Genomic DNA, 144,179 nt, shown 5'->3' on the forward strand with positions numbered 1-144,179 from the left:
CACTCCTTTGTTGCCGAGCAACATGTTAAGTTGATAGGAGTCAGTCCTATATTGTTGGAGTCGACATTTTGCATATCTACACCATTGAAGGATAAAGTTATTGCTGCTTTGGGTTGTTCTGGGTGCAAGTTAGAGATTGGTTAGCGAGAGGGGAAAATATATTTACTAGTCCTAGCCATGTACGACTTTGATTTAATAATTGGCATGGAATGGCTCACCAAGCAACGAGCTTGTGACATCCCAAATTTCATCGACCTTCATTAGTGTAATTAGATCATTAGGAACTTAGATTAATTAGATTGGGCCAGAAAGTAAACCCAGTGGACTTTGAGGAACGTGTGGGCTTGAGAGTAAGTGGGCCACACAATTTCTTTAGAACCGGGCTTGTAGATTTGAATGGGAAAGCTGGGCTTAGAATTGACTTGAAGTGGGCCAAGGTTCGGAATTATTAGATTTGTCGATTTAGTTTAGTGGGCCGGAATTGTTATAGATTAAGCCTATTGGGCCGAGGATGAATATTTAGGCCCGACTGATTTTATTTTATAGATTATAGTTATGATAACTTGATTAATGTTTATAATGCTAATATCAATTTCTAACTTTAGCATTCTTTTTGTGATGAATTCTTTATAGACTAACGTTGACTAGTTGATATGTTATGTCATTCGATATGTTATACATATGTTATGACTTTGTATAATTGGGATTAAGTAGAAACAAAAGGCAATTAGATGAAAATATTAGAAGCTAATGAATTAACGAATGATATCGATTAACTATTAATTAGCGACGATCGACAGATGGCGAAAATCATCATGCATGAAAGCCACGACACCTCTCTTCTCTCTTTGTTTTTCTTCACCCACGGTTTTGATTCCCACGAACCGAGACATGCAAACTTCAAGGAAAATAATCATTAGCAAACTTCATCATTATACTAGCCTAGGACTAGCTCATAGCCTATTTCCCCTTAAGCTTCATACACACACACTCTCTCTCTCTCCATATAAAACCCAGCAACCCATCTTCATCTTCTTCTTTCTTTTTCTCTCGGCTGAGCAGCGAAAAACCAGAAGCAAACCAGCGATTTCTTCTTCTTGCATGCTGATTTTGAGTGTTGATCTTGAAGCATCTCTGTGTTGTTTAGTAGCTGAAGCAAGGTAAGGAAAGATCTAACTCTAAATTGAAAGTTATCCATTGTTTCATCAAGGGAGCTTGAGGATCTAACCAAACAGTGATGGATATAGTTTGTAGTTGCTGTTTTGTGATTGATCTAAGCTTAGTGAGTGTTAGATTGAAGGTAGGAGCTATTGCATGTCACTCTTGAGTCTTGCATGTTTCGAAATCCTTGTGTGAGTATGCTGTTTTGTTGAGCGAAGTGATGAAATGGATGTCGAGTGTGTTGTTTTGGTAGAAATCGTGATAAGTGGCTTACGGATGCAACGACACTTCGAGCCGAGCTGTGGAATTGATCATTTGTTAGAGAAAGAAATGCTTAAGTTGCTTTGAGTTGCTGTGAGTAAGCATTGGAGTATTTTAGAAGAGATTTGCGGATAGACAAGTTGTTTCGTTGAGTTAGAAGTGAGAAAATTTGTGTATCTATTCTGTTCTAAGTGAAAACAGTTATGGAGTCTTCTGTTCTGTGTTATTTTCTTTAAGTATGTTAATGGAAATAAGAAAGAAACCATTCTACATGATAGAACATCTATAAGATCAAGTTATACACGTAGCTATAACCATATGACGATAAAAACATAGAGACATAAGTGAACTTAGTAAAACCAGTAAACTGTTTTGTGAGAAACGGTATGACCTTTACTGATTACATGAATTTTATGTAATTACCTAGTTAGATTTGGACTTTGAATCCTTAATGAAAATTATAGAACACATCTTAAGGAATGACGTGTCAAAATTTGAGATTAAATCGATAAAATTTGGCTAGTGAAACAATTTTCTTTGTAGATAAAGAATCTGGACGTCGATACAGAGTGCTAGTAAAGATTATGGCAATTGTTACTCTTAATACAGTGAGAATCAGACTTAAGTTTCTTCATGAGAATTGTTATTCTATGTCTCAAGTATAACATACTAAAATTTGGTAACATTTCGACAAGAATTAATATATCTTCTGTGTCCGAAACCGAAACTGTACATTTAGTTAGTAAACTGTCTGGACCCGAGAATATATATTAGAGGTTGTGTCTTTTATATTAGGCTTTTGTGATGAACGTAGAGTCTAATAAACCTCATAATAGAAGTTAGTCATATAAGAGTAAGTCTCATATATCATTTGAGATATAAGTGCATATAGAATCATGTGTGTGCAATGAGTGCAGTGCATAGTGCTTGATTATGGGATAAATATCTGTTCGCCATGGAATGGGACATGACGTAATGGGTTTTATCTTATAATTTGGACACGCACGTGTGCTAGGTTCATGAGAGTAGATAGATACTTTAGAGTCTTTTCTTTTGCATACGATAAATGCATTAATCAAAGGTGTGGTGGTGTGAAACGTGTGCTTAAGATGAATGAACCCATCGGTACCGAGATACTGGTGATGCCCCCGGAAGTTTGGGATGCCCTTGCTGCGTGGTCTTGGATGCCTTGGTAGAGAGATACTGAGATGCCTCAGAGTGAGATGCCCTTGTGTGTGATCAAGGATGCCTCAGTTGTGTGATACTGAGAGGCCTCGGAGTGAGATGCCCCTTGCTGTGTGGTCTTGGGAGGACCTCAGTTGTGTGATACCGGGTTGCCTCGGAGTGAGATGCCCACAATTAGAGGTATTGTGGAAGTCCGGATAACGTACTTTCCAGAAGTGACTCGATCGGCCGGTTGAATCCCAGTTAGTGATTGATCGATGGTGGATTTTATGCACACTAAATATAATTATTTGGTGAGTGAGTTCATCTATTATTGTTGCATTATATTTTGATGTGAGATTGAGTTTGTGAAGGGTAAGTATAGAAGTGGATGCATGTAAGGTGATTTCTTACATGAAGTAATAGTATTGTTTATGCTGGTATATTTAGCATCCTAAATTGTTTGATGATTCACTTGTAACTTTGATGGCTATGGATTGTTTAAGTTAGAGTTTTATCATTCTTTAATGGGCAAGGTTGTTTGCTCCTACCTTACATTTTTAGATTGATAGCATGGATGTACCGCCAGTAGCTTGATACGGGGCGGTAGTGAGTCTTGATGTTTCTCTTCATGACGAGTATGATCCCGAAATTGACATGGTTTTCTCCAAATATGAGGCGACTTTATGGTTGGATGACGGTAGAGCTGAGTTATTACCGATGACGTTTGTTGCATGGTTTATCAACTATGAAGGGGAGATATTTGGACCTTTACCCTTTGGAGCAGGAGGACCTGGAGCGGGGATGGACGGCGCCTAGACGCCTTGGATCGTGTAGAGGCTGACTGACTTTTGTTTTTTGTTAGATGCGGGCTAGTGTGGGAACTCGTGGAGTAGATAACCTCACCCATATCCATGGCTTTTGTTATGCCTTACTTTTGTTTTGTATATGATGTAAATATATAGGCGAAGAACATGGAATGAGTCCAGGTCGATAATTTTGTATGCCTCGATGATGATAAAATGAAAGGATGCCTTTTATGATCTTGTCTATGTGCATTGCAGGATAACCTTATAATATAAACTTGAGATTTTAAATAATCCATGTTATACATGCTAACCTTCAATGGTAAACACTATAGGTTATCTAAAGGAGATTACAAGCTAGACAAGAAAATAATAATAATTATAATTCTGCTTACGCTTAGTACGTGACGCTCTGGGACGTCACAGAGCTAAAATGGACTGTTATCACAAAGCGATCCAGTTTGGCCCGTTAGAGGGTGGGAGTTTCGAGTTTGTCGAGAATCGAGGAGGACCCTCGATTACCTTGATCTCGTCGCTAGAGGCAACTCGTCTGTTAGATGAGGGTTGCTAAGGTTACCTAGCAACTGTCGTAGACATGACAGTTAAGGAGCTAAAGATGGAAGACATTGCTGTGGTGCAAGAATTTCCAGATGTCTTTCCAAAGGAATTGCCAGGATTACTGCCAGAGAGAGAGAGATTGAGTTTGTGATTGAGCTAGCACCCGGGACAGAGCCAATTTCTAAGGCTCCTTACCGGATGGCGTTATCTGAGTTGAAGGAACTGAAGGTGCAGATGCAGGAGTTATTGGAAAAATGGATTCATTCGTCCCAGTGCATCACCTTGGGGAGCACCAGTTCTGTTTGTAAAGAAGAAAGATGGTTTGTTGTGCCTGTGCATCGACTATCAACAAATCAATCAGGTAACGATCAAGAATAAGTATCCACTCCCGAGGATCAATGATTTGTTTGATCAGTTACAAGGAGCGTCGATATTCTCAAAGATTGATTTAAGGACAGGATCATCAGCTGAGAATTAGGAAGGAGGATGTTCCTAAGTCGGTATTTCGTACTCGGTATGGTCACTATGAGTTCACAGTGATGCCATTCGGGTTGACGAATGCTCCAGCTGCTTTCATGGACTTGATGAACATGGTATTCAAGGAAAATCTGGATAAGTTTGTGATCGTGTTCATCGATGATATCCTAGTGTATTCAAGGAGTGATGAAGAGCATGAGAATCATATGAGATTAGTGTTGCAAAAGCTGAGAGTTCATAAGTTGTATGCCAAGTTTAGCAAGTGCGAGTTTTGGTTGACTCGTGTTGCTTTCTTAGGTCATGTGATCTCAGGTGAATGAATTTCTATGGACCCGAGCAAGATAGAAGCTGTGATCAATTGGCCAAGACTAACTACAGTGATAGAAATCAGAAGCTTTCTGGGTTTGGCAGGTTATTACAAACGGTTTGTGGAAGGGTTCTCATCTTTAGCGTCGCCATTGACAAGACTTTTGAAGAAAGAATAGAAATTTGTTTGGATAGACAAGTGCGAGCATAGTTTCCAAGAGCTAAAGGAAAAGCTGACTACCGCACCTGTGCTGACCATTCCATCTGGACCTGGAGGATTCGAGATCTATAGTGATGCGTCATTCAGAGGGTTGAGTTGCGTGCTGATGCAACATGGCAAGATTGTTGCATACGCTTCCTGTTAGTTGAGGTCTCATGAACAGAATTACCCAACGCATGACTTAGAGGTTGCGGCAATCATTTTTGCCTTGAAGATTTAGAGACATTATCTATGCAGGAAAAATTCCAGATCTTCACAGACCATCAAAGCCTCAGGTACCTATTCTCTCAGAAGGAGTTGAACATGAGACAACGTAGATGGATGGAATTACTGAAAGACTATGAATGTGATCTCCTTTATCACCCGAGAAAGGCGAATAAGGTCGCCAATGCTTTGAGTCGAAAGTCTTCAGTTGCTCACATACTGATTAAGGAGTAGAACCTAATCGAGAGAGCTTGAGATTCGGTATTCAAGTTTGAGGTAGGCCACATTTCAAGTCTTACGGCCACCCTCAGAATTGAACTGGATGTCCAGATCAGAATCAAGCTACTCCAACCGATAGACCCAGATGTACAGAAAATTCTTTAGGAGGACATTGAGAAAAGAAAGGCTGACTTTCAGGTTTCTGATGATGGAACATTAAGGTTCTGAGGACGTTTGGTTGTACCTGACGATGTGGAGCTTAGAGAGGATATTTTATTTGAAGTACATCGTAGCAGTTACAGCATTCATTCTAGAAGTACCAAGATGTATCAGAATCTGCGTTAACACTATTGGTGGTCAAGTATGAAGGCGGATATCGCCAAGCATGTCACCAAGTGTCTGATATGTCAGTAGGTAAAAGCCCAACATTACAAGCCGGGAGGACTTCTGCAACCTCTCGCGATCCTAGAATGGAAATGGGAGCATATCACGATGGATTTTGTGACTGGACTACCAAGGAGTCAGAGAGGAAGTGATTCAATTTGGGTGGTAGTCGATAGACTGACAAAGTCGGCTCACTTCTTTGTAGTTCGAAAAGACCTCAGTCTAGATAGACACGCAAACCTGTATGTGCGTCAGGTAGTTCGTATGCATGGAGTGCCGGCTACGATAACCTCAGACAGAGACCCAAGGTTTACCGCCGCCTTTTCGAAGAGTTTACAGAGTGCCTTAGGTACCAAGCTTCAATACAGTACGGCCTATCATCCTAAGACGGATGGCAAGTCTGAGGGGACAATTCAGACCCTCGAGGACATGCTGAAAGCTTGTGTACTAGACTTCAAAGGAAGTTGGGAAGATCAGCTTCACCTGGTGGAATTTGCCTATAACAACAGTTATCAACAGAGCATTAAGATGGCTCCATTTGAAGCGTTGTATGGCAGAGTGTGTAGAACACCAGTGTGTTGGGATGAAGTTGGGGAAAGAAAGATCACAGGCCCAGAGTTGGTTCAGCAATCAGTGAATCCCATAACAGTAATCAGAGGCAAATTAAAGACCGCATAGAGCAGACATAAAAGTTACGCAGACAAGTGTCGGAGGTTATTGGAATTCCAAGTTGGTGATCATGTTTTTCTAAAGGTGTCATCAATGAGGGAAACTTCGCGCTTTGGAAAGAAAGGAAAACTGAGTCCGAGGTACATAGGTCCGTTTGAGATTCTTTAGAGAATCGGGACTTTAGTGTATCGTCTTGCGTTGCCACCGAGATTGGCGCAAGTGCACGACGTTTTTCACGTGTCGATGTTAAGGAAGTATGAGCCTGACCCGACCCACGTGCTCAATTTTGAGGAATTGGACGTGGATGACCGTGTGACATACGTGGAAAGCTCGGTTTAGATCGTGGACAGAAAAGAGCTAGTTCTGCGTATAAAGACCATCCCATTGGTCAAAATGGTTTGGCAACATCATGGTACTGAAGGAGCAACGTGGGAGATTGAAGAGTCGATGAGACAGTTGTACCCTCACCTTTTTGCTTAAGTTTTGTAAGGTTCAAATTTCGAGAACGAAATTTTTATAAGAGGGGAAGAGTTGTGACATCCTAGATTTTTAATCCTGTTTTCTATTAAATAAATCGAGCATTTCATTGATGTGCCTATAGGGCTGTTCTCAAAGCTGATCACTCTCGAGATAATTAGACTATTCAGGGAAGCCATTAATGAATTTTAATGCAATAGACTTGAGAATTCGACTAGGAATCGACTTCTTGACTGTGCTCATCTTTAGAGGTCATTACGGCACAGTATAAAATCGATTTGAAATCAGAGATAGATTGGTTCGACTGAGATGTGTGGCTAATTGTGGGTGACACCACTAAATTGGAAAATTCTTGTCGACCGACACCAGACTGATTTTCCTATCGTTTTGGTACCATGTGTCCGTATTTGAATCCTCGAGATTTTCACGACAACCGAGAATCGTCAATGAGTCGAGTGAGTTCATTGTGGCTCGAAGAAAATCGACCACGGGTCATTTGCACTAAAATTTTTTGAAAGTTAACCAGTAGTCTAGGTCACGCTAAAAACGCGCCGAATAGAAATTAACCGTGAGTTCGAATATGATTTTAGAAATTGAAGATTCTATCATGTCATAATAAATTCTAGGAGCGTCGACTTAGTGTCAAAAGATTTTTCTGCAACCCAAGACTTTTTGGGAAAAAGTCATCCTAGGGTCGTTTTTGTTCAGAAAAAGGTCGGGACCGTTTTTTATCACGAAATTGGGAAGCAAGTGGGATCAATTGGTGAGGAAATACCAATTTGATAATTGAGGTACTAACGGAATTTATTGAGGCCGAATTGAGTTGATTTGAGGACCGGTAAGTGACCAATTGAAGAGGAACCCAAGGAAATTCGTAGCTCCCCCTTCTCCTAGCCCAATTGGACCAATTCAAGGGTTGTGAGTGAGCATTGGTGGCCTAAGGACAACCAAGGAACCATACTTGGCTGTGGAAGAAGGAAGGGGACAAGGGAGAACAAAATGAAGGCATGTGGTCCCCTCTTGCCTCTCTCTTTCCCCCAAGCTGCATTCGCTCATCCCCTTCCCCCTTCAAGCGGTCGAGCAACTCCCTTTCCCATCTCCATTGCTGCTGCTTGAAGTCCAGAAGTCCAGAGGAGAGGCTGGAGCAAGCCCGTCGCTGCCAGACCCTCACCGCACGCCGTTCGCCACCCCGCGCACGACTCGCTCGCCTGCCCTGCACGCAATCGCCCCCACTATTCCAACTCGCTGCTCTGCCTCCACCGTGACCTTGGAACACCACCAGGACTGCGCGAGCTCAGCCGGAGCTCCTGCTGCCGCTGTGAGTTGCTACCAACCGTCGTGGACCACCTGTTGTGACCTAAATTTCGGGTGCACCACCTAAAATTCGGCTAATGGATTGCTAAGCCTAGACTTAGCTCGGGCTCTCCCAAGCTCATATCAATTCGCGACTTAATGTTCAAATATTTAGCATGCAAATGATTATTATCTAGGAGTCGCCACTAATTAGTTTATGGTAAGTTAATTAGACACCTAAGTAAAATAATGGGATGATTATTTTATTTCTACGAACTAGAGATTATGGGTACGGGGACTTGGTTACATTAGATTTTTCTAATGCCCTTTTGGTATCATTTCTTTTTAATTTCCAAAATGTTATTATAGGCAACTTGGATTTATTTTAACTTAAATCTCTATCATGCAAAAGGGTGATCACACGAATGCTCAATCACTATTAAACAATCAAAAGACTTTCATTAAAAGAAATAAACACACAAAGCATTTTTTGGATTTTCTTTTATCTTGAAATCGAAACGTGCATTTTAATTTCATGACCTATTAACAAGCATATTCTCATTAAATGAACCTAACATGCAAACTAATTAACATGCACCTAGCATTTTTGTATTTTTTTATTGAAATTCGGAATTAATAAAAATCATAATTAAACTATCTAAAATGAAATAATTTTCTAATTTATTTTAGGGATTAATTTGACTTAAACCCTATCCTATCTTAGAAAACTATTTTTTTTAAGAAAAATGAGATTATTAAAATATGCAAAGATTATCTAAGCCCTTAAAAATACTTAAATCCAATCATAATCTATTCCAACACTTATCTAAACATGCAATCCTAAGAATGTAATCCTTAAAAAAAATAATTTACTAAACCTACATGTCTAATTTACTAAACCTATATGCTCATGCAAGATTTTGATTTTTTTTGATTTTTAGTGTTTTTTAAGACAAGCAATATTATATCTAAAATAATAAAGATATTCATCAAATAAAGGATTAAAATAATTGAAAAAATAATCTGTTGTCTCACAGGCCAAATTAATGATTACTCTAACCCTAAACATCACGACAAAGTGTTCAAAATAAGTGTTCAAAATAATTAAAAATCTGATTCGAAGTCTTACGGATCAAATTAATAATTATATTGATTTAACAATTAAAATACCATCAACAAACCCCAAAAATTAATATAATTAAAAAAATGATCCAATATCTAATGGATCAAATTAGTAATTACAATAATTTTGGGGAAAACCCCTGCGGATAATGCCTACAAGATTCACGAAATGAGTATTGATAGCCAATGTTACAATTTAAATAACTAGACTAATAAATAAATAAAATAAATGAAAAGTAAAAAAATAAACTACCTAAGGAATAATTCCAAGCGCGACGGGGGGTGGACGCGGCGACGTGGAGGTTGGATGGAGAGTGGCCGGCGTCAGTGGAGCTGGGCAGAGGCGTGGCATCTAGTGGTGCTGGGCCGCGGCTACGGTGAGGTTGGACAAAGGCACGGCGTCGGCGGAGCTGGGTCGTGGCTGAGACGCGAGCAGCAGATCGCGGGACGACGGGTGAGGAAATGAGTGGCGTCGGACGGGGTGCTGCAAGTACCGGTGGTGGTGAGCAATGCGAGCGAGCGACGAGGCGAGCGCGGCCGCCGGCGTCGGGGCTTCTGGCATCCGGTGCTGTTGGTGCGGGCACGGAGACACGGAGATCGCTGGGTGTGCAAGTGGAGGCTGTCTGGGCGATAGCGAGTGGCGATGTCAGGTTACAGACGGCGCGCGGCGAAGGCTGGTGGCCCAGCGAATGGCTTAGATCTGCTGGCGTCAGGGTCTAGAGTCACGAGTCACTGAGGTGCGGCATCGAGGCAGTACTCGTGGGTGTTGCACGGTGGGGCTTCGGTTGCCGGGCGGCGTTGGCGCGGCGAGCAAACGAGGTGGACGACGTACACAATGACGAGCGAACGGGAAGATGCGCCGGCGAGGCACGGCGGTAGCTGTATGCGTCGGCTTTGCGGCTTCTGAGCAATAGGGATCGCTGGGAGAAGGCCCTTCGAAGAAGAAGAAGAACCATTGTTCTTCCTTTTTTCTCTTTTTTTCTATTTTCTCTCACCTCTGCTGCTCCCTCACGTCACTTTCGTCTCTACTATTTCACTGTTGCACTTTTTCAGCGGAAGGAAAAGCTCTCTTGACTTTTGACGCTCCTTAAAGCATGAAAATTCTTTTCCCTTTCAGTGAATTTTGACTTCAAAAACCAAGAAAAGCCCTCCCTCTCTCTCACCATACACTGTTGCTTTTATAGGTAAAAATAGGTGATCTTCGTAGAATATTTCATCTCGCTTTTTCAATATACACGAAGATAGTCTATAACCTCCCGATCACCAAAAGTCCTCTTATTTTCCTTATCTCCTTAATATTCCCAACGATTTTATCACCTAAAGACTAAAGATAAGATTGCAACCCGATTTTCTTAAATTCCAAAAACCACCGTAATATCGCATCAAATCTCAATTTCTCACAAGATAATTAATTAAAAAAAATCAATGGGCTTGGGCTAATTTGCTCCTTTCGTGGGCCTAGCTCGGCTTGCCGAACTAGAGCTCAGAAACATTAATTCAAACCCATCCACCACCGGTCCAATAAATAAAATGCAAAACATGCAAACTAAAAATAAATGCATCTAAAATTATATGCTATACAATTGAATTATAATATTTTTTTTCTTAGGGGTTAAAAATTAATCCCTAATTTTTTATGCAATAAATGACTAAATGGGTTGCCCAAAATTTAGGTGTCAACAGCTACCCCTCTTTGAAGTTGAGCTCGTAGAGGTTGCTTTCAAAGACAAATTGAAACCTAAATTTTGATCATGCGCATGCAATGAAAGATTTTTTGTTGGAAAATGAATTCCATTTTTGAATGCAATTTATATGATGCATGGAAATGCTAATGTAAATGATAAATGAACCTACCTGGAATTACTTACCTTTGTGGATGGTAGAGTAACTCAAGATAGATTGGTGTTACATGTCCAGGACCCGTACCATTCTACGGTCGTCTAGAATAGTAACATGGCTTCGCAAAGAGACTGCTTTCCCATGACCCGTACCATTCTACGGTCGCCCAGTATGGCATTGTTTGGTTGTGTCTAGGATCCGTACCATTTTACGGTCACCTAAACAAGGATTCACTTTCCAGGACCCGTACCATTCTACGGTCGCCTGAATAGGGAAATAGATGTTGTCCAAGACCCATACCATTCTACGATCGCCTATACGGGGATTCACTTTCCAGGACCCGTACGATTCTACGGTCGCCTGAATAGGGAAATAGATGTTGTCTAGGACCTGTAGCATTCTATGGTCGCCTAAACTGGGATTCATTTTCCAGGACCTGTACCATTCTACGGTCGCCTGAATAGGGAAATAGATGTTGTCTAGGACCCGTACCATTCTACAGTCACCTAAATGGGGATTCACTTTTCAGGACCCGTACCATTCTACGGTCGCATGAATAGGGAAATAAATGTTGTCTAGGACCCGTACCATTCTACAGTCGCCTAAACTGAGGTTTGCCTTGGCTAGGACTCGAACCATTCTTCGATCGCCCAGCATTGCAATAGAGATCATTTGACCAGGACCCGAACCTTTCTTCGGTCGCCTTAATCAGACTGAATCTTGGAGAAAAATCTTTGGGGGACAACTCAATTGAGTGCTAGTATACTTAAAAGGGAATACCTATGCAATGACAAGTATTTAAGGTATGGATAGAGATATACTGACCTGGTAACATCTCTGATCCTCGGGGATATATCTCCTGCCAAACATGGTCTTAGGAGAGGCAATATGCATTTGTAATCACAAGCATGCATTAATTCAATGGAGGTTCATGATGATTTCTATCAATCTCGCATCACCTGATTTCCAAAAAGAATATCTCAATCTGAACACGTGAGTGTCATGGATGTGTCAAATGAGGGATCTTTCGGTCTAAAAGGACTTTTCTCTCATCCTCATTAAAAATGGTCATTTTATCTTGACCTTCGATGCATGATTTTGACAATCACTCTATCTCACTGTCATCATGCCAAACAAGAGTCTGGGCAATCTCGCAAGTGGTACGACTTTACCAATCTGAGAGGTCTTTAACAAGGACCGTAATGTGGGCTTGGTCAACGGCTTAACAAAAGGGGACTCTTTGAGTCGAGGCTATTGAAAAATGAGTGATATTCCGCAATCATCTTTGGGTTTACAAGTCAAGAAACATATGAAATGAGGTAGAAATTGCCTTACTTGCACTTCTTCAAGCGATGCTTTTGAACATATGAACTTTCACGTTAATTCAAGTGCCATAATCTGAAGAGACTATGCAAGGGATGTAACGTAGGCTTGGTTCATGGGTTGAGAAATGAAAGGATCATTAGGCTCAAAAAGTGTTTAGAGTGGTCAAAGTTGGTGATCATCTTGACATTTCCACCACTTTCCTTCTCCATTGTCGAAGATTTTTTCATATCACAACTCCATTGATTGTAACGGCATTTGAGTTTTTTAGTATCGCCTTGTTGGGGATACGACTCACTATATCAAGAGTTTGATTTTTTTCTCTTTTCTGGGCATTGGCCTTGCTTTTACCAGGCACACTGCTTTTTCATGCCCCATTTTTGCACTTATTTTCTTTGTACAGAGTCTCCATTCTTTATCAGCATTCTAAGCCATGTTACTTGAATGGTTCTTTTTGCCTTGCCCCAGTGTGGGGGATGATCACCAACTGGGTTTAACATGGAACGAATTCACAGGCTCAAGTGGGCTATGCAATGGATGAAAGTGTATAGGATAAAGAAAGAACTGCTCTTCGTCATCCTAAGGCACTTTAAATTACCGTACAAGTTACACTGTGAAAGCAATACTCGAAGATTGATGCAAGTGCGAGCAAGAAGGTTCCTACCATTCATTTCAAACTTGTCTCATTGTGGGATGATCCTCGACAGTGATAATTTAAAAAGAATCTCCAAAAGTGTATGGGGCCCAAAGGGGTTAAGCAATGGATCACCTGTAATGTTTGGGATAGAGAAAAGAATGCCTCTCATCATTCGATTGATGTACCCTTTGCGAAATCACCCTTTTCCTCGTAGGCATGGAATTTTTTCACACAGCTCACCAGGGATTAGTGTATGAAACAGTGTATGGAATAAGACTTGCCTTTCGTCATTCCAAAGTATCCCATTTGACACGTTCAATTTATCTCACGTAACTCATATGAGAAGAAAAATGCAAGTTTTGCAGCAAATTTGAATAATTCAACACATTGAATCAATTTATTCAAGATAGAAACGCTTGCAATTCAAAACATGACATGGAAAATTCTATCATGGGTAATACTTCTTGACAGCATCGGAATTAATTGGATTGGAAAACTCATGACATCCATTTCTGCCAGGATCAAGGCACCTCTAGGAAGTACTTTCTTCACCACATAAGGACCGCTGTAATTTGGAGCGAACTTGCCCTCAGGATCTGGAAATATTGGTAACAGCTTCCTTAGAACAAGATCATTTACCTCGAAATGTCTTGGCCGCACCTTCCGGTTGAAAGATCTGGCTACTTTCTGTTGATATGTTTGGCCATGGCAGAGAGCCTTCAGTCTTTTTTCGTCAATCAAGTTCAACTGCTCAAATCTTTGCCGTGACCATTCTGCCTCAGACAACTCCACTTGGGATAAAACTATCAGAGAAGGAATCTCCACTTCGACAGGCAGAACTGCCTCCATGCCATACACTAGAGCAAATGGGGTTGCCCTAGTAGAAGTGCGGATCGATGTTCGGTAGGCCATCAATGCGAAGGGTAACCTGTCATGCCAATCTCGATAATTCTCGACTGCCTTAGCCAAGATCTTCTTAATGTTTTTATTGGCCGCTTCAATAGCCCCGTTCATTTGAGGGCGGTAAGGGGACGAATTTAGATGCTTGATCTTGAACTCGTTGAACAACCCATCAACAAGTTTGTTGTTCAAATTTGTTCCGTTGTCGGTGATGATTGCTTCAGGGATGCCATAGCGAGCAATTATGTCATGTTTGATGAACTTCACAACATTGCGAGCAGTGACACTTGCGAAAGATGTAGCTTCGATCCATTTGGAGAAATAATCTATCGCCACCAAAATGAATCGATGCCCATTTGAAGCCTTAGGGTTGATTGGGCCAAGATAAGGATACTATATTTATATCTTCATGATAAATTTATTCATGTCAGTTTTTGTGCCTACGCATAGCATGGGTTCACGACTAGTTGATCCATATTTCGTAACACTCGACTCCTTTTTTCTTTCACATTAACTTTTGTGACAACACCAAATTGAAAGTAGTACCTTGTTTTTTTCTTTTTTTTTTTGGAATGCTATTTATAGGCCGAGTGCAAAGATACAATAGGGCAGGATATATAAGTAAACATTAAAAAAAAAATTATCGATTGATCAACATAACTTGAAAGTGCATTTTTTTCATTAGTTTCTTGGAAATATTATGAATAAACTAAACTGCGAAAAGACAAATTTGCTTTGTGAAATATGAACTTCCACAAACACTATCAAACCAAAAATAGAATTCTTTTTTCTCTTTTTTAGGTTGGGCTTAATTTTATGGTTTGACTCATTTGTCATTATCCGTACTTTATGTATTAACTAGTGAAAAACTCACTGTCAATGTTATTTCTCTTAAGAATAGTTATTGAATCAACAAAAAGAATGTGCTCTTTATAATGGTATGAGCGAACTAATTCAAATTAAATCGAGAAAATAAAGCTTTTTCCTTTCCCAACATCTCTTGGTTAATTGCACAGGTTAATTCCCCCCCCGATCGGTCCATGAACCTACTACGCTTCTCTAAATAGAAAATATAAAATAATGAAACAATATGAACATTGACAATCTAAGTAAAAATTAAACTTACTTTCAAAATTGACTGCCCACGCTGAAAATGTTATTTACTAAAGAAAAATGTATCGATATAAGAACAAGCATGACATTTCCTCTAAATTGTCGAGTTTGTCGAGGTTTTTGGCACAAAAGGGCATTGTACCAAAAAAAATATAATAAATATAAAACAAGTTGGAGAGGAAAGAAATGTTTTATTAAGAAGGCGAAGGAACAGGCAACGAGAAATGAAAGAAGCAAAGAAAGGAAAATAAGAAAATCCACTCTTTATCACACACCTAAATCCATGAGATGAACAAGGTCAACGTGATCCGGCCTTAAAAACATTGTAGGATTTTCCCTATAAGATTCTTAAGGTGATTTTTGCCATCATAGCTATTAAGACACAAGAAGAATGAAAAGAGATAGATATACCTCGTGGGGGAAGAGGTATTTTCAAAATCAAAATGGAAGAAAAAAAATAAAAGTGTATCAAACATTGCTTTCTAATTCATAGGAGCACCACAATACATTCGACCGTACTAGATAGCAAGCACCTATGATAAGTGTGAAATTTTTTTCTTTAGCCCAACCGATTTGGTTAATTATTAGTTATTATAATCAGCTTATGTTTTACATTACCGTTTTGAATAAAAATTCAAAACATCTCCATTTATCTGATCTATGATGTATATGCTTCATCTTAATTAAATTATTGTAGTCTTTTAGATTATCAATAGTTTCAAGTAGATATAAAACTACATGCTTTTAGTGAATGAGATTTTCAGTGTATAATCGTAGTTAAAGAATCTTAAATTGATTGCAAAATTAAGTTTTTGACGGATGTAATTTATATCAATGAATTTGGATCAAATAATGTAACTTTTTCATCCTTGGGACACTTATAATCCAATTATTATCACAATTTATCTAAGGGGGACATAAATGCGTGTATGAATAGATTTTTCCTAAAGAGTAGGGGTATTTGCTTATACTAGCTAAAAGACTAAAATGGATCACATTAAATTTATGGAGTTATGAGAGAGAGAGAGAGAGAGAGAGAGAGAGAGAGAGAGATTCATATGTTACCTCCATTTCCATATTACTTCTCAAGGCTTTATCTTCGAGCCATGGCCCGAGACATCTCGGGCGGTTGTCCTTGGCAAAGATGCTCCTTCCAAGATCTCTCAATTGGTCATGCATCCTAAACTCACCACGATCTCAATTTTTATTAAGCACCTTAACTTCAACTCCATAATTCCAAGATATGGAAAAAGCTGACAGTCTTCCCACACATAAACGGCATATTTGCTAGTTTTGCCGATTAAAAAGCAAGCAATATCCAAAAAAATCTCCTTTTGTGTAGGTTCCAATGCATCATAACTTATCTTCAATGTCCTTTGGACATCTCCATTCGGTTCATTTCTTAATTTTTTCAGCACATCTTGCCATACTTTTCCATCTGTTATTCCATACAAGAAGGAACCTATGACTGTGATAGCCAAGGGAAGCCCACCCATGGTGGATAAGATATCACGAGAGATACCCTCAAAATCCTTCGGACAATTGCCCATGGAAAATGCATGCCTTTTAAATAAACATGAAGAATGCACCACATCTAATTCTGTCAATTCATACTCGTAATCTACCTCGAATTTAGGTTGATGAAGAACAGCTTCATATCTAGTTGTAACAATGATGATGCTTTCTGTCGAAAACCAATCACGTTCTCTAGCCAAAGCATATAGTTGATCTCGGTGATCAACATCATCCAAAAAATGAGAACCTTTATTCCTTTAAATCTAGATTTGATCAAACTAATTCCATCATCAACTTTACATACTCCACGTTCATTTGGTAGTATTTCCCTAATTAGTAGATTTTGTAGTTCAAGAATGCCTTTGCTATGAGTTGTTTCTCGTATATCTGGAAGGAAGCTACGATGCTCGAATTTATTCGACAACTGGTTGTAGATGACCTTGGCAAGAGTCGTTTTACCGATCCCACCCATGCCACATATTCCTATCATTCGAGCATGCTTGGCAGGAATGTCTGCAATTCCTAATTTTGTTGACATGATCGTCAACTCCAACTAAGTGGTCTGGAATATCAAGCTGAAAATCACATCTCAACTTGCTCAGAATAGTTTTGACAACTTCTTCCACTAATTCTCCTTCACACCTATCAAACAACAAAACTCATCATAACTTCATAATTTTGCGTAATCTCATCAAAAGACACCCACATATATGTGAAGGATGGATGGGAGCAATTAACATGCAAAATGTCTTGGTTTTACAAATGACAATATAGGATGATGGTGTAGCAGTCATTTCATTTTTCCCCTTCTTTTTCTTCCGATAGATAGATCTTATTGAATTAAGATATGGTGGTGCACCTAGCAAATTAAGATTCTTTAGAAGTAAAGAGTTTGTTATGAGGCTAATGGTCACTGATAGTTGAAGGATAGAAGGTCGATAATTTTTGTTGCAAAATGTTTAGGATGACAAGATGTTATCCCTCTAAGAACAGTGTATCCCACAGGCCTAAATGGAGGACTAGTAATTAACTTATAGATCGCCTACCATACCAATGAAAGTTATTGGCAACAGCGGGTGTTAAACCTAGACATGATCTCAGTGTGAAGCAATAGAAGGTCGATTTATCCAGCGATTACCAAGCTTTGGAAGATTGAGTAAGCGATCCTAAGGTTTTAGATGTTGTCGGTGTAGTTTTAAGGGAAATCTCGGGAGTACAAGTGTTTGTAGTCTATGGGCCACTATGGTTATTCATTGGGACATTTTGGGATGTTTTGTAAGCTTGTAGTGTAAGCAATTCATCCATATGACATTGGTTTTGCTAAATAACAAAACTTAGAAAAAAAAGTGCAGGTAGAAGGTAAGTACCCATTGGCAAATTTCTCAGATTCCCATCCATTCAAGTAACTCACTTGCAAGGGCTCGTTGACCTTCCTCAATGTCCTCCTTATCAAAACGCTTCTTACGCAAATGGAAGGCCTCCCAAAATTTCCATTTAGATACCGCACATCCGATGGGAGCACTTTGTAAAAAATGGGCAACACTGTGTGCAACGTGCTCTTCTGGCAATCCATGATGCGTACTAGCTCGCGGAGGCACCATTTGCTCGAAGCATAATTTTCAGAGATGATGGGGATTGAAATCTTAGATCGCATGATAGAATTAAGAATCTCTGAATTAAAATCCTTGCCAATTTCAACACTTTGTTATCGTCCCGAACACAGAAAGTGGTACAGTCCCTACAACGATCGGACTACGGTAGAGGTGATCGGTAAATTCATTGCGAGTGTCGGAGCCTCTAAAGCTCAAGAACACATCGTATTGATCGCTACCTCCTCCCGTGGGTATGGAAGGTAAGGACGAAGAAGCAAATGCTCCATCAGTGATCTCTTTCTCCCTTACTGCTCCTTTTTTTTGCGCTCCTTTTCTTTTTTTCTTATTATTTTGCTCAGACTTTGCCCTTTCCCCATAGAAATCTTATAGACAACAATGAAGAGGATGCCAACCTGCTGCACAAGAAGAAGTAGATAAGCAAATGAAAAAGGCAGAGCACGTGCTTTTGGGAGGAGAGCATATGATTTCTGAATGATTTCGAATCCAAAATGTTTAATGATCAAGTCAGTCTGTTGACTAATTTTGAATAGTAAAAGTTATTGACTTAGGCGTGCATCTTTTCTTTCCAATGGACCGCGCCCTCTCGTCATGGCAACATCATTGGGTTGTGTCCACTCATGGACAAGAAGAGAATGGCTAATTTTCATCTCTACATGCGTGCTCTATAGTCAAGGCTCCTAATCTTTGGTGGAGAGCACATGCATTTTGAACGATCACTAACACTAAAATATTTATGAAGAGAAGATGCCTTCCTGTTCCACTAAAAGATGCAGATAAACAAGTGAAAAGGCTAGATAGAAAGCACCTGATTTCCGAATGTACACAATATTTAATGAATGAGTTTTACGTATTAGAAATGTCAAGCAAAACGAATCCACTTTAACCTGATGTAACATCACTGAATTATTCTCTTCAAACTTTGAAATTTAAATAATTGATCATCATTTTATCTGTACAATAGAACTGTCATTCATTAGACGACACCAAAGAAGAAGTGAATGCTCCTTAGTGCTCTCTTTTTCTGCGCTCACATTCTTCCTCTTGAGATGATAGAATACAAGCATAGAGAAAAGAATCAGTGCAACAAGCATAGCAAAGGAACGACCGGAAGCGATACGGTGCATCCCTTTGTTTGCCTTGCTCTGACTTTGCCCTAGTCTGAACAACTTGAAATTAGGTCATGATTTGATCGAAGGAGGAGCAGAAGAGAAGAAAATAAAGGGAAACTGCTGAGGAAAATTCAGAGAGGACCAAGGTTTGAAAAAGAATGACCTTCAGTTAGTGCCCCCTTTTCCTCGAGGGCCCACCTTGAGAATATCATCGCAAAGTTTTTTAATCCAATTAAATGGACGTAGAATAGGATTATCGGCTAAATTCGTGATAAGTCAGATTAAATTGATTAATTACATTTTAATGAATGAACTTATAGTTTGTAGCAAAAAGGTGAAAGATATGAGAGATATAAAGCTGAGTGAGTGTCCTAATAAACATGTATAGTTCAATTTTTTTGAAATGTCTTCATGTGCATATGTCAAAGATCAATTAGTTTATTTTTCTCTAACATAAAAGATCTTAAGAAGCATCATACCATTGATTTTGGTATGTCTTGTATTGTGATGATGACTGAAGCTATCACTGATTTGAGAGCAGGTAAAAAGTAGCAACGGAGATATTTTGTTCGAGAAAGTGGCAATAGAGTTAAAAATGCTCTAACCTTGCATAATAGCTATTATTGTTTATGCGTGTGAACTATACTTTTTCATTACTCAATTCAACCTCCTTTTACCCTTTTTTGGGGTAACTAACTTCGTCAATTTTCAAAACTTTGAAGGAAGAAAATGAGTTAGAGGTGAAAGACAATATACTTTTTAGGATTATATAGTCCAATAATTCGAGGAAGACAACAAATTATTCGTCTAGAATGTCCTATAATTGTCTAAGGCAAAATTGTGAATAAAATCTGATTAAGAGAGTACTTGCTTTTATGGGTGATTGGCTACAGAGTGTGTAGATTCTGGACCAAAACCCTGAAACCTACCTATCAAAGCATGTTCTCAATTTTCGGAAGTGAAAATCGAACCCCCCTGATGTTGGAACTTGCCGCGAACTGGCCTACTACTTTTTCTTTTGTATTTCATTTTTTATTTAATTGATCTTAGACCTTCAGGGACAAAGAAACCTCACAATCCGTAAAAAGACGGTCCTTGGCTTGAGGCGAATACTGGCAATTTTGCGCGCAATAGAATCTAGTGCGTCTCGCATTCCAACTCATTCTAGCTCGACAAAGGATCGACACTAAGTTACGATGCAAACGAACGATGAGACAGAGGCCACATGATTAGTCACATCTAAGGTCTGAAAGCAAAGGCTTCCCTTTTCTACGGAAGTCAATTATGAGCTGGTGACGCACCAAGTTAACAGCCACCCACATCAGACAAAAAGAGCCCAAAACACGCTAGTTCAGCCGCAACAAATCAACAGAAATGACACGCTAATAAGAGATGAAAAAGCGATTACCTTCTGCGCGCTGAGATGCAAAGAGAGGTGCGAGTTCGGAGAGAGAAGACCCTAAACAAGCCTCGCCGAGAACTTTTATGAGGGAAATGAAGAAAGAAAGTGAGCAAGGACTGTAGATGTAGCCTTGAATCGTTCTGCAAGAGAGAGGCTCATACTGATCAGTTTGAATAAGGGGAAGGTAGTAAGAAAAATCTGCAATAACTGTGACGACCGTGATTTTGAAAAAGTCGATGGAATTTCACATATTATATTGTGCATGCTTTTAAGGATGTTAGATGTCATGCAATGAGTAATAATCAAATGCTTTTATTTTGTTCTATCAAAATGTAATAGACTATCCGGCTCATCCGGAGGAGTGATGCAGAGACGGAATTCCTCGGATGGGCTTTAATGTCTCAAAAGGAGTTCCCTTAAAGCACATCAAATTGTGTCCGAGCCTCAAAAGCAGCACAATTATGAGATCACCTTCACGTCTCAATCTAGAGCTATCCAAGGCAAATATCTCAGAGCGAAAGACGAGCGTCTCAAGTGACTTACGGTGATTGACGTTTCTGCTACTGGGTCACGAGCAGTCGGGACTTTAAATAAAGCTTTACTTCGAACCTCTTGCCCCGAAGGAGACGCACAATCCCGTGGAGAGGATGGCGCGACAAGATTGCTCGTCTTTTCACGCAGCAATTGTGCTGCTTTTTTACCCTCACCTTCTTGACCAAGACCACCGAAACAAACCTTCCTTCCTCGAAATCGGTAAGACTACCTTGCTGTAGACTTCAAAGATATTTTCGTTGCTTCTCCGCAAGGAGAAAATATAGGTTCGCTGTCACGCGCTGGTTCGCCGTTGAAGAGAGGGAGGGCAGACAGAAACGCGAGAGGAGAGAAAGAGCAAGGGACGGACCAGTCGGGACCGGATCTGGAGCCGGAGGGCGGCGCGGTGGTTCGCCGGTCCCGTGCAGTGGTTCGCCGATCGGAAAGAGGGAGGGCAGAGAGGGAGGGAGGTCGCGATCTTGTTCGTCGGAGAGAGAGGGAGGGTAGAGAGAGAGGCGCAAAGAGAAAGAACTCGCAGATGACTTCTGTTGCGAAATAATACAATAGAACCAATCATGCCCTATAGCAGCACACAAGCTGACAGATATTAGTTTTCCTCCCTGCCACGCTTAGGTCCGACTAAATTATTATCTTCTCGAAAGTGGTGGTGAGTTGCTGTCGGAACAGAGAAAGCCGAAAAGAAAATGTCTTTTCCGAGAACCTCCATGGAAGCAAGAGACAGAACATGAGGACCACTGATTGTTCCGTATCAGTAAGTTCAAAAATATTGTTTAGTAACAGTTTGTAGAAAAAAAGGTCAGCGACGTACTTGGCTTGTGACATGTTTGTACCCAAATTTTCATAAAAAATACTGGGGTTTGTTTGATTATTCCAAAATTATTGTTCATTTTAATAATTTAATAATATTTAGTCGTACAAGTTGTCATATTAAAGTCATTAATTCTTTTATGAAGTTACACATCCTAATTCAAGCGATCCACAATTTTTCTTTTTAATTTATGAACTAGTTTTGATTTGATTGATACACAAATCTTTTTTTTGGTAAGATTGATACACAAATCTTAATTCATATTAAAGTCATTAATTCATTTTAAGACTTGATTGTATTTTTTTAAATTTTAAAACTCAATTGTACATTTATGATAAATTTTCTAATTTGATTGTGCTTTTTGAAAATTTTAATATTTCCAATACTCTTATTTCTTTAATCTTTTTGAAAGTTATAAAATTGTAATTTGGTTGCTGAGTTATTAATAACTAATATCTCTAAATGAACATTGTTGTTAGCTTAGTATATAAAACCAATTAATAAAATAGATTAAAGCCAATTTTTGTTCTATCATCAAATATTTTTTTGACCGAATCCATCATTAAAATTTTCTTTTGGTCGGAATTTATCATTATATTTGACAGTAGTAAAATAATCGTTCCGAGGTAACTTATAATGATTCACTCGAGAACAAGCCGAGAGGGAAAAATGGAAAGAGCTTGAGAAGACGCTCTTGACTTTTCTCGATCCATTTTCCTGTTCGAGGGTCGGGGTTCCGTTACTGCACTGCACGAAGAGCAAGCGAGAGGGAAAAATTAGTACGGGCGGTTCGGAAAAGCTTGGAGAAGAATGGAAAAGACTCGTTTTTTAACTGTGCCCGTACCGGTTATGTATAGTCGCGGCGTGGGAACGTTGTTGGGCCTTGCCGTTTCATGGAGCTGTGGCTGAATCGGTGTCTTAGAATGGGTCTTGATATTGTCTTCTCCCAGAGGGGAAGCGGGAAAACAGATGGAAAAGACTCGTTCTTTTTCTGTGCCCGCGATGGTTATAGGTAGCCGCGGGTGGGAACGTTGTTGGGTCTCGCCGTTTCATGGAGCTGTGGCTGAATTGGTGTCTTAGAATGGGTCTTGACGTTGTCTTCTCCTAGGAACAGCGGTGCTTTTGAAGTTATTCTATGTTTTCATAGTAATAATTTGTATCTAACGTGTCTTTAGTAGAAAAGAATGAGACTGTGGAATATGGGCATTAGGGGAAGCACGAAAACAGATGGAAAGACTCGTTTTTTTACTGTGCCCGTGATGGTAATAGGTAGTTGCCACGCAGTAATGTTGTTGGGTCTTGCTGCTTCCTGGAGCTGTGGCTGAATTGGAGTCTTAGAATGGGTCTTGATGTTGTCTTCTCCTAGGAACAGCGATGCTTTTGAAGTTATTCTATGTTTTTATTGTAATAAAATGTATGTAAAGCGTCTTCGGTAAAAAAAAAAGAATGAAAGTCTGCTCTCATCTTTCGAAGCATAATTTTTGTGTTCGCTGCTTTGATTATGGAATCTAGTGGTGAGTAGCAAATGCCAGAGAAGCTTGTGGTTTGAATCTGGAAGCTGTTAATTTTGTTTGCTATAGTAGGACTTAATCAGTTACTGCATTGCAGACAAAAGTTTGTTTGCTTTCTTATGAGTGCAAGGATTATGCTTGGCTTAGTGTTCTGTTATGAAGAACTTATCAGTTTGTCCGTGGATGTCTTATTCAGACTTCTTGTTGGGGCTGCTGGATTGATGTTAAGTAATTGCTTGGCATGGATATATGTAAGGATTGATTAAAATTGTAGCACAGAGTCATGGAATCAGCACATTGGTGTCTTGATAATTTATTACATGATTGGTTTGGTTGCTTAGAAAATCCAGAGAGTATTGAATATTTTTCTTAATATTTGGTGGGCATTGTTCAACTCACCGTCTTCTTCCCTAGACTGAAGATTACTTTTTGTTTGGAGAGCGTAGTTGTCTTGATGATGACGTATTTGAAATTCGCTTTTTTGTTGCTGATGCAAAGAGAAGAAGGTGCACTTACAGTTTTTATGTGGCGTAGTGCCATGTCAATCTTTAAAATTCTGTGCGAGGATTTGACCTTTAACCTGCAAAAATAACAGTTACATTTACTATACAGGAGCTAGAAATTTAGCTACAAATATTTACTTTTGTATGTTCATAATCTTGTTCATGATTGATTGATGAAGGTGAAAAAGTGAATGAGGTTCCTGTAATAAGAGTAGATGGTTCAACTCCTGCTGGTCAAAAACTTGCTTACATGTGCATAAGGTGAGTGTAGTCCTCGTTTATTTGTAGTTTTTTAATTGTTCCAAGTACTTGCTTTACCCCCCTTGAGCTGTGGAGCAATGAAAGTAACTTCCTTTCTGCCGATGAAGAATTTAAACCAGCATGGGTTTACAGACATGAGTTGATGTATATGCTACAAGATAAAAGGCAATTTCAGGATGCAGAAAGTTTCTTCCCCTTTCTGCTCGCAAGAGGCACCATATTGGCAATAGTCTACTTTCTTAGACTGGCTGGACACTAGTTGAATGTCTAAATAACAAATGAGGAGCTTACGTGGCTCCAAGCAATCTATTGTGAAAAATACATGATGCTTGTCCATGGCATAGCTTATGAGACAGCAATATCTTGTACATTTTTTTCATACTGGTTCTAAATTATGTTTTTTTTGTTTTTTTTTTCTTGTAGGCTTTACCCTATTTGTATGTACCATGTACAGATATTCCTATCCATCCAACGTCTGAAGGTACTTGTGCGTGGTACAGATGCATAGGCTGCTTTGTGCATATCCTGGTTTGAAGAAATTAATCAACGTTTCTCTCAGTTCACAATACCTCTAGCATGTAGCTTGTGTGTTTTCAGGGTATATGTTCTTTTGGCAACATGGCTGTGGTTTTACTTGACCAGTTTTTGTCAATGTCCTCATAATATAATGTTGCTGTAGACTTTATCTCAATTTGTTTGAATTATTCGTGCTTTTATATATTTTTTGACCCTTTTAAACTAGTCTCTTACTGTTCTGCTACTGGCTTGGAATTAATTGGTCACTGTTGAATTGCACAGGGGATGCATTTACAAATGCTGTCTCTCTAGCCACGGAGAAAGCCTTGAAGGTATAATTTGTCATTCTTTGAAAATATTAAGTCCTGGCTTTAACTTATTGTGCGATTCACTTGCTAGTTTGTATCTGAAAGGATTGTTTTGTGAGTTACTGCAGCTCAAAGGCAATGCTGGCGTAAAACGGCAACATATGCATGGTTGCAGCCTTGTATGAGCAAGGAGATTTTATGGTTATCATGCATCTGAAGAGCTGTTTGTTAAGATATACCTGTATCCATAAATGACAGCTTGTGTATCTATATTTTTCTGCCTGAATATTCCGTAGCAACATCTTTGTGGCACCTTGACTGAAGCTTTAGCTATCATCCACATGATGTCTCACGTGCTGCCAAGCTTCTTTTGGTATTCTTCTTTCTCTAGCAATAGTGCCTTATTGGAATTGGCATTGCTTTGGAATACTAAAGAGTTTTCACCATTTTGCTCTAGATTTGGTACTTGTCATCTTTGGCTCTGTAACCTTTTAAGCTATTCATTTTTGTATGCCCAAAAATGGTCATAGTCGTTGCCTAGACGAATTGCTTTGATCCTTTCGGTTCCTGTGTATCAAATCAATCGACTTAGTGTATAGATTGGCTTTTTAATTATTTTAGTTTTTTTTTCTATTTATTAAATTATGCATTTGCGCAATTTGTCCATTTTCTACCCTCGCCGTAGGACACCTAAACTCCCATTTAATTTATAATCTTTTGAAATTTAAACAATTTTCTTTTAAATTTTGACGTGAAAATAAAATGTATAATATACATCGCCTTAAAAAAAAAAAAAAAATTCTAAGTTGGTGCCCACCTCGATGTTTTGCATAATATTGGCGCCATATCGTTTTGCATCTTATAAGTCGACAAATACTGTTTGACTCCCCTTTTGAAACTGATCATTTAATTAGTAGAAGATGGTGAGAAAAAAATCCCGTATGGCTTTGGTTGACTTCAACAACAGTACTTCATTTTTTTTTTCCTCCGAACGTTCAGTCGATCCTCGACAGTGTTCAATGAAAGCTAGCACATTAACTCCAAGCACCCAAAACTCCTTTTGAACTTTTAATTGGATTAGTATCTCGAGCTCGAGCACAAATAGATCTAGTGCTGACGCAATTTTGGAGTTTTCACATGGAACAGATGTTTAAAGGAACAGACCGAGATTTTTGCCCTAGGCTCCAGCAAGGCTCAACCAGCTGCTTGAATGGCGCAGCAGTGCAATTCGCAATCAGAGGATTTCACCCAACTGCACTTGGTTAGGCTCTAAAGAGACACGTCTAGTGAGTTGTTTTTTCTTTCTTTGCAATTTATTGAGGCGGTGCTACTTCTACCCTTATATGACTAAATCCACTCCGTTTTCATTAAGAAGACAAAATTGCACTCTGTTTTCAATTGCAATTCAAATTGGTGGTCCCAAATTTATTTACTTTTTTTTTATAGTTTTTCTATATATATGTAAGATCTCCTTACCATAATTAAGAATTTCATATGTATATGTAATTTTTGTTTATTGTAGATTTTTCATGTATAATAAAGACACTATTTTTGTATTGTTAGATATTACTTTCATAAACATTTATTTAGTTGAAAGAGAAATTTCCAAGAAATCTAGTTCTTTTCTACATTGTCAATCTAATTTATGGATAAATTATTAAGTAGATGAAATTTATAGATAAGGTAAGAATTTCTTTTGAAAATGCCACTAAAGTATAATGCGAAAAGATAAAAAATAAAAATCTAGAATATAATGTGAAAAACGAAAAAGAATATAATGCCAGTTTGAAGGCCCACCTCCCGTACGCGCTCCGCGAAGGTGGCAGAGTGATGGACACCGTCCACACCTTCGTCCCTCCCTCGATCCGTTTGCCTTCACGTTGCTCTCGCACTTGCGCGACCACTGCTGGAGTAAGGAAATTCAATGGATCGACCTGAATGCGGGGCCTTTGTGACGAAAAAAAAAATGCTGAAATGGCGGGATCAGAGGAAGCCGACGATGCTTTATTCTACTTGGAGAGGATGGTTCGGATTAGGGGTGAGCGGTTCCCGGTTCCTTACTGTCACGACCCGAACCCCGGGCACATGCACATCCCTCAATGGTCGATATTAAATTTGCAACATCCCAGGAATTGTTGCCGACCCATTCTTTAATTTTGCACATGCGGAAACGTAAAACAATCTCCATACAACAAAACAAGTGGGATAGAAACGTAGGATATTATTTTTCACAAACCACAACTACCACATCACAAGTACTTATACATATAGACCAGTTTAATACCCCAAGATCGATACAAAAGTGCAGCTGTTTGATTACCTACTAACTAAGCTTCTATCTATAAGACTCGGGGTTTACTATTACAATGCCATATTTCTCAATATCTCGGGGTGAGCTGTCACCCTACATCCAGTCTTGACGGAAAACCCGTCATCACTTGGAAGGAGATAACGAGTCCTATTCCTCCTTTACCGCAATCGACTGTACACGACCTGGCCTTCCTCCATTTAGGGACCTGAAAAATGTTAGCCCACTAAGGGGTGAGATCACATCTCAGCGAGTAAATCTCTTAATTCCAGATTAGGTGAAGGGTACATCCAACATGCAATCTAATCACACTTCTTACCACTCTTTTAACACCAGCAAGTTCCTGCATATTAGCATCAAATAAAATATTCCTAACAGTGTCACTTCACACATCACAGGAATACTTTAGCATAAGCATATGCAAGGGCGTGAATATCCATGTAAGCATACAGGCCACAGTCAATGCAACAGATAACAATCTTTCGGTAAAACCGGGCATCTCGTGTGTCACAAATGATGTCAATGCTCAGATAACAGTCTTCCGGTATAACCGGGCATCGCCTCATACCGTTGAGCGCGGCAACGTCTACATCTAGACGGCATTCCAATTAAGGAGCATCGGTCCGGCCTCCCACTGCGACCGGCATCCGTTGACGTGGGGCATTCCCGAAGGAGCATCGTCCGGCCCAAAGGCACGTGACGGAATCATGTCGTGAATGCATATGATCGATGTCACATTTCAATAATCAATTATATACAGCATCCCTAGCATCAATTGAGAAATTTCGTAGCAAGAATACTTCAAAACAACCATACATTCTTACTAGCCCAAATTCACAGAAAACTGTCCAATTACGTTCTCCCAAATTCGAAGTCAGAAACCCACTCATATGAACTCGAAAAATTCTCAAATTTGGACACGTGTTAGAAAACATTAAAAAAAAAAACATTTTCATGAAGACACCGAGATCCAAATCTCTCTGGATTCGGCCCAGAAATTCTTTCTATCCAGCACAAAAATCGGATCCAGTTCCAGAGAGCCAAACCCATCGAAATCAGTACGTTTTGGGTCGAAATATACTTCGTTTGACTTGAAATTTAAGTATGTTAAACTAAAAGTTATAACAAACAAATTTTGTGAAGGAACCAATTGGAAATTCGGCCTCTAAAGGTCATTAACAGCCATCGGAATCATAATAAGTCACGGATTACAAGACTGTCCGATTACTGTTCCAAGGATGGCGTCATTAAAATCGTCATCTTTTTAGTTTCTAAAAATTAAGAGAAAAATATATGTTATTATTTAAGATGTTCACAACGTTTCTTCAGAACAAAATCATTTCAAAATCGCAACACAAAGTTGTCTACAAAATTAGTAAAACATACACGTTCTAGAAACTGTTTCAGTAATCAACTACTGTTCTAGTCCGAATTTTCCACCACGACTTTTGTTTTGCTCTCTACGCCTTATCCAAGCTTTTCTATGTCTATCATAATGTCCCTAACTAAGATCTATCCATATATAACATCATCTACATGTTTTTAACTTATACAAATTCCTAATAGAGGTACTCAACCCCTAGTCCAAATTTAGAAGACAACTCACCTAATCACAGCTAACGGCGGCTCTCGTTGGTGCTTGAACAGCAACACAGAGATCAGCCTTGATCCTCTTGGTGATGGTGTTGAGCCGAAACCGCAGAAGATTGTGAAGTGGTATGATGGCAACGGCAACACACAAACTTATAAAGTTTTTGGTAGAGGAAACTAAGTATGGAGTTGGGTCGGTTGTGCGGTTCTTGTGTGGGTGAGGGGGGTTTTTCCTCACTGAAACTATACGACTTATATTTAAAAACCATGGTGGTAGGCGGTTGTCGTTTATGTGGGTCCAAGAATTTTTTTTTTTGTAACGTCACGTTCACGTCTTGGTTTGTTTTGTTCTTAGTCTCCGATTTGTCGTTCAAGAGGAAGCAAAAATGGAAGTAGCACGTTCAAGGAAAAGAAAACAACGGCTTGTACGTTGAAAGGACAAGGAAGAAGAATAAACTAAGAGGAAGAAAGGGAAAGATGGAAATTGCCGTGTAAAATACAGTAGGCAGATTTACAGCAAACCGACTTCTATGCGTAAGAAAAAGGATGGGGAAGGAGAGTGTAAATTGATGGGAAGTTTCATTGAAGTTTCCTTCAGCCTTTTGCCTAATTTTCCATGGAAACTTTGGCCACCCATCACCCTCATAGGCCCCACCAAGTTTCCAACATTGTTTCTTCTAGAGAAGATGAAAAGAAAAGGTTGAAATCTACGTAAACGGCTGAATCCGAATTTTGAAGTGATTCTCATAGCCTTTTCCCATGGAGAATGAGTTCCTTTCCTTATCAAGTGGTCCCCTATCTTTTCCAAGTCAATTTCCATTAAATACCAAGGAAATTGAGGTGAGGTTGTAGGAGAGATGGATTCCTACGAATTTCTTTTTCTTTGAGAAGACTTCTCTTCTTTATTTAATTACCAATCTAACATCCCATTCAATAGGGTCAAGTCCTTTAGTAACCAATTATAATACCTCTTAAATTTTTTCACATTAGAAGTCTTAAAATCCTACTTAAAATGTGGCAATTCCTTGCTCTTCTAATTTGCTGATCTTGCATATTTCGTGAATAATTCCCATCATCCATAAATTTTGAGAAGATGCAACAATGTCCTTGGGATGAATTGTGACACGTGACAATTCTTAATTTCTGTAATCGACATCATTTCATCGGTTAATTTCAGTCAAAATGTGATTTTAGCACAACTTAAACTATCGGTTAGTTTTTGGGAACTTTTGGTGCATTGACCCGTGGTCGATTATTCCCGAGCCACGATATATATATTTTCGACGCATTGGCAACTTTCGATTGTCGTGAAAAATCTCGAGATTTCAATTACGAGCGGAGAGTACCAAAACAACAGAAAAATCGGTTTAGTGCCGATCGACGAGAAATTTGTAATTAGTTGGAATCACCCAATCTAATTTTATTTCTATCGAATCGACCTATTTCCGATTTACGATAGATTTTCGTGCCGATCGATCCTTGTAGACTAACACGGTCGGCGGTCGATTCTGGTCGAATTTTCAAGTCTGTTGCATCAAAATTCTTTAATAACTTTCCCGATTAGTCAAGTTATCTCATGAGTGATCAGCTCGAGAGAATAGCGCTATAGGGACGTCGACGAAAAGCCCGAATTATTTAATTGAAAACGAAGTGAAAAATGTTGTCACACTTACGAGGTTCCGCTTGGAACCTAGAACCTACCCTCGGGTACGGGTTCCTCATTTTGGAACCGGAACCTACCCGTCAAAACCAAGAACACCGGAACCTACCTGTCCGCGGGTTCGGGATCGGTTCGGTTCCAACGAGGTTCTTTTTTTTTTTCATTTTTAGTTAAAAAAATGAAAATGAATACAGCAATAATAAAAAAACTTGTCATTCATTGAAGATAATATAACACAAACAGCAAACAGCATTTTAGAAGTAATAAACAAGCTGTCATTTGAACAACACACTTCATTCTAAATGATCTTTGCCTTAATCAAATCGAAAGTTTCTTCTTTGTGCTCGGAACTAATGTGCCTGTCTCCAATTGGATTGAGTATCCCATCTCTAAAAGCTGAAAACAGCAGCAAACATAACTTAGCACCACCAAAATTAAAAAAGAAGACCCAAACAACTAAAACTTCCAGATATGCTAAGAAGGGTTACTTACGCACAAAGGTGTGAGCCATGCTGCTTTTGCTGCACAGGATAACTAAACAGCTTAATAACTCGGCATGCTGACGTTCAAATTAGGAATGCGCATCGGGGTTGATAAGGATATACTTTAGTCTTTTGAGGAAGAGCGGCACCGAGTAGTTTGCTTTGTATCTCCTCAAACATTTTATCCACTCTAACAGCAGGAGGGCTCTTCGGGTGGGGGCTTTCCTCAAACACGTCAAAAGGTTGTTCGGTGAGCTGCATCATTGATGGTCACGGACTATTCATTAGCTTATCGGAAGATGTTGCATTATAATTGACACACAAGATATAAGAAACACAATTAACAGGGCAATCAGGGGATAAAAGAGGTGTCTATCAGTCATCAAGGAAAATGTTGCAGCAGACAGGATATAAGACTCACAAGTCCTTTCATTTCAGCTAATCTAGTCGGGTCTCTTATAAGCCCACGCATGTCACACCGAGCAAAGAAGTTCACCACAGCCCATTTCGTATCTTAGCTGGCTCAACAAATTTCTGCGGAAGAGTGAAAAGATAGCATAAACAGACTTATTGAACACAATAATTGGTGGCAGATAATTCAAATAACCTTATTTTGAAAGCTCCACCGTCCATTGCAGGGGAAGAAATCCTCTCCATTGCCCACGTTTAGCTGGGAAGGAAGCCACAGAAGTTTATGTTATTGCAAATGATTGTCTAACAGTCCATTGCAAACAAACAGAATTTCTTTTTTTTTCTTTTTCTTTTTTTATCCAGCAAACAAAATGCAAAAGGGAAACTAGCAATGGCACCTTAGGAGCCGGTAGAACACGGCCTTCAACTTGAGTAAAGCTATTGCTAATTGTTATACCGCATGAACGCAGCATAGGTTCGAGAATCATAGTTGCTACGCTCCAATCGATCCTTCACTTGAAACCGATAAGTCCAGTCTGTTCCAGATCATGAAATCCTTTGGCTCTTCCTCACATACATGCTTTTCGAGATGGAGTTTGAACCATACTCTAGATTCCAAATTCATCAGGACTGCAGACTTTGTAGACTCTTTAGCGCGATTAAGTTGCACTTGAGTAACTGCCAAAAAGAAAAAATTTCAATTAGTGTCAGGGCACACTAGAAACAAAATAACAAGAATGGCACATTGAAGAAAATAAACAGATGCAGCATGAACCTTGTCCAGGTGTTGCCAGTGCTATTAATTCTTCAGCAGCCACATCAACGGCTTTTGCCACAAAGTCAGAGCTCTGCTAACCAAATTTAGAAGAAAATGATAAGCTCGAAGTAATTAGCAAAACACTAAAAGTTTGTCCTTCAAAGTAACTTTGTCAACACCTAGTCGGTGGCACTCCATGCGACGAAGCTAAAAAGATTAAAGTTCGAATTTACCATAGGTTTTCATGTTTTAACCAATATCAAGCATCGGGGACCCCATTCACTCTTTTCTTATGTCTCGGTCAAATGCCAAAACCAAAATGCACGAAACTGAAGCTAACCTAGAATTGTTTCCACATGGAAAATCAACTTCTACCCCACAATCGCATTCTCAAAATTATCATTATATATCCTTCCCAACCCAGCAATACAAGTCCGTCATGAAGAGTGACGAATCGAGCAAAGAGAATACAACACAAATGCTCAAGAGCTTAAAAGAACGATGCGAGAGAGAGAGAGCTTACGGTCTTTCCCACCGCGAACGCTGCCTCCGGTGGGATGATACATGGTTCCACGCGAGGTCCTCGAGCCGACGAAGAGATGGGGATGCGGTCGTCTTTTTCGCCGGCTTCTTGTAGACGAGCTTTACCCGGGAGATGTAGGTCTTGCTTGGGAGAGGAACTCGTTGAGGGACTTGAGGCCCGACTCAGGTGTGGAGATTCGTCGAGGAACTCGTCGAGGGCGAGCACGGAGCATAGTGAGCAACGTCGGGCAGAGACGAGAGAGGAAGTGCGAAGTGAAAGTGGGAGGCCGAGACTAGGGTAAATTAATTTGGGGCTTCACCTAACAGGTTAAGGTTCGGGCGGAGGTGGTGACGGTTCGGAGCAACAACGGCCTGGACGGCTGAGCAAGCGGCAGCAAGAGGTGGTGACGGTGGCTTGGGGACGGCGGCGGTGCCTCACGGCGGTGCGGACGGCAAGACAGCTCGTCGGGCTAAATGGTGAGACGACTTGTCGGACGAGCGGTGGGTGGTGGGGTTCGGTGGCCAAGAGGTGGTGGTGAGTAGGGCGTGGGGCGGCGGTGTGGTGGTGGGTGAAGCAGCAACCGGCGAGAGGAAGGAAGAAGAAGAAGAGGTGGGAGGGTTCGGCTGAGAGGAAAGAGGAGAGAGAGAGAGAGGGGAAAAGAAAAAAGTGGGGGCAGAAAGTGATGTGAGGAGGAAAAAGGGGAGAAAAGAGAGAGAGAGAAAAAGAAAGGGAAAGGGGGAAAATTGAAGGGGCGGGGGCGGGGGCGGGGGAGGGAAATTCGAGCGAAAGGGATTAGGGTTTTTTTATTTTTTAACTTTGCGGTTCCGGTTCCTCGGGTTCCGGTTCCCATAACCGGAACCGCCGGTTCTGGAAAATAGAACCAGGGAACAGGAACCGGTCCCCTTAGAACCGGGAACCGAACCGGAACCTCCTCCGGTTCGGTTTCGGTTCCTGGTTCTACCCGGAACCACGCTCACCCCTAGTTCGGATGAACCCTTTGCCTTCACCTCCATGTTTCCACCCAACTCCTGGGGGTTGTGGCCAAGACGGAGCATTACGGATTCGAAGGGAATGGCTCCCGTCGTTTTTACTCGCAGCATTTTGATGAGTTGCCTTCGCCAATTTAAATGGACGAGCTTGCACTAGAACCCACAAGTGTGACCTTTAACACTTTGATCAACGGGCTTGTTGAGGATGGTAAAATTGCCGGAGCCACGAGCTTGGCGGATGAAATGCTGGTCAGATGAATCAAGGTAGATATGACCACGTGTGGAGCCATAGTGACAGATTGTGCATAACCGGCAAGGCTAGGAAAACCGTTCGATTGCCAAAGAATTTGGAAGACAGAGGCTGGGAGCTAGATGTGATCATGTATACCACGATCATAGGAGGCACCGGGACAGAGGCTTTGAAGTTCTATAATACTATGCCTGATGCCCAAATGCCATCCCTTGCTCAACTTGCATAGGTTAATGGAAAGAAGCAAAGGTTTTGTTGGACAAGCTGATGAGCATGGAATCTGGCCACATGTTTTCACTTGTAACTCCTTAATCCAAGGCCTATGCTGTGGTGGCCACTGGGAAGAGGCTTCAGTTGCGTTAACTGGGATGCTGCAAAGAGGAACGATGGCAGATGTTCGAACCATCAGTATCATTGTGGAAGCACTTTGCAAAGTGGGGTGGGCAGGGCTACCAAGGCAAAGTGCATCTTTGATCTGATGATCTGAGGAGGATTTACGCTGACCTAGTTGCATATAATTCATTACTTGGTGGTTACTGTTATTAAAATTAGATGGATGATGCACCCGCTACATTTCATTTGATGATTGCACAAAACTGCTCGCTTTCTCCCACAACCAGTCTAACATTGATTCATGAATGTTAGAGAATGGATCAGTCCCTGATGTTGCTACCTATAACTATCTCGGGGGTGGCTTTTTCTTCATTGAACTGCCTTGGGTTGCGCATTTGTTTTACAAAATTCTAGCTAGTTGCGATCATTTAAATCAACAACAATCAACAATGTTAGATGATCTTTGTAATGTCACCAGGTTCATTAGCCAATTGCTTTGTATAGACAAGTGGAAGATGGAAATGTCCATATCATCAGCTATGACACCCTTATTAGCGGCTTGTGAGGCAGGGAAACTTGAAGATGCTATAGAACTCTTCAGTGCTTTGCCTGAGAAAGGTTCGCAACATGATGCTTTGTTATTTGGTGCTATAATTGCAGGGCTATGTAAAGCCAACCGAATGAGTGATGCCTATGAGCTGCTTCAGGAAATGAAAGAGAAGGGACACTCTCCACCCGAGCACTTGTTAAAAATGGTCAGAAATTGAGGGCGATGCATTGGTTGCACGATATGATGGTAGAGAGATCTTATCTCGATGAGAGAGGATTGGAGCGGCTGCATTGATCCATGGTTCTGTCTGTTTTGGCTATATTGGGTATGAAGACTCTAAAATTAGCTGAAAGTTGTATGCATGGACTTGAGAGAACACTAACACAAACATGACCGGTCCACATTGTGTCATCTATGAGTCTCCTGCCAATGAAACTCACGTAGGTTCATCACCATCTTCAGAACTCCACCGAGCTACAACAAGAGCTCTTTCTTACATCTGTCTTCTCATTGAACCTTCAGGCTATTAATCTTTGTAGTGGATTGATCATGGTTCGTATCCTTAGCTGTGTTTCACTAGAAGCTTGCTATAGATTTAGCATTTTCCAACTTGCAGAAGATAAAAAGGTACATGCAATTAGAAAATTTAGGCAGTCCATGAGGGAATTAAGGCATGCCTGCCTAATATCTCTTCATTTCCGTTGGAATCGGAAGACCAGCAAAGAATCTTTATGATGCTGATGGTATAAGAGTATGAAAAATGAATCTGCCAAGCTACAATGAGATCTTTTTTAACGTCTGTTTGGGCTATTAATCCTAGTAATAGATTGAGCACGGCTCTTTCCTTTAACTGTCTTTTCAATGTTTTCTGTAAACTTGCCGTAGAATTTAGTATGTTTTAACTTTCAGAGGTTGCTGCAATGACGCACACGCCCTTAATCTCAAGATTATGATAAATTGCCTCTTGCCACTTGAAAATATCTCATCTTGGGTTCTCTGTTTTGAGTAGTCTTCAAGCTTGGACTCGAACCAGATGTTGTGAGCTTTCCCCTTTGATCAATGGGTTTTAAGGAAAAGGTTAAATTGCACGAGCCGCGCCATGAGTTTGGTGGATGAAATGTTTGCCAAAGGATATATAGCCAATGTGAGTCATGGCTGTGGGGCCATGCAACACCGCAAAGGCCGTCAGATTTCTGATGAATTTAACAGAAAGAGGCTGCAGGCTTCATCTGATCAAATGCAATGACAGAAGGAGGCTCCAGGGTGCAGGTCGCAGGCTTGATGTCACCACCTGCAAAGTAATTTTATAGAGAGGCTGCCAGCTGCAAAAGACCATTGGATTGATTAGGCAATGATTTGAAGGTGACATTTTTAGGGCAACTTGCACGTATGAAATGCCGGTTTTGGCTGGTATTTTGGAACTGCATTCTCGACTAATGACGTTTGTCTGGAATTGCACTAGATTTTTCTTTCAATCAACATTTGTTATGGTCCCACTCTACTCTACTTCCCCCTGTTTTTTCTAATACTCTCAAGAAACAGAATTTTTACCAGTCTCATATTAAATGTAGTGCAGATGAATTTCTACGTACTGATGCCAAGCATGTCATTGAAAAATGAATTTAGCATCTCTAACAAGAGGTTTGAGAAACTCTCCAATGTCAACAAGATTTCTCGAAGCACTAGTGCTGTCTGAAATTATTTTGCTAAAATTGCAAAAATCTTGACATGTGCTTAAATGATCAGCTGACAATTTGCTAGGATGCCCAATTATCCTGTCAGCTGGAAGATTGTAATAATGATTCAGCAAATCAGGGACCAGATGGGTAGTTCGACAGTCTCCTGCAGTCCTCACCATATGACAACAACAATTACAACCTCCATGAACTGCGTCACTGTGAATAGCTGCGTCAAAAACTAATCAACCATAACTAGAACAGCCAATCTAATAGCTCATATAAAGAAGGGACTGAGGCAATGTATTTGCTATGTATGGCATTGATTTTCCTCAGCATTTATGAGGAAAAGCACGGAAGAACCTTCCATGGAAATATACGTTCAAGAATTACATAAATTAGTGGAAATCCATTGAATGGCACCAAGTTGAATAGCCCTAGATCAAGCTGCGAAGTGCCACCAAACTACTCCATGTTGACAACACAGTTGTATCATCCAATCAGCATGGAATCTAGACAGTTCGATATATTGCTGACACACAATGACAGCTCTGGCACTGAAGAAATAATCTCCAGCTACGCTTCAATTTCAGTGCCATAACAGACATCTAGGTAGAACTTGAGCAATGAGAACTCTGTCATCCCTCTCAATCAGCTGAGTCGGAAAACTGATGGACATTTCTAGCTGAGACGTTATAAGTGAATCTACTGTCAAATTTTCTTATCAATAATAAGTTTAAAATGCAATTCAGTTTTAATGCTGACTGTGACATTTTGACAAAGCAAAAAGAGATTCGACAATTTATTGGTATAAACCCTGGAAAGTAAAAAAGAAAAAAGAAAAATACAAGAAATTTCGTTTCCCTGGGAATTGGAAAAGAAGACTTTGTGATGCTGCTGATATGAGAGTGAGAAAAATGAACTTTGTGCATTGACTAAATAGAGTGGACTTGGAAATTAGCAATATTGACAGCTCGCTGTGTCTTCAAATACTTTGGCATCAATCAAATATTTGAGGAACAAGTCATCATACCGCAGAGGAGGCGACACTGCAGTTCACAAGTCCCCAGTAGCAGCATTAGCTACAATCCTCACCTTTCCATTTGTGACGTTCAAACTTTGAAGACATGCTCTTTCATTTTCTGAGATTTTCAGTACATCGTTGTCAACTCAATTCAGGCAAATGGCAGATTGCGTTACTAACTAGGAAATGAGGAAAATGGCGCAAATACCACCTTCTTCATCTTCCACTTTATTTCCTTCTTCCGTTGTCATCACCAATGTGAGTCTATAAAAATAATTAAAGACCTACAGTAAAAGGTGCTGTTTGGCCAGAAAGTGAGAATGGACTGTAAAATCACATGAGCAAAGACTCGTGAACAACTTTATTAAACGCGACCAGAAAGTTGTAAAAACTGGCGACAAAATGATGGCACAGAATGCTTCTTCTTCTTCCTCTTTCAGCTTTTATCATTGCTTGGCGAGATTTTGCTGCCTTGTCTTGGTTGTGTCCTTTGAGGCAAGTCATGCAGAAGTTCTGGACGACCTGGAGGTGTGTGTCTCTTATAGTTTGAACCGCATCATCACTTATAAACCTTGTATTTGGGCCTCATACTCATTGGCTTTTCCAATTAGCTGTCGTCACATGAGATTTTGAAAATAATTAATAATTCTTCTAGTTACAAATGTACTTTGTGATAGATGCACGAAAAGATTGTATGATAACTTCAGGTATTTCATCAAAAGTTATGAACACTAGCAAATTCAACCTTGTGAGACTTGTTAAAGATGGTCAGAGTATGAGGGTGATGGATGTGTTACACGAGATGGTCGAGACTAAATTGTGTTACGCTCTCCAATCATCTCGACAAAAGATATGGGCGCGGCTGCATTGATCCTTCGTTAGTTCTGTCTTTATTGTGGATCTGTTTGTTATGAGGAGTCTAAAATTAGCTGAAAGTTGTAAGCATTGGGGGGGTGGGGGGTGGAGATAGCAGTGGACGGCAGTGGTCGTGATCGGAGAATCTCGGCGGAGGGGAGGGGGTCGGGGAGGTGGGAGGAGGGGCTGACTCGGTGGGCGAGTGGCAGGGGGAAGAATCGGTAGAGAAGGCGGGGAAGTGATATCGGAATATTGTTGGCGGTGGTCGTGGTGCTTTGATGGTGGCTGCAGCGTGGCTCGTGGCGGTGGAGCATGGGCGCAATGGGTGATTTGGTGGTGGCCGGTGGCAGTGGGCGGTTGGTACTGTAGTTGAGCTAACGGAATCCTCGCGGTGGTGGTGTGCATTTGAGGTGGCAAGGAGGCGGCGGATTGGGGGGTGGGTGGGTGGGTGGTGCCATGGTGGTGCGTTTGTGGTAACAGCATGAGTTAGTGGGCAACAACGATTACCCGCCAACCGATCAAATGAAATTCCACATATAATTAAGAAAAGAAAAATAATGAAATGTAATTTCAAGGAACGAGAATTCACTTATTAGTTTCTTATTAATTAAACCAAACAAGACCCAACAACGTACATTAATCATTTTCACTAATCTTTGCATATCTGGAAATGCTCAATGTAGTAGCAACTGTCATTGACTTAAAAAGTAACCAATAGAAAATACGTATAGGAACAAAAGGATGTTGATTAGTATCTTCATCCAAGACCTATTCTATACCATCCTCGAGGATGGACTGTTGGATTCATAACTTGACCCAATAATTTAAAGGAAAAAAACTACCAAAAACCCCAAACTTTACTCAAACTAACACATTTATCTCAAACTTTTTTTTGTGACATGAAAAACCCGAAATTTGCCAACCGTGATATATTTATCTTAAACTTTTTTTTATGACACAAAAAACTCTGAACTTCTATCCTTATAACATATTTACCCTAGACTAGAGAACATTTTGGTTTTTTTACTTTTTAATCTTCTCCTCTCTTCCCTCTGCTGGCCATGGCGGAGGGAAGCCAGCATTCGGCGAGGGCTGCCCTCGCTAGCGTTGGGTGAGGGTCGCCCTCGCCTAGGCTAGCTAGGGTTGATGAGGGCCGCCCTCGCCTGCGTTGGGTGAGGACGGCCCTCGCTCGGTGCCAGCGAGGGCACCCCTCGCCCAAGTTTGACAAGAGCGACCCTCCCCCGATGTCGGCGAGGGCAGCCCTCACTGGACACGGGCTTCCCTCCGCGGAGGGAGAGAAGAAGAAGAAAAAAATAGGAAAAAAAAACGAAAATACCATTGATGGGGTAAATGTATCATAGTTTGCAAAGTTTGAGATTTTTCATGTCACAAACAAAAAAATTGAGGTAAATTTGCCACTTTAGATAAAGTTTGTGATTTTTTTATGGTCTTTTCCCTAATTTGAAATTACTGCACAACGCTTCTTCTATCTGCCAATGCAGAATCTCTAGTACATGGATGTACAAAAAAAAAATAAAAAATTGGAAGATGCATGCACTCTCTGAATATATATATATAAGTCGAACGAAAAAACTGTCGATATGCACCTTCCATATGTGGGTAGGATTTCTTTTTCCGACAAGTTTTGGCAAGTAAATCTATCCAAAAAAATCAACTATTATGCTGCTACATCGATCCATGAGATTTTCTCTGAGTTCTTACACTTTTAGATGCATTTTCCATTGAAATATCTGCTAATTTGTTATGAGATATATCGGCAATTAGCTAGCTTGGTCTATCTTGCACCTATTATTGTATACTTTCCACTTAATGATGTGAAGGGTTGTTTTTGCATCAATTGAAGTTTGTCTTATGATCTAGGTAAGACTCATAAATGGCACAACTAGTTTTTACCTGGACTCCCCCATCCGGCAAAACCTAGAAGAAAAAAAAAATCGATGTACCATGAAAACGTTCATGCGGAATCCTTAAGTTACAGGGTATTACAAATTCTATATGGTCTCATTCTATATAAACATGTAATAACAGAGTATTGCTAAAGCATCACTTCCCATAATGACGCATAAGATTTAAGATAACTAGAGAAGTGTTATTCATATTGCAAAACTCGGATTTATTGTATTCTCCACCAAAAAAGCTCCACCTAGGCATATATTTACATTTCATTATGGACCGTTTGTCATGGTCTCTTCACCTCAAAGGCTTGCCTTTTATTGTCATTAATTACACTTGACAACTCATGTTCTTTCATGAAATGGTCCTTTATGTTAGGGAGCAAATGAATAAAAGAATCATTTACAATACTTATTCCCTTATTGATAATTATTAGTTTTCTCTTTTTATAATTTATTTCCGTGTGACGTTCGGTTTCATGTCTAGTTAAATTGTAAATTATTGTCTTTCCATGTCCTCATACTGTGGAATCGCTAATTAGTCGCGTGTTTTACTCAATTGAACAACATGATGATAAGATAAGCATAAAAGAAGGAGTTATTGGTTAAAATTCTACGTCTGTTTTGCGCTATCATGCACGATTGCTATCATGCACGATTGTTATCCTTAAGATGAGAAACGAATTGTAAACTATACTCTCTGGGAAAATGGGGACAATTTGAAGGTGGGGAAAAAGAATGTTTTCATTTTCGTTCATTCAAATGTCATAACTCATGATTTTTTTCCTGACACTACTCATGCAATTGGTTTTGTGATTCACAAGGAACTTGCGCATGTGGATTAAGCGCATGTTATGGAATCGATTTTTGCAAAACCACATTATCAAAGACAAACAATGGATTTCGCAGTCCAGATTTACAGCGTACAATTTTTCTTAATCCATTAGCATTTTTTTTTTCTAATATAGCAGCCAATTGGTGTCTGAGCCATCTCTTACTCACCTCAACTCACTTCAACTAGGTGAATTAACACGGTCTTTACATGTTTAGAGCTTATGCACTGAATAAGCAGACCTACGCCATCGGAGAAAAGAACGAAATATAATGCTCTTTCATGAAGTTATGTACTTCACATGTAAACCATCCAGCCCAAAAATACATATAAAATTTTTTCCGGTGACGTCATTTTGCAATATATGAGACAGGATGCCTGCCTCAAGGCTAGGATCTTTCAAAACATGGATTCTTATTGGAAGAGTGCATAACTGCATGAATAAGCTCACACTAACCCATCAATTTATGAATCCAATTCGGGATTTTCCTTGAGAGGTATTGGAAAGAAAGTAGAATGGAATAATATCGAATAGACCAGAAACAAAATGTTAAATTGATATAATGTAATACGTTCTGTGCACACAACGACAAGAGTAGCAACGTTCGTATTATTTTCTCATTTTTTTGGCTGATCGTAATAAGGCTAGATACGTTTATTTCGACAGGCCATACTTTGACTCCACTAGTATTAGTCGTCGTCGTCGTGTGAGATATCGATCCATTCTGATTATGCATACTGACCTCTCTTCAACTGCCTTGCAGATTCAAGCACGTGTTCGGGACAAACATCTTATCAAACTGCAAAATGCGAAACTGATGAGAATGAATCGATTAGAGTATTTCTAGAAATGTTCAGTTTGACAATCAAAATAATTTCCGATGATTGAACTGAAAACTATGTTATTATCAGACATCTAAAGTTTTCAGTGATTGGACTGCCCAACAATCATCCTCTCTGTTGTAATCGCGTCGCAATAGAAGCGGATCGTAATTTTGCAATTATGACGGGAGTTATAGAAATCGATCGAAATAAAACGCGGAACAAGAAAAATAAGGACATTAAAAATTTACGTGATTCGGTCTGAATATCGGAACCAACGTCCACGGGGAGAGTCAGCAAATATATCCACTATAAATCGGAGAATTACAGAATTACAATCACACATGCACTCAAGTGTTTCTCAGCCCCTTATACCCGATACCCACGGTGTTTAACAAAACAACTCAATGGACTCGACTCAGCACAAAGCCTCTCTGAGCTCTCTCGACTCTCACACTCTCTCGAGCTCTTTCTTTTCGCTCTCTCTTGAGCTCTTTCCTTTTGCTGCATCTCGAGCTCCAGACGTCTTCTCCTTTTATCGGTGGAAGGGAAGGAAACAAAATAATATTGTACTCCAGAATTGTCAGAACGGCGCCGATCTTCAAAGCATGATCCGAACTGTGGCCTTTCTGGCGAACAAATGCAAAAATGGTGCATTGGTGGAAGCTGCCGATTCTTTGTTCTACTTGAAGAGGACGATTCGGATGAACCATTTGCCTTCACCTCCCTGTTTCGCTCGAATGTCACCATTGACATGATCGAGCGGATGGATTCGAAAGGAACGACTCCCAATGTTTTTACTCGCAGCATTTTGATGAATTACCTCTGCCAATTGAAAAGATTCGATCCCGGGTTCTCAGTTTTGTGTAAAATGGTCGAACTTGCACTTGAACCCACTTCCGTGAGCTGTAACACTTCGATCAATGGCCTTGTCGGAGAGGATTAAATTGCCGAAGCCATGAGCCTGGCAGATGTAATGGTTGCCAGATAAATCGGGGGACATATAGCCACATGCGGAGTCATGGTGGGGGATTGTGCAGAACCGGCAACAATAGGAAAGCCGTTCGATTGCTGACGAATTTGGAAGAAAGAGGCTGGGCGCTAGATGGGATCGTGTACACCACAATCATCGAAGGCTATCGCAAGGAGCGTTGACAGTTTATCGGTACAAAACTCTGCAAAGGAAAAAAAAAGGAACCAAAAAACAACATTCAATTCCTTGGGAATTGGAAGACCTAACTCTGTGATGCTAATGCTGATATGAGAATGAAAAAATGAACTCGTGCTAGCTTATACTACTGAATGAATAGAGGGGACTTGTAAATAAGCACTTTGGCATTATATCAATTATTTCATGAACCAATCATCATACCAGTTATACCACAGAGGAGGCGGCAGCCGAGTCCACATAAGGTCCTGGTAGTAGGGGTAGCTGCAATCCTTCTGTTGTGTTCGAACTTGGAATACATTCTCTTTCGATTTTCTGAGATTTTCAGCACATTTTGTTGTCAACTCAGTTGAGGCATATGGCATTACTAACTAGGAAATAAACAAAATTGCACAAATAAAACCTTCTTCATCTTCCGCTTCATTTCCTTCTTCCTTGACCATGATGACCAATGGCTTCTATAAAAATAATTGAAGATCTTTGCCAGAAAGTGAACACGGGGTTCAGAATTTCATGAGCAAAGACTTTCAAACAGCCTTACGAAACACAACCAGAAAGTTGTAAAGACTGATCACAAAAAAGATGGCGCAAAGTTCTTCTTCCTCTTATTCTTTCAGCCTTTATCATTCCTTGGTGAGATTTTGTTGCCTTGTCTTGGTTGTGTCCTTCGAGGCAAGTCATGCAAAAGTTTCTGCATCATCAAATATAAACCTTGTAAGTGGGTCTCACACTCATTGGCTTTTCCTAATAGCTGTTGTCCCATGAGAGTTTGAAAATAATTAATTATTCTAGTAGCTTTATATGAACCTTGTAAAAGATTCAGGAAAAGAATGTACGATAGTTTCAGGTTGTTTATTGTACGATAAATTCAGGTTCACTTATCATATTCATCAAAAGTTACGAACACTAGCAAATTCAACCTTATGAGACTTATGACTAAACTCCACCAGAGCACTAGTTAAAAATGGTCAAGAAAAGAGGATGATGCATGAGGTACACGAGATGGCTGAGAGTAAACTGTGTTACACTTTCCAATCATCTCAACGAGAGATATTGGCGTGACTGCATTGATCCTTGGTTAGTTCTTTCTATTTTTAGATGTATTTTGTATGGAGCGTCCAAAATTAGCTGAAAGTTGTAAGCAAAGACTTGAGAGCCCATTAATATAAACAAGATTACTTTGACCTGGTCCAGATTCTGGTGATCTATTAATTTCCTCTTCAATGAAATACATGTGTCAACACCAAAACCTGGGGACATTGTTTTTGCTACACATTACACGCGTCTCTGATTAGTTTGCATTGGGATAGCACTCAACGGAGACTTCAATATCAAGCAAAGAAAAAGAAAACAACATAGGTGAAGAGAAGTAAGCAAATAGCACCACCTTCCTTGTTTGTGCTTGGCAACAGAACCGATGCTGAAAAGTTGAAGTGCCCAAACTACAAAACAGAAAGATGCATTTGTCACTTGGTTATTTTGCAATATCTAATAAGCAAAATCAGCAATAAGGGATTGTTTGCTAGGAGACTACATTTAACTTAACAAATTCTACACCGCATACATGAGATCTAAGCTCGTTGTATCAGAGACCTTTATCACAACATGCAAAGGATATTAGAAACTGACAGAAAAGAGGATATTATCATCATGCATCCTAGTTTATGGATTTTCCAGTGAAATTCCACAGCTGATATAGTATAAGCGCACAAGTTACTCTATCACAGTTATGGTATATCTGGCAGTGCATACCAACCTTTGCAGAGCCTCATTGTGTTTGAGAGTGATATCAGTAGAACGATACAGTATCAGACACCTGTGTCAGGTCAACACGCAGAATATCAGTAGGTATGTGGTTGATTAACAGAGAGGTAGAACCTAACAAGCATATAGGAAGCACATTCAATTAAGTATAGGCAGACAAATTACTCTCTCATTAGTTAGGGTAGGACAGGCAGTGCATACCTTTATCAGCAGAGCCTGATTGAGTTCAGGAATGATATCATTAGAACACAATTGCATCAAAGAACTCTGCATCAGGGCAACATGCAGAAAATTGAGCACTTCAATACTTGATTAAGTAAAACCTAATAAGCATACCAAAAGCATGTTCAATTGAAAAAAAATTTGTTCTCAATCACTCGGTTATGTGCCTTTGAGACCAGATCAAGTGCTTTAATCTTCACAGGCATAAAACACTTCCTCGGGACACTCCAGTTGGCCTGTGAGCCTCTTCAAGGTCGGCACAAAAGCTAGCCCTCAGCTGTTGTTGATGATTCCTTGGCAAAATCTCTCTTCTTCACTTTGATCGGTCTCTGGTATGGAATTTGAATTTCCTAAGCCAAGTTAGCCAAACCGAGATCAATCATGCAATGAAATGATTCTACGACAACAACAGGATCAAACAGGATGCAAACTAATACGCAAAATCATAAATGCCACGCCTAGCTAGTTTAAGACAACAGGCAAAAAATTGTTCCAATCATGCAAAAGGTCATTTGAATTGAAGTACAAAAGTAAGCCTTGACCATTAAATAGACCAGGCAGAGCTGTCACAAAAGCAGCACCAATTTACTTCGCTTGCTAATCTTTCAAACCAACACTTCGGCAATTGGTTACGGAAAGCCTATCTACAAATATTTATGAAACAGGCTAGCCAAAACTAATTTTCATTTTGCTAAATCACCCACCAGAAAAACTTGAACCTCGATTTTTATTTTAGCTCAGTTTCTCTTCCTTATTCAGAATTCAAACTTGAATGAACAATAAGAAACTTGACAGGCTTTCCAATCATCACGAAAAATCCAGAGGTGTTTGTTCTAAACCGGATATCTACCATTAGTCAAATTTGACACAGAAAACTGCTCACAAAAGGAGTTCAAAATGGCCGAGGATTTTTTTAAGGAAATGCTAGTTTGAGAGAGAGAGAGAGAGAGAGAGAGAGAGAGAGAGAGAGGGGGGATCTGGGCGCAGTTTATAATATTGAGTAGCAGAAGTCATCAGCCTCTTTATGAAAATTTTCATCTTAGGTTTACCAGGAGGAAACTGTGAATCGCTAGTAATTCTTGTTTACCTATGTCGATATTTTCGTTTGTTGCCTCGCAAGCTGCCAATCTGTCAGCAAAAGTTGCCAATGAAAGTATAGCCGAAAATACATTGCCGTAATGCAATCAATTGCATATATATTAAGGCAAATCCAGATCAAATCGATACCTAATGTTGAGCAAAAATTTTTAAATGATATATCCTTGAGAAAATTATTACTCTGTTCGCTCATGCTAATTGTTAAGGGATGAAGAATCTTACCGGACGACCCATGCCTTCTAACGTACGAAGAATCACACTTGGATCTACAATTTTATCTGGGCCGAAGCATCATGTCAGCTTCCACGACCAACTACCCCATGTAAGACTTGGAATTCAGGAAAGTACGAAACCCTGTCAAGGAAGACCTTGTTAAAAAAAGATAGTAATCACAAGTAGGTTATGTATCTCAGGAAAAAAAAAATGCTAGCGTACGTGCTTACCTCTACTAAGGAAACATGACGCGTCTTATTGTTGTAGCTTAAGAATTATCACCTCATTATTATCGCAAAATAATGCAATCAACATCTTCATACCATGGATCACAACTACAGCCCGCGTTTGTTTCAGGTAATTTTGGTTGCGTTTCCAATGAGTTACACTCACAAATTTCCAAATACCTTAAATCCAATTTTTCAAGTCCCCGAAGCTGAGTAAGTTTCTCGCAGGATAGCATCATTAGAGCATGCAACTTCTTACATCCCGACAAATCTGGCAAAGTCTCAATTTCTTTGCATTCTATAATCCTTAAATGTTTCAGAGATCCTGATTCCTCAAGCCCAGGAATCTCTGTAACAAATGAACCTATCAATGTAAAATGCTCTAAATTTTCAAGTTTTGATAGGTTCGGTAATTTTTCTAGGGAATCGCACTCCTCTATATATATGCTTCGGCAAGACAAGAATCTCTCGAGGCTCTTAACATCACGTAGATTGCGACAACGATTGATATTCAACTCTTTCAGGGTTGCAAAGCATGATAAATCAGGTAATCTTTCAATGGACTCACAAGAAGAGATATCTAATTCCTTCAACAACTCTGCCTTATCAAGACCTTGTATTTCAATTAGATTGAAGCAAGAGTCAACCTTTAATTGCTTCAAACACACCAATTCTGGAAGAATCAGCTTCTTGACGGATCTGCAGCCAGATAAAACTACCTTTTCCAACTTTTTCAGGGTCACGCAGCTTGATAAGTCAGGAATTCTTTCAATGGACTTACAACAAGAGATATCTAATTCCTCTGACAACTCTGCCTTATCAAGACCTTGTATTTCGACTAGATTGTCACAAGAGTGAACCTTTAATTGCTTCAAACACAAGCCAGATAAAACTATCTTTTCCAACTTTTTATTTGGGGTCACCAAGCTTGGGGAGTCAAGAATTTCTCCAATGGACCGATAACTAGAGATATCTAACACCTCTAACAACTCTGCCTCATCAAGACCTCGAATTTCCACTAGATTGTTGCAAGAGAGAGCATGTAGTCGCTTCAAACACAGTAATTCCGGAAGGATCAGCCTTCCAATGGACTTGCACCTACATATAGTTATTGTCTCCAAGAACTCTAATTTACCTTGGCCCTGAATTTCAACTAGATTATTGCAATCCTCAATGTCCAATCCTTTCAGACGATTCAATTTTGAGAGGTCCATTCTTTCAATGGAATTGTAGCGTTTTATTGACAACTCTTCCAAGTACTTGAACTCGTCAAACTCAGGCAACATCAGCTTAGGACAGGAGTCAACACAAAGTTTCAAGAGGCTTTGGGGAAGCTCCGGGATGTACTCAAGTTCATTGCATCCGTCAACACAAAGTTTCAAGAGGCTTTGGGGAAGCTCCGGGATGTACTCAAGTTCATTGCATCCATAAAGATGAAGTTCTTCTAGTTCTTTTAGGCAAGAAAGCTGGGGCAATCTGCAAATCGGGTAATAGACATGAATATATGTTAAGCCGGAAGAAAGCCCTAGCAACAATCGGAGTTCATTATGGGATCCGCGAAGGATATTGAGAAGAGAATGTTTCCGCATGCTATTTGGCAGTTCAGATTCGAATGTGCGAATCATGTTGAAAAGCGAAGGAAATTTTTTACAGATTTTTTCTATAGATGCCACTCTCTCATCATCATGGGATTTCAAAAGTAGCCTCCGTAGTTTTTCAAGCCTTCCAATAGCACTGGGGAACCCTTCAATCGCAGAATAACTAATGTCCATATATTGTAAGTTCTGTAAGTTCCCAATTGAAATAGGGATTTCTCTCAAAAACTTGCTACGGCTTAGATCAACTTCTCTGCAAAAACTGTCCCCCTGGAAAGTAGTGAGTACTCCCAATTGTAAAGGACTTGAGCGAAAACCTCGACGATGAAGATGCCAACCGAAATAATCAGAGAGGTCAAGGTATTCTAGAGAAGAAAGATTCTCAATTGAGTCAGGGAGTTTCTCCAATGACCAACATTGAGAGAGGTTAAGATGTTGGAGAGAAGAAAGATTCTCTAAGTTAGGGATATCTCTCAATGACCAACACCCACCTAGGTCGAGGTGTTGGAGAGAAGTAAGTTTCCCAATTGAAGGGATTCCAACCAACAAGCAATATTTCAAGGCACTTAGTTTCTTTAGCATCGTCAGAGAACTGATCGGCGAAGGAATCTCTCTAATAGCGGTGTGATCTAAAAGAAGTTCTCTTAGATTTTGCAATTCACCCACTTCCTTCGGTAGCTCTCTGATAGAGTAACAGTCTCTCAAGTCCAAGGAAACGAGGCTCTTGACTTTGCCAATAGAAAGGCAAACTTTCTCCAGTTTTTGACAATTCCTCAAGATAAGAATCTCCAACTTTGTGAAAGCTGAAAGATTAGGAGTACCTTTTAAGTCCTCGCTATCTGAAAGGTCAAGAACTTTTAGTCTCTTTGCCTCCTGCACAAAGGAGAATAAGCTGTCAAAAAAGGAGTTTAATGGACAAGACAATATAAAGCAAAGATCACAGAGATTTTTTTATTTTTTCATCTTACCATGATTGAACTCCATCCGCTCCAATCCTCTGTGAGCTTGTTTCGTGGCAACTCTAGCACCACTAGTTCAGGTAGATGTAAATTGATTGCCAAAGAAGACATGTTGGGTTCAATGCAGGACCACCGAAACCATCTTAATTCAGAAAACAGTTCGTTAAAGTCTCCACTTAAAGCCTTCCGGTGCAACTGAAGGAACCTTGAGATCGGTAAGGTTTTAAACAGTTCACTTGTGAGTGTAGAGGGACAGCCATGGAGGCCATAAGATCCGGTCATGTCGACACCTGAAGGAGACCCCTGCATATCAAATCAATCAATTGAGTGTCTAAATTGACTTTTTATTTTTTATTTTTAGTTTTCTAAATCCTAGACTTACACAATTTGTCATCTTTTTACCTCTTGCTATGCATAAATGTTGACATTTTAGCTCACATATAATATATTGATAATCTTTTGAAATTTAAACAATATTTTAAACAAAAAGAACAATGCTTCTCGCTTTAAGAAATTGAAGACGAAACATGTTTTACCTTCTGCTTTTTCTGAATCTTGTAATGTATGAACTTTGACTTTTATCCAAGGTGAAATACGTGAAACTTTTAAAACATACAAATGTTAAAGAGTGCCCATGGATAACTTAAGTAGCTAAGGAAGAACCCGATTCTCTCAATTCGTTAACTTCTCTTATCAAGTGTTTAATCATTGCCTTTAAAAATGAAAATTTTCTTGTCATGTATGTTTAAAAGGTGATAGTATTTAAATAATATTTTAGATTTAGATGGGAATTGGAAAAGAGTTGGTTTTAGGCCAACTAAAAATGAAATAATTGACTTCCTTTCTCGGTGTTATTGTTAGATTAAGGTTTCTAACATTTGGAACAATAGGTTGTTGTTGCTGGGCAGTATCTTTTGGCAAACTCTGCCAGAGGAGAGTTTCTGGAGAAATCTACTCATGTGTATTTTACCAAAACAAAAGAGTGAAGATACCTATGTCCGTTTCCTGAGACTGGCACCGTTTCTTTTTGCATAAGTCAAAAAGTACCGCTTAACTTCGTTGCTAAAAGAGATCATTTAATTAGTAAAAGATGGTGATCATAAAATTACTAAAAGATGGTGACAAAATCCCAGACGGCCAATACTTTTAATTTTTCCCCCGAAAGTTTAGCTGATCATTGACAGTATTCGATAACGTTCGAGCACCGAAATTTTAAAAGAGCATTTACTCCAAACAAACAAAACTCTATTTAAACTTTTTATCGGATTAGCGTCCCGAGCTTGACCACAGATACATCAAGACGCGACTAAATATGTATTAAAGAACCCGTGGACGAGGGACTCTGCAGTTTGACATGGCACAGACTTCCAGAGCAACAAGGCTGAGATGTCCATGACAGAGGTCGCAAGTAGCCAAAGCTACTGGTCAGTGGCTGGGCCTCCAGCAAGACTTAACCAGTCGCACGAACGGCGTAGCAGTGCGATTCTCGATCAAAGCGGGCACCCAGCCATCCTCGGTTAAGCACCAAGGAGCCATATCTAGTGAGTTGTTTATTCTTGGGAGTTCATTCTATGGTCAAGTTCTTTAGGATTTACCCAAAGCAAAATAAGGTACGGTTGATAGTTTTTTGAAAGATTTGGCTGAAATTTCTGAGAGGCAACCCCAAGCAGCCGGTTTTGTGGTTAAGGAACGTGCTAGTGTATGTAAATTATCCTCATTATATTTAATTCCTTGCACTATTAAGTACAGATAATTCCCTGTTTGAACTGTCCAGTCGGACTTACTTAAGCCTGTGTCTCACCTGGCAAAGAGAGTGAGTGGAGTATTCCACCGTTATGGAACTTATATAGCTGTCAGTACCTACTTTTGTCAGATAGGTTTTCTAGAGGTATGTTAATGTAAATTATTGGCGTGCAATTTTAGCATGGGCATGCTTCTTAAGAGGTGAATAAGATATTAGAAATTAGTACACTTTAATAACATGCATTTCTAGAGCAAAGTAGTTTCGAGCCAGTGATGCCCCCCACTTGAACTATTCAAAGTCGAATTCCTGCGAATGTCAGGTTTCTCTCTCGCCTTGTAGAGTTTTCACTACCTAGTGGTAGCACTTCAGTACCAAACCCTCAAACCCAAATCTAATCTCCTCGGTTCATCCGTCAGTATGTTTCATCACTCGATTTTTCTTCCAGATTAACAGTATCCAGCTATGGCCTTCCTTTTCGCAATTCTCTGCTGTCTTGTTTCTTCGTTCCATCCATAATTCACGTCAATTTCTATATCGTTCTCGCAATTCTCCGCTGTCTTGTTTCTTCGTTCCATACATAATTCACATCCATGCCCGGCATCAATGGACGCTTTTTATCTGAGTATCTTTCCTATATCTTTCACTATACTTTACTGGGATTCGTTCCTTTCTTGAGGTAGTTGACTGTTCCCTCTCCATAGTCCTTTGCGAAGCTTCTTCCATCCGGTTCCAAGACATGCATGCAGATGGCATCCTCAAGTCAGGACGGAGATGTACGCCTTGCTGCTCTTTGCACCAGATTAGGTCGCCTTTGGTCACCGCAAGAGGTTGAAGTATGGGATGAAGCTGTTCCTGCCGAAACATTGGCGGAATGTCAATTAATTCTGGTCGGTAAAATACTCTCTAATCCGTCTATCAATCTACCAGCATTCCAGAATACTATGCAAAGAATCTGGCGTAATGATAGAGTTCAAATTACTCAACGCGAAGAGGGAGTCTATATGTTTAAGTTTAATTCGGTAGCAGAAAAACAGCGAGTATTAGATAATAGTCCATGGCTGTTCTCACATCACCTTGTTATCTTGAAGCCCTGGTTGCCCAACACTCCTCTGCATCATTATGATTTCAATACCTGTGCCTTCTGGGTGCACATCTTCGGCCTTCCTATTGAGCGTTGTACAGAGGAGATTATCAGTAGAATTATGAGGCATCTTGGTACGGTGCAGCAGGTGAAACTTGAAGGCAGGGAAAATACGACATTACGGGCAGGTAGGGCTCGTGTCGACCTTAATTTACAACAGCCTCTACAACCAGGCAAGCTTTTAAGATTAGAAGGTAGGAATACATGGCTGGATTTCAAATATGAACGATTATCCTACTTTTGTTATTCATGTGGGGTTATCGGACATTATGCCATGTATTGTCCCACTATACCTTATGCTGAGTCACAACAAGATGGGAAAGATAATTTATCCTTTGGTCACTGGTTAAGAGCTGATGTTAAGGAACATAGCCCATATTGGCGTGCTTTCTACGATGAAGACACTACCGGTGAAGGAGTTGAGGAGGTCATACCTGAAACTCCGCAACACTCACGCCTTCTCTTACCTAGCACCCCTCTGGTTTCTTCTGTTTCATTCAACCAGCAGGTCCCTCAAGCTGATTGTCCCAGCTCAGAACTTGTGCCACCGCAACAATCCCCTGTACAGGTACAGCATCTTAGTGGCAAACATATAGAGGCCAGCTCTTCAAAAGGTAAGACAGCAAAGACACATAGAATTCCTCCTAAGACTACTCCACTTAAGAAGGCCAAAAGATATGCTCCTTATGAAGCGCGTCCCTGTGTCACAACAGATTTTGATGATTCACATTTTATGGAAAATCCTGTTTATGAGACAGACAAGGCTGACAACTAGGCTGTGGTGGCTTGCCCTAAAAAGCCACTAGAGGACAAATGAAACTACTCAGCTGGAACTGTCAGGGTCTAGGCAATACCCTGACGGTTCAAGCACTTAGGGCCCTGGTGACCCGTGAAAGGCCTGACATAGTGTTTTTGATGGAGACGAAAAATCAGAACATAGTAATCCAGAAAATTCAAAGGAGGCTGAAATTCCCTAACTCTTTTGTGGTAAGTCCGGTGGGTTTGGTAGGAGGATTGGTTGTTTTCTGGAATGCTCAGATGCAGTTATCTATAGAGAGACATAATGCCCATTTTATTGACTTGTTATGCACAGCTCATCCAAGAAGTAGTCCGATGAGGATTACCTGTATCCATGTGCCTTCGGTTTATCTTCAACGACAGCAGCTGTGGCAAGAGTTAAGGCAAATCAGTTCCTATAATAACTTGCCATGGATATGTATAGGTGATTTTAATGAGATCATGTATCATTGGGAAAAGGTTGGAAAAAAGTTTGCTGATTCCTATAGGATGCAATCCTTTCGATCATTTATAGATAGCTGTTCGTTAATGGATGTTCATAGTAAGGGCTGCGCTTTCACTTGGGTAAATAACAGGGCGGGGGATAATGAAGTCAAAGAACGTCTCGACAGATTGTTATGTACTAAAGAGTGGAGGATTTCTTACCCTGCAGCAGAAGTTTTTGCTCTTCCTGCAATCGCGTCCGACCACGGTCCCCTTCTATTACTCACCGATGGTCCCAAACAAAAGCGTTATAAATCCTTCATTTTTGAAGCTTTTTGGGTCCAGCATCAGTAGAGTAGACAGGTCATTGTAGAAGCTTGGGATTCTTCACATCTCCAATTTGCATCCCTGGATCGAAAACTTCAGTCTCTCTCTACAGTCCTTGCCAGATGGAGTAAATCGACCTTTTCGCATGGTCGTGACAGGATTAATCTGTTACAACAGGAACTCCAGTGCATTATGAATCGCTCAAATATTAATTATGGTCAAGCAACAATCAAAAAACTGAAGGAAGAAATACAATCTCTATGGCAGCAAGAAGAGCAATATTGGGCGATGAGATCGCGCATTAACTGGTTGAGGTGGGGGGACAGGAATACCAAATTTTTCCATTCCACGACAGTACAGAGAAGGCAATTTAACCGAATTACTATGCTACAGGATGATACTCAGAGATGGATTCGAGATCCTACTCAACTGCAGAACTTGACAATGGACTATTTTCGAAATCTCTATAAGTCAGCAGGCCACCGTGATTATCTCCCTATCCTGACTCAGATTTCGTCAGTAGTTACATTGGAAATGAACCAGGTTTTAATAGCTGAGGTTTCTCGGGAAGAAGTGAAAACTGCTACCTTTCAACTGGGGGCAACAAAGGCCCCGGGACCGGATGGATTTAATGGTCTATTCTACCAAAATTATTGGGACATACTCCAAGAGGATATCTTTACCTCAGTGCAGAATTTTTTCAGCACAGGAGTGCTGCCCCCAGCTTTAAACAGAACGCTTATCACTCTGATTCCGAAGATCCCACATCCTGAAAGGTTAGATCATTACCGTCCCATCAGCCTCGTAATTTTATCTACAAAATTATATCCAAGATATTAGCCAATAGATTAAAACCTTGGTTACCTGAGTTGATCTCCATGGAACGAGTGCTTTTGTATCCGGTAGGCAAATACGGGATAACATCTTGGTTGTTCAAGAAGTCTGCACCAATTGAAAACCGGGGGTCGAAAGAGAAAGTTTCAAGCTATTTTAAAGCTGGACATGAAAAAAGCATATGATCAAGTAGAGTGAGATTTCTTGGAGGCTTATTTATGTAAACTCGGGTTCCATACCAATTGGGTGAATTGGGTAATGCAGTGCATAACAACGACTTCACTGAGTGTTAAATTCAATGGCCAACCGTTACCCTACTTTCAACCTACAAGAGGCCTACGCCAAGGCGATCCTCTCTCGCCATATATTTTCATCCTGGTGGCTAATGTTTTATCAACTCTCATTAAACAAGCTGTCGATATGGGAAATCTTAAAGGTATTCAGTTTAACAGGTGCTGTCCTATCCTTTCTCATATATTTTTTGCCGATGATGCCATATTCTTCTTAGATGGAAGTCTAATTGAATGTCAAAATTTAGCCAATATCCTGCAACAATACATTGTCTTGCTAGGACAAGTGGTGAATAGGAACAAATGCGGCCTTTTTTTGAGCGGAGAGCTTGTCCTACTCTCTTAAAGCAAAATCTGGCTAGTACTCTTGGGTGCCATTGATTGAAAAAACTGGCAAATATTTAGGGATACCTTCTAATTGGGGAGTCTCTAAAAAGGATATGTTCGCCTGGATACTAGGAAGGGTTAGTGCAAAGTTGGCGGGGTGGAAAGAACAGCTACTATCTAAAGGGGGGAAGGAAATACTACTCAAATCTGTGGTGCAGGCCTTACCAAACTATGCTATGTCCATATTTAAAATTCCAGTGTCAATATGCAAATCTATTGAGAAGAAAATCGCACAGTTTTGGTGGCAAAACAGTAGTACCAAATCAGGCATACACTGGAAAAGTTGGGAACTACTTCAAGAAAGGAAGGAAAAGGGAGGGCTGGGTTTTCGTGATTTACTTAGTCTTAACAAGGCACTTCTTGGTAAACAAGCTTGGCGACTATATCACTGTTCTTCCTCTTTGTGGAGTCGCCTGTTTAGAGGTTTATATTTTCAATCTACTGATTTATGGCATGCTCCTAGAGGTTCAAATCCGTCCTGGGGCTGGCAAAGTCTGTTATTCGGTAGGGACTCCATCTTAGACCAGATGCAATGGTCTGTTGGGAATAGCCACAGCATACACATTCGAAACGATAAATGGTTAGCTAGAGGAACTCTAGGTGGGCCAGCTAAAAGAGGGGAGCCTGAACTTGTTGAAAGTTATATTAACCAGAATCTGTCCACGGAATGTTCATCTTCTTCAACGAGAGTTTTGATGAGCAAGTTATTAAGGAGATCCTCACCATTCCTCTCGGTTCCACTATGGTTTTCGACAAAATTATTTGGCCAGGGACACTTACAGGAGAGTATTCGGTTAAAAGTGGCTATAGGTTTATCAAAGATCATGTTCCTAAATCTCTCCCTACCTCCGCAACCATATCCCCTCACCTTACAACCCTTGTTTGGCGTAAACTTTGGCATCTACAAACCGCCCCCAAAATCAGAGTCTTTTTGTGGTCCCTTTGCCACAATGCATTAGCTACAAGGGAAAACCTATACAAACGACATATCCTCCCCACCCCAGATTGTCAGTTATGTCAGACTCATCTCCCTGAAACTCCCGAACACTTATTTCTATATTGCCCACAAATTCGGGGTATTTGGTCTCATCCGAAAGTGCAGCTTAACTTTTCAACAAACCACACACAACTATTTGTCTTCTTGGCTAGCAAATATATTGTTGCAGGATAAACACATACCTGATTCGGAGATTGTAGTAGCTCTTCTTTGGCAAATCTAGCAAGCGCGAAATCATTCCATCTTCCGCAGCAAACGCTCAACCCATGAACAGATTGTAGATCTAGCATTTATAACTGCAGAGAGCAATCGCAGTAAGCCGCAGGACATATTATCTACAGGGCAGAGACTTTTGCCTACCTCTCGGACTTGGAATCCTCCACCGATTGGGACAATCAAAGTAAATGTTGACGGGGCTTTCCCCGTGGCGGATCAGACAGGTTCGGTGGCTTGTATTTGCAGAAACCACGAAGGCAATCTGATTGGGGGTTCCTCCCAAATTGTTCCTGCTTCATCGCCTCTGCAAACTGAGATTCGAGCTCTCCATCATGCCCTGCTTTATCTACTCGAGAAAGGAATGAATGAAGATCACCTTCAGGTTGATTCCGACTGCTTGGCTATGGTCGATATGCTGAATAATCGATGCTCTCCTCCATGGGACTGCCGAACCCTAATTGTTGACGTTGAAACCTTGCTATCCCGTTTTCCACTTTTGCGTCTGTCCTATTGTAGACGGGAAGCGAATTCCCTGGCTGACTGGGCCGCTAAGGCCTGTGGCCGAGGTTTTTTGCACTCTAATTGGGCCTCTTCTCCTCCTTCTATAGTTCTGGACCTACTATGTATCGATGCCCTGGCAATGGGTAGTACTCCTGTTCCTATGTAAATAATACAGTTGGTTTCTGATCAAAAAAAGAAAAAAAAAAAACTATTCAAGAAAATGTATTTGTGACACGTAAAAGCAAAATTTGACCTAGAAATGGTATTAATTTGTAATTGGAGTTTGCTCGATGTCCACAATACTCTAGACACGTGCTATCTGCGTGTTCTGGTGACATTATGCTTAGTTTTATGAGACTTTGTAACTTAACTCTTAAAAATAAGAAGAGAATGGTGATAAGGATTGGGAATGATACGAAGTGTTGATGAAGAGAATATTATTTAACTGTTAAAGGTGTGGGACGTGTTGGTTAGAGAACAAGTACCGTACAAGAGTGAGAGTTTACTCTTTTGCCACACTTTTTATTTGTGGGAGAATCCTTATATAATAATAAATTGGATGGGACCTAAACTGAGACAAATCTCATTTTTTTATTATAATTATGGTATTATGTTATATTAGATATAGACTAAACATGACAGGTGCTATTCACACCATTTATATTGGATTAAGCCGATGACACCAATTGAAGTTTCAAATGATAAACTATTTTTTTCTTTAAAAAGAAGCAAAGCACATGTTTACATATATATATATATATATATATATATATATATATATGAACTATTTTTAGATATGGGCAGTGGTGATTAATAATGGTTTTCAATTTTAAGAGGTGAATGACGAAAACAGCCCATGGATTCAATAGAGACTAGCATACTACAATTATATCTTCACCCTAAATTTATTCACGTTAGTTTTTGTGCCTCTGCATGGCATGGGTTCATGACTAGTTGACCTTTTTTCTTTCACGTGAACTTTTGTTAGAACGGTATTTGCTCCAAATTGAAAGCATTATCTTTTTTCTGGAATGCTATTTATAGGCCAAGTACAATCATAGAAGAGAAGATACAATAGTGCAAAAGATACACAGTACATCAAAAAAATTAAAATTATCAACCCATCAACATAACTTGAAAGTGCAATTTTTTGTTAGTTTCTTGGAAATATTAAGAATAAACCGAACCGTCAAGATACAAATTTGTTTTGCGAAAATAAAAACTTTCACAAACACTATGAAACCAAAGATAGAATTTTTTTTCTCAGTTGGGTTCAGTTTTATAGTTTGACTCGTTTGTCATTGTTTGTATTTTGTATATTAACTAGTGAAAAACCAACGGTGAATATAATTTCTCTTAAGTTTGTTTGCAGGAAAAATCACTAAATCTTGTTGTAATCATCATCCCACCCTATCTTTCATAAATTGCAATCGTACATATATTCTACTGAATATTACATAGAAAAAAAGATCAACAGATATTTTACCAAAATGAATTATAGAAACAGGATATAAATAATTTAAACGGTCAAGATAGGTGGAAATTAGTCCCATAAATATTTCATTTCTAAATTACATTAACGTCACATCTTCTATTTTTATTTAAATTTTTCCTGAATTAATTAGATCTTTCAAAATTTATCTCTGTTCAAACAAATTCTGATTTTTTTTTTTCATTTTTTAAGCTACCATATGGTGTGCTCTTTGTGCTAATGTTAAGAACAGATATTGAATCAACAAAAGACTGTGCTCTCTATAATGGTATGTATGAACTATTTCATTTTAAATCAAGAAAATAAAGCTTTTTCCTTTGCCCAACATCTCTTGGTTAATTGCTAAGGCTAATTCCCCGCCATTGATCAGTCATGAACCTAATAGGCTTCCCCAAACGGACAATATAAAATAACGAATGACATGAACATTGACAATCTAAGTAAAAGCCAAACTTCGGTTCAAAATTGACTTGATGCTAACAATTGAATATAGTACCAAAAAAAAAGGTATCGATATAATAATAAGCTCGACATATTTTCTAAATAGTCAAGTTTATCTAGTGGTTTTCGGCAAAAAAAGGTGCTGTCCCAAAAATATAAATAATATAAAAAAATTATGGAGACGAAAGAAATATTTATTAAGAAAAGCTAAGGAGCAGACAACAGAATTGAATGAAGCAAGGAAAGGGGAAATATGAAAATCCACTCATTGTCAGACACCTAAACTAATCCATGAGATGAACAAAGTCAACGTGGCACGACCTTAAAAGCACAGTAAGGAATTTTCCCATATAAAACATTGATTTCCCATTTCATAGGAGCACCGCAATACAATCGACCGTACAAGAAAGCAAGCACATGTGATAAGTGTGATTTTTTTTTTTTAACGAAACTGATTTGCTTAATTATTAGTTATTATAATTGGCACATATTGTTCAATATTGTTTTGAACCAAAAAATCTTCATTTCTTTTTATCTGTGATGTATATGCTTTGTCTTTATTAATTATTGTCGTCTTTCAGATTACCAATAATTTCAACAAGATATGATATTACATGCTTTTAGTGAACACGATTTTTGATGTATAATCATAGTTAAAGAATCTTAAATTGAGTGTAAATTAAATTTTTGACAGATGTAATTTATATCAATGAATTTGAATCAAATAATGTAACCTTTTCATCCTTGGGACACTTATAATTTAATTACCGTCACAATTCATCTATGATGGACATGAATGGATATATAAATAGACTTTTCCCAAAAAGAGTAGGAGCATATGCTCATACTAGGTAAAAGATTAGAATGGATAAGACTAAATATATGAAATTATGAGAAAGAGGGAAAGAAAAAAGGAGTGCCATATGTTACCTTTAATTCCAGTTCCCTTTCGGAGGTTGTCACCATTTTTCCCAATTTCTTTTGGGAGGTTTCTTGATCGACCAATACTTTCAGACATCTCTCAGGCGGCTGTCCTAGGCAAAAAATGCTCCTTCCAAGGTCTCTCAGTTGATCATGCATCATAAACTCTCCCCGATCTCCAATTTTCACCAAGCACCTCGACGTCAACTCTTTAATTCCTTGATATGGATAAAAGTCACCGTCCTTCCACATGAATATGGCATATTCCTTGTCTTTGCCCTCTTTGCCGATGAAAAAGCAAGCAATATCAACAAAAATCTTCTTATGTCCATCGTCTAATGCATCATAACTTATCTTCAATATATGTTGGACATCTTTATTTGGTCGTTCTTTTAATTGCTTCAGAACTTCTTCCCATACATTTCGATCTGTTTCTTTAAACAAGTATGCACCAACGACCTTAAGAGCCAAGGGTAGCCCACCCATGGTGGATATGATTTCACGAGAGATATCCTCAAAATCTGTTGGAGAATGGTCCATACGAAATGCATGTCTCTTAAATAAAAGCAAAGAATACACTTCATCCAATCCATTCAATTCATATGGATAGTCTACCTCAAATTCAGATTGATCAAGAACAGCTTTGTTTCTAGTTGTGACAATGATAATACTTCCTGTCATAAACCAATTCTGCTCTCGAGCCAAAGCATCTAGTTGATTTTTGTGATCTATATCATCCAGAACAATTAGAACCTTTTCTCCTTTAAATTTAGATTTGATCAAACTAATTCCATGATCAACATTCCGAATTTGACATTCGATTTGAAGTTTCCTCAATTAGTTGATTTTGCAGATAAGGAATACCGTTGCATTGAGCCGTTTCTCGAATATTAGCAAGGAAGCTATGATCTACAAATTCATCCAACAATTGGTTGTAGATTGATTTGGCCAGAGTTGTTTTTCCAATCCCACCCATGCCGTAGATTCCAATCATTCGAGCAGTATTGGCAGGAGTGTCTACCCAATTCCTGATTTTGCTCACATGATCCCCAATTCCAACTAAGTGCTTAGTAACATCAAGCTGAAAGTCTTGTTGCAATATGCTCATAACCTTTTTGACCACTTCTTCCACTAATTCTCCTTCATTCCTGTCAAACAACAAAATTCATTGATAACTACCTGATTATACTTAATCTCATCCAAAGACCAGCATATATTTGAGGATGCATGGGGCCAATTAACATGCAAGCTGTTTTGGATTTACGCATAACAATGGGGGAAGATGGAGTAGCGGTCATTCCAATTTTTTTTACCCTATCCTCTTATGCCAATAGATGGATCTTGTTGAAATAAAATAAGGTGGTGTACCGGGCTCAAGAAGAGTCTTTCAAACTATAATGTTCATTAACGATTGAGGTTGTTGCCAGTTCAAAGATAGGTCCTTTTTTTTTTTTTTTTGGTTAAAAAATTCTAGGAGGAGAGGAGGCTATCCCATGATTGCCTACCAATGAGGGTTACTGGCATTGGAAATCAAGCCTAAACATGGAAAATGGGAATTTTCCAACCCTTCTCAGCCGAGCCAACCCGTTGGCATAATGAGGTCTAATTTATCTGGTAGCGATCAAGACCCAGCATTGGAGTCCATTATAGGCATATTATTTAGTGATTGATGCCATTGGCTGAAGGGGTTGTTTCTTTCGTTTTTTGGCTCTGTGTTGGAGACAAATGTAAAATTCTTGGGCACTACGGGTCTTTGGTTTAAGTTGTCGTTCGTTTAGTTTTCACGAGATCTTGGGAAGTACTAGTGTTTGCTAGTCTTCGACCCATTAGGGTTGTTTATTGGGACACATTTTGGGAATCTTTTCTGAGCTTGCAATGCAAGTAATACATCTGCATTTCATTGGTTTTGCGTGAAGAGAACTTATCAAAGAAAAATGAAAAGTTCCATGACCACAAACAAAAGGAAGAAAAGTTCTGTGACGTACCCGTTATTAATTTTCTCGGACACCCACCCTTGTAAGCCACTCACTTTTGTAAGTGCTCGCCGCCCTTCCTGGACATCCTTCTCATCAAAATCCTTCTGACTCGAATGGAAGGCATCCCCAAAATTTCCTTTTAGATGCCGCACATCTGATGGTTTAACTTTGTAAAAAATTGGCAACACTATGTGTGACCCACTATTCTTGCAGTCCATCATATGGATGAGCTCACGAAGGCACCATTTGCTAGTAGCATAATTTTTGGAGATGATGGGGATCGAAATCTTAGATCGTGAGATGGCACCAAGAATTTGTGAACTAAAATCCTCACCAATTGGGATGCTCTTATCGTCCTTGAACACAAAAATCCCAGTATTGACCAGTCTATTGTAGAGGTGGTCGGTGAATTCCTTACGAGTATCTGAGCCTCTAAAGCTCAAGAATACGTCGTATGCATCGTCACCTTGTCCTGTGAGTTTTGGAGAGATGAACGAAGAACTGGATGCTTCCTCGGTGCTCTCTTTCTGTGCTGTCTTTCTCTTTGTCTGACTTTGCCCTTTGTCCATAGCGATCTGAGAGGGAAATGCTGAAAGAAGTTCGTGCTCCTGAGAGAGAGAGAGAGGGGGAGGACACGGCCTTCAGTTTGGGTGACCAACGTGGCTTGACTGCAGAAGATTAGGTGATGGCCCCTAAAAAGGGCCCCCAAAGAGCCCCTTCATTTACTTGTTCAGAAAGCCAATTCACATTGAAAGAAGTAATTAAACAAAAAAGTCGAATGCCAGTGCTCCTAGCTACCACGCCTAATCGACTTCCTCAAAACACATGGTATAACGACATAACTTTGTCTATGATATTTCAAGACAGATTCTTTTAGTTCACACCTAAAACAGTGAAATTATGTAGGAAATACCATGGAACCATCTTCCACCAGATATAAACTCCCACGACATCTTATCCTTATAATAGTCTTCGACCTTACTCTTACTATTTTTAGCCTAATATCCAAACAAACCTCGTTATCTCCACCACCTCATTTTCCCAACCCTTTCTACTAACCCCATTTCCGTTGGCCAAACTAATGTGGTGTCATGTAATTGTTGCCTAGTGGACATCATTCTCCAGATGCGTGCACTTTCCTAATTCGAGAAAATTTCCATCAATCATGATATAATTGGCAGGATTCAACTTTTAGGCATTGCTCATATGTAAAATTAACTAAAACTAAAATATTAATTGAGGAAAAATTTAATTTAATTTGTTTGGCTGTTTAAATTATGAAGGAAGTTGATGAAAATGATTTTAAATTGAGGGGAAATACTTCCTTTTGGACCAACATTTTATTTCTTTCTAAAAGTGCATAGAAATGAAAGAAGATATTGAGTAGGGCTTTTCTAAGAGTATTTCCCTGAAAATGCGGGTCCAAAATTTTTTCAATTAACCTGTACGTTAATTTTAGGGCTTTTAGTGTGATAAAAGAAATATTTTTAAATATCTATGCTTTAAAATATTTTCTTTTGGACCTCATCCTCTAGTCAAGTCAACCTCGTTGGCTTGATCCAATCACGAACAATGTGTACATTAATTTTTCAATTAGGCTATCAAGAACTGGAATCTGTGTACAAGTATATTGCATTCGACTAAAGACATAAGCATACGTTTGGTTTTTATTGGGTTATAGAAAATCAGAATTTGATAAATCATTTAAATGTTAATAATTGATGTGAAACAGAATTAGATATGCGTGAAAGAGGTCAAGAAAGGACTGAGCTAGTAATTATGGATGTGATTTTATATTTAAATTATGTTTAAAATTGTCATATATTTAATGAAGTTGGAAATGTGAAGTAGGGATAAACAAATGCTCATGGTTATTTATCTTTTACTTATTACATGCCAACACCACATGCTATAATTCCATGTATAAATACTTTATTTTGAACTGGTATATCATCACCGAGCCTTTCATTTTAAATCTTCAAATCTTAAACATTGATTGATATCTTATCTGTAGAACTAAAGCTATAAATTTGTTAGATAGCATCAAACGGAGGAGCAGATTCCCTCAGTGCACTCTTTTTTATGCACTCTTTTTCTTCTTAGTGAGATGTTTGAATACAAGCATAGAGACGCAAGAAGCACCGCAAAGGAACCGATCTGAAACGAAACGGTGCAGCCCTTTGTTTGCCTTGCTCTGACTTTGCCCCTTCTCCATGGTAGTCTGACCGATTAGAAATGACACAAAATTGTACGGATAAGGTGGAAGCAGGATTGTTTGATCTGTTAAGTAATGACGCGGTGAACTGTTGTAATTTTGCTGTTTCGTGAATGAAAGTTCCTTTTTACCGACCAAAAAAAAAAAAAAAAAAAAAAAGGTGGAAGCAGGAGAAGAAGAGAAGAAATCAAAGGAAGTAAAAGGAAGCTGCTGAAGAAAATTAAGAGACGACCAAGGTTTGAAGCAATGACGTTGAGTGCTTGTCCCCATTTTTGTTGGAGGGCCCACCTTGAAAATATCACCGCAAAGCTTTTTTTCTTCAACTAAAAGGAAGAAGAATAGGATTATTTACTAAATTCATGATAAACCAAGTTAAATTGATTAGTCACATTTTGAAGAACGAATTTATTGTTTGTAATAAGAAGTGTAAGAAATGAGTGTTATAAAGTTAGGTGAATCTCTTAATATGCGCGTATGGTTCAATTTATGTGATCATTTTCACGTGTGTGTCATAAGATATTTTTCTTCCTATTAAATATCATGTAAAAGGTATGAAGTTAAAGAAAAGATCATAGATAGATATATGTGAATATGATATTGATTGACACGGGTATATAAGTCATATTATACTGTTGAATAACAAGCCCTCAATTATCTACTTCTATTCTATTTTAAAAGAATTCATGTATTTGGGAGTCTCTATGATTAAGTAAATCAAGATTTTACCATGACTGCAATTTTAGAGGACGCAAAAGTGAAAGAAGTCATCATAATATGGATTTTGGTATGTTTTGTATTGTGATGATTGAAACTATCATGAGTGGAGAGCAGGTAGAAAGTAGCAATATAGTTTTCATGTTTTGTTCAAAAAAAGCAGCAATAGAGTTAAGAATACTCAAACCTTGGCATATTAACTCATTCAACTTTTTTTTTTTTTTACCCTTTTTTCAGTTAACTGACTCCGTCAATTTTCAAAACTCTGAAGGAAGAATGAGTTAGAGGTGAAGAAAATGTACCTTTTAGGATTATCTTGTCCAATAATTCAAGGAAGACATCATATTATTTGTCCAGAATGTTCTATTGGGAGGCAAAATTGTCAAATAAAATCCAATTAAGAGAATAATTATTTTTATGGGTGATTGGTTATAGAGTGTGTAGATTCCGAAACAAGACCTGAAACCTACTCTATCAAAGCCTGTTTCCAATCTTCGAAATTGAAAATCAAACCCCTTGATCCCAGAATTGGCCGCAAACCGGCCTACTACTTTTCCTTTTCTGTTTCGTTTTTTGTTTAATTTATCTTAGACCTTCATAGACAAAGAAACCTCACGACCCATCAAAAGACGGTCCCTGGTTTGAGGTGAATACTGGTAATTTTGCGCGCAATAGAATCTAGCGTGCTGGCATTCCAACTCATTCTAGCTTAATAAAGGATGGACAATGAATTGCGATGTAAACGAACAATGAGAGAGGCCACATGATCAGTCACATCTAAAGTCGAAAGCAAAGGCTTCCCTTTTCTACAGAAGTCGATTATGAGCTGGAGATGGTGACACACCACGTTAGCAGCCACCCACATTAGACAATAAAAGCCCAACACACGTTACACGCTAGTTCGGCCGCAACAAATCAACAAAAATGACACGCTAATAAGGGATGAAAAAAGCGATTACCTTCCGCAAGCTGAGATGCGAAGGGAGGTGCAAGGTCGGAGAGAGAAGACCCTAAACAAGCCTCGGCGAGAACTTTCAAGAGGGAAATGAACAACGAGAGAGAGCAAGGACTGAAGATGATAGCGTTGAACTGTTCTGCAAGAGAGAGGATGGATGTAAAAGGTTCAGAAAGTGACGAATATGAGAGAGAGAGAGAGAGAGAGAGAGAGAGAGATTGTAGAAAGAACTATTAAATTCCGTCCGGTTTAACCAGTCCAATCGCTCATACTGATCAGTTTGAGTAAAGGGAACGTAGTAAGAAAAATCTGCAATAGATGTGACGACCCGTGATTTTGAAAAAGTCGATGGTATTTGACATGTTCTATTGTGCATGCTTTTAACGATGTTAGATGTCATGTAATGAGTAATAATCAAACGTTTATATTTTCTTCAATCAAAAGGTAATAGACCACCCGGCTCATCTGGAAAAGTAATGCAGAGAGACAGAATTACTCGGATGGGCTTTAATGTCTAAAAAGGAGTTACCTTAAAGCACATCAAGTCATGTCCGAGCCTCAAAAGCAGCACAATTATGAGATCACCTTCACGCCTCAATCTAGAGCTATCAAAGCCAGATATCTCTGAGCGAAAGACGAGCGTCTCAAGTGACTTACGGTGATTGGCGTTTCTGCTCCTGGGTCACGAGCACACGGTGGTTCGCCAGTCCCGGTGGTTTGCCGGTCGGAAAGAGGGAGGGCAGAGAGAGAGAGAGAGGGAGGTCGCGATCCTGTCCGTCGGAGAGAGAGAGGGAGGCGCAAAAAAAGAGAACTCAGCAAGCAATTCAGAAGCAGAGATATCCAAATTATATTCATTAGAGTAAAGAAAGACCGATCCTTTGCCGCTAATTGGCAGCCTCAGCAAGCAATTCAGAAGCAGATCAGCAAGATCAGAGAGCAAACCGAGAGAACAAAGGAGAAAGGAGGCATCAGAACATTTCACAGAAGCCTAATCAGCTCAGTGCGAGAATCAAACAACTAGACCCCGAAGCTCCCAAAAAAGGCAAAAAAGAAAAAAAAAAATCTAAAATTGAGCTGCCGATAGCACAGTCCCCCCCCCGCAGATGCTGCCAAATCGGGAACGAAATCCACACTCTCGAGCCCAAAACGGTACCGATCGAAGCACCAAAGCACGCACACCGCACACATCACCAAATCAAGCGTTCAAAACAGCAACAGCCGAACGCCAAAACACGGACGCCGAGCACGCACCTCAGCTCGAAACGGGAGACCGAATTGCGAGAACCAGGGGACGAGCGAGAACAATTTAAAGCGCAGCAAGAGGAAAGAGAAAGAGAGAGAGATAGGCAGAGAATGAGGAAAAGGAATAGATTACGGCAGAAGGCAAGGGAGAGAGAGAACTGATGGGATCACCTCTCGGGCATCTTAGCCGTGCAAGATCCTCCAAAGCCTAACCCCCTCCCCTCCCGAAAATCTCCTCCCCATTCCTCTCCTCTTCCCCGCATTGCACGTCAGCATCGGCATCTCGCTGCCTTCGAGCACATGATCTCCTCCGGCGGAGGAAGCAAACCCATCCAAATTCCCCCGCCGCGGGACCGTCGCCTGCCCCTCCGCGCCCCTCCTCGTCGCGATCCTGTTCGTCGGTGGTTCGCCGGTCGGAAAGAGGGAGTGCTTGCGCGGTTGCTTCCAACTGCTTTTATGGATTACGCGTTAGATTACAAAATAGTTTTCCATTTGAAATCAGTACACAAAACAGTACAGATGTGAATTTTTCACTGGAGATATTTAAATTTTCTATCATTTTCCAGAAATTACAAAATTGCCAAGTTTATGGAAAATAGTTTGATGAACATCCGAAAATTCTCTAAATGATCTGCTCTGTTCAAATAAATATCTGTTGTTGACAATTCGGTTCATAGCCTTTGAAAGGCTCTGAGCAATGACCGAAGAGAATGGACTAAAATGATTGATATTTGGGAAATTTAATTTCTATCTGTTTTCTGGAAATGAATTATCTTCTGCGAATATTGAGTATTTTGAATGTTTCACGGCCTTAAGTAATTTTGGACATAGACCTCCCCCTCCAAAAAAAAAAAAGAAGTAATTTTGGACCATTTGGATACGAATTGGGCCCATGGACTTTAAATCAGGTCTAGAAGGGCATTTTCGTAATTTTTTTGAAATTGTTTTTTGGCCCAAGTTAGTTTGGTCGCTAATTTCAAGAGTGCAATTTCAGATAACTGGCTATAAATTATGTTTAGGGGCCGAGGAAATGTGTGGTTAGCCTATGTTTTCGTGGCAAAGTGCATAGCACGGTTTATCAGAAGGAAAATCCGATGTTATGGTATGGTACGCAATTTGCGAATTAAGAGAAAAATTAAACAATTTACACTTTCATTATAAAAATTTACATTTTCAGTACAATTTACATTTTTCTTACAATCTTATATTTTTCTCGATATATGGTTTCACTTAAATTTGCACTCCATCAAAGTCCCACTTCGTGCACTTTGTGCGCGAGGTATAATTGGCACAATTTTTTTCTTTGACCCTTTGTATGGTTGATTTAACAGATTTGGAGATAACAATTTCAATTTGTCTTTTGTTGAAACCATTTGTCCTCTTTAATTTTGTCTCAAAAGTCCATCAATATAAAGAGATCAACTTTACAAACATATCATTTATTTTCTCCATGTTTTTGAAAGTGTTAAGAATTAGTTTCTCACAAAAGAACAAGGGGAGGCGTTTGCAATCATGCACATTCCTTGTTCCATGATGGACATGATAGTTGTGGCTGCTACTTATCGATAGAAATAACTTGAGGTTATCGACAAGCTGCCCCCACACTTACATTTTTCAATTGCAGCACGCCAGATTCGAAAGAGAAAAAGAAAGTAAACTCATATGTAAAGATAAATTAGAATAGTCAGTGGTTATAGTAAAAGAGAAAAATGCATGTGGTTTGAAATAAGAGTTGTAATTCAATTGCGAAATTGGCAACAATGAAGAGGAATCAACCACGGCCTTGTCCAATGACAACAAGGAATTTTCAATACGATAGCAGCTTTGCTCACTTTCAAGTTTTCCACTGAAACTAGCACAGAACATAGTACAATTGTGAATTTTTCATAATGTCCAGAAAACATTTGAATTTTTTGTCATTTTCCTGAAATTGTGAAAATTGAAAAATATAATGGAATAATTTTCTAGACATCCAAAAATTCTCTAGTTGATATGATTTGTTCAGATAAATATTTGTTGTTGACAATTATGATTAGTAGCCTTTGAAAAGCTCTGTGCAATTATTGAAAAGAACAAACTAGCATGATCGATATTCAGAAAAAATTAACTTTTAACTTTTTAAAAAAGGAATTATTCCTGCAAAAATAAAGTATTTTGGATGTTTCATCGCTTTATGTAATTTTATACAATTGAGATACGAAAGGACCGATGGACCCAAAATTGGGTCAAGAAGGGTATTTTCGTAATTTTAGCCAATAGGCTTTTTGGCCCAAGGGTTCAGTTAATCATTCCGGTCTCTAGTCAAAGGTAATGTTTTGAAACATTATCGAGGTAAAAGGGCCAGCATGTGATTAACCGGGTTTAACCGATCCAACCATTCATACCGATTAGTTTGAATAAGAAAAAGTAAGAAAAATTAGCAAAGAAAAAGTAAGAAAAATTAGCAAAGAAAAAGTAAGAAAAATTAGCAATATACATGATGATGATTTTGGAAAAGTTGAGGGAACCTCACATGCAAAATTTTGTATGCTTTAAAGGATGTTAGGTGTTATACATTGAGTAAAAATTAAATATTTTTTCTTCAACCTATCAATTGTCATAGACTGGAGAATGAAGGTCGAGCTTACCTAGAGGATGCAAAGATGAAATTATCGTGATGGGTTTTTTAAGTGTTTGAGAAGAAATTACCTTGAAGTAGATCAAGAAGTGTCTGAGTCTCGAAAGGCAATACAATCCGAGGATCAGCTTCAAGCCTCAAACTGGAGCTGTCAAAATCAGATCTCTCATAACAAAAGACGAGCGTCTCAAGTGATTTATGGGGATTGACGTTTCTGCTCTCGAGGCAAAGCTTGACTTCTCACTCTTACCCCCAAAGGAGACGCGCAATCTTGTCTCGGGGAGGATTGCGTTTCTTTCACCCGGCAATTCTACTTCTTTTCAACCCTGACCTCTTTTTGACCAAGACCACCGAAACAAACCTTCCTTCCTCCAAATTGGCAAGACTACCTCACTGTAGACTTTAAAGATATTTTCGTAGCATCTCCGCAAGAGCCATGCAATCGTCCTTTTTTTCTTTTTTCTTTTTTGTCATAACGCGATCATCACTTTCACTTGGCGACTTCCGCCAGGTGCTCTTATTGGAAATTATTTCTTCTCTCGCCCCAAAAGATGAGCAAGACATGCTCTGGATTCACGCAATCTTGTCGTGGATTGCACGTCTTTCATGAAGTAATTTGCAGGGGCTACAAAACTGAACTTGAATCGAAATCGAAATTGAAATCGAAAATGAAACTGAATTGAAATTTTATCAATTTTCAATTTGGCTTGATATTCAATTCAATTAATGAAAAAAAAATCAATATTTTTTTCGATTGAGGTTATTTTGATTTGATTAATTGAACTAAACTAAAATTTTCAACAAAAACTAAATGCCTAATTTAAAATCTCTCTTCTTCTCACTCTAGTAAGCATGACAAAAAAAGGAAAACTGAAAAAATCAAACCAGGTTTTTGATTTAGGTCATGATTTGATTCAATTTAGCTACTCACCTTAATCAATTCGATTTTATTTGAATTTCCTGAAAATCTTATTTGAACCAAACCGATTTGAATATTTGACACCCTTATTAAATTACACCTTTAGTTTTTTTTTAGCCCTCACCTACTCTAAGCCTCAACCCCTCCCGAAATGAAATCGTCCCCACCCCAATCCCCCGAGAATGTGGGATTTTCACCTCCACCTTCCAAATTGGAACCACGAACCCCAAAGTGGTTCTCACCTTTAGTTAGTTCACCTTATAATTGGAGCACGTGGTTGTGCAAATCAAATTGAAGACGGGCAATTTTCACTTTCCTGTCCATTTGAAAAATGAAAGCCTCTTTCCACTAGAGGCATTAAACTTAATCAAAAATCTACTTTCTAACTCATATTTAATAAACTGGATGATAAAAAGTTAGCTAAGAGTTTAAATTTAGGTTTTTATAAATTTAAAGAAACAAAATCTAATTCAATATACTTTACAAAAAAAAAAAATAATCTAATTCAATAGAAGTTTTTGAATGAGTCTGAACTACGTTTACATAATCCATATGGTCGCAATATTCCAACCTTTTGTCCAAAAAGCATTTCATTTAAGGCTCTATTCGTTTCGTGAAAAATATGACGTTTTTTGAAAAATATTTTTAGAAAGCCACTTTCTGAAAAATAGCATATTATGGTGTTCGTTTGAAATTTGAAAATCAACTACAAAATATTTTCTTACCATCTAGTATGAAAATTTTATTTAATTTTCCTTTGTGTATTCCTTTATTTTTTTTTTGTTAGAAAATTGATTTTTTTTATTTTCTTATTTTCTTTCTACTTTCTTTCTTCTTTTTATATTATATTTTTTCCATCTTCTTCTTCTTTGGCCGATCGACGGCCGGTGACTGGCCAAAGGCAAGTTCAAGGTCACCAGCCTTAATCCTCACCAAATCGGCGAGCTAGAGGCTCTCGTTCTCGGCACGCCCGGCTTGCTCCGATCTAGTGAGCAACGAGCTCAAGCTCGCCAAACTCACGCTTGCCAATTTGACAAGGCCTAAGGCTCGCTTGTGACCAGTTGACCATAGCTGTGGCCGACGATTTGCCAAAGAAGGTGAAAAAAATAAATGGAAAAAAAGAAAAAGAAAACTAATTAAAAATTCCAATTTTTGAAAAAAAAAAAAAAAAGTAGGGTATGAGATAAGAAAGAGTGAGTGAGAAAAATCTAAGTTTATTTTCCAAGAAACGAACGTTGAAAAATTTAGAAAATATTTTCAAGTTTATTTTTCATGAAATGAACGTTAAAAAATTTGGAAAATATTTTCCAGAACTCTACTATGCGTCTTTCTAGCTAATCTATGAACATTTGATCACGTTATCATATTGAAGCTATCGTATTTTCGACCAAAAAAAAATCATATAGAAGCTATGGTGTGAGGAAGTCGAATTTGATTGAAAGTACCGTGATCTCGCCACCTCTTTAATCTTGCAATAACTTACAAATGGTCCCAAATTGACGATTTTGTATGAATATTGATTATGACCAAAAGGAGAATATAACACAATTGATATCGCTAAAGAGATACAGGAAGAGCAACATACCAGGAGAAATTTATCTTCACCCAATGGATGTTTGTTTAATAATAATAATAATAGCAGCAGCAGCAGCAAGAAAAAATTATAACAATTACAAAAACAACAACAGTGCATCCGAGAAATTTGAGAAAAAGCAGAAAAATCCAGAGGATAACTCTAAAGTGGAAGACAAAATCAAGATCTCCAGCATCTTATGTCGTCTGAAGGAATTCGACCCCACAAACAACCCGACCAAGACTTGTTATCTATATTCTCCGTTTCTCTTCTCTTTTTCCTTTTGGTACGATAATTGCTTCTGGATCAGTGTCATTTTTGGTTTGAATATAAAATCCAAAACACTGTCGGTTCCTAAAACATTTTTCTCTAAGCATGTTAGCTTTCAGTTTGTTAAATAAAGCATATTTTCATGAACAAAAAGCCACCGTAGGATACGAACAAAAGAAGTTTGGACACAAAGTGACAAAACACAGCACCAGAGGCAACTTTTGATAACAATTTCTACTGAATTACTGGGGAAGACCTTTGAAGAGACCATACGAAGCTCTATGCCCACTATAAGGCCACATAGAAAATGCGTATTCTATTTAGGATTATAATTACCAAATACGTACTGGGGAGCAGTGGAGGAAAAAAATCGTTTATAAATGACCTTAATTAAGTGCTAACAGCATGTTAATTTCTATGTCCCTTCAGGAGTAAAGCTGACGTCGTTTTTTTTCATTTATTCACTAGAATTGTTCAATTAATTAAACAAAACTATATCGTAAGAAGTGATTTTCAAAGCACTTTGATGTAATATCTACCCACAAAAAAGGTTCTTACACTAAAACTAGACTAGTTAAAGCTTAGCTTTAGCTCAACCTCAAGCTCAACTGTATAATCTCTTGTGCTTACGAGTGAACCTTAGTCTTCTTTTCATTAACTTGGGAGTTGGTCATGCCCCAAACTCATGGGCACTATGTAAAGAACATTAAAAAGGAAAATAAAATTCAAGGAAAAGAATTAAATGATAAAGAAAAAGGACAGGACTATTTTCAATCCTAGTCATCGGCGAGGCTTGACCTCACCCAATCACTGGCGAGAGGTTGTCGGACCATCAATGAGGCTTGACAACTGACTAAAGGAGAAAGAAGAAGAAAAGAAGAAAAAATGATTTGTTTCAAAAATTGTTCTCAAGAATAAATAAATAACTTTTTTCTACTTTTTATTTTTATTCAAATATATTCTCTATTTCAAGAAATCGAAAAATTAACTGACATCACTTAATAAATTTTCATTCTTTATTTTTTTTTTTGAGAATAAAAAAATAAAAATTTTGAAAATAAGAAGCATTACCAAACATGTCATAAATAAAGCTTTACTTCAGTCTCTTGCCCCAAAGGAGACGCACAATCTTGCAGAGGGCGCTTCTTTTTACGAGGCACTTATACTTCTTTTTAACCCTCTAATCGAGACCACCATAACAAACCTTCCTCCCCCGAAATTGGCAAGACTACCCGCTGTGATATTTTTGTTAGTTCTCTTTGCAATTGGAGCCCATCGCCACACCAATCCCGGTGGAGATTAACTCTTTTTTTTTTTTTTTTTTTTACAGGATACCATCTTTAAGAGGTACGGAATTATCTCCTTGTACTTGGCAACTTTTCCTTTTGTGAGGTGTTGATATTGGAAATTACTTCTTCTATTATTGCCTTAGAAGATGAGCCGGATGTGCTTGGGATACCCGTAATCCTGCCGTGACTGCTCATCTTTGACCAGAAAATTTACTTCTTTACTCAATGAACCCGCCTCACCTTTTGCTAGTTCTCTTTGCAACGGGATCAGGTGGCTGTGCAATCCCATAGAAAATAGGTCGAAATTGTTTTTGCGTCTTGACGTGCGTGGGAACAAAAGGATCTTGATTAGTAGCTTCATTCAAGACCCGCGTTATCCCATCCTCGAGGAAGGACTACTGGACGCACAACTCATAACTTCCCCCAATAATTTGAAATTATGGCATAGCACTTCTATTATTTGCCAATGCAGAATTTCTACCACATGGATGCACAAAAAAGAAAAGAAAAGAAAAGGGCGGAAGATGCATACACTCTCCGAAGAAAAACAAATACGTCGGGCGAAATAGCTGTCGACATACATATTCAGAACGCAAAGTCAGATGCCATTCTTCGACAAGTTTCCACAGGAAAATCTATCAAAGAAATCATATATTGTGCTGCCACGGAGAGTTTTCTGAGTTCCTATACCACTACTCTATGGTCTAGATGCATTTTCATCACAATTCACGTCGACAACATTGCATTACATCATGCCTCCGATGTGGAACTTCCTTCTCATAACACCACACAAGCACCTCAGTACACCCAAATCGCAAGATGCAGAAAACTAACTCTGTCAACATTAATTCTAAGAAGCAAAAATATCTTAGAAGAAAACAAACTACCCATGCCTACACTAGAAAACCGTAAGGGCGTGTTTGGTGTACAAGAACGAAGCAACTAAAATGACGTAAAAGAGATCAGGATGAAGAATGAGAGGAATCACAATATGAATTAAATCTAGAATTACCGAATCTGATGGCACATTGAAATAGAAATGTAAAACAGAAAACTCTATCCTCCTAAATATTGCCTATCTAGTGGTAATTACCTGTTATGAATGTCATACGGACGACTTTCTCATTTTCTCTTTTTATCAATTATTTCCTCAAAACGTTCAGGTTCCTGTCTACTAAAATCGTAAATTATTGTCTTTCTATGTCCTCGTAGAGCGGCACTTCTAATCAGTTGCATGCTTTGTTCAATTGAACGACAAGATGATAAGCTAAGCATGAAAAGGCTAGTCACAAAAAGAAGACACTTTCAATTTCAAAGAGAAATTATTGATTTAGCTTTGTCATCCATTTCACATGTTTAGAGTTTTATCCACTGGCTGAGTAATCCTATGTCATCAGGGCCAAAAAAAATTATTATTTTCCTTCATGAAGTACGTACTTCATATGCAAAACACAAAGAAATACGCACTTCATATGTAAACCATCCAGCCCAAAAATTCATATAAGAAAAATTCGTTTTGCAACATGTGAGCCGGGATGCCTGCCTCATTCGATGAGTAAGAAAGCATCGAATAGACCAAAACAAATCGTTAAATTGGTAAATTGGTATAATGTCAAAAGTATGTTCTATACACATAATGACAATAGTAGAAAACGTTAGTATTGTTTTCTCATTTTTTTGGGCCGATAGTAGTAAGACTAGAAACGTTCATGTCGACAGGCGATACTTCGACTCCACTAGTGTTCAGTGTTCTTGTCGTGTGAGATTTCAATCCATTCGGATTTGGTCTCACATGTGGATTTCATAGTTGTTTTCACAACAGTATAAGAGCATGATTATGCATCCTGACCTCTCTTCAATTGCTGAGTATGGGAATGAATCGATTAGAGTATTTCTAGAAATGTTCAGTTTGCCAATCAAGTAGTTTTCAATGATTGAACCGAAAACTATGTTGTTATCAGACATCTAAAGTTTCAGTGATTGAATTGCCTAATAATCATCCTCTCCATACGCCATCGCGTCAATTTGTGGATTCTTGAACTCGGAACGAGAAAATTTGGCAAAACTAATGAGAATGAATCGATCCATTTGCACTTCTGCTCTTCACCGTCTTGTTCGAGAATCTGGCGATCTCGCTAAACCTCTCACTTCTCATCCCATCTTTGCATCGAACCATTTTCTTTCACGTCGCTCCCACGGTTGCCCATCCACTGCTGGAGTGAGTGATTCAATGGATCAATCTGAACTTGTGACCTTTGTGGTGAACAAATGCAGAAATGGCGGATTGGTGGAAGCTGACAATGCTTTATTCTTCTTGGAGAGGACGATTTGAGTGAACCCTCTTGACTTTACCTCCCTGTTTCGCCCAACTCTTGGGGGTTGGGGCCAAGATGAAGCATTACCCGTCACCATTGACATGATCGAGCGGATGGGTTCGAAAGGAACGACTCCCAACAGTTCTACTCGCAACATTTTGATGAATTACCTCTGCCAATTGAAAAGATCCGATCTCGGGTCCTCAGTTTTGTGTAAAATGGTCAAACTTGGACTTGAACCCACAACTGCGAGCTTTTAACACTTTGATCAATGGGCTCGTTGGAGAGGGTAGAATCGCCAAAGCCATGAGCTTGGCGGATGAAATGTTGGCCAGACAATCGAGGTAGATATAACCACGTGCCAAGCCATGATGAGGGATTGTGCAGAACCGGCAATACTGGAAAAGCCGTTCGATTGCTGAAGAATTTGGAAGACACAGGCTGAGAGCTAGATGTGACCATGTACACCACGATCGTCGGCGGTTATTGCAGGGAGTATCAACAATTTATCGGTATAAACCCCTGCAAAGAATTAAAAAAAGAACATTTCCTTGGGAATTGGAAGACCGGACTTTGTGATGCTGCTGCTGATACGAGAGCAAGGAAATTGAACTTGTGCAAGCTTATACTACTCAATAAATGAAGGGGACTTGGAAATTAGCACTTTGGCATTATATCAAATATTTCATGAATTAGTCATCATACCAGTATACCACAGAGGAGGTGGCACCGGAGTCCACATGAGAAGGTCCCGGTAGCAGTGGTAGCTGCAATTTTGTTGTCAACTCAGTTGAGGCAATCTTCTTCTTCTCCTTCCCCTTCTCCTTCTCCTTCTTCATTCCTTGGTGAGATTTTGTTCCCTTCTCTTGGTTGTCCTTCGAGGCAAGTTGTTAAGAAGTTTTGGACGACCCAAAGGTGTCTCTTATAATTTGAACCGCATCATCAAATGTAAACCCTGTATTTGGGTCTCACACTCATTGGCTTTTCCAATCAGCTGTTGTCACATGAGATTTTGAAAATAATTATAATTCTACTAGCTACATATGTACTTCGTGATAGATTCAGGAAAAGAATGAATGATAAATTCAGGTTGTTTATGATATTTCATCAAAAGTTACGAACACTAACAAATTCAACCTTAGAAGACTTATAACTAGTCTCCACCCGGGCACTTGCTAAAGATGGTCAGAAAATGAGGGCGATGCATGTGTTACACGAGATGGTTGAGAGTAAAAATGTGTCACACTTTCCAATCATCTCGAAGAGAGATAAAGGCACGGCTGCATGGATCCTTAGTTCTGTCTATTTTTAGATGTATTTGGAATGAAGAACCTAAAATTAGCTGAAAGTAGTAAGCATAGACTTGAGAGTCCATCAATATAAACAAGGTTATTTTGACCTGGTCTAGATTCTGGCGATCTACGAGTGACCTCTTCAATGAATCTCATCTATCAACACCAAAATCTGGGGACATTAGTTTTGCCACACATTCCAGGGGTCTCTAATTAATTCGCAGTTGGATCGCAATCAACAGAATTCATTATCAGCCAAAGAAATAGAAAACAACGGACTTAAGAGAAGAGAAGTAAGCAATTAGCACCATCATCCTTGTTTGTGTTTATGAACAGAACGGATGCTGAAAAGGCAAAGTGCCCAAACTACAGAACAGAAAGGCGTACTTGTTACTTGGTTATTTTGTAATATCCAATTAGCGAAATCAGCAATACGGAATTGTTTGCTAGGAGGCTATATTTAACTTTACAAATTTAATGCTGCATACATGAGATTTAAGCTCGTCGTATGAGAGACCTTTATCACAACATTCAAAAGATATTATGAACTGACAGAAAAAGAGGAGATTGTCATCATGCATCCTAGTTCATGGATTTCTGGTGAAATTCCACAGCTCACATAGTATAAGCACACAAGTTGCTCTATTATGGTACAACTGGTAGTACATACCTCCATCTGCAGAGCCTCATTGGGTTTGAAAGTGATATCATTAGAACGAGACCACATCAAACAACTCCGCATCAGGGTAACATGCAGAAAAATCAGCATGTACATATTCGATTAACAGAGAGGTAGAACCTAACAAGCACACAGCACATTCAATTAAATATAAGTACACAAGTCACTCTTTCACAGTTATGGTAGGACTGGCAGTGCATACCTCTAGCTGCAAAGCCTGACTAAGTTTGGGAATGATACCATTAGAGCGCATTGCATCAAAGAACTCTGCATCTGGTTAACATGTAGAAAAATCAGCACGTATGTATTTGCTTAATAGAGGTAGAACCTAATGAGCATACAAAAAGTAGATTCAACTGAAAAATAATACATTCACAATCATTCAGTTTTGTGCTGATGAAACCATATCAAGTGCTTTGATCTTCACAGGCATAAAAAACTTCCTTAGGACACTCCAGTTGGCCCGTGAGCCTATTCAAGGTCGCACAAAAGCTAGCCTTTAGTTGTTGCTGATGACACCTCAGCAAAATCCCTCTTCTTCATTTGATCGTTCTCTGGTATGGACTATGAATTGCCTCAGCCAAGTTAGCCAGACCCAGATCAATCATTTGATAAAATGATTCCACGACAACATCAGGATCAAACGGGATGCAAAATAATAAGCAAAATCTTAAGCTCCTCGCCTAGCTTGTTTTACAGAGCAGGCAAAAAATTGTCCCAATTATGCAAAAGGTCATCTATACAGCTCTTTGAATTGAAGTCCAAAAGTAAGCCTTGATCATTACATAGACCAACCGGACCTGTCACAAAAGTAGCACCAATTTATCTCGCTTGATAATCTTTCAACAATCTCACAATTGTTTATGGAAAGCCTGCCTACAATCATAGATAGAAAAGGCTAGCCAAAACTAATTTTTACTTTTTTAAATCATGCACCAAAAAAAAAAAAAAAATTGAACCTTGATTTTTATTTTAGCTCAGTTTATCTTCCTTACTGGGAATTCATGCTCAAATGAACAATGGACAGGCTTTCCCATCATCACGAAAAATCGAGAGCTGTTTGTCCTAAACAGGATATCTACCAATAGTCAAATCTGACACATAAAATTGCTCACAAAAGGAGTTCAAAATGGCGAAGGATTTTTTAAAGGAAAATACTAGTTTGAGACATAGAGAAAAAAGGGATCTGGCGCGCAGTTTATAAATTGAGTTGCAGAAGATCAACCTCTTGATGAAAAATTCTCATCTTGGGTTTACCAAGAGGGAAACTATAAATCACTAAGTAATTCTTGTTTACCTATGTCGTTAATTTTCATTTGTTGCCTCACAAGCCGCCAATCTATCTGCAAAAGTTGCCGATTGAAGATTAGCTGAAAAAACATTGCCATGATGCAATCAACAGCAAATATATTTAGGCAAATCCAGATCAAATAGATACCAAGCGTCGAGCAAATAATTCTTAAAAGATATATCTGTTAGAAAAGTATTACACTTTTCGCTCATGCTAGTTGTTAAAGGACAAAGAATCTTACCAGATGACCAACGCCTTCTAATGTATGAAGAACCACAATCGGATCTAAATTTTGATCTTGGCTGAAGCATCATGTTAGCTTCTAGGACCGACTTCCCCACTCTTGCAATTATGTAAGACTGGGAATTGAGTCTCCACACCACGTAGATTATGACAACCATTGATATTCAACTCTTTCAAGTTCCAAAAGCATCATAGGTCAGGTAATCTTTTGATGGAACCACGATTAAAGACATTGAACATCTCTAACAACTCCACCTTATCAAGACCTTGTATTTGACTAGATTGTCGCAATAGCAAGTATTTAATTGCTTCAAGCCCTCATAATTTCAGATGGATCGGCCTTCTAATGGACTTGCAGCTATATGTATGTATTGTCTCCAAGAACTCCAATTTACCTTGGCCCTAAATTTCAACTAGATTATTGCAATCCTCAATGTCCAATCCTTTCAGAAGATTCGATTGTGAGAGGTCCATTCTTTCAATGGAATTGTAGTGTTTTATTGACAACTCTTCCAAGTACTTGAATCCGTCAAGCTCAGGCAATATCAACTTAGGATAGGAGTCAACACAAAGTTTCAAGAGTCTTGAGGTAAGCTTTGGGAAGTACTCAAGTTGATCGTATCCATAAAAATGAAGTTCTTCCAAGTGGAATAGGTAAGAAAGCTCTGGCAACCTGGGAATCGGGAATTGACTTGAAGATATGTTAAGCCGGAAGAAAGCTCTAGCAACGATCGAGCTCCTTACAGCCCTCTTGGTCAAGGCATTAGAGAGAAGAAAGATTCCATATGCTTTCTGGTGGGTCAAATATCAATGTGCCAGTGATATGGAGAATCACGAGTGAAGACAAGTCATCATTTTCTCTTGGAATTCCCCCTTTTAGACTATCACAAGATTCAAGAAATAGCCTTTGGTGGTTTGTTCAACCATCCAATAGCAATGGGTAACTATTCAAGGTCAAAAATCCCCAATGCTTTGCAAATTCGGTAAATCCCCAATTGAGGTAGGAATTTCTTTTAGTGAACAACACCCGTAAAGGTTAAGGTATTTGAGAGAAGAAAGATTCCCAATTGAGCTAGGGATTTCTCTCAATGACTTGCAAGCCTCTAGTCCAAGTACTTTGAGAGAAGAAAGATTCCCAATTGAGCTAGGGATTTCTCTCAAACAACCCCCTAGCTCAAGTTTTTGAGAGAAGAAAGATTCCCAATTGAGCTAGGGATTTTCTCAATAACTCACAACCCCTAGCTCAAGTTTTTCGAGAGAAGAAAGATCCCCAATTGAGCTAGGGATTTCTGTCAATAACTTGCAACTTTCATTAAATCAACCACATTTGAGAGAAGAAAGACCCAATTGAGTTAGGGATATTTAAAGGTTGAACTATCAATGTTCCTAACAAGTTTGCAGATGGGAGATCCTCATCAAGGCTAAGTTGTTCAAAGATTCTCAATTCTTCTTCTTCTTCAAGAGCTTCAAGCTCTTCTTCCAATCAAAATTCACCTAGTTCCTTGTCTTCTTAAGTTGTTTGAGAGAAGAAAGATTTCCTCCAATTGAGCTAGGGATTTCTCTCAAGGACCACAACATCGCAACCCTCAGATTAGCTCAAGTTGTTCAAGAGAAGAAAGATTTCCAATTGCAAGCTAGGGATTTCTCTCAATAACTTGCAACCCCTAGTTCAAGTTGTTTGAGAGAAGAAAGATTCCCAATTGAGCTAGGGGGATTTTTGTCAATGACTGTGCAAACCCTAGATCAAGTTGTTCGAGAGAAGAAAGATTCCCAATTGAGCTAGGGATTTCTGTCAATGACTTGCAACCCCCTAGATCAAGTTGTTTGAGAGAAGAAAGATTCCCAATTGAGCTAGGGATTTCTGTCAATGACTTGCAACACCATAGGCTAAGTTGTTTGAGAGAAGAAAGATTCTCAATTGAGCTAGGGATTTCTGTCAATGAATTGCAACTCGCTAGATCAAGTTGTTTGAGAGAAGAAAGATTCCCAATTGAGCTAGGGATTTCTGTCAATGACACGCAATTCTGTAGATCAAGTTGTTGGAGAGAAGAAAGATTTCCAATTGAGCTAGGGATTTCTGTCAATGACACGCAACCCCTAGATCAAGTTGTTTGAGAGAAGAAAGATTCTTAATTGAGTTAGGGATTTTTGTCAAGGACAAGCAATACCCTATCTCAAGTTTTTTTAGAGAAGAAAGATTCCCAATTGAGCTAGGGATTTTTGTCAATAAATCGCAACCATTTAGATCAAGTTGTTTGAGAGAAGAAAGATTCCCAATTGAGCTAGGGATTTTTGTCAATGACACGCAACCCGCTAGATCAAGTTCTTTGAGAGAAGAAAGATTCCCAATTGAGTTAGGGATTTTTGTCAATGAATCACAACCCCCTAGATGAAGTTGTTCGAGAGAAAAAAGATTCCCAATTGAGCTAGGGATTTTTCTCAATGACATGCAGCCTCCTAGCTGAAGTTTTTTGAGAGAAGAAAGATTTCCAATTGAGTTAGGGATTTCTGTCAGTTGACTGTCAATGAGCAACCCGTAGATCAAGTTGTTTGAGAGAAGAAAGATTCCCAATTGAGTTAGGGATTTCTATCAATTCCTGGCAACAGTCTATTGCAAGTTGTTTGAGAGAAGAAAGATTCCCAATTGAGCTAGGGATTTTTGATAACTTGTTACCCGCTAGATCAAGTTGTTCGAGAGAAGAAAGATTCCCAATTGAGCTAGGGATTTTTGTCAATGACCAGCAATTACCTAGTTCAAGTCGTTTGAGAGAAGAAAGATTCTCAATCGAATGAGGGATTTTCCTCAATGATTCACATAAATGGAGGTCAAGGTATTGGAGAGACGAAAGATTCCCAATTGAGAGGGATTTCAACCAATGAATGACAAGATCTGATAACCAATTTCTCTAGCTTCCTCAGAGAATAGACTGACATAGGAATCTTTGTAATGCCAATAGATTCTAAAAGGAGTTCTTTTAGTTCTTGCAATTCCCCCACTTCCTTTGGTAGCTTTCTCATATTATGACATCTACACAAGTCCAAGGAAATGAGGCTCTTGAGTTTGCCAATAGAAGGGTCGACTTGCTTCAGTTTGTAACAATTGGACAAGATGAGAATCTCCAACTTCGTGAAAGCCGAGAGATTAGGAGTATATCTTAACTCCCGGCTATATGAAAGGTTGAGAACTTTTAGCTGCTTTGCCGCCTGTACAAAAGAGAAAAAGCTGTCAAAAAGGAGTTTAATCGATAAAACAAAACAAAGCAAAGATCATAGAAGATGTCTTTTTTTCCATCTTACCATGATCAAACTCCATCCTCCCCAATCATCTGTAAGCTTGTTTTGTGACAATTCCAGCACCACTAATTTAGATAGATGCAAATTGATTGCTGAAGAAAATATATTGGGTTCAATGTATAACCATTGAAGCCATCTTAATTCAGGAAACAATTCATTAAAGTCTCCACTTATGGTCGTCCAGCAAAATGAAAGGAACCTTGAGCTCGGTAAGTTTTTAAACAGTTCACTTGTGCATGTAGAGGAACAGGCCCTTGGGGCCAATTGATGCTACTCCTTGAACTGCTGCATATCAAATCAATCAATTGAGTGTCTGAATCAACTTCTAATTTTTTACTTTTGCTTTTCTAAACCCCATACTTTCACAATTTGTCATCTTTTTACCCCTCGCCAAACATAAATGTTGACAGATAAACACACATTATTTTGATAAATTTTTTTGAAAAAATTCAAACAATATTTTAAATAAAAGAACACTTTTTCTTGCTTTAAAAAATTCAAGACGAAACACCTCAATTCTTACCTCTCGCTTTTTTGGAATTTTGTAGTGCATGTACTTTGATTTTTATTAAAGTGGAAATACATGAAACCTTTTAAAACATACGAATGTTAAAGAGTACCCATGGGTCACTTGTTAAGTAGCTAAGTAAGCACCTGATTTTCAATTTGTTAACTATTGTTATTAAGTGTTTAATCATTCTTTAGCAATACACCTTTAGCATTTGAATAATATTTTAGATTTTGACGGAAATTGGAAGAGAGCTGGCTTTAGACCAACTAAAAATGAACTAATTAACTTCCTTACATGGTGTTATAGTTAGATTAAGGTCTTAACATATGGAACAGTAGGTTTGTCGATGCTGGGCAACATCTTTTGGAAAACTCTGCCACACGAAACTTTCTGGAAAAATCTACTTATGTTACCTAAACAGAAAAGTGAAGATACGTATGTCCATTTCCCAAGACTGGCACCATTTCTTTTCGCATCTTATAAGTCAAAAGTACCGCTTAAACTTTGTTGCTAAAGGAGATCATTTAATTGGAAGAAGATGGTGACAAAATCCCAGACGGCTTGATTGACATTAACAACAATACTTTATTATTTTTCCCCGAAAGCTTAGCTGATCAGTGACAGTATTGGATAATGTTCAGTATCGAAATTTTAAATCTTAAACTTTCTATTGGATTAGCATCTCGAGATTGACCACAAATAAATCAAGCCGCCACTCAATCTACACATTGACATGGCGTAAACGTTCAGAGGAACAGACTGAGATGCCCATAACAGAGATCGCAAGTAGCCAAAGCTACTGGTCGGTGGCTGGGCCTCCAGCAAGACTCAGTCGCTTGAACAGCGTAGAGATGCGATTCTGGATCAAAGTGGGCACCTAGTCACGCTCGGTTGGGCGTGCGATTCTGGATCACAGCGGGCACCTGGCCACGCTCAGTTAGGCACTAAGGAGACATGTCTAGTGAGTTATTTTTTCTTTGCAATTTATTATATGGTCATGTTCTTTAGGATTTACCAAAAGCAATATAAGGTACAGTTGATAGTTTTCTGAAAGATTTGGCTGAAATGTTTGAGAGGCAACCCCACGCTGCTCATTTAGTGGTTAAGGAATGTGCTTTTGTGTATCATGATATGAGTTTGATTCCTTGCACTATTAAGTGCAAATAATTTCCTGTTTGAACCGTCCAGTCGGACTTAATTAAGCTGGTGTCCCACCTGGCAATGAGAGTTAATGGAGTATTTCACCATTATGGAACTTAGGTAGCCGTTAGTACCCACTTTTGTCAAATAGGTTTTCTAGAGGTATGTTGAAGTAAATTATTGACGTTCGTTTTTAGCATGGGCATGCTTCTCAAGAGGTGAATTAGAAATTAGAAATTAGTACTCATCTGTTAACATGCACTTCTAGAGCAAAGTAATTTCAAGCCAGTAGTGCCCCTCACTCAACCTGTTCAAGAAAATGCATTTGTAACACGTAAAAGCAAAATTCGACCTAGAAATGGTATTATTTTTGTAAATGGACTTTGCTTAATGTCCACAATACTCTATACACATGCTACGCGCATGTTATGTTAACATTATGCTTATTTTTATGTGAACTTTGTAACTTAAACTTTTAAAAATAAGAAGAGAATGGTGATAAAAATTGGGGATGGTACAACATGTTGATGAGGAGAATATTATATAACCGTTAAAGGTGGGGGATGTGTTGGTTAGAGAAGGAGCACTCTACCAAAGTGAGACTTCACTTCTCTGCCATACTTTTTATTAGTAGGAGAATCCTTAAATAATAGTAAAATTGGAAGGGACCTAAAGTGACACCAATCTCATTTTTATAATTATAGTATCATGTTATATTAGATATAGACTAGACATGACCCACGCTATGCACACCATTTATATTGGATTGAGCAGGTGACACCAATTGATGTTTCAAATGATGAGCAATTCCCTCTTAAAAGAGAATAATTAATTATGATTAATGATGGTGGTTTCCCCTTTTAAGAGCTAAATGATGAAAATAGCCCATGGATTCATTTAAAAAAATACGATTTATAATGAACTTGATTTTGAGATAATTTAGGTTGAGAGAATAATAGAGAAATCTCTCCCTTCTAAAGAACAGTATAGGACTGTGTCATAGGATGTATGTGGCAAGTAACGCAGGAGACAATTGATGCATGTGGAAGTTACATGTGAATGGCCTAGAAGCAGAATGGTCGAAACGAGGCATTGGTATAAAAGGGGTATAGAGGTAAGATCAGACATGCACGTCACAACAAAGTTCATCTTTTACTTTCCTTGTAATTTTCCTTTGATCGCACTTCTGTTTCATGCAATTTCATTTAATATCTTTTTAAATTCCTTATAATTCGATTTTTAACGCATTTAACTTTTTCTTGTGCACTCCATCCAAGAGAAGTATGTCCATTGTTATTGGGAAAAAAAAAGGAATGTCTTTCGAATGCGGTTTCCCGCCTGAATTTTTACTATAATGAGAGATGTTTTTTTTTTCCTTGTTGAATTACTATAATGAAAGATTAAGAACTGTCAACTTATAAATTATAACTGTCTTTCCAAAGAACATGATTTGTCCGTCCATATGTGTTTTTCCAATAGAGGTAAGGATACTATAGTTATATCTTCATGATAAATTTATTCACGTCACTTTTGTGCATATGCATGGTATGGGCTCACAACTAGTTGGTCCATTTTTCACAACACTCGACACCTTTCTTCTTTCACATGAAATTTTGTGACAACGGTATCTACTCTAGATTGAAAACAATACCTTTTTTTTTTTTTTTTTTTTTGGAATGCTATTTATAGGCCGAGTGCAAAGATACAACAGGGCAGGAGACATAAGTAAACATTAAAAAAAAATTATCGATAAAACAACATAACTTGAAAGTGCATTTTTTTTCGTTAGTTTCTTGGAAATATTATGAATAAACTGAACTGCCAAAAGACAAATTTGTTTTGTGAAATATGAACTTCCATGAACACTATCAAACCAAAGATAGAATTCTTTTTTCCCTTTTTTTGGTTGGGTTTAATTTTATGGTTTGACTCGTTTGTCATTATCCGTACTTTATATATTAACTAGTGAAAAACTCACGGTCAATATTATTTCTCTTAAGAATAGTTATTGAATCAACAAAAGAATGTGCTCTTTATAATGGTATGAGCGAACTAATTCAAATTAAATCGAGAAAATAAAGCTTTTTCCTTTCCCAACATCTCTTGGTTAATTGCAAAGGTTAATTCCCCGCCATTGATCAGTCATGAACCCACTACGCTTCTCTAAATGGAATATATAAAATAATGAAACGACATGAACATTGACAATCTAAGTAAAAATTAAACTTACTTTCAAAATTGACAGCATGCTGAAAATGTTATTTAGTAAAGAAAAAGGTATCGATATAATAACAAGCATGACATTTCCTCTAAATTGTCGAGTTTGTCGAGGGTTTTCGGCACAAAAGGGCATTGTCCCAAAAATATAAATAATATAAAACAAGTTGGAGAGGAAAGAAATGTTTATTAAGAAAAGCGAAGGAATAGACAACGAGAAATGAAAGAAGCAAAGAAAGGAAAATAAGAAAATCCACTCTTTATCACACACCTAAATCCATGAGATGAACAAGGTCAACGTGATACGACCTTAAAAACATTGTAAGGATTTTCCTATAAGATTCTTAAGGTGATTTTTGCCATCATAGCTATTAAGACACAAGAAGAATGAAAAGAGATAGATATACCTCGTAGGGGGAGGGGTATCTTCAAAATCAAAATGGAAAAAAAAAAATAAAAGTGTATCAAACATTGATTTCCTAATTCATAGGAGCACCACAATACATTCAACCGTACTAGAAAGCAAGCACCTGTGATAAGTGCGAAATTTTTCTTTAGCATAACTGATTTGTTAATTATTAGTTATTATAATCAGCTTATGTTGTACATTACCGTTTTGAACGAAAATTCAAAACATCTTCATTTATCTGATCTATGATACATATGCTTCATCTTAATTAAATTATTGTAGTCTTTCAGATTATCAATAGTTTCAAGTAGATATAAAATTACATGCTTTTAGTGAATGAGATTTTCAGTGTAGAATCGTAGTTAAAGAATCTTAAATTGATTGCAAAATTAAGTTTTTGATAGATGTAATTTATATCAATGAATTTGGATCAAATAATGTAACTTTTTCATCCTTGGGACACTTATAATCCAATTATTATCACAATTTATCTAAGGGGAACATAAATGGGTGTATGAATAGATTTTTTCCTAAAGAGTAGGGGTATTTGCTTATACTAGATAAAAGACTAAAATGGATCACATTAAATTTATGGAGTTATGAGAGAGAGAGAGAGAGAGAGAGAGCCATATGTTACCTCCGTTTGCATATTACTTCTCAAGGCTTTATCTTCAAGCCATGGCTTCAAACATCTCTCAGGCGGTTGTCCTTGGCAAAAGATGCTCCTTCCAAGATCTCTCAATTGGTCATGCATCCTAAACTCACCACAATCTCCAATTTTTATTAAGCACCTCAGCTTCAACTCTTCAATTCCAAGATATGGAAAAAGATTGCAGTCGTCCCACATGTAAATGGCATATTTGCTGTTTTCACCAATTAAAAAACAAGCAATATCTAGAAAAATCTTCCTTTGTGTAGGTTCCAATGCATCATAACTTAAGTTCAATGTCTTTTGGACATCTCTATTTGGTTCAGTTCTTAATTTCTCCAATATCTCTTGCCATACCTTTTTATTTACTTTTCCATATAAGTATGAACCTATGACCTTGATAGCTAGGGGAAGCACACCCATGGTAGATAAGATTTCATTAGAGATACCCTCAAAATCCTTCGGACAATGGCCCATGCGAAATGCATGTCTTTTAAATAAAAGCAAAGAATGCACCTCATCTAATTCTTTCAATTCATACTTGTAGTCCACCTCAAACTCAGACTGATCAAGTAAAAATTTGTATCTAGTTGTCACAATGATGATACTTCCTGCAGTAAACCAATCACGTTCTCTAGCCAAAGCATCTAGCTGATTTTGGTGATCAATATCATCCAAAAGAATGAGAACCTTTTTTCCTTTAAATCTAGATTTGATCAAATTAATTCCATCATCAACTGTACCAACACCTTTTTCAATTTGCAGTATTTCCTTAATTAGTAGATTTTGTAGATAAGGAATACCATTGTTGTTAGCTGTTTCCCGTATATCTGGAAGGAAACTACGATCCACAAAGATATTCGATAGGTTGTTATAGATGACCTTGGCAAGAGTCGTTTTACCGATCCCACCCATGCCATATATTCCTATCATTCGAGCATGACTGGCAGGAATGTCTACCCAATTCCTAATTTTGTTGACATGATCGTCAACTCCAACTAGGTGCTTCGGAACATCAAGCTGAAAATCACATCTCAACTTGCTTAGAATAGTTTTGGTAACTTCTTCCACTAATTTTCCTTCATGCTGTAAAAAAAAAAAAAAAAAAAAACTCATCATTAACTTCATAACTTTTGCGTAATCTCATCAAAAGACACCCACATATATGTGAAGGATGGATGCAACCATTTAACATGCAAAATGTTTTGGTTTTACGAATGACAATATAGGATGATGGTGTAGCAGTCATTTCATTTTTCCCCTTCTTTTTCTTCTTATAGATAGATCTTATTGAAATAAGATAAGGTGGTGCACCTAGCAAATTAAGATTCTTTAGAAGTAAAGTGTTTGTTATGAGGCTTATGGTCACTGCTAGTTGAAGGATAGGAGGTCAATAATTTTGGTTACAAAAAGTTTAGGAGAAGAAGATGTTCTCCCTCTAAGGCCAGCGTATCCCACGGGCCTAAATGGAGGACTTATAATTAACTTATAGATCGCCTATCAATGAAAGTTACTGGCAACAGCGGGTCTTGAACCTAGACATGATCGGTGTGAAGCAAGAGGAGGTCGATTTATCTGGTGGTTACCAAGCTTTGGAAGACTGAGTAAGGGATCCTAAGGTTTTAGACGTTGTTAGTGTAGTTTTCAGGGGAAATCTTAGGGAGTACAAGTATTTGTAGTCCGTGGGCCATTATGGTTATTCATTGGGACATTTTGGGATGTTTTGTAAGCTTGTAGTGGAAGCAATTCATCCATATGACATTGGTTTCGCTAAATAACAATACTTTAGGGGAATAAAAAAAAAAAAAAAGTGCAGGCAGAAGGTAAGTACCCATTAGCAAATTTCTCAGATTCCCATCCATTCAAGTTACTCACTTCTGTAAGGGCTCGTTGACCTTCCCAAATGTCCTCCTTATCAAAACGCTTCTTGTGCGAACGGAAGCCCTCCCCAAAATTTCCATTTAGATACCGCACATCCGATGGGAGCACTTTATAAAAAATGGGCAACACTGTGTGCGACATGCTCTTCTGGCAGTCCATGATGCGTACTAGCTCACGGAGGCACCATTTGCTCGAAGCATAATTTTCAGAGATGATGGGGATCGAAATCTTAGATCGCGTGATGGCATTGAGAATCTCTGAATTAAAATCCTTGCCAATTTCAAGGCTGTTATCATCCCTGAACACAGAAATTGGTACAGTCCCTACACTGATCAGACTGCGGTAGAGGTGATCAGTGAATTGTTTGTGAGTGTCGGAGCCTCTAAAGCTCAAGAACACATCGTATTGATCGCTACCTCCTCCATGGGTATGGAAGGAAGGACGAAGAAGCAGATGCTCCATCAGTGATCTCTTTCTCAGCAATCCTTCTCTTTTTCTCCCTCAGTGCTCCTTTTTTTTGCGCTCTTTTTCTTTTTCTTTTTATTTTGCTCAGACTTTGCCCTTTCCCCATAGAAATCTTATAGACAAAAATGAAGAGAGGATGCCAACCTGCTGCACAAGAAGAAGTAGATAAGCAAATGAAAAGGCAGAGCACGTGCTTTTTGGGAGGAGAGCATATGATTTCTGAACGATTTCGAATCCAAAATGTTTAATGATCAAGTCAGTCTGTTGACTAATTGAATAGTAAAAGCTATTGACTTAGGCGTGCATTAGGCGTGCATCTTTTCTTTCCGGTGGACTGCGCCCTCTCGTCAAGGCAACATCAATGGGTTGTGTCCACTCATGAACAAGAAAACAATGGCTAGTCTTCATCTCTACATGCGTGCTCTAGAGTCAAGGCTCCTAATCTTTGATGGAGAGCACATGCATTATGAACGATTACTAACACTAAAATGTTTAATGAAGAGAAGATGCCTTCTGCTCCACTAAAAGATGTAGATAAACAAGTGAAAAGGCTAGATAGAAAGCACCTGATTTCCGTATGTACACAATATTTAATGAATGAGTTTTCTTAGGGGGGTGTCTATTGATTAATCCAATATTACAAGTTGTTGTTTTGGAGCAGTGTAATGCACATCTTCTCTTTCCCATGGACCTCATCCTCTTGATGCATGGACTTTCCTAATCGAGGAGATTTTCATTAATCGTCTCTTATTGGTTGGTTACAAATTAAACATGTCGCTCACATGTAAAATTAACTAAAGCTAACATGTTGATGCCTATATTTCATTAGGCATTCTCAAATGCATATGCCCCTAATGAATCTCAACGCTTATATTATGTGGTTTTCACATGAAACTCAATAATAATAAAGGTTCAAATTTATTAAGGGCATATGCACTCAGGTCCTCTAAGAAATTTTCCATATTTGCTTCAATCAAGCCTTTGATCAGTGGTTTAATGTAAGCATCTATTTGAAAGCACATGCATATACGTTGATCTCTGCCTTCATCAAAGTGCTGATTATTGATATTCATAAAATCTAATATCAAATCTTCGTAATCAATTGAAAAGGAAACAATTTAAAGGAAATAGCAATCAAATTTGTGAGTCGTTAAATAAGAAATTGTCATTTAAAAATTAGAAAAGTGAAGAGCCAAAATAGGCAAACTCTTTCTCTCTAAGCATTTTCGTTCGCGCAATCTCAATGAGAGTTAGCTTTTGACCCAACCCAAAAAAAAAAAAAAAAAAAAAATGAGAGTGAGCTCTCCCCCAGCAATGGTAGGCCTTCCCGAACCATTCTTGCTAAATGGGTCATCCATGTCCATATCCTCGCCCTCATTACTAATGGTTTTTTTCTATTTTTCTTATTTTCTTCATTTCCCTAACCTCCACTGATTAAGTTATCAACTCTCTCAGCAGTATATATTCCCAATGCCCTCCTGAGTTTTCTCCTTGTTTAGTTCTTCTCCTGCCACATCCAAAATGTCTGACAATATGGGTGGATTTAATGAGGGGCTAAGGGTGCCCTGCCCCAGCCAACTCTCGGAAATTATGCTTAAACACAATTATTTAAAAAAAAATACATATTCATCCATAAGTCTTGGCCCCACCAAAATTTTTTTACCAAGCAAGAACAGATTAACACAAAATCTTTAATTAAATTTGTAATTGATTGAACAGAAGCAGTTGCAGATGCTTTTAGTCCTTGCCTTATCTTCTTTTGTATCTCACCCTCTAGTCAAGTCAAAAGATGTTGGCTTGGTCCGCTCACGATGTTAAATTCTTAATTGGGCTATAAAAAGCTAGAATCTGTGTACAAGCAAGTTGCATTCATTAAAATAAATAAGCAAAGGTTCTGTTTTTGTTTGATTATTAAAAATCATAATTTGATAAATCATTTAAAAGCTGATAAATGAGTTCAAACGAAATTGGAAATGTGTGGAAGATATGAAGAAAGGGCCTAGTTAGTGATTAGGAATGTGATCTTACATTTTAATTTCAAATTGTCATATTCTAAATGAATTTGGAAATGAGATAGAGATGAACAAAAGGTCTTTGCTATTTCTCTTTTATTTGTTCCTCGCTGACCTTAAGTATTAGCAATGTCATGCAAAACAAATCCACTTTAACCTGATATAACATCACTGAGTTATTCTCTTCAAACTTTGAAATTTAAATAATTGATTGACATTTTATCTGTAGAATAGAACTATCATTTGTTAGATGACACCAAAGAAGAAGCGAATGCTCCTTCAGTGCTCTCTTTTTCTGCACTCATATTCTTCTTCTCGAGATGATAGAATACAAGCATAGAGAAAAGAATCAGTGCAACGAGCATGGCAAAGGAACGACCTGAAGCGAAACGGTGCGTCCCTTTGTTTGCCTTGCTCTGACTTTGCCCTAGTCTGAACAACTTGAAATTAGGTCATGATTTGATCGAAGGAGGAGCAGAAGAGAAGAAAATAAAGGGAAACTGCTGAGGAAAATTCAGAGAGGACCAAGGTTTGAAAAGAATGGCCTTCAGTGCGTGCCCCCTTTTTCCTCGAGGGCCCACCTTGAGAATATCATTGCAAAGTTTTTTTAATCCAATTAAATGGACGTAGAATAGGATTATAGGCTAAATTCGTGATAAGTCAGATTAAATTGATTAATTACATTTTAAGGAATGAACTTATAGTTTGTAGCAAAAAGGTGAAAGATATGAGAGATATAAAGCTAAGTGAGTGTCCTAATAAACATGTATAGTTCAATTTTTTTAAATGTTTTCATGTGTATATGTTAAAGATCAATTAGTTTATTTTTCTCTAACATAAAAGATCTTAAGAAGCATCATACCATGGATTTTGGTATGTCTTGTATTGTGATGATGACTGAAGCTATCACTGATTTGAGAGCAGGTAAAAAGTAGCAATGGAGATTTTTTGTTTGAGAAAGTGGCAATAGAGTTAAAAATGCTCTGACCTTCGCATAATAGCTATTGTCGTTTATGCGTGTGAACTATACTTTTTCATTACTCAATTCAACCTCTTTTTACCCTTTTTGGGGTAACTAACTTCGTCAATTTTCAAAACTTTGAAGGAAGAAAATGAGTTAGAGGTGAAAGGCAATATACTTTTTAGGATTATATAGTCCAATAATTCGAGGAAGACAACATATTATTTGTCTAGAATGTCCTATAATTGTCTAAGGCAAAATTGTGAATAAAATCTGATTAAGAGAGTACTTGCTTTTATGGGTGATTGGCTACAGAGTGTGTAGATTCTGGACCAAAACCCTGAAACCCACCTATCAGAGCATGTTCTCAATTTTCGGAATTGAAAATCGAACCCCCTTGATCTTGGAACTTGCCGCGAACCGGCCTACTACTTTTTCTTTTCTATTTCATTTTTTATTTAATTGATCTTAGACCTTCAGAGACAAAGAAACCTCACGATCCATAAAAAGACGGTCCTTGGCTTGAGGCGAATACTGGCAATTTTGAGCGCAATAGAATCTAGCGCGCTCGCATTCCAACTCATTCTAGCTTAACAAAGGACCGACACTGAATTACGATGCAAACGAACAATGAGATAGAGAGGCCACATGATTAGTCACATCTAAAGCCGAAAGCAAAGGCTTCTCTTTTCTACGGAAGTCGATTATGAGGTGGTGACACACCACATCAGCAGCCCCCCACGTTAGACAAAAAGAGCCCAAAACACACTGGTTCAGCCGCAACAAATCAACAGAAATGACACGCTAATAAGAGATGAAAAAACGGTTACCTTCTGCGAGCTGAGATACGAAAAGAGGTGCAAGATCGGGGAGAGAATACCCTAAACAAGCCTCGCCGAGAACTTTGAAGAGGGAAATGAACAAAGAAAGCGAGTGAGGACTGTAGATGATAGCCTTGAATTGTTCTGCAAGAGAGAGACCGGATGTAAAAGATACAGAAAGTGAGAATTACAAATATGAGAGAGAGAGAGAGAGAGAGAGAGATTGTAGTAAGAACTATTAAACCCCACCAGGTTTAACCAGTCCAACCGCTCATACTGATCAGTTTGAATAAAGGGAACGTAGTAAGAAAAATCTGCAATAAATGTGACGACCTTGATTTGAAAAAGTCGATGGAATTTCACATGTTATATTGTGCATGCTTTTAAGGATGTTAGATGTCATGCAATGAGTAATAATCAAATGTTTTTATTTTCTTCTATCAAAATGTAATAGACTATCCGGCTCATCTGGAAAAGTGATGCAGAGACAGAATTACTCGGATGGGCTTTAATGTCTAAAAAGGAGTTACCTTAAAGCACATCAAGTCGTGTCCGAGTCTCAAAAGCAGCACAATTATGAGATCACCTTCACGCCTCAATCTAGAGCTATCAAAGCCAGATATCTCAGAGCGAAAGACGAGCGTCTCAAGTGACTTATGGTGATTGGCGTTTCTGCTCCTGGGTCACGAGCACTCGGGACTTTAAATAAAGCTTTACTTCTCACTCTTGCCCCGAAGGAGACGCGCAATCTTGTGGAGAGGATTGCGCGACAAGATTGCGCGTCTTTTCACGCGGCAATTGTACTGCTTTTTAACCCTCACCTTCTTGACCAAAAAACCTTCCTTCCTCGAAATCGGTAAGACTACCTCGCTGTAGACTTCAAAGATATTTTCGTTGCTTCTCCGCAAGGAGAAAATATTGGTTCGCCGGTCACGCGCTGGTTCGCCGTCGAAGAGAGGGAGGGCAGACAGAGACGCGAGGGGAGAGAAAGAGCAAGGGACGGACGAATCGGGGCTGAATCTGGAGCCGGGAGGGCGGCGCGGTGGTTCGCCGGTCTCGCCGATCCCGCGCGGTGGTCCGTCGGTTGCTCGCGGTAGTTCGCCGGTCGGAAAGAGGGAGGGCAGAGAGAGAGGGAGGTCGCGATCCTGTTCGTCGGAGAGAGAAGGAGGGTAGAGAGAGGGAGGCGCAAAGGGAGAGAACTCGCAGAGAAAACCCTAGCGTGTAAAAATAATAGACAACGCCCAAATGATCAACTATTTTAAATATATTATTTTTTGTTAAAAATAATAAAATAAAATGAGAGAAGAAAATTTTCAAATTTGGCGTGTGAACGCACATAATAAAGTCACAAGTGGGCTGAAAAACAAATATTATTCACTGTCAATGAACTTTTATTCAGATCTTTGACAAAACAATGGGAACATGCGCATGCTCCCAAATATCATCCTTAAATAAAAGATGGGCTACTTTTAATCGCAACAACCAAATAATTGAAGGGGTCTCTTTCCTTCTTTTTTTCTAATGTAAAGTATTCAAGCCATGCTAGCCTTTTCTGGTGGCTCAAGAAAAAAGTGACTCTTTTATCATCTGTTTATGAACCGATGACCAACACTCGACTTTCCATATAGACATGACATAGTATTAAATACATCTACATCCATATAAACATAGACATATTTATACACTTCGATCCTTAATTAAATCAAAACTACAATTATCAAGTCACTTAAGTTTAATAGTTTTTTGTTCACAATTAACTTATGGTAAAAGCAAACACATGGATGGTACTGAAAAATTGAAGAACGTATAGATGGTCAGCCACTTTAGGTATATCCCTTTTTTTATTTAAAAAATTATAAAGCAAAAAGAGAGGAGAAAATTTACAAATCTAACATGTGAATGCACATGATCGATGCAACTCATGTCAGAAATAGTTGGAACAAACAAATATTTTTTATTAAAAAATAATAAAAATGTGCATTCTCCCCAATATCATTCTTAAACAAAAGATGATTACTTGTCTTTTGCTAAAGGCACATGCTCCCGATACCATTCTTAAATAAAAGATGGGCTGGCTGCTCAAAATCATTGCAAGCGGGGTCATCGGCCAGCGAGAAGTCAATACACAAGTTAATAAATATTGAAGTCATGGCCGCTCGGCAGGTGATAAACATCGCCAAAAAAAAATTATATCACCAATGTACAAAATAAAACAAGAGAGAAAATAAATCTTAATTATTTGTGCCAAAAAAAATTATCTAAAGCCTATTTGTGCAAAAAAAAGATTATTTTTCTATTGTACAAAGTAAAAGTCCTTGGAAGAGAATATATATTACATACACGGTCAATGTACTTTTTTTTTTTTTAACATAGATAATCTCATAATGGGAGCATAAACTATTTATGAAATATATCTACGTGCTAAAAATAAAAATTGAATATGTGTCATTCTATAAAAACCAGCTTATATAAAGAAACTGCGACAATGTTAATTCACTGATTAAAAATTTTATTAACGTATGTTGTTTGGAAAGAAGGGAACGGTGGAAGAAAAATTGAAGTAGGCGATAAACAAAGGAAGGGCAATGCCGTGATTTGGCACCTTTGAGTGGGCAATTCCACGAGTTTTCCACCAACGGGAGTGATCCAGAAATGCTGACAACACATATTAATCGACGGCTGATATTAAACCACTTGAATCCAACGGCTAAGGAGAAACATGACAAAGTTGTCGTTCGCAAAAGCACGGGATCGCAGAAATGGCCCTCGCTCCACCTTTTTTTCTTGGCTTCGACATACCAAATCTAATTAGCAAATCACCAACTTCTTCAAAATTTTAAGATTACCAATGTTATAATGACTATATTCGATTTTCTATTTAAGTTTTAGCAATTTATTTTTTTATCATGCCTTTGTAAGCCTCTGCATAATGTAACATTTGAAACTATTTAATTTAGATTGACCCAAACTTTTCAAAAGCTGTTATGTTCGTGTTATTCAAAATGTTAAAAAGAAGGTATATTTTTCCACCAAAAGCTAAATATAATCAAACGTATGAAAACGTCATGAAAAATTTTACATGTGATCTAAGTAGATCCGTTTGACATTTGCAAATGACATGTTTTGGCGCTGCATTTTCGATAGAGATTCAGTTTCAGCTGATTCCGAAGAACAAATGAATTGCGATTTCATTTAAAAGTTAGCTAAAGTGGTATGTACGGCTACAGCTTTTGAAACTTTAGGAAGAAGGTTCTTGGTAGTATCCTTCTGATGTTTCGGAAGTCATGTACGTTTGTTCTGCATGTGGTCATGTGTAGCTGGCGTTAGACGTGGGTGGGGCCGTTTGAGTGAAGTGGACGGAAGCTGGGAGCCTTATTGTGAATTCTCATGGAATTTCTGGTGGGTTTGCTTTGCTGATGACTTGGAATCCATCTGGTTTTCTTCTGCAGCATAGATTGTCTATTTGGTTATTCATTGGCGCTGAGAGGATGGGTGGGGATGGGTTAGGTGCTTTTCATAATATACGAATTTGTGATCCTGAGTTTGATTGCTAAAGTGGCGAATCCCGACGAATGCTAAGGACTTGTTGGTTGAGGAATGCTGTACAGCTAGCGACAATTATCAGGTCTTTGCAGGGGGCTTTTCTCCTTGAAGAAGCATTCTGTCATTCCTCATTATAACAGCCAAAGTTGGATAGCTCTGTTGATTGGTGCAGGATTGTCTAAGTACATAGTTTTGTTCAATTTCGGGCATGGCTCTTTTATACCTCCATTCGATTGGGTTCTGGCCTCTTTGATAAAAGGTTAGCTTGGGGAATTTACTAGAGAAGAAAAATGTTGACAAGATGCTACACAGTGTACATATCATTTGATGATGTTCATAGCTTCTTTGTGCAGGCTGGCGGTTGAATGACTTCAATGTTAATGACAGATTTATCCCATTGAGTGGGGTTAGTTATAATTTTATGCTGTGGCTCTATATTGTATCAAATAGGTGGTAGGATAGATGCTCAATGGAATTTACTACTGCAAATCTTATAGATTTATTCCCATTGGAGAAGGCTAGACTAATCGACATACGAATTTTGTAATTTTGGAGTGACTTCATCTTTTAGTGAAGCCTAAAATATAAACAAGGAAAAGGAAATGGTTACACTTGGAAGTCACTGTTGCCTTTTCTTCTGGAGGTATGGATGAAGGCTGGGGCTTGGACAAAAATGTTATGTCTTCAGGAGCATAGGGTCCTCTTCAGGTAAAACATTATGAAATCTCTTCATGTGGTTAAGTTTTCTTAAGTTTGCCAAGCAAGAAGCATCTGCGGTTACTAATAGCGAAAAAGATATGCTTGATTGACGACTATATATTGATTATCTTAATAGATAATCACAATCTCTTAGTTGCCAGAACACACTAGGCTAAATGATGCTCAGATTTTGCAAGTGATCAGTGTGAAATGATGGGCAATGCACTTAATTATAACAAAAGTCCTTCTAGATCATTCCCCTGTATTAGTGGAGCAGAGCATCGACACACCCAAATCTTCCACTCCATCTGAACCCATCAATAAAAAGACTACAAATCATTTTTTTCCAAAGTTTGCATTGCTTGGAATACAACATCCGCAAAATACAAACTGCTGCTGTCTGATCCCTTTCAACAGTTCTTCAAAAAATTGTCATGAACAAATTGCCAGTCGATGTGAACTCGATCACATATCAGCATTCCCACTTGCATGATAAATATTCAAGGTATAGCATAAAGTGCTCATAAGGCTCTAGACATGTCAGTAAGCCACAAATTCGAAAAACAAGAAATTGACTAAAACAAGATCAGCAAAATGAGGACAACCTGAATACCCCATGAGAAGAATTTCAAGGAAATGTACCTCAGGGAGCTGCTCAAGGCGGACCAGGACCCTATCAACTTGCTTGAACTCATGTCTAATGGGCGGGGACTATTTGTTTTGCGCATACCAGATAGGGAGTTCCGAAGGAAAATCCTTGAAGGAGGCCATATAACAGTTGCAAGGATTACTCTGGTTCTGCAGCAATGGAAACCAGGTTTGGAACTCAGTAAAGACATCCATCGTTCAGTTCCGGTTTGGGTGAGACTTCGGAACTTACCTTTTTCATTTTGGTCAGCTCAATCCATTGGAAAGGTGGCCAGTGCAGTGGGTAAACTACTATATGTGAATCAGCGGACAGAGCAGATGACAATGCTAATGTTCGCCAGGGTTTGTGTTGAAATAACAGCCCAGCAACCAACTCATGAATCTATTGAGCTGCTCCTTGATAGTAAATCAGTGGAAGTGGAAGTTGAGTATGAATGGAAACCGCTTGCTTGCCATGTGTGCAGTATCTTTGGTCACAGCTGTAAAACAACCGCTCTTACAAACTCTGCTGGTCCTTCTGCAAAAGCTAATCAGGTCTTGAATGCTAGTGCTGAAATCCATCATGCTCAGGACAAATCTGTCTCCCCTACTTGTCTAGATGGTCCTGCTCTCTCTCAGAATTGTCAAAAACAGGCTATGGTGGACTTACAAGTTCCACTTACTACCCCAGGCATGGACATAGTCAATCCGGAGATTGATTCTCATTTGCAACTGGAGGCAACTGCACTTGTTCCTCCTAAGCCTTCGAAGATCTCTGATGCTAGGGATTCTACATCTGAGGATGGTGGTGAATTGGTGGCTATGTCCTTAGCTCCTGCTGCTGATCCATAATGGAAGCAGGTGAAGAGGAAAGGCAGGAAAAAGGAAAAGCATGTTGAGAAGGAAGATGCCTCTTTTGGTCTATACCCGGCAGGTGAAGGAGTTGCTCCCTCCTCTTCACTTAAGGTTGGAAACTCGGATGAAATATGCAACTCTAGTACTCAAGAAGATGTTTCGTCTGTGGGTTCCCCCTCGCCAAAAGGCCCGGCTCTGGCTGGTACTTGAAGTATGCAAGAACACCTCCTCTTGCTTCTTCCGGACCCACCACCCTCGGTGGTTTAAGGCTAAGAAGAGGTAATTCTGCCCCTATATCCTTTTTTTGATATGTTTTTTGGCTTTTGGAACATTAGAGGCATGGTCAACCCTCTTAGGCGGGCGGAGATCAAGAAATTCGCTGCTGTTAATAAACTCTGTATGATTGGCCTTTTTGAGACTAAAGTTCCCGAGGAACATTTTGATTCTATCTCAGCTTCCCTAATTAGTGGTTGGAATTGGATTGCAAACTATGAGTATTCTTCTCGTGGTAGAATCTGGGTTGGTTGGAACCCGGATTTTGTCTCTCTTGTGCCTATCTCTATCAATGACCAGGCTGTGCATGGTAGTCTGAAGTTTAATATGTCTGGTGTGAGCTGCTGCATCTCTGCTATTTATGGAGAACATACTTTTGTGCATCGTAGACCTTTGTGGGAGGACCTCATCCACTTCAATGACTTGATGCAAGATTCGGCTTGGCTTGTTGCTGGTGATTTCAACGCCATTAAAGACCCATCCGATCGAGTTGGAGGCTCCAATGACTGCATCCCCTATTTTGATGAGTTTGCCTAATGCTTAGCACAAATAGAACTAATGGATCTTAGATATGTTGGCCTCCGCTATACTTGGTCCACCTCGGCAGGGGACACCAGGAAGATGAGGAAGATCGACCGTGTTCTGGTTAACAACAATTGGAACCTTCATTTCTCGTTCTCTGAGGCTTCGTTTTTGAACCCGGGTATCTCGGACCATACTCCTATGATCGTCAAAGTTCTTCAGCCGGTCCAGAGAAGGAAGCCGTTTAAGTATTTTGAATTTTGGGCTGACCACCCAGACTATAACTCAATTATCTGCCGAGCTTGGAACTCCTCCATCATAGGCGTTCCAATGTACACTCTTGTTTCCAAGCTGAAAATTGTGAAAGCCCGACTCAAGTTACTTAACCAAGACGCCTTCTCGGATATCTCTGTGAGGACGGCCGAAGCAAGAGAGGCCCTTCGAAGCACTCAGGTTACCCTTCAATCGGACCCGTACAACCTTTCTCTTGTTGAGTTGGAAAAATCTCAGCGTCGTGTTTTTATTGATCTGAGGAATCAAGAAGAATCCTTCTTCAGACAAAAGTCGAGAGTGAGATGGCTAAAAGAAGGTGACAGGAATACTAAGTTTTTCCACCATTCGGTGAAGAGGAGGCAGCTTACTAATAGGATCCTTTCCGTTAAGGATCAGTCGGGGGCTGTTATCACTGATCCTGTTCTTGTGCCGCAAGTTTTTGTCCGGTTTTTCTCGAATTTGCTCTCTCATCATGAGGCTTTATCAAAACCTTCGCTTAAGGAGTTAAAGACATTTGTTCGTCACCCACTTTTTGATGCTCAGGTGCGGTCCCTATGTGAGCCGGTTTCTCCCTCTGAGATTAAGAATACTATATTCTCCCTTGCCAAAGGCAAGGCCCCAGGTCTTGATGGATTCTTGGTAGAGTTCTACAAGACTAATTGGGACTTAGTGGGGCCGTTGGTGGTGGAAGCAATCCAAGATTTCTTCTCTTCGGGACTGCTTCTAAAGAAGGTAAATGCCACTATCCTCGCCCTAGTTCCTAAAGTCCCTAACGCAAGTGCAGTCACTGACTTTAGGCCTATCGCATGTTGCAATACCATTTATAAAGTCATTACGAAAATCCTTGCTAATCGCATTGCTGCTGTCTTAAATGATTTGATAAGCCCTTCATAAAATGCTTTTGTAAAGGGTAGGAGGATTAGAGATAATATCCTCATCGCTCAAGAGTTGTTTGCTGGATTTCACTTAGAGCCTTATCTGCCCAAATGTGCTGTTAAAGTTGATTTCCATAAGGCCTATGACACGGTTGATTGGGATTTCTTGGAGGTTGCTCTCCGTGCCTTCTGTTTTCCCGAGTGGATTATTTTGCTAATTATGGTTTGCGTACGTACGCCGAGATATTCCATCTCTATCAATGGTGATTTGCATGGTTTTTTCCCTGCTGGAAGAGGACTTAGGCAAGGTGATCCTATGTCACCTTACCTATTTACCTTAGTCATGGAAATTTTCTGGAATCTTGCTCTCTGTCTCGCTAGTAATGACTTCAAATATTTTGGAGATGCAAATCTATGCGGTGACTCACCTCTTTTCACCGATGACGTATTCCTTTTCTGTCAAGCTGATTGGGCATCGGTGACGTTGTTAAAAAGGGGTTTAGACATTTTCTGCTCTTGGAGCGGCCTCTGCCCAAATAAAAACAAAAGTGAGATCTTCATCTCAGGAGGGGATTCATCTCTTTGTAACATGATGAAATGGGCCTTCGGTTTTCAGGAAGGGAAACTGCCAGTTCGCTATTTGGGTGTTCCGATTATTACTACTAGATTGGGCAAAGCAGATTGTGTTGCACCAACTGATCGTATTACTGCCAGGGTTCAATCTTGGGCGCAATGCTTTCCTTTCCTTTGCGGGAGGCTGCAACTTATAAGGTCGCACTCCTTTCAATTCAAGCATATTGGACTAGTGTCTTTAACCTTCCGTCCTCGGTTATAGATAATATTGAGCGCATTTTGAGACAATTTTTATAGAACGGCACGACCCTTGGTCGGGGTGGAGCCAAAGTTTCGTAGGACGATGTCTGTCTCCCAAAGGTTGAGGGTGGTCTAGGCATTCGGAAACTTAAAGATTGCAACAAAGCCTCCATGCTTAAATTTATTTGGATTCTTTTCACTGATAAAGAATCGTTGTGGTGTCGGTAGATACACTCTAACTTCTTAAAGAAAAGAAACTTTTGGATTTCTTCCCAGCCTCGTTGTTGTTCTTGGGCATGGAAAAAATCCTTCAACGAGGAATTACTTTCGCTTATCCTTTGTGTGGAAGATTGGGAATGGCCTATCAATGTCTCTTTGGCATGATCACTTTGGCTTTCTTGTGGCCCGCTTGATGCATTTATTCCCTGCTCATTCCGTGAAGGCGTATGTCTTCTTGACAATGCTGTTGCTGCGGATCTGTTTACCTCTAGGGGTTGTTTATTTAAATGCTTTTTGGAAAGATGGGGGATCTCTCTCCCGATCCTCTCTTCAGCTTGTGACAAGTTTACCTGGTGCTGTGACGCTTCTGGATCCTTCTTTGTATCTTCAGCATGGAATTCCATTAGAGTCAAGAAGGATCGTGTTGATTGGGCGTCTTTTGTTTGGGATAATGTGGTAGCCCCGCGGTTCCAGTTTAATTTATGGCTTATAACTAAAAATCGCCTGCCGACTCAGATGCTGCTTCTTTCTTATGGAAGGATTGACTATAATGTTTGTGCATTCTGCAATGATGTTCCAGATTCTGTCGAACATTTATTCTTCGGGTGTCGCACCTCGGCTTCTCTGGCCTACTTTTGGGCCGCCAGGTGTAACCTCCCGTGGTGGAATAGATGTTGGAAAGATATCCTCAGGTGGGCCTTAAAGTTCTTATCCGGTAAGGACTTCTTCCATTGCATTGTGCGGTTCTCGTTTGGAGCTATGTGCCACCTTATTTGGAAAAAGAGGAATGCGATTATATTTCGGGGCGAATCCTTAGTGGTCTCGGCTCTAAAAAAACCACCTTATTAAGGTTGTGAGGGATAAAGCTATAACATTCAAAGATGTTCCTCCTACCCCGAGGAATAAGAGGCTTCAGCATGGTTGGGGGTTCGACCCTGCAGTGTTCTCTCGTCTGCCTAGTGCTCCTTAGCTGCTACTTTGCACGAGTTGCTCCTTTCTTTATTGGCTCTTTGTTCTTAGTCGCCTCCTTGGGGGGCTGAGGGTTTGTCAGCCTTGTTATTAACTCTTTCCCGCTTGTTTGTTTTGTTGCTGTGCCCTTGTGGCTTTCTTGTTTGCCTTTGTGGCTTTTTACATTGGCTCCCCTACACTTTGTCTCCTTTGTAGGATTGAGTGTAGGTTTTTGGTGCCGATCTTTTGTATATCGCCTTAGCTTTATTTATATATTATTACCTTTTACCAAAAAAAAAAATGATGGGCAATGCACTTTGTGATCTTCACGATAGTTCCTCTGACTTAATAACATTGACATAGAAATAGTAGATGATTTTGCAGTGGTGGTATTGATTCATCGAAATGGTTGAAGGTGAACCTCAAATTCTGAGAGCAGAACTTAAATTGTTTGTGCAACTAGGAAATTAATAGGTCTTTATATGGAAATTTTCCATGGTTGTAGTCATAATAATCCCTGAAGTGTCAATAATATGATGTCATGTAGTTAGATCTCTCTGGGTTAAATGTTTTGATAACTGTTGGCAGAGACTTACTTTTAGAATGGCTTCCCTGAAATTATTTTCTTCCCTGCTTCAATGTTTCTATCAAGCATATCCCTTTTGTGCCTGTCTACACTGTTAGACGCAAATTGCGCAACCCCAAGATCTCCATAACCAGAACAAGAACATGCATAATTGAGTAGAAAGATTAACGTACATGGATCCATCAAACGTAAAGCGGAGTAGGAAAAAAAGAAGGATTATCCACGTATAAAGGGGATCCACGCATCAAGTCATTCTCCTCTATTGCCCTCCGTATCACTGGCTCAATGAGGCGGCCCCCCTCACGTGTAGCGTTAGGTAAACGCCCCTTAGGTGAGGATACAGGTGAGAATTAGGGTTAGAGGAGAGACTTGAGCACTATTTATAGAGTTTTCAGCCAGTCCCCCTCATTATGAGTCAGGCTCAACTCGGCCTACACTAGCCAGCCCATATTAGACTAATTAAGAAACCTTCTATCTCACTTTAGACCAACCATGTTTTACGGTAACTATAAAAACAGTAAATTACAATATCAATTAATTTAGTCCACATCAGGAAAACTCTTACATTCTCCCACTTGGATTATATTAATTGAAATCGTACCGTATGTGCGCACATTTGGTCCAGAGATAATTCTTAATAGTCAATCATATCCCATAAAGTCTTAAACACCAAATCATGGCGGTAACTGCATGTATACACACAGAGCCTTCCATGGTCACGAATGTTCTCAACTTTATTGATATGGATTCAATATGGTAGTGTGTCAAATGGATAACATCTCTCATAGAGAGATCCCATTTGTCAATTACCATTCTCTTACCTTAGGTGTCACAAAAAACTTGTGCCACTAGAGAATGCTTTATGGTTCCAATGAACCCACATATGTCTTGTCCTTATGGTTAACATTTCTTTATGTATCGTAAGACATATGCACAAGGCTAATAACCGGATGCCCGAACGCCCCTAGCCTTCACTCAAGATTTATACAACCCTTTGAGGCTTTATCAATATGTATTCAACATAATAATAATGCATTCAAAATATTTTATTGAATGCAAAAGTTGATACATATCAAACCGTTACAAAGTATAACAAACACAGATGAAACCTTTATTAGAGTAAAGCTAAAATAGCTCCCACTAAACAACAGTATTCGAAGATACTCCTAGGCCCATGCTAATGACATGTCACTCAAATACACATTGGTGTAGGCTTTTAGTTAGTGGATCTGCAACCACATCATCTATGAAAATATGTTATATTATAAGTCACCTTTCTATACCGTTTCTTTATAGTAAAAAATATTTGACCACCATATATTTAGACCCCTTGAGACCTCTGTAGTAAATAAATAATATGACAAATTTGTTATCTCAATACAATCGTATGGATCTATCCATAAAGTTAAAACGATCAACTCCTTCATGAGGTTCTGGAGCCTAAAAGCCCAAGTAACAGGTTAAAAGAATGTTACTAATACTGCTTACATAGTAGATGATGACTTAGAACTTTATTTATTGCACTTTCTATTAACATAAATCTGTATCTTGTTATTGATATTATAAAGTTAACATAGGAATACCTTACTCACTGCAATAATTAAATATGTCTGTAAATTAGCGTATTATCCCGTGTCTTCTTTAAATACCTTAAAACCTTCTTGACAGCAACCCAGTGATACATTATCTGCCTAGAAGTCCCATCACAAAGACAACATTTAGTCTAGTGTAAATTCGAGCATACATTATACTTTTAAGTGCACTGATACAAGGTACTCCTTTTAATTAGATTTTCTCAATATCTAAATAAGGACAATGTGATAGATTTAGTCCATCACCCTTAACAACATGAGCAATTCCTGGCTTACAATAATGTATATTGAATATTTCCAATATACAATCAGCAAATGTCCTTCGAGAAAATCTAATATAATATGGCAAAAACAATCCTTACAAATCTCAGTACAAAGGATATAAGATGTCTCAAGGTCACAACTTGTAAGCAAAATATTATGTACATAAAGTATGAAAAAAATAAATTTCCTCCCGCTGACCTTACAGTATATTGAATTACTTTGTTCATAATTGAACAAAAATAACAACACTATGGAACTTTTATAATATTGTCTGGAAATTTGCTTAAGACTATAAATAAGACTTTTTCAGTCTACACATAAGTTTACTCGAAACATTTATTGCAAAATTCTCCAATTGCACAATATAGATTTTGTATCTATTTGGCGTAACTCTATAAATAAATAAATAAATAAACTATTAATGCCGCATTCACTCTGAAAGAATTTTTTTAAAGAAATAGTTATTTCTTCACTATAAACAATCCACCCATCTTTTAGAGTGAAAACTTTAGTTACCAATTTGGCTTTAAATTCCATAATCTTTCTTTGAAATACTTTTAGTTTTGTACGCCAATTTGCAACTAATAAACTTGTGATTTTTAGACAAGTCAGTAAGTTTCCAAATATGTTTCATGGATTGTATATCACCTTTTATGGCATCTAATCACATAGTCATAAAATCAATGCCCTTTTGAATAATCTAGGTAAGATACAAAATAATTCCAAGTGAATCTTTTGTCAGGATTTTCAGGCATAATAATTAAGTTACCACCCCAGAATTTACCAAGTATTTGACAAATGATCCTTTAAGCTATTTCGCATTGTCATACTTGCCAAAATACTCACGGCCACTGTTAAGCCTGACAATCTTTTAAGATCTTTATCTCGGTAATTTTCCTTAAATAGAAAACTTTCAGAAACAACCTTTTAACCATATACGAGATGTATATGTCATTAGGACTTAAATACAATTTTTGCAGATGTGTCCTAATTTCAATATCAGATAAGACATAATTTCAAGCAATTAAGACTTCCATTATCTTATAGCAGTGCAGTTCGCATGCAAACCTCTTTTTAAGTGTTCAAGAATGGAACGCTTCATGGATAGTAAGCAAAATTCAATTGCTATTTTCTCAAGCAACAAATCATATGTCCACAACTTAAAATTTGAAGCAGTAAAAACCTCAATAATAATGAAGTTATTAATTACATAAAAGGTGACTGAAAACAAAGCAATGTATATAATTAGCATTATGTGAGCACTGTATAACTTGACATACAAGTACACATCTAGAGAGTTACACGCATAATCATATAATCACCTTTGGGTAGAATACATGACATGCAGTTGTACACTCCCCACATGATAGCGGTTATGAGAATATATTCCAATTTTTCGTGAATTCATCACCTTTGAGCATATGAATCACTAGAATCAGTCACTCCTCCACCATACTATCATGTATCCCTCCATGAACTAATACACAATCACCTCCTTTTGGAGTATGACTACGCATTAGATCAAGAGACATCCCAATCATCATACGAGACCGAAATTTCTCAAACCCAATCAAGCGTGCCACTTTGGCGGTCACTACTCAATTGAATCATTGAAATTCTCTCATATCAGGGATATAATTTTTACTCCTCACATACACCATATACATATGATTTTAACTTTAATGATAGGGGTAGCATATCACCAAAATCACATATCATGCTAATTACATTGCTTTATTCATTAATAAAAATTAGTCATATATATATATATACAGCGAACTTGAAAGACAGATTTCAATGAGATCATTGATCACAGTAACACAAGAAACTTCTTATAACAGAGAATAAAACATCTCTTATGCACCCCAATTATATATTACCATAACAACATAAAAAGAATGTTGATCTAAAATATCTCTCACAAATTAACATCAATAGTAATACAGGGTACATCAAATCAACAAGCTTGATAGCTGATCCATTATCACTCATAAGTTCATGAGGCAAAAATGACTCCAAGGCCAACGATTGATTTATTAATCAATTTTAGGTAACAAATATCATTACTTCAACCAGTGGCCTACAAATTGAGTCAAACCACAGAACTAAATACCCAAACTATAATAGTAGATACTATTGTTCTGCATAAATATTGTCATACTCATTAACCATAAATTTATTCAACTTGATAGACATTAACAAGTGACCAGATGGGTTCATGAACAATATGCAGTAACTTAATCAACATGCATTACCCATATATAGTAGATATGTTAATCAATACAATCAGTTTGGTCACGAGTTCTTAAGACGTCCATCAATCAAAGATTACCAGCATGTCAAGGAGTATGCTTGAGCAACAAAAGTTTCATAACATTTACTGTTTCTTATCAGCTCAATACATAGCTCAATTATTATTCCATAATGGCTGTATCTCATTAAGCTAGCTTCAATTCACAATAAAGTTTGATTTTTATTGATGAATCACACATTTATAATGATTATGTGATAATATACCTATAACCCAACACTTGTATTTCCAAAATCATAGAAAAATACAAGGAAAAATATGCAAAAATTCATTTAAAATACACGTATTTAGGGTTTCATATGTAATTTTACATCAATAAAACCATCAAACATATAAAATAAATATACCATGAGATAGGAAATCACCATACGAGTCCAACGCCGCCATCCACGTGTCAATCGAAGCCTCCACGCGCCTACACGCGCCGCCTGAGTGCGCGGCGCGCGTTCGACGCCCAGGCGGCGCGTGGCCGTGCGTGGGGGCGCATGCGGCATCCTCAGGCAACGCGCCGCCGACCGTCTTGCTCGTCTCGTCAAGCCCAGTCCGAATTTATGATTTAATTTTATTTTTATTGAACAAAAAGTCTCGAAAATCACAAATTAGGGCAAGATCTGTACTAATTAGGGCTAATCCGTACAAATTAGGGCAAAACCTTTATGCGTTCAAGTTCTAGGGTTATAGTTGCTTTGATACCACATGTTAGACGCAAATTGCGCAACCCCAAGATCTCCATAACAAGAACAAGAACATGCATAATTGAGTAGAAAGATTAACGTACCTGGATCCATCAAACATAAAGCGGAAGTAGGAAAAAAAAAAGGATTACCCACATATAAAGGGGATCAACGCATCAAGTCCTTCTCCTCTATTGCCCTCCGTATCACTGGCTCAATGAGGCGGCCCCCCTCACGTGTAGTGTTAGGTAAACGCCCCTTAGGTGATGATACATGTGATAATTAGGGTTAGAGGAGAGACTTGAGCACTATTTATAGAGAGTTTTCAACCAGTCCCCCTTATTACAGGCCAGGCTCAACTCGGCCCACACTAGCTAGCCCATATTAGACTAATTAACAAAAATTCTATCTCACCTTAAATCAACCATGTTTTACGGTAACCGTAAAAACAGTAAATTACAATGTCAATTAATTTAGTCCACATCAGGAAAATTCTTACATATACCACATGTCACATGCTTCAAGAATTTCTTTTGTGCTGTCAGGTCATGGACATAAAGCGCTTGAACAATATGATGAGTGATCATGGTATATATTGGAGGGAGAGATTGTTAATCCCCATAAGCAACCCTGACATTCTTATCGATTCCACATGCTACATAGAGCGAGATAACCATGCAAAGAGGGAAGTCGCTGTGCTTTACCCAGAAGGCGTCCTGGACATAGAGATAAGTTCCTTTGCTAAAGAGGACAACCTCTGAACGAGGGAAGAAGAGCATGCAGGTTTGATGATGGGACTGCTCAGTACTACTTGTCCATCTCTGATGGTGACCCAAGGGCTATACTCTCGAAATTCTACGAAGACCTTAGGTGGGAGAGACAGGTGGGATTGGCCTAAATGATATGGTTAGGCAACATTATGGCTGCTTTAATAAGATGAAATGAATGGTGATGGCAGCTTGAAGCACGGGACTGGAATTGAACCTATTTCTCCATGTGTGTGAATCTTCAATTCCACCAAGCCGCATCTATTTCTTTGCATTCTTGGGGGCAACTCCAAGCGTCGATTAGCTTGTTTCCCCATCACTCTGTGGATAGAACCTTGTATAATGCATTTGTAATTTGCATTTCGTAGTAAATATAGAGCGTGCATGGTAACGCTTCTACTCTGAGGAACTCTTTTCTATTTATATTGCGGGGAACAATTTCGGAGTAAAATAATGTGTGTGGTAACTATATAAAATTTCTATTTTTAAAATAGAAAAAGAATAGAAATGTGTTTGGTACGATTTATAAATTTTTGTATTTATTCATTTTTTTCTTGCTCACGGACTGTCGATCGTCGCTCGCCATCGCATGACCATCGCTTGTTGCTTGTCGCACACCATCGCCAATTGTCGATTGTCATCGCGTCCACAGCCCACCGATTGCCATCGTTGGGTGTGTCGTGGCAGGTAGTTGTTGGCGGGTGGCAGCAAGCTGTTGGCGATTAGGCGGCAGCAACGGCAGTCGATGATAGTAGTCGGCCAATAGGGGTGGTCAATGGGCTGTGGGCAACGGTCGTGCGGTAGTGGGCAGTCGCGACAATCGACGATCGGTCTGTCATTGGCGGTTAGATGGCGACGGTCGGTGGCTGGCGATCGACCGACAATGGTTGTGGGCGGCCGGAGGTGGTTGGTGATGGCCGCAGCAAGGAAGACACAAAAGAAAAATATAAAAAAAATTAATTTATTTATAGAAATTATTCTTGGAAACAAGAAGTTAATTTTTTTGTTTCTTATTTCTATTTCAAATCTATTCCTCGACTATTTTCTATTTCAGGAAATAGAAAAATAAGTTGGTGTTATCAAACGGACTTCTGTTTTTTTTTTTTTTTTTTTTTTTTTTTCGGGAAACAAAGGAACAAAAATTAAGAGAAATAAAAACGTTACCATGCATGCCCATAGTGTTCAAAAGAAAAATGGCGGTGGCTATTGTATGATTATCTGATCAAGTGATCAACTTACATATATTTTTAGCCTTTTGCAATGGAATGGAGCATATGATTTATTTATGCGTGGACTAACTAATATATTTATGGAGTAATTTGTGAGTGGATTGACTAATGATTTAGCGAATGGTCCGAGGTGTTGATAAACTTTCAGTTGGGCTTGTAGTAGCTATGGGTGGACATCTTTTGAATTCAATGACTATTGTTGTTGAACAAACCTTTGGAATGTCTATAATTCGGGAGCATCACCACTGACCAGGATTGTTCTGTTGTTCCGTATTAGTAAGTTCAGAAATATTGTTTAGTAATAGTTTGTAAAAAAGACGATCGGCGACGTATTTGGCTTGTGACATGTTTGTACCCAGACTTTCATTAAAAATACTGAGGTTTGTTTGATTGTTCCAAAAATATTTTTCGTTTTAATAATTTATAAATATTTAGTTGTACAAGTTGTCAACATATTAAAAGTCATTAATTCTTTTATGAAATTGCATATCCTAATTCAAGTGATACACAAATTTTTCTTTAATTAAGTTATGAATTAGTTTTGTTCGACTGATACACAAATCTTAATTCATAGTAAAGTCATTAATCCATTTTAAGGCTTGATTGTATTTTTTAAAAATTTTAAAACTCAATTGTCCATTTATGATAAATTTTCTAATTTGATTGCACATTTTGAAAGTTTTAATATTTTCAATACTCTTATTTCTTTAATCTTTTTAAAGTTATAAAATTGTAATTTGGTTGCTGAGTTATTAATAGCTAATATCTCTAATTGGACATTGGTGTTATCATTTACTCAGTATATAAAACCAATTTATAAGATAGATTAAAGCCAATTTTTCATCTATCGTTATTTTTTTTTTTTGACCGAATGCATCATTAAATTTTTCTTCTGGTCGGAATCTATCATCATATTTGACAGTGGTAAAATAACCGTTCCAAGGTAACTTATAACAATTCATTGGCCCATATAGTTTTCTCCGTCCATTTTCCTGTTCCGGGTTCCGTTACTGCACTGCACGAGAGGGAAAAAATATGGAAAAAGCTTGGAGAAGACGCTCTTGACTTTTGCGCGGTTGGTTACCACCGGCCATGTCACGCCCCAATCCTCGGGCACGCACACATCCTTCTACTTGGTCGATTTTAAAATGCGATATCCCAGGACTATGTATCGCCGACCCTTTTCTTATTATTAAGCACATGCGGAAGCAGTTATAAATCCCTAGACAATAAAACAATGGGATAGAAAAGTAGGCCATATTTTTCATATTGAAATCCACAACCAAACCTTTATACATGACAAAAACCAAAGTACTCCACACTCTTCACAACTCTTTACTTTACTCTATTCACATCAAAATGAAATCACAAAAGAAGATGACATTTCAGTCCACCTGGATCGTACTCAAGATCCCCCTCGGGATTATCTTCTTCCAAAAATACTTCTTCTTCACAGACTCTTCCTCCTCAGCTCCTCAACGGGGTCCTGAAATGTTTTCCCCAAACTGGGATGAGACTATGTCTCAGCGAGTTCTACCCCACTAAGACTCAATTAGGGAACCAATACACTGCTCGATTGCCTAAGCACAGCACGAGTCGGAGGACTTACCTTGGCCTCAGTCTCAACCTGCAATTCAAGGTTATATATAGACACTTCATAAATCACAACGAAAAATCAATCAAATCACAACAAGCGAATCAATTATTGATCCATCGAATTAGTCGATTACATGTCATTCAGACCATTCCTAGATCATTGTTTTCACACCATATAACCTTCCATCGAGTACTCGGTCACGAGCCATATCCATGCTCTCGGCGGCGCTTCCGCCAAGGTGACGTAAATAATAGACGGTTTACGTGCGTTGTTTAAGGCGCCGTTTTCGCACAGTGATATTCCCCATCACCGAACCACGCCCGTCATAGATCATAGACAGTCTACGTGCGTTCTTTAAGGCGCCGTTTTCGCACAGTGATATCCTTAATCACCGAACCACGCCTGTCTATACTTCGTACTTGATCGATCTCAGCCAATAGAATGCTCAGTTAGTTCTCACCACTTCCTCCACTTACGGCTCAACAAGGCATTCAAAATGCTAAATAGCCATACTCGGCCAACTACCAATCGATAATTCAATTTCAATCAATTTAGGGTAAATCCCTAAAATATCACAACTAAACAACCAATAAGCGTAATTAGTCCACTAAGCAAGGATTAGTGAGATTACTCACCAAATCGCGCGCAAATCGGATCAATCCGACGGCGGCGACGCGAGGAACAAAACTTCCCAAAGCATGGCTCGGGTTCGGGGCCCGGAAACGGCCCAAAATGGCCTTGAACCAGCTGGAAACCCACTCGCGGGTTTGCTGGATCGGCTGCAAAACAGAGGGAAAAAAAGAGGGTTGGGGGCGGTAAGAGGTCGGGAGAGCGGGCGGAGCTCCGGTGAGGCTGGACGGCGGCTCGGCGGCCTGCCCAGCCGCTCACGGTGGCTGAACAGAGGCCGAACGGGAGCCGGGTCGCGCGGAAGGATCGGCAAGCGCAGCGGCGCGCAGCAGCGAACGACGGACGTGCGGGCGGCGAACGGGCGTGCGGTGCGGCAGGGGACAGGCGGCGTCGGTGGCTGGCTTGGGCTTCCGATCTCCGCAACTTCTGGTTCGGTTTTGCACAGAGAAGAACGAAGAAGGAGGAGAAGGTAACGTGAGGGAGGAGGCAAGAAGAGAGAGAAAGATTTGACCGGTCAAAAGAGAAATAAAATAAAGTAAAGCAAAGTGGAAGACAGCAAAAGGGGTGGTCGGTGAGGGAGTCGCACGAGTGGGAGGGAAGGAGAGAGAAGAGAGAGAGAAGAAAGAGAGAAGGGGGAGAGAGAGAAAAGAAATCTAAAAATTATATTTTTCTTATTTTTCTTTCTCTTTCCCTTTCTAATTTCTTCCGGTCTTCGATTTTTCCTCCGATAATTTCTTTCTTGAAATTTCGGACTCGCCGATAATTTGACGGACGATGAGACAAGGTCCAAAATTTGAATTGTGACACGCTCGAATTTTTCGATTCCCGAAACCAAATCAAATTCCATGATTAAAATCGACCGGACGTGATTTAGTCCAATCCAACAAATTAGGTAGCTTTTAGGGATTTTACCGCGGATATATCCCTTTTAACGGCTTCACCCAATAAGTTAGTTAACTCATGAGTGATCAGCTCGAAGAAAAAGGACCGTAGGCACGCCGACGATATGCACATTTCATTTTATCGAAACGGGGTCGAATTTCAGGATGTCACAACTCTTCCCTCTTATAAAAATTTCGTCCTCGAAATTTGAACCATTACACACTTTGCTCAAAAAGGTGGGGGTACAATTCTCTCATCGATTCTTCGGTCTCCCAAGTTGCTCCTTCAGTGCCGTGGTGTTGCCAGACCACTTTGACCAACGGAATGGTCTTTGTGCGCAGAACTTGCTCTTTGCGATCAACAATCTGAACCGGGCTTTCCACGTATGACACACGTTCATCCACGTCCAATTCCTCAAAATTGAGCACGTGGGTCGGGTCAGGCTCGTACTTCCTTAACATCGACACGTGAAAGATGTCGTGCACTTGCGCCAATCTTGGCGGCAACGCAAGACGATACGCTAGGTTTCCGATTCTTTCAAGAATCTCAAACGGACCTACGTACCTCGGACTTAGCTTGCCTTTCTTACCAAAGCGCGAAGTTCTAAAAGTGTCACCAACTTGGAATTCCAAAGACCTTCGACGCTTATCTGCATAACTTTTCTGCCTGCTCTGTGCTGTCTTCAATCTGTCTCGATCACGCACGGCATCTACCGATTGCTGAACCAACTCGGGCTGTTATCTTCCTTTCTCCGACTTCATCCCAACACACCGGAGTTCTGCATGCTCCGCCATACAACGCTTCAAATGGAGCCATCTTGATGCTCTGTTGATAACTATTGTTGTAGGCGAATTCCACCAGATGAAGCTGATCCTCCCAACTTCCTTTGAAGTCTATTACACACGCTCTCAGCATATCTTCAAGAGTCTGAATCGTCCTTTCAGATTGGCCATCCGTCTGAGGGTGATATGCCGTACTGTACTGAAGCTTTGTACCTAAAGCACTCGCAAGCTCTTCCAAAAGCAGCGGTAAATCTTGGGTCTCTATCGATGTTATCGTAACCGGCACTCCATGCATACGAACCACTTGACGCACATACAAGTCTGCATGTCTATCTAGACTCAGGTCCTTTCGAACTGCAATGAAGTGAGCCGACTTTGTCAACCTGTCGACTACTACCCAAATTGAATCATTTCCCCTTTGACTCCTTGGTAGTCCAGTCACGAAATCCATCGTGATATGCTCCCATTTCCATTCTGGGATCGCGAGAGGTTGTAGAAATCCTCCCGGCTTGCAATGCTGTGCTTTTACTTGCTGACAAGTCAAACACTTGGCAACATGTTTGGCAATGTCCGCCTTCATACCCCGACCACCAAAGTAGTGTTGACGCGGGTTCCGATACATCTTGGTGCTTCCGGGATGAATGTCTGAATCGCTACGATGTGCTTCGATAAAATTTCTTCTCTAAGCTCGACATCGTCAGGTACAACCAAGCGTCCTTGAAACCTTAGAGTTCCGTCATCAGCAACCTGAAAGTCAGCCTTCCTTTTATCTGCGTCTTCCTGAAGAATTCTCTGTACATCTGGGTCTGTCGGTTGGAGTTGCTTGATTCTGACTTGGACATTTGGTTCAATTCTGAGGGTGGCCATAAGACTCGAGAGGTGGCATACTTCAAATTTAAATTCTGAATCCCCGAGCTCTCTCGATTAGGTTCCACTCCTTAACCAAGATTTGTGCTACTGAAGACTTTCGACTCAATGCATCGGCGACCTTGTTCGCCTTTCCCGGGTGATATAGAATATCACAGTCGTAGTCTTTCAGCAATTCCATCCATCGTCGTTGTCTCATGTTCAGCTCCTTCTGAGAGAACAAATACTTGAGACTCTGATGGTCCGTGAATATCTGAAACTTTTCCCCACACAAGTAGTGCCTCCAAATCTTCAACGCAAATATGATGGCTGCGAGTTCTAAGTCATGCGTCGGATAATTCAATTCATGAGGTCTCAACTGACGGGAAGCGTATGCAACAACTCTACCATGTTGCATCAGCACGCAACCCAATCCCCTGAATGACGCATCACTATAGATCTCAAATCCTCCAGGACCAGATGGAATCGTCAACACCGGTGCGGTAGTTAGCTTTTCCTTTAGCTCTTGAAAACTACGCTCGCATTTGTCTGTCCATATGAACTTCTCATTTTTCTTCGTGAGCTTTGTCAGAGGCGAGGCTATTGATGAGAACCCTTTCACAAATCGTCTATAATAACCTGCTAATCCCAGAAAACTTCTGATCTCTGTTACTGATGATGGTCTTGGCCATTTGATCACGGCTTCTATCTTGCTCGGGTCGACGGAGATTCCTTCTCCAGAAATCACATGACCTAAGAACGCAACACGAGTCAGCCAAAACTTGCATTTGCTAAACTTAGCATACAATTGATGAGTTCTTAAGGTCTGGAGTACTACTCTCAGATGATTCACATGCTCTTCATCACTTCTCGAATAGACTAAGATATCATCTATGAATACAATCACAAACCGATCTAAGTATTCCTTGAACACTGCTCATCATATCCATGAAAGCACTGAGCATTCGTCAATCCAAACGGCATCACTTTGTAAACTCGTAATGACCATACCGGGTACGAAATGCCGACTTAGGAATATCCTCTTTCCGAATTCTCAGCTGATGATATCCTGTCCTCAAGTCGATCTTCGAGAATATCGACGCTCCTCGCAATTGATCAAACAAGTCATCTATCCTCGGCAATGGGTACTTGTTCTTGATCGTTACCTGATTGAGTTGCCGATAGTCGATGCACAAACGCAACGAACCATCTTTCTTCTTAACAAACGTAACCGGTGCTCCCATGGTGATGCACTAGGACGAATAAATCCCTTATCCAAGTAATTCTTGCATCCGCACCTTGATTCCTTCAACTCGAGATAATGCCATTCGATAAGGTGCTTTTGAGATTGGTTCTGTCCCTGGTGCTAACTCAATTACAAATTCAATTTCCTTTTCGGCGGTAAACCCGGCAATTCCTTTGGAAAGACATCTGGAAACTCCTGTACCACTGCAATATCTTCCATTTTCGACTCATCAAGCGTCGTATCTACGACAGTTGCTAAGTACCCACGGCAACCCTCGTCTAACAGACGAGTTGCTTCCGGCGACGAGATTAAGGAAATCGTAGGTCCTCCTCGATTCCCGATAAACTCGAAACTCTTACCCCCTAACGGGTCGAACTGAATCGCCTTGCGATAGCAGTCCATTTTAGCTCGTTGATTGGTGAGCCAGTCCATGCCAATTATCAAATCAAAATCATACATGGCTAGGACTAACAAGTCAATTTTCCCCACTCGCTCACCAATCTCTAACTTGCACCCGAACATCCCAAAGAAAAGCAATAACTTTATCTTTCAAGGGTGTAGATATGCAAATTGCCGACTTCAACAACACAGGATTCAATCCTAGCATCCTAACATATTGTTCGGCAATGAAAGAATAGGTTGCTCCTGAATCAAACAAGGCATAAGCAGGTTGGTCGTTGAGCGAGACCATACCTGTGATAATGCCAGGCGCAGCTTCTGCTTGACCTTGGGTAATTGCATACACAGTGCCTTGAGATGGAGGTCTCTGTTGTCCTCCTTGTGGTGCATTCTGAGGGGCATACCCTCCTATCTGTCTCATCGGTGGCGGCGACGGCAACTGAGGTTGTCCTCTCTGCTTCTTTGGACAATACCTTGCAATGTGGCCCTGCTGGCCACATTCATAACATGCTCCTGTTCTAACTGGACACGGAGCTGTCCCGTGTTGTCTTCCACATGAGCGACAAGGATTAATCCTATTAGGCATCAGTCTATTGAATCCGCTTCTCTTGAAGGTTGGAGCATTGGGCCTACCTCCAGGCATGGGTCTCTTCCCTTGACGGATATTTTCTCGATGGGAGCTAAACCTCGATCCAGATGAGGCAGCTTGTTCATTCAGTCCTCGTTCTATCATCTGAGCTCGACGATAAACCTCTCTGTAATCTTTCAAGTCCCATGGTAGCAGAGGTTGTTTCAATTCAGCACGAAGACCGCTTTTGAACTTCCGAGCCTTCTCTTCAGGGTCTTCTATCAACTTTGGAGCATATTGTGATAGTTCTGCGAACTTGACCCCATACTGGTCAACTGTCATGCTCCCTTGGCAGAGACGGTGGAACTCCTCTATCTTTTGTTCTCGAGCAGTACTCGAAAAGTACTGATCATTAAAGGCTCTGAGGAAAGTGTCCCACCCTTGGACTACACCTTCCGGGAACACTATGTCCTTGGCAGATCTCCACCATATATTGGCGTTACCTTGAAATTGGTACACAGCTAGTAATACCTTTTCCTCCTCATTGCACATCAGAAGTGCAAATGCCTTCTCTAAATCCTGTACCCATAGAGACGCGGCCTCAGGGTCTCCAGTACCACTGAATTTCGGTGGATTCATTTTTAAAAACTGATCCACTAATTGATGAATCGGCCTCCCCGGCTACAGCTCCGTAGTATTTCGGTAGGAGCAACGGCAGGTGGAATTGCAGGTGCTGCGACAGGGGCGGCTTGAGCAGTAGCGGCAGCAATGGCAGCATTGGCAGCGGCAGTGGCGGCGGCTTCAACAGCGGCAGTAAAGGCGGCAGTTTGATCTTGGGCCTGTTGCCCCATCATCTCCCGCATAGCATCTAGAGCCTGATTGATTCCGACAGTTCCTTGCTCACCCGGGGCTGCTACCCCAGCACCAACAGAAGGTGGTGCCACTCTAGCATCTACAACAGGTGGAATAATTCCACTCGCGCTAGCCTGTGCTGGCGCTCGACCACGGCCTCCTCGGGTTCCGATTCTAGTCGATGCTCTTCCCCGAGTCACGGCCCTACTGGTCCTCTTTGCAGGAGTTCTAGGCTCCTGATCGCTCATGGTGTCACCTTAATCTATTGACACCTGCTTCGAATTCAATACCGAATTAGAAACAGAGCAATTCAAACAACAAGCAATTCTAACATCCAGCTATCACAGACATGCACCGGCATGAATTTAAAGGCCTTTCTTATTACTATCCCAAGACTCATCGCTCCTTATCACTCCAATCTTGAACTAAGCTCTGATACCACAAAAAGGGCATGTCACGCCCCGATCCTCGGGCACGCACACATCCTTCTACTTGGTCGATTTTAAAATGCGATATCCCAGGACTATGTATCGCCGACCCTTTTCTTATTATTAAGCACATGCGGAAGCGATTATAAATCCCTAGACAATAAAACAATGGGATAGAAAAGTAGGCCATATCTTTCATATTGAAATCCACAACCAAACCTTTATACATGACAAAAACCAAAGTACTCCACACTCTTCACAACTCTTTACTTTACTCTATTCACATCAAAATGAAATCACAAAAGAAGATGACATTTCAGTCCACGGATCGTACTCAAGATCCCCCTCGGGATTATCTTCTTCCAAAAATACTTCTTCTTCACGAGACTCTTCCTCCTCGGCTCCTCAACGGGGTCCTGAAATGTTTTCCCCAAACGGGATGAGACTATGTCTCGGCCGAGTTCTACCCCACTAAGACTCAATTAGGGAACCAATACACTTTGCTCGATTGCCTAAGCACAAAGACGAGTCGGAGGACTTACCTTGGCCTCGGTCTCAACCTGCAATTCAAGGTTATATATAGACACTTCATAAATCACAACGAAAAATCAATCAAATCACAACAAGCGAATCAATTATTGATCCATCGAATCAGTCGATTACATGTCATTCAGACCATTCCTAGATCATTGTTTTCACACCATATAACCTTCCATCGAGTACTCGGTCACAGAGCCATATCCATGCTCTCGGGCGGCGCTTCCGCCAAGGTGACGTAAATAATAGATGGTTTACGTGCATTGTTTAAGGCGCCGTTTTCGCACAGTGATATTCCCCATCACCGAACCACGCCCGTCATAGATCATAGACAGTCTACGTGCGTTCTTTAAGGCGCCGTTTCGCACAGTGATATCCTTAATCACCGAACCACGCCTGTCTATACTTCGTACTTGATCGATCTCAGCCAATAGAATGCTCAGTTAGTTCTCACCACTTCCTCCACTTACGGCTCAACAAGGCATTCAAAATGCTAAATAGCCATACTCGGCCAACTACCAATCGATAATTCAATTTCAATCAATTTAGGGTAAATCCCTAAAATATCACAACTAAACAACCAATAAGCGTAATTAGTCCACTAAGCAAGGATTAGTGAGATTACTCACCAAATCGCGCGCAAATCGGATCAATCCGACGGCGGCGACGCGAGGAACGAAACTTCCCAAAGCATGGCTCGGGTTCAGGGCCCGGAAACGGCTCGAAATGGCCCACGAACCGGCTGAAACCCACTCGCGGGTTTGCTGGATCGGCTGCAAAACAGAGGGAAAAAGAGAGGGTTGGGGGCGGTAAGAGATCGGGAGAGCGGGCGGAGCTCCGGTGAGGCCGGACGGCGGCTCCGGCGGCCTGCTCAGCCCGCTCACGGTGGCTGAACAGAGGCCGAATGGGAGCTGGGTCGCGCGGAAGGATCGGCAAGCACGGGCGGCGCGCAGGCAGCAAACGACGGACGTGCGGGCGGCGAACGGGCGTGCGGTGTGGCGGCGGGACAGGCGGCGTCGGTGGCTGGCTTGGGCTTCCGATCTCCTGCAACTTCTGGTTCGGTTTTGCACAGAGAAGAACGAAGAAGGAGGAGAAGGTAACGTGAGGGAGGAGGCAAGAAGAGAGAGAAAGATTTGACCGGTCAAAAAGAGAAATAAAATAAAGTAAAGCAAAGTGGAAGACAGCAAAAGGGGTGGTCGGCTGGGGGAGTCGCACGAGTGGGAGGGAAGGAGAGAGAAGAGAGAGAGAAGAAAGAGAGAAAAGGGAGAGAGAGAAAAGAAATCTAAAAATTATATTTTTCTTATTTTTCTTTTCTCTTTCCCTTTCTAATTTCTTCCGGTCTTCGATTTTTCCTCCGATAATTTCTTTCTTGAAATTTCGGACTCGCCGATAATTTGACGGACGATGAGACAAGGTCCAAAATTTGAATTGTGACACGCTCGAATTTTTCGATTCCCCGAAACCAAATCAAATTCCATGATTAAAATCGACCGGACGTGATTTAGTCCAATCCAACAAATTAGGTAGCTTTTAGGGATTTTACCGCGGATATATCCCTTAACGGCTTCACCCAATAAGTTAGTTAACGCATGAGTGATCAGCTTAGAGAAAAAGGACCGTAGGCACGCCGACGATATGCACATTTCATTTTATCGAAACGGGGTCGAATTTCAGGATGTCACAGGCCAGCGCCTCCGGGCTCTCGCCAGCGATCGAGTTTGGGCTAACCGCGCCCTAAGTTCCGGCCCTTTCCCCAGCGAGGGTCGTGGGAAGGTTTCCGCAGATGGAGGAGCCGCCGCTTCTCCCGACGGAGGAAGAAGGTTCGCAGCCCAGTACAGCGGCGTCGGGTCCGGAGAAGGACCCCGCGATTTTCAACGTCCGGATCGTGTCCATCGACTACTACATGGTGCGCCCGATCCCGGGCATCCATGTTTGTTACAGCAGCTTTCAAGGTACGGGCAATTCGGACGGTGGGATATATGGGCAGTAGGGGAAACAGGAAAACGAATGGAAAAGACTCGTTTTTTAACTGTGCCCGTAACGGTTATGGATAGTTGCGGCGCGGGAACGTTGTTGGGTCTCGCTGTTTCATGGAGGTGCGGCTGAATTGGTCTCTTAGAATTGGTCTTGATATTGTCTTCTCCTAGAGGGGAAGCGGGAAAACAGATGGAAAAGACTCGTTTTTTGACTGTGCCCGCGACGGTTATAGGTAGCGGCGGCGTGGGAACGTTGTTGGGTCTCGCCGTTTCATGGAGCTGTGGCTGAATTGGTGTCTTAGAATCGGTCTTGACGTTGTCTTCTCCTAGGAACAGCGGTGCTTTTGAAGTTATTCTATGTTTTCATAGTAATAATTTGCATGTAACGTGTCTTTAGTAAAAAAGAATGAGACTGTGGGAATATGGGCATTAGGGGAAGCACGAAAACAGATGGAAAGACTCTGCTTTTTTACTGTGCCAGTGACGGTAATAGGTAGTTGCCACGCAGTAATGTTGTTGGGTATTGCTGCTTCCTGGAGCTGTGGCTGAATTGGGGTCTTAGAATGGGTCTTGATGTTGTCTTCTCCTAGGAACAGCCATGCTTTTGAAGTTATTCTATGTTTTTATCGTAATAAAATGTATGTAATGCGTCTTCGGTAAAAAAAAAAAAATTAGAGTCTGCTCTCATCTTTGGAAGCATAATTCTTGTGTTCGCTTCTTTGGTTATGGAATCTAGTGGTGAGTAGGAAATGCCGGAGAAGCATGTGGTTTGAATCTGGAAGCTGTTAATTTTGTTTGCTAGAGTAGGACTCAATCAGTTACTGCATTGCAGACAAAAGTTTGTTTGCGTTTGTTTGCTTTTCTTATGAGTGCAAGAAATATGCTTGGCTTAGTGTTCTGTTATGAAGAACTTATCAGTTTGTCCGTGGATGTCTTATTTGGACTTCTTGTTGGGGCTGCTGGATTGATGTTAAGTAATTACCTGGCATGGATATACGCAAGGATTGATTAAAATTGTAGTACAGAGTCATGGAATCAACACATTGGTGTCTTGATAATTTATTACATGATTGGTTTGGTTGCTTAGAAAATCCAGAGAGTATTGAATATTTTTCTTAATATTTGGTGGGAATTGTTCAACTCATCGTCTTCTTCCGTAGACTGATGATTACTTTTCGTTTGGAGAGTGTAGTTGTCTTGATGATGACATATTTGAAATTCGCTTTTTTGTTGCTGATGCAAAGAGAAGAAGGTGCGCTTACAGTTTTCATGTGGCGTGATCCCATGTCAATCTTTAAAATTCTGTGTGAGGATTTGACCTTTAACCTGCAAAAATAACAGTTACATTTACTATACAGTAGCTAGAAATTTAGCTAGAAATATCTACTTTTGTATGTTCATAATCTTGTTGATGATTGATTGATGAAGGTGAAAAAGTGAATGAGGTTCCTGTAATAAGAGTATATGGTTCAACTCCTGCTGGTCAAAAACTTGCTTACATGTGCATAAGGTGAGTGTAGTCCTTGTTTATTTGTAGTTTTTAATTGTTCCAAGTACTTGCTTTTACCCCTTGAGCTGTGGAGCAATGAAAGTAACTTCCTTTCTGCCGAAGAAGAATTTAAACCAGCATGGGTTTACAGACTTGAGTTGAGGTATATGCTACAAGATAAAAGGCAAATTCAGGATGCAGAAAGTTTCTTCCACTTTCTGCTCGCAAGAGGCACCATATTTGCAACAGTCTACATTCTTCGATTGGCTGGACCCTAGTTGAATGTCTAAATAACAAATGAGGAGCTTACGTGGCTCCAAGCAATCTATCGTGAAAAGTACATGATGCTTGTCCATGGCATAGCTTATGAGACAGCAATATCTTGTACATTTTTTTCGTACTGGTTCTAAATTATGTTTTGTTTTTCTTGTAGGCTTTACCCTATTTGTATGTACAATGTCCAGATATTCCTATCCATCCAACGTCTGAAGGTACTTGTGTGTGTTACAGTTGCATAGGCTGCTTTGTGCATATCCTGGTTTGAAGAAATTAATTAACTTTTTTCTCAGTTCACAATACCTCTAGCATGTAGCTTGTGTGTTTTCAGGGTGATATGTTCTTTCGGCAACATGGCTGTGGTTTTACTTGACCGGTTTTTGTCAATGTCCTCGTAATATAATGTTGCTGTAGACTTTATCTCAATTTCTTTGAATTATTCGTGCTTTTATATATTTTGAATTCATGTCCCTTTTTAAACTAGTCTCTTACTGTTGTTCTGCTACTAGCGTGGAATTAATTGGTCACTGTTGAATTGCACAGGGGATGCATTTACAAATGCTGTCTCTCTAGCCATGGAGAAAGCCTTGAAGGTATAATTTTTCATTCTTCCAAAATATGAAGTCCTGGCTTTAACTTATTGTGCGATTCACTTGCTAGTTTGTATCTGAAAGGATTGTTTTGTGAGTTACTACAGCTCAAAGGCAATGCTAGCGTAAAACGGCAACACATGCATGGTTGCAGCCTTGTACGAGCAAGGAGATTTTATGGTTATCATGCATCTGAAGAGCTGTTTGTCAAGATATACCTGTATCCATCAATGACAGCTTGTGTATATCTATTATTCTGCCTGAAAATTCCGTAGCAACATCTTTGTGGCACGTTGACTGAAGCTTTAGCTATTATCCACATGGTGTCTCACATGCTGCCAAGCTTCTTTTGGTACTCTTCTTTCTCTATCAATAGTGCCTTATTGGAATTGGTATTGCCTTGGAATACTAAAGAGTTTTCACCATTTTGCTCTAGATTTGGTACTTGTCATCTTTTGGCTTCTTCAATTGCATGCCTTCAAGTGTATTCATTTTTTCGATCTGGAGTGTGCATGCCTGATAACTAAATTTTTGTTTTATCATAAAAAGAAAGCATTGCTATTCATATTTTATTTGGGGCATCCCAGAAATATATGGGCCAAAATTTGGCAATTAAGGCTGCGTTCGTTTCGCGGAAAACAACTTCCAGGAAAATATTTTCCGAAATTTCCGGTGTTCGGGTGGACGGAAAATCACGGTCAAGGAAAACATTTTCCGGTCAACGGAAAATCCTCTCTTGAATTTGTGGAAAATGATTTCCTCTTTTGAAAAGAGGAAATCATTTTCCAGGCCTCTCTCTCTCGCTCTCCCTGCTGTAGTGGCTCGACGACGTCTTCTCCAGGATGAGCCTCCGCCCTCCCCGGCCGCTCCTGCCCGCCTGCTCTGGCCGGGCGCCGTCGCTGCGCTCCGCTTCCCCAACGGCTCGAAGCCGCTCGAGAGGATCCGACTCAAGAGGGAGCACCGCGGCGGTGCCGGGAGGCTCGCGGGGAGCCCGCCGTCCAGGCCGCTCATCATGCGGTGCGTTGGATTTTTCTTGCCAAGTTGTCGTTTTCGCAAGCTCGGCGAGCTCGGGTGAGATCGCCGGATCGCGGCGGAGCTCGCGGCTCGCCGGATCTAGCAACGAGCTCGGGCTCCCGATCCGGGCGAGCTCGAGCTCGTCGCTAGATCCGGCGAGCCGCGAGCTCGCCCCAGTCGGCGAGCTCGGGTGAGACGGCCGAGCCTCGAGCTCGCCGGATTTGGCCACCGGAGCTCGCGGCAGAGCTCGGGCTCCCGATCCAGGCGAGCTCGAGCTCTGTCGCTAGATCCGGCGAGCTCGATCTCACCCGAGCTCGCCGGATCTGGCCACCGGGTCTTGGTCGGCCGCTGGGCAGCCGGCCATCGTCGGGCAGAAGGAGGTGGAGGTGGCGGCGGCGGAAGGAGGAGGAAGGAGGAGGAAGGAGGCGACGGTGGAGGAAGGAGGAAGAAGGAGGAGGAAGGAGGAAGGAAAAGAAAAAGAAAAAATAAATAATAAAAATTTCGATTTTAAAAATATAAATAATTAAAAAATCATTTTTTAAAAAATATAAATAAATAAAATAAATATTTTCCAAACAATTAAATGAGCTAACGAACAGTGGAAAATATTTTCCACTCAAATTTTAGATTTTGGCCGAACACTTTGGAAAATAGAGTCATTTTCTTGGAAAATGACTTCCAGGAAAATGTTTTCCGGAAACATGATATTTTCCGCGAAACGAACGGAGCCTAAGTTTTGATTTATTGAGAGGCCTGAGAAAATTAGCATATATTTTATTCTTCGACAGAGTAATATAAATGTAGCAGTGGAAGTCCGCTAGTCATTAAATGTGGCCATTGGATTATGTTCTGTTGAACATTTTCTGAGATGCAGGGAAGTTTTCTCGAAAGAAAACCTTGTAAATGGAGATATTGGTTTTGGTTAAAAAAGGCAAACTTCTGAATACCACGCTAAGATTTCACACAAAAATCACTTTACATACTTGAATTTTCAAATTCGCAAATTGCATCTTAGGCCCAAACTGCAGAGTCCAAAGACCGAATTGCCCTTCCTTCAACAAACTTTAGAAAAGATTATCCCAAAATCATTTCCAAATTCTAAACCCAAACCTAATCATCTCCACCAATCACACCACTCAAAGGCTTCACAGCCACCAGTTACCATCTTTGGCTGCGCTCTAGCTGTCTTAAACCTCTATTGCCACTCTCTCTCTCTCTCTCTCTCTCTCTCTCCCCCTCCCCCTCCCCCTCCCCTCCCCATCTCAATAACAACACCTCTCGAATTGGTGGTTTTAAGTAGTGGATGAAAATTGGTATGTGCATGAAAGTTGGGATGGTATTTGGATTTGTTCCAAAAGGTTATCTTCTATGAGGAGGGTTTTCTTGTAAGAAAAGCTTGTAATCAATATATTAGTTTGGACAAAAAAAAGGCGTCATGCGATACATGTGCCTATAGTCATCTTGTTTGTCTATTTCTTTTTTATTCATGGTCCAACATCATTTTCCAGGGAGGGGCAGTATTTGACAGAAGTTTGCAGCCGCATGAATCACATATTCCCTATCTGCTTCAGTTTCTGGTATTATCTTGCGACATCAGTTTATCTTTCTATCTTATCCAAATTTGCCTTTCTCTGGTTCTCTAGTGGGTGAGTTTGCAAGGATGGGTCATTAATGCCCTCATGCCCAGACTTGCTATCTTTCATATGTGTGTTTCTTGATGCACTTGAGGTTAATTAATGGCAGGTTGACTATAACTTATTTGGGATGGGTCTTCTTCATCTAATGAGAATAAGGTTTCGACATCTGATACCAGATATTTTTGCTCCAAAGATATGTAGTGATAATGATCAAGGAAGACAGGTGATGGCAAAGTCATATTGCATGTTTGCTGCTTTTAAGCCATATTTATCTTCTCTTATATGGCGGATGCCATACAAGACCGTCTTTCTTTTTATGCTTCATATTGTATATGGTTTTCATAATATACAGGTACGTATGTTTGTGGATAGTCAATGATACTTGGAAGTTCCTCGTTAGGTTGACTCCGGTAGGGATGCCCACCTGGAGACTCCTGTTTAGATATCATCTACGATCCCAGGAAGTTGGAGGTGGCAGCCTCTTGGTAGCTTAGATGCTTCGTCTGGAGACGTGGCTAAACGTCAGAGCACATGTGAACTGGAGGGAGATGCTGGTGTAGATGGTTTGTTTATACTCTTATCATTTGTTGCCTTCGTTTAAGATATTATGATGAGGCACTTATTTTTCTATGAAGAAATTGCTATCCCTGTTTGCTTGCAGATATTGTTAACCAGCAGTTCAAAACGCATACCTCTCTTTCTCAAGCTCGTATGGATGTGAAAATGGTCCGATCTCTTGTGCGGATTTGGGAGGTTTCCTTTGCTTTCAACTCCCCATTTTGCCCAATTCTTGGTGGTTGTGGCCAAGGTGAAGCATTGCGCCATCACCATTGACATGACCAAGAGGATGGGCTTGGAAGGAACTTCGCCCAATGTTTTTACTCGCAGCATTTTGATGAATCACCTCCGCCAATTGAAGAGGTCCGATCTCGGTTTCTCAGTTTTGATGTTAAATAGTCAAACTTGCACTAGAACCAACAACTGTGAGATTTAACACTTTGATAAGGTAGATATAACCACATGCCGAGCCGTGATGAGGGATTGTCAAGAACCAGCCATACCAGGAAAGCCGTTCGATTGCTGAAGATTTTGGAAGACGAAGGCTGGGAGCTAGATGTGACCATGTACACCACGATCATCGGCAGTTATTACAAACAGCATCGGCAGTTATTGCTTGGATCCTTGGTGTCTAGTATCGATAATTTATTGGTATAAACCCCTGCAAAGAAAAAAAGACAAACCTTCATCTTTTTGGGAATTGGAAGTCCAGACTTTGTGATGCTGCTTATATGAGAGAAAAACGAACATGTGCTAGCTTATATTGTTGCATGAACAGAGCGGACTTGGAAATTAGCACGTTGGTATTATATCAAATATTTCATGAACTAGTCATCATACCGGTATACCACAGAGGAGGTGGCATTGGAGTCCACATGAGATGGTCCCAGTAGCACAGGTAGCTGCAATCCTCACCAATCCTTCTGTTATGCCTGAACTTGGAAGACATTCTCTTCCAATTGCATTACTAACTAGGAAATAGGGAAAATGGCGCAAATACCACCTTCTTGATGTTCCGCTTCATTTCCTTTTTCCTGGGTCATCACCAATGGCTTCTATAAAAATAATTGAACACGTATAGTGAAAGGTGCTGTTTTGGCTAGAAAGTGAGATCAGACCGTAAAATTTCATGAGCAAGGACTTATGAATAACTTCATCGAACACGACCAGAAAATGCTGTTTGTCACAAGAGAGCTTCTCTTCTTCTTCTTTTTCCTGGGTCATCACCAATGGCTTCTATAAAAATAATTGAACACGTATAGTGAAAAGTGCTGTTTTGGCTAGAAAGTGAGATCAGACCGTAAAACTTCATCGAACATGACCAGAAAATGCTGTTTGGCACAAGAGAGCTTCTTCTTCCTCCTTCTTTCAGCTTTTACCAAACAACTCTACATCGGGTAACCTGCAGAAAAATTAGCAGGTACGTATTTAATTAACAGAGAGGTGGAACCTAACGAGCATAAAGAAAGCACATTGAATACAGTTTAAAGCACACAAGTTAATCTTTCATCGTTATGGTATGACTGGCACTACATACCTTCCTCTGCAGAGGCCCATTAAGTTCAGGAATCATATTATTAGAAGCAACCGCATCCAACAACTCTGCATCAGGGTAACATGCAGAAAATCAGCAGGTACGTATTTGATTAATAGAGAGGCAGAGCCTAACAAGCTTACAAAAAAGCACATTCATTTAAGCATAAGCACACAACTTACTCTCTCACAGTTATGGGAGGATTGGCAGTGCTACCTCTATTTGCAGAGCCTGGCTGAGTTTGGGAATGATTTCATTAGAACGCAGTCGCATCAAAGAACTCTGCATCAGGGTAACATGCAGAAAAATCAGCACGTGTATTTAATTAATAGAGGTAGAACCTAATGAGCATACAAAAAGCAGATTCAATTGAAAAAAAAAATACAATCCCAATTATTCAGTTACTTTGATCTTCACAGGCATAAAAATTTTCGCCGATACACTCCAGTTGGCCCGTAAGCCTCTTAAAGGCGGGCACAAAAGCCCTCAGCTGCTGCTGATGATTCCTCGGCAAAATTCCTCTTCCTCATTTTGATCGTTCTCTGGTACGGAATTTGAATTTCCTCAGCCAAGTTAGCCAGACCCAGATTAATCATGTGATAAAATGATTCCACAATAACAACAGGATCAATCAGCATGCAAACTAATTAACAAAATCTTAAGCTCCTTGCCCAACTTGTTTTAGAGAACGGGCAAATAAATCAACCCAATTATGCAAAAGGTCATCAGTACGGCTCTTCGAATCAAAGTCCAAACGTAAGCCTTGATCATTAAACAGACAGCCAGGTTTGTCCCAAAAGCAGCACCATTTTACCTTGCTTGATCATCAAACGGCAGTATGACAATCGGTTATAGAGAGCCTGTCTCCAATCATTTACGAAACAGACTGGCCAAAATTACTTTTCATTTCCTTTTCCATCATCCACCAGAAAAACTTGAATCTTGATTGTTATTTTAGCTCAGCTTCTTTTCCTTACTGGGAATTCATGCTCAAGCGAATGAGGAGAGCCTTGACAGGCTTTCCTATTATCACGAAAAATCGAGAGGTGTTTGTTCTTAACAGGATAACTACCATCGGTCAAATTTGAACTGTTGAAGAGCTGACAAGATGAGTTCAAACAAGGATTTGTTAAAGGAAATACTAGTTTAAGACAGAGCCAAAAAACGGATCTGGGTGCAGTTTACAATATTGGGTAGCGGAAGATTGTCGGCCTCTAGAAAAAAAATTCAAATAGCGGGTTTATTGAGAGGGGAGCTGTAAATCGCTAAGTAATTATTTTACATATGTCGATATTTTCATTTGTTGCCTCACAAGCCCCCAATCTGTCTACAAAAGTTGCCAATGGAAGGATAGCCAAAAAAAGATTGTTGTCATGGAATTTACAACAATAGATTCAGGCAAATCCATATCACTTAGATACGTAGTGTCAAGCAAAGAATTCTTAAAGAATATATCCTTGACAAAAGTATTACTCTATTCACTCATACTAGTTGTTAAAGGATGAAGAATCTCACCAAATGACCAATGCCTTCTAATGTATGAGGAAGCACCATTGGATCTAAATTTTGATCTTGGCTGAAGCATCATGTCAGCTTCTACGACCAACTCCACCGTTCCTTCAAGTTATTAAGTCTAGGAACTCAGGAAAAACAAAACCCTGGCAAGGAAAACCTTGTTGACAAAAGAAGATAATGATGAAAAATAGGTCATGAAACTCAAGAGAAAAATGGTAGTTTGCTGCTTATTTACCTCTGTCAAGGAAACATGACTAGTCTCGCTCTTGTAATATTGGTATAAAGTTCATCACATTATTATCACTGCAATTTAATTACCTCGGGAATACAAAAGCATTCATATTCATATCTCCTGATGCATGTTTTAGATAATTCTAGAACATGCAATGACTAGCACCCATAAATTTCCAAAAGAGTCAAATCCAACTTTTAAATTCCCAAAAGCTGAGTAAATTTGTCACATGTTACTACCCTTACATATCATAACTTCTCACGTCCCGACAAATCTAGCAAAGTCTCCAAGGAAGATTGATACTTTTGTTAGAGATCTTGATTCCCCAATCCCAGGAATCTCCCTATCGGATTAAACCCAAGATTGCGAAACTCTCTAAATTTTCAAATTTCAACAAGTTTGGTAGTTTTTCTAGGTTTTTGCAATCCTTAATAAATATACTTCAGCAAGATGAGAATTTCTCGAGACTCTCAACACCACGTAGATGGTGACACCCATTAATGTTCAACCCTTTCAAGGTCGCGAAGCATCGTAATTTAGGTAATCTTTTAATGGACCCACAATTGGAAATATCCAATGCCTCTAACAACTCTGCCTTATCAAGACCTCGTATTTCAACTAGATTGTTGCAAGAGCAAGCATGTAGTCGCTTCAAAGACTGTAATTTCGGAAGGATCAACCTTTCAATTGACATGCATCTATATATATTTATTGTCTCCAAGAACTCTAATTCAACGCGGCCCTGAATTTCAACTAGATTATCGCAATCCTGAATGTCCAATTCTTTCAAGCGATTCCATTGTGAGAGGTCCGTTCTTTTAATGAAATTGCAGCGTCTTATCGACAACTCTTCCAAGTACTTGAATCTGCCAAGCTCAGGCAATATTAGGTTTGGATATGAGTCAACACAAAGTTTCAAGAGCCTTGAAGGAAGCCCCTAGATGCTCTCAAGTTGATCGCATGCATAAAGATGAAGTTCTTCTAGGTCGATTAGACAAGAAAGTTGTAGGAATTTGGGAATTGTGAAATTGTAATGAAGATATGTTAAACTGAAAGGATGATTTGGCATCGATCAAAGCACCTTAGGCTGCATTTGGTCGTCCGGATTTCTAAACAGGATAGGACTAGATAGGAAATCATGAATTTCTTCATATCCCATCAACTGTTTGGTGAACTATGGATTTAAAGTCGGATATCCTCATATCCTATCAAATCTACTGTTTGGTGAATTACGGATTTAAAGTCGGATATCCTCATATCTTATTAAATTTATCGTTTGGTGAACTACGGATTTAAATTCAGATATTTTAAAAACAATAACATTAGGCAAGTACAAATTTGCAGGTTTAATATTTACAAAATCATCCAAAACAATCTATCTTTTTCAAATTAACAGATTCTCATCGAATTTCATGATAACGCATCGTAATAATATTTTCCGTTCCTTTGAAATAATCTTTTGGATACCCTTTCAACATCAAACGTTTTTGAATAACCTCAATTCAATATATTCACTTTGAAACATGAATTCTTTCTCTTAAGTTTTTCATTTGTTTCTATTTTGTTACAGTCCAAGTTTTTCATTTGTTTCTATTTTGTTACAGGTCCAAGTTTTTCATTTGTTTCCATTTGTTTCCTTCAACATCAAACGTTTTTAGAATAACCTCAATTTCAATATATCTTCCCTAGTTTTCTATTTGTATCCAAGTTCATGGAACTGCTTTGCCACAAGAAACGATCTCTGTAGCTAAACCAAAATTAAAATGAATTTGTAGATGTCTCTCATGTCATCATCTCAAACGATAACCCAACCGAAATAATATACATGAACCAAAATAAGCTTTCAATCTGTGTTATCACAAGAAGAGCAAAAAGTACACTCGTTTTCAATGACTTCTCAATAGATTACAATCATTAAATATGGACAAGAAAAAATGGCAAATTTATGTTTGTAGCTGCCCTAAAAGAAAGGCAAGAATTCTTTGCTTGCTGCTTCTTATTAGCCTCTTATCATGGACAAACAAAAAGCCACTCATGATGATGGAAGCGGAGTAGCTCGGGCACCAAATTCAAGAGCGTCTTCGTATCTCCTTGTAAGGAAAAATAAAGCAGCTGCACCGTGCGCTGCAACTTTTGAAGAGATCAACTTGAATCTCAAGTCCATGAACACATTGTGCGGAACATGTTCAGATGATGATAGTTTATCATTGTCGGCAATCAACACAGTTAGGCTGCTCACAAAGGCACACCAGAGGATTTGCATGAAAGTAATCCTCCTCCTTGGGCTTATGACAATAACTCTACGATGACTTGGCTTTGCCATGTTCTTCTCATGTGCCAAATGTACAGCAACTTCAAAATTATTCTGTGAAAGTGTCCCATTCTGATGCAAATCCAGTAAAACCACAAGCCTTTGATGATCTAAGAGAACAATTCTCTTAAATCCAAGATACCTACAGAAAAATGTCACAGTTTTTTTTTTTTTTGGTGAAAAAAAAAGTCACGGTTTGTACACAACTTTTTGAAGGAAAATGTGATAGGCCTAATTAAATCGACTTGTTCTTCTAAGGGAAATAATGGAAGAACGTCGATCAAGTTAACACACAAACAAGCAATCTCGAAGGTCCTAAGGCAATCAACAAATAACCAATCAGTTAACTCCCCTTTCTCACATTCAATTGGGACAGATTCGTAGCAATTGACAATGACCATTTGTGATATCTTATAGTGTCTACTCAAAAAAGGACAAACAAAAATCAATTCTTTGTTGCAACCAGTAAAAAGACGTACATGAATCATGTTGGTGACACGAACTAAAATCATCATTAGTAGCGTGCTTGGCCTTTGCACCGTCAGCTTGAAGTAATCGAATTCTCTCTAGTGGCCTCCGTCATTAGCCTCTCCGGCAATAATCGCCGCTGATCCCCGCGATGAGAACCACCAGGCAAAGGGGAGATGAAGAAGAAGCCATCGATGAAGAGAGACTAAGACAGAGAATCGAGCGGAGGTAGATCTAGGGCGAAGGAAGTGTAGGGTTGAGCGGAGAGCAAGTTGAGTGAAGAAGTGATGTAGATCAAGGCTGCGTTTGGTGGGGGAATCGATTGGGAGGGCGACCGGCAGGCGATTACCAGCGGACAGGGGGGTCTGACCTACACGGAGGAAGAAAGTTTTCGTAAAATTTTGATGAGAATCGGAGAGCTATTGAAGAGAATGCTTCAACATCGATACTTTGGAAACAGAGAGTCATCTGTGGGTGAACAATGGAGAAAGAAAAAAAACATAGGGTTTTATGTTTCAGATAAAAGAAATCCTATCCGACCTTATCCCACCCCCTCCCTAGGATTTTTTTATCCAGTTTATATGTCACGCCCGATCCTCGTGCACATGCACATCCTTCTATTTGGTCGATTTTATAATGCGATATCCTGGGACTAGTATCGCCGACCCTTTTCGGTTATTAAGCACATGCGGAAGCAATTAATATCCCAGACAATAAAACAATGGGATAGAAAAGGGGCCATATTTTTCATATTGAAATTTATAACCAAACCTTTATACAAAACAAAAACCACTTCAAAACTATTCACATCAAAATGGAGATCTCAAAAGAAGATAGGATCTCAATCCACCCATGCCATACTCAAGGCCCATCTCGGTATTATCTTCTTCTTTCAAAATCCTTCCCTTCAAGTTTCACCTCCAAGATCTCCTTCCTGCACTTCTCCTCCTCGGCTCCTTATCGGGTCCCTGAAATGTTTTTCCCCAAACCGGATGAGACTACGTCTCGCGAGTTCTACCCCACTAAGCCCGATTAGTAAACTACTATACTAAAGGCTGCCTAAACACGCACGGGCGCGAGGACTTACCTTGGCCTCAGATCCCACCTGCAAGTCAGTACAATTCATGATAGGCACCCAAGCAATCATATCACCGATCGAAGCAATCGATCAAATCGACCTAGTCGATTATATTCCAACAAGACCACTCACGGTCATTTCCATTCAGTCAATCAATTCATAACATCAAATCAAAGCATCGACCTAGTCGATTACATGTCAAGCAAATCAATCCCCACTGTGGGATATTTAAAAGCTAGGCCACGTGCATTCTCCAGGACGACCTTCCAAGTCTCCGAGTTCACGTGCCTCGAACCTTGGGCCCACGTGCATTCTCTCAGGCGACCCTTTTCGCCAAAGTGATGCATCAAGTCACCGAGCCCACGTGCCCTTTTAGATGCCCGGGCCCACGTGCATTTTCTCAGTGCATTTCACCAAAGCGATGCATCAAGTCGCCGAGCCCACGTGCCCTTTTAGATGCACAGGCCCACGTGCATTCTCTCAGTGCATTTCACCAAAGCGATGCATCAAGTCGCCGAGCCCACGTGCCCTTTTAGATGCCGGGGCCCACGTGCATTCTCTCGGGTGCATTTCACCAAAGCGATGCATCAAGTCGCCGAGCCCACGTGCCCTTTTAGATGCCCGGGCCCACATGCATTCTCTCAGGTGCATTTCACCAAAGCGATGCATCAAGTCGCCGAGCCCACGTGCCCTTTTAGATGCCAGCCTCTGTCACCGAGCCCACGTGCATTCTCCAGGAGTACATACCGAGTCTCCGAGCCACGTGCATTCTCTCAGGCGACCTTTTCGCCAAGGTGACATATTCAACCACTGAACTCACGTGCATTTTCCCATGTGACACTCCAAGTCACCGAGCCACGTGTCCTCTTTGCGGGGTTACCAATTCACTTTCAATATCGACAACCAATGCCCAACGATTTCTCAATTAAATAATTAAATCAACTCCACAAAGCATTATAAATACTGAATAACATACTTGGCCATTTACCAATCAACAATTCAATCGCAATCAATTCCAATCAATTTAGGTAAATCCCTAAAATATCACAATTTATTCAATTCCATACAACGTGGAGCTCAAATAAATAAATGGACTGCGCCACGACGATCGGTACGACATTTCGGTTGTCGGCCATCAAAATCTTAAATTCCAAAAAAAAAATAATTAATTTATTTATTAATTTCAAAAATTAAATAATTATTATTAAAAATTCAATTTAGCTCAAAATAAAGCCCGATTACATAAACGGACCTCACCACGGTCATCAGCATAATTTTCCGGTTCCAGACCATCTCAGTTGAATTTTCGGAAAATAAATAATTATTTAATTAATTTTAATAATAATTAATATTAAAAATCTCATTTAACTCAAATTAAAGCCCGATTAAATAAACGGACTTCACCACAGTCATCAGCACAATATTCCGGTTCCGAACCGTCTCCTTGAATTTTCGGAAAATAAATAATTATTTAATTTAATTTCGAAAATTAATATTTAAATACAAAAAAATCCACTTAGGCCCGAAAAGCCTAATTGGAGCCCACTAAGGGTCGGGAAAAATCCCGAGACACTTCCAATAATTAGTAGACCACGTCTACTTGCTAATTACATAATCGATTTATCTAAATCACATCACAATTGACTAATAATTGCTAATTTATTCTAATCTAACAACCTAAACATAATTAATTAAATCTAAACCAACCTTAAGCATAATTAGTCAACTAATCCAAGATTAGTGAGATTACTCACCAAATCGCGTGCAAATCGGATCAATCCGACGGCGGCGACGCGAGGAACAATTCTTCCCAAAGCGGTCCTCGGGTTCGTGGGTAGGAAATGGCCCAAAACGAGCTCGAACAGCTGGATACCACCGTGGGTTTGCTGGTCGCGGCTGAACGGAGTAGATCGGGGTTGCTCCGGCGGCTAGGGCGGCGAGGGAAGCCGGCGGAGGGTGAGGGGACGAGGGGAGGTCGGCGGGGCTAGGTGGTGGCCCACGGTGGCCGAACGGGAGCTGGTCTGGGAGGAACCGAGCCGGGTCGCGCGGCTTGGGGGCGCACGAACGGGTGGCCGGACGGTGGCGAGCGCGCGGGCGCGGCGCGGCGGTGCGACGGCGAGATGAGCGGCGAGCGGGGAGCTGCGATCGTGCGGCTCCTGCTCGAACTTCCTCCTCTCGTGGCGTTGTCTGACCACTTTCACCAAGGAGATCATCTTTGTACACAAAATCTGCTTCTTTCTGAACCAACAACTGAACTGAGCTTCTCACATAAGACATTCTGTCATCCACATCTGATCTCTTTTTCTCAACCCCCTAATAAATTTTTGAATCTCAACGATTCAAAATTTCTGACAGTTCTGAGCAGTCTTTACTCTGATATTAATCTAACTACTGTAAATGCGATCACCGAGCCGACTCGGACTTGCGATTTTCGATTTCGATCTCATCTCCACCGGCGAAATCCCGTACACTCGCTTTTGCACCGATTAAAAAGAAACTATCTTACCGATCCGCTGAAACCGGGAATCTCTCGGTCAAGATCGATATAACTCAAGCACCGATCTTGGCAACCGCAATCACCGACTCTTTGTCTTGTCTTTGGCCCGAAATCTTCACTTTCTTTTTACCACCGAAATTGCAGCCTTCCGCTATACACTGCTTAATAAAGAATCCTCTCAAACTTTGCCAAATTTATAATCTCTGATCTAGATTCGAAATATAATTCATCCTCGACACTCCATGCCGGCGAATTATCTAATGCACACACACTTCGGTATACCCACTCGTAACAAGATAGGATCTTCGTTTCGAAATCGAACTTAGATTGGCGGTTAATTTCACTCCGACACGCTTTTAGTGTGACCTAGGCTACCGGGTAGTGTTCAGAGCTTTTTAGGACAAATGACCCGTGGACGATTTTCTTCGAACCACAATAAACCCACTCGACACATTGGCGACCCTCGATTGTCGTGAAAATCTCAAGGGTTCAAGTACGGACACAGGGTACCAAACCGACAGTAAAGTCAAATTAGTGTCAGTCGACGAGAGTTTTCCAATTTAGTGGGGTCACCCACGATTGGTCACTCATTTTAGTCGAACCAACCTATCTCTGATCTTACTTCGATTTTTAACTATGTCGTAATGATCTCTAAAGATAAGCACGATCGAGAAATCGATTCGATCGAATTCTTAGTCTATCTCGCCTTAAAGTCCTTAGTAACTCACCCGCCTAGTGTAGTTATCTCATGAGTGGCCAACTCGTGAGAAAAACACCGTAATCGTGTCGATGAAATGCCCAAAGTTATCTAATCAAAATCGAGCCCGAAATCGGATGTTACATACTCAAAATGAGATCTACTCATACCGTGCATCGAAAAGTGGACCAACTCCATCTATCGATCAACCACTATTCTCAAATGGTATCAGTAATCCCCTGAATTCTTAGCAAGCATATCACAATGTTCCATTGTGATATATTTCCATTTCCACTTGGGACTCTCAAGTGATGGTAAAAATTCTCCCGGTTCGCATTACTGAGCTTCCACTTACTGATACTTCTGACGCCTTCAACCTGCTCAGCTGTATTTATCTTCACATCAGCTTACTAATCTAGCTAATGCCGATTCTGATTTACCTGCACCATCTGGTCAAAACTGTGATACTATAGTGAACTTCTGACAAGATCTTTTCCTTAAGTGCTATCCTGTCAAGTGCACTCAATTCCTCATGGAACCCGAACGTTCCCTCCTCAGAAGTTTCAAAGTTAGATTCTTTCTTGCCAGCATCCTCTTATAAGATCTCCTGAACATCTCTGTCTGTCAACTAGGCACCGATTCTAACTTGAACATTTGGTTCAATTTTGAGGGCGGCTATAAAATTTAAAAGGTAGCCTACCTCAAATTTGAGAACCAAATTTCGAACCCTTTTTAAGTAAAGTTTATACTTTAGCCAGCCTATGTATAATCGAAGACTCTCGATTCAACACATAAATTACTTCTTTCATCCTCCCATGATAATACCAGATAACACCATTATAGTTCTGCCAAAATTCTGATTCACGACACTGTTTCATGTTCAACTTGTTGGGTCTCAACTGGCGAGACGGTTATACAACAATCTTCTCATGTTGTATCAATACATACCCAGTCGTTAGCAAGACACATCACTAAAGATTTCATGCTTTCCAGAGCCAAATGAAAAGTTTAGCACAAGTACGGTAGCCTGATCTTACTGAAGCTCGAAACTATCCTCGTACTCTGTCTATGCCAATGAATTTCTTCTTTCTCAAGAGTTCAAGCCCATGATGATACCGATGCTGAAAATTCTTTCACAAACCTTCCGTACTAATCTCGTCCAATCCCCGCAACTTCTAATCTCTGACATTGATGTCGGTCTCGGTCCATTAACAACCACTTCGATCTTGGCTGGGTCCATGAAGATTCCTTTACCTGTAACCACACGACCATTCTTAGGGGCTCTCGTGATCCTCATCACTTAATGAACACCCTAGAATGTCGCTACACCATACACTCACCATTGATCTAGATATTCTTTGAACACTCAGTTTGTCAAATTTATGACAACGGCTGGAGCGTTTGTTATATCAAATGGCTTTACAATATTCTCACAAGGGTTAAATCAAGTGCGAAATGCTGTCTTCAATATAACCTCATTCCTGGTTCTTAACTGACAATAACCTGTCCTCAAGTCGATCCTTGAAGACATCAACATTCTTTATGACAAGTCACCCAATTAAGTTGACAATGGTTGATGCATGATTGCAATGAACCATCTTCATTTCTCTTTCCACAAACGATGTTCCTTAAAAGCGATGCACTAATATGCATGAATTCCTCATTCATCAATCCTCACACTTGCACAATTGGTCCTATCAATTCAGGCAACGACAACTGGTAAGAACTTTTTGAGAATGGTTCTGTTCCGGGTGCTAGCTTGACCGTAAATTCTATCTCACTTACTAACGATAGCCCGACAATCATTGTGGCAACACTTCCGAAATTCTTGGACTACCGAGGAGTCCTCAATTTTCAATTCTTCAATCTGTCTTATTTTTGACAATTGATAAGTAACCTAGGCAACCTCCGTCTAACAAATGGATTGCCTCAAGTGACGAGGTTAAAGAAGTCAAGAACCCTTCTCGACTCTCAATAAAACTTGGCACTTCTACCTGCCCCTGGAATAAACTGGGTTACTCCACTATAACAATTCCTCACTACAAAATGCTCTAGAGCCAATTCTTTCCACACTTAACGATAGAGTTGTACACCAACACCAATAAAGTACAACTTTAGTCAATGGTTCTTTTCCTATAGCCTTAACAAACAATTGAAATTCCACACTTGCAATCCCAACATTCTCCGGCACTATTTTGATAAAATCACCTCAAAATATTCTTTCATTGAATAAGGCATAGCTAGGTTCCGTTCTCGTTCCTTTTGCCATCTTTTGGCATTCCAACGGTAAGTAACAAAGGTATTGGTGTTCTTTTTAAACCCCAACCAATAGTCCTTCCTTGATGGCCGTGCTCACTACCATCAAAGCACGTTCTAGTCATTCTCGAACACAGGATTAATCCATGCATTCCTTCCATACTTTAGGCACTCATCAGGTGAGTCTTCTATCTCCTGCCAAGTGACAGCACACACTCTTTCTTGTTGTCCCATCGGTCTGCTAGAACTGCTCTCGACTTCGATCTTTTCCCTGACCGATTTCCATTTCTACTTGAACTGAATCTGTACCTTGACTTGGAAGCGATGGCTCGATCCCAGATCACATCCCCACTCTGGATCTCAACAGGTGTAGCAACAAAGGCACTTGCAACACTAACGGCAGTAGAGATAGCGACAACGACAACGGCTTGATCCCGAGCTATCGGGCTCATCCAGTTCCCAAGGAACACTTGCATCAAAACGATCCTATCAAACTTAGGATCATTCGACACTTTACACAAGTACCAACTGCAAAGTGGTACTCTTACACTCGAGCCGGGCGCAGCCGACACTCTGCCACAACCACCTCGGATACCGACATTTGTCAGTGCTTTATCCCGAGTCACAGAGGACATTGTCCTCTTACTAGGAGTTCTTAGCTCCTGCTCGCTCATGGTTCAGTCTTACACTGCAACCCGTCTTCCAAACCCACATTGGATCAGAAGGTGAGCGATCCACACACAACAAACAATTCTAGCATTTAGCTAACACAGACATGCACCCGCATGAATTTAAAGGCCTTTCCTACTAACTATCCCATGGTCAACGCTCCTTATCACTCCAATCTTCAACCTTGCTCGATACCACTTAAACCGGATGTCACGCCCGATCCTCGTGCACATGCACATCCTTCTATTTGGTCGATTTTATAATGCGATATCCCAGGGACTAGTATCGCCGGCCCTTTTCGGTTATTAAGCACATGCGGAAGCAATTAATATCCCAGACAATAAAACAATGGGATAGAAAAGCAGGGCCATATTTTTCATATTGAAATTTATAACCAAACCTTTATACAAAACAAAAACCACTTCAAAACTATTCACATCAAAATGGAGATCTCAAAAGAAGATAGGATCTCAATCCACCCATGCCATACTCAAGGCCCATCTCGGTATTATCTTCTTCTTTCAAAATCCTTCCTTCAAGTTTCACCTCCAAGATCTCCTTCCTGGACTTCTCCTCCTCGGCTCCTTATCGGGTCCCGAAATGTTTTTCCCCAAACCGGGATGAGACTACGTCTCGGCGAGTTCTACCCCACTAAGCCCGATTAGTAAACTACTATACTAAAGGCCGCCTAAACACGCACAGGCGGAGGACTTACCTTGGCCTCGCATCCCACCCGCAAGTCGGCACAATTCATGATAGGCACCCAAGCAATCATATCACCGATCGAAGCAATCGATCAAATCGACCTAGTCGATTATATTCCAACAAGACCACTCACGGTCATTTCCATTCAATCAATCAATTCATAACATCAAATCAAAGCATCGACCTAGTCGATTACATGTCAAGCAAATCAATCCCCACTGTGGGATATTTAAAAGCTAGGCCACGTGCATTCTCCAGACGACCTTCCAAGTCTCCGAGTTCACGTGCCTCGAACCTTGGGCCCACGTGCATTCTCTCAGGCGACCCTTTTCGCCAAAGTGATGCATCAAGTCACCGAGCCCACGTGCCCTTTTAGATGCCCGGGCCCACGTGCATTTTCTCAGGTGCATTTCACCAAAGCGATGCATCAAGTCGCCGAGCCCACGTGCCCTTTTAGATGCTCCAGGCCCACGTGCATTCTCTCGAGTGCATTTCACCAAAGCGATGCATCAAGTCGCCGAGCCCACGTGCCCTTTTAGATGCCGGGCCCACATGCATTCTCTCGGGTGCATTTCACCAAAGCGATGCATCAAGTCGCCGAGCCCACGTGCCCTTTTAGATGCGGCCTCGTCACCGAGCCCACGTGCATTCTCCGGGAGTACATACCGAGTCTCCGAGCCACGTGCATTCTCTCGGGCGACCTTTCGCCAAGGTGACATATTCAACCACCGAACTCACGTGCATTTTCCCATGTGACACTCCAAGTCACCGAGCCACGTGTCCTCTTTGCAGTGGTTACCAATTCACTTTCAATATCGACAACCAATGCCCAACGATTTCTCAATTAAATAATTAAATCAACTCCACAAAGCATTATAAATACTGAATAACATACTTGGCCATTTACCAATCAACAATTCAATCGCAATCAATTCCAATCAATTTAGGGTAAATCCTAAAATATCACAATTTATTCAATTCCATACAACGTGGAGCTCAAATAAATAAATGGACTGCGCCACGACGATCGGTACGACATTTCGGTTGTCGGCCATCAAAATCTTAAATTCCAAAAAAAAAATAATTAATTTATTTATTAATTTCAAAAATTAAATAATTATTATTAAAAATTCAATTTAGCTCAAAATAAAGCCCGATTACATAAACGGACCTCACCACGGTCATCAGCATAATTTTCCGGTTCCAGACCATCTCAGTTGAATTTTCGGAAAATAAATAATTATTTAATTAATTTCGAATAATAATTAATATTAAAAATCTCATTTAACTCAAATTAAAGCCCGATTAAATAAACGGACTTCACCACAGTCATCAGCACAATATTCCGGTTCCGAACCGTCTCCCTTGAATTTTCGGAAAATAAATAATTATTTAATTTAATTTCGAAAATTAATATTTAAATACAAAAAAATCCACTTAGGCCCGAAAAGCCTAATTGGAGCCCACTAAGGGTCGGGAAAATCCCGAGACACTTCCAATAATTAGTAGACCACGTCTACTTGCTAATTACATAATCGATTTATCTAAATCACATCACAATTGACTAATAATTGCTAATTTATTCTAATCTAACAACCTAAACATAATTAATTAAATCTAAACCAACCTTAAGCATAATTAGTCAACTAATCCAAGATTAGTGAGATTACTCACCAAATCGCGTGCAAATCGGATCAATCCGACGGCGGCGACGCGAGGAACAATTCTTCCCAAAGCGGTCCTCGGGTTGGCCGGAAATGGCCCAAAACGAGCTCGAACTCACTGGATACCCACCCGTGGGTTTGCTGGTCGCGGCTGAACGGAGTAGATCGGGGTTGCTCGCGGCTAGGGCGGCGAGGGGAAGCCGGAGGGTGAGGGGGACGAGGGGGAGGTCCGGCGGGGCTAGGTGGTGGCCACGGTGGCCGAACGGGAGCTGGTCGGGAGGGAGCCGGGTCGCGCGGCTCGGGGGGCGCACGAACGGTGGCGGACGGTGGCGAGCGCGGGGCGCGGCGCGGCGGTGCGGCGAGCGAGATGAGCGGCGAGCGGGAGCTGCGATCGTGCGGCTCTGCTCGAACTTCCTCCTCTCGTGGCGTTGTTCGACCACTTTCACCAAGGAGATCATCTTTGTACACAAAATCTGCTCTTTCTGAACCAACAACTGAACTGAGCTTCTCACATAAGACATTCTGTCATCCACATCTGATCTCTTTTTCTCAACCCCCTAATAAATTTTTGAATCTCAACGATTCAAAATTTCGCGCGATTCCGAGCGATCTTTACTCGATATTAATCTAACTACGTAAATACCGATCACCGAGCCGACTCGGACTTGCGATTTTCGATTTCGATCTCATCTCCACCGACCGAAATCCCGTACACTCGCTTTGCACCGATTAAAAAGAAACTATCTTACCGATTCACGAAACTGGGAATCTCGGGTCAAGATTCGATATAACTCGGGCACCGATCTTGGCAACCGCAATCACCGACTACCGTCTTTTGTCTTTGGCCTGAAATCTTCTTCACTTTCTTTTTACCACTGAAATTCTGTACCCTCTGCTATACACTGCTTAATAAAGAATCCTCTCAAACTTTGCCAAATTTATAATCTCTGATCTAGATTCGAAATATAATTCATCCTCGACACTCCATGCCGGCGAATTATCTAATGCACACACACTTCGGTATACCCACTCGTAACAAGATAGGATCTTCGTTTTCGAAATCGAACTTAGATTGGCGGTTAATTTCACTCCGACACGCTTTTAGTGTGACCTAGGCTACCGGGTAGTGTTCGAGCTTTTAGGACAAATGACCCGTGGACGATTTTCTTCGAACCACAATAAACCCACTCGACACATTGGCGACCCTCGATTGTCGTGAAAATCTCAAGGGTTCAAGTACGGACACGTGGTACCAAACCGACAAG

General features: G+C 39.8%; 2 protein-coding genes and 7 long non-coding RNA genes across 21 annotated transcripts; 2 read left to right on the forward strand and 7 right to left on the reverse strand.

Moving 5' to 3' along the window:
* Nucleotides 1–23,922: 23,922 nt before the first annotated feature.
* LOC104432311 lies at nt 23,923–25,391 on the forward strand. Its single transcript, XR_723169.3, has 4 exons — nt 23,923–24,407; nt 24,831–24,888; nt 25,206–25,255; nt 25,360–25,391. It is a non-coding gene; the product is annotated as an uncharacterized LOC104432311 (long non-coding RNA).
* Nucleotides 25,392–31,779: 6,388 nt separating this feature from the next.
* LOC104431394 lies at nt 31,780–32,161 on the reverse strand. Its single transcript, XR_005549603.1, has 3 exons — nt 32,081–32,161; nt 31,879–31,941; nt 31,780–31,805 (listed from the first exon to the last, which is right to left on the reverse strand). It is a non-coding gene; the product is annotated as an uncharacterized LOC104431394 (long non-coding RNA).
* A 10,336-nt stretch (nt 32,162–42,497) lies between these two features.
* LOC108957584 lies at nt 42,498–45,411 on the reverse strand. The gene is made up of 5 exons (XR_005549598.1): nt 45,340–45,411; nt 45,131–45,190; nt 44,762–44,816; nt 43,579–44,065; nt 42,498–43,381 (listed from the first exon to the last, which is right to left on the reverse strand). It is a non-coding gene; the product is annotated as an uncharacterized LOC108957584 (long non-coding RNA).
* Nucleotides 45,412–48,521, reverse strand: LOC120291516 (putative adenylate cyclase regulatory protein). Its single transcript, XM_039309009.1, has 4 exons — nt 48,305–48,521; nt 46,902–48,241; nt 46,681–46,812; nt 45,412–45,710 (listed from the first exon to the last, which is right to left on the reverse strand). The coding sequence occupies exons 1-2, from the start codon at nt 48,485–48,487 to the stop codon at nt 46,961–46,963; spliced, it is 1,464 nt and encodes a 487-aa protein (XP_039164943.1). The 5' UTR covers nt 48,488–48,521; the 3' UTR covers nt 45,412–45,710; nt 46,681–46,812; nt 46,902–46,960.
* Nucleotides 48,522–51,369: 2,848 nt separating this feature from the next.
* LOC120291517 lies at nt 51,370–54,799 on the reverse strand. Of its 2 annotated transcripts, XR_005549601.1 has the most exons (7): nt 54,750–54,799; nt 54,569–54,654; nt 53,781–54,050; nt 53,462–53,501; nt 52,772–52,897; nt 52,270–52,360; nt 51,370–52,048 (listed from the first exon to the last, which is right to left on the reverse strand). It is a non-coding gene; the product is annotated as an uncharacterized LOC120291517 (long non-coding RNA). The 2 variants fall into 2 exon arrangements; XR_005549600.1 differs by having other exon boundaries at nt 52,270–52,897.
* A 2,199-nt stretch (nt 54,800–56,998) lies between these two features.
* On the reverse strand, nt 56,999–67,482 carry LOC104435122 (toll/interleukin-1 receptor-like protein). 6 transcript variants are annotated; one of them, XM_039309013.1, is made up of 7 exons: nt 67,238–67,482; nt 66,354–66,594; nt 65,829–65,963; nt 64,388–64,478; nt 61,950–62,632; nt 59,974–61,112; nt 56,999–57,268 (listed from the first exon to the last, which is right to left on the reverse strand). In XM_039309013.1, exons 5-6 carry the CDS (start codon nt 62,507–62,509, stop codon nt 60,761–60,763), a joined length of 912 nt encoding a protein of 303 aa, XP_039164947.1. In that variant the 5' UTR covers nt 62,510–62,632; nt 64,388–64,478; nt 65,829–65,963; nt 66,354–66,594; nt 67,238–67,482; the 3' UTR covers nt 56,999–57,268; nt 59,974–60,760. The 6 variants fall into 6 exon arrangements, with proteins under 6 accessions (XP_039164947.1, XP_039164948.1, XP_039164950.1 ...); XM_039309014.1 differs by lacking the exon at nt 64,388–64,478; XM_039309016.1 differs by lacking the exon at nt 64,388–64,478 and having other exon boundaries at nt 61,950–62,548; nt 66,482–66,594; nt 67,238–67,477.
* An 8,087-nt stretch (nt 67,483–75,569) lies between these two features.
* Nucleotides 75,570–80,709, reverse strand: LOC104432317. 7 transcript variants are annotated; one of them, XR_005549592.1, is made up of 5 exons: nt 79,553–80,709; nt 79,318–79,363; nt 78,012–78,820; nt 76,755–77,043; nt 75,570–76,571 (listed from the first exon to the last, which is right to left on the reverse strand). It is a non-coding gene; the product is annotated as an uncharacterized LOC104432317 (long non-coding RNA). The 7 variants fall into 7 exon arrangements; XR_005549596.1 differs by having other exon boundaries at nt 78,012–78,293; nt 78,391–79,363; XR_005549595.1 differs by having other exon boundaries at nt 79,318–79,390.
* Nucleotides 80,710–90,542: 9,833 nt separating this feature from the next.
* LOC108957588 lies at nt 90,543–94,955 on the reverse strand. Its single transcript, XR_005549599.1, has 3 exons — nt 94,445–94,955; nt 93,924–94,058; nt 90,543–92,564 (listed from the first exon to the last, which is right to left on the reverse strand). It is a non-coding gene; the product is annotated as an uncharacterized LOC108957588 (long non-coding RNA).
* A 28,694-nt stretch (nt 94,956–123,649) lies between these two features.
* Nucleotides 123,650–124,301, forward strand: LOC120291518. The gene is made up of 3 exons (XR_005549602.1): nt 123,650–123,704; nt 124,033–124,082; nt 124,187–124,301. It is a non-coding gene; the product is annotated as an uncharacterized LOC120291518 (long non-coding RNA).
* Nucleotides 124,302–144,179: the final 19,878 nt, after the last annotated feature.

Source organism: Eucalyptus grandis, chromosome 3 (genome assembly GCF_016545825.1).
Source record: "Eucalyptus grandis isolate ANBG69807.140 chromosome 3, ASM1654582v1, whole genome shotgun sequence".
Classification (NCBI taxonomy): Eukaryota; Viridiplantae; Streptophyta; class Magnoliopsida; order Myrtales; family Myrtaceae; genus Eucalyptus; species Eucalyptus grandis.

What these genes read in the sequence shown, in the direction of transcription:
- LOC120291516 (XM_039309009.1), bottom strand. Translation starts at nt 48,487, where the DNA reads ATGCGGAAACATTCTCTTCTCAATATCCTTCGCGGATCCCATAATGAA. An exon ending in GATGCAATGAACTTGAGTAC is followed by an intron (nt 48,242 to 48,304) that starts ATCCCGGAGCTT and finishes GAACTTGAGTAC; the next exon opens with ATCCCGGAGCTTCCCCAAAG.
- LOC104435122 (XM_039309014.1), bottom strand. Translation starts at nt 62,509, where the DNA reads ATGGACAAAGGGCAAAGTCAGACAAAGAGAAAGACAGCACAGAAAGAG. An exon ending in TCCGAGAAAATTAATAACGG is followed by an intron (nt 61,113 to 61,949) that starts GTACGTCACAGA and finishes GTTGTTTGACAG; the next exon opens with GAATGAAGGAGAATTAGTGG.